Source organism: Enhydra lutris, unplaced genomic scaffold (assembly GCF_002288905.1).
Source record: "Enhydra lutris kenyoni isolate GAN:26980312 unplaced genomic scaffold, ASM228890v2 scaffoldscaffold5, whole genome shotgun sequence".
Classification (NCBI taxonomy): domain Eukaryota; kingdom Metazoa; phylum Chordata; class Mammalia; order Carnivora; family Mustelidae; genus Enhydra; species Enhydra lutris.
Window position 1 is genome coordinate 48,541,690 of NW_019154089.1, and position 142,943 is coordinate 48,684,632.

Below are 142,943 nucleotides of genomic sequence, written 5' to 3' on the forward strand. Positions count from 1 at the left end.
CCGGTCCTCACCCCCCCGCACCAACCAGCCATCCTTGCTTAGGGCACACGGAAGTCTGAGGGATTTTCTCAGATCCTGCCCGTGGACAAAAGGTGGTTTTTAGGAACCTGGGCCTCCTGATAGCCCTCCCGGGCAGGACAGGGATGGCATTAATCTCCGAGCTCCCTGGCTTGCAAACCTCTCTAGGGAGCCCAGGGCCCAGGCAGGTTCTTCAATATTCTCTCAACAGAGCCACTTCCCAAAAGCTAGGGCACAAATCCTATCACCCTGCTAGGCCCCCCTCCTCAGAATGATAGCATGGCCGCCAAGGATTGGGCAACAGGTAGAAGCAGAAGGCACAGGGCACAACAGGAGCAGCCGGAGGAGGGACAGATGCTGCCCCCTGGGCCCCGCCTGGCCGGGAGGCCGCTGACTACTTCACAGACCCCCCCCTCCCACCCCTCCGGAAGACTGTGGCCTGCGGGGCCACCTCCCCCTGATCACAGCATCTCTCTCAACAGCCTATGGCTGCTCTGCAGGAGGACGGCCTTAATGGCCTGGATCTTGCACCCTGGCTATGCCCGGCCCTTTGCTGGGTGACCTCTTCTCCCCTGCAGAGACCCAGTCTGTTTCTTCCTCTCTTCAGTCCATGGACTTCGACTGACAGGATGTGGCAGAAGGGACATGTGCAGTCCCAAAAGTAGGCTGTCAAAGGCCTTACACCTTGACTTGAATTTCTTTGCCCTCCTCTCTAGTGACAAGGGCATGTCAGCCTATCCCTTGGGCCCGCGACAAGGATAAGAGCCACAGGGAGTACACTCAAGTCAGCTCACCATCCCAGCCAAGGCCATCCTAAATGAGCCAATTGCCGCACACGTGAACAGGTCCATCGGAGACCCGAAGAACCACCTGGTCAAGCCCCACAGAGATCAGCCGAGCCGCCACACTGACCACTGGGGGCCTGTGAGCAATACACCCTTCGTGCCGTTCTGTGATGTGTAGCGTGCAGGCTTCTGTGGCGGTAGATAACGGACTTAGACAGGACCCAAAGCACCCACAGAGCCAGCCCGAGCTTGCCTCAGCTCTATCTCCTACCCCTGAATCCCAGCCCAAGTCCTCCACTTCAGAATGCCATTTGTACCCCCACAACCACCTCCCCTATAAATCCATCCCGGATCTCCCAGATCTTGTCCACCACGAGGGGGAGAGCCCTGCTTTTGGCTGGGATGTACTTTCCATGTGCTCTGACTCTGAGCCCCCAGTGACCGCTCCTCTGGGGTCACTGTACTCTGTTGTCCTCTCGTCAGCAGGATCTCCCTGGCCCCCAGCCCACCATGGGGTCATCCCTCCTCACCCCTCTGCATCCCACCCAGCAGGGGAAGGTGGCCCACAATTCTCATCAGCTTCAACACACCCCTCCCAGGTCCCGGTTCCTGAGTCATCGCATTTTTGTCCAGAAAACACCTGCAGGGAGCAGCAGCTCTTCTACAGCACAACTCTCCTGGCTTGGGCTCAGCTGCATATTTGGCTAAAATCGCAACATTTTGTTTGTTTGGGGCTTGGAGGGGGTTGTTTTTTTTTGTGTGTGTGTGTGGCTGGAGGCAATGGATTCAGACTGAGTTACGAAAGCAGCCCCGCTCTATCTTGGGAAGCACGGATCCTGGCAGCCTCCAAGGAAGGGGTGTGGAGGTGAGGGTGTTTGGGAGGTGGCAAAACCCGCTTTCTAAGACATCCTGACACAGAACCTTCTGCTTGATGCCCTGAGGGGACAGAGAATGCAGACATGTTGGATTAAGGAATGTGATATGCAGGGCTGAGGAAACAGCACAAAAGAATTGTGCAAAGACATCGAAGTCCATGAAGAGTTCAGGACACCATGTAGGCTAGAGATTGAAGGTTACAGGAATACATATAACAGTATGATAATTCTGTATTTTCTAAGCTGAATGCTAGTGGGAAGACTTTGCGATTAACTGAACTAGATAACAAAACAAACAAAAAAGACAACAAACACCCCACTTTCTACCACGAGGCTTTCCTGCACACCGCACTCCCCAGCGGACACCGGGCAGAGCAAAGGAATTACCAGGACTGCCACTGTTACGATCGCCGTCCTTATGACCATCGTTGCTGTGGTTCCTCCTCCAGGAGGGAGGATCCTGGTCATCGGAGGTCCCAGAGGCAAGAGGTAGAAGGCTGAAGCGCGAGTTTCAGCCCGTCTCTAGTTTACTTGTTCATTTTTCAGAATTCTCAAAGTGCTTAGCATGGTGCTTCGCCCAAAGCTCAAAGTCTTCACTAAACGCAGGCTGCACACACCAGACTTGAGTCATGACGGACTAATTATAGGCTCTTCCGTGATTGGGACCCGATTTCCCTCCTCTTCGGGGACAGTGTTCAGCTCACCTTTCCCTTAGTAAGTCCCGTCCTGGGGACCTGCCAGTGAGCCAGCTGTCTGCAGGGTCACCGCCGAGGGCTCGGAGCCAGCAGCCCGCTTCCTGGGTACTTGCCCAGACGCTCATACCATGCTGAGGACACCCCTGCCCCAGAATGGCCTCAGAACCACCAACTGTGAGACTCTACTCGCAGGGATCATGTCTACAGCTTCTAATTGTATCGGTGTCCACCTGTGGACACGGCTTCTGCAAGCATCAGTAACATCTCCCCCAAATGAATAAAAGACTGAACGCATGAGTTCTAGCCTTCTTCATCTCCTTTATTTAGGTTCACTATAGTCGTTCCCCCTCTCTTAAAGCAAAAAAGACAGTGGCCCCCAACTCTGTAACCCATGTGCCTGCTGATCTGCTTTTTTTGGAAGCTTCATGTTCATCTCCTTGAGCCGTCCGCATTAACCGCAAGAGAAGAGTCAGCTTCCCCAAGCTGCCCCAGCAAGTGTACTATCCCACTCTGACTGATGCCACGAGGGGCCCAAATAAGTCTCTCCGGGGGGGATATCTTTAGGAAGTGTGCAAAGAATTCAGTGTTGTCCGCACAAACTTGGAAAGTGTACTGTGTGGATAATCTGCAGCTATAAAAATATACACATACAAAAAGACAGCTACAAAATCATGGTGCCCCATTGTCTTCGACTTGCATTATAAAAAGTAGGGAGTTTCCCACTACAGTAAACGTCGGTGGAGGGCAGCATTATGACTGGAACTCCGTGCCTAGGCTCCCCTCCTCCTGATTCTCATGGAATAGTCAGAGCACACTGACCCCAGCCACTGAGGACTGGAAGGGATTACTCCTACTCATTCCAGGGCCAAGGTGAGCAATTCAAAGTTCAAGGTCAAATAGTCATTTTGCTGTCAGTAAGAGTGTCATGAATCAGGAAAGGAGGGAAGTATTTTAATACTGCCCTGTGGGTCTCTATTTTTTTTTCTTTCTTTTTATATGCACCATGAATCACAACACAGTCATTGAGCTACAGCAGAAGGCTCTGGAATTCGCATTGATGTGTGATCTCTGGCAGCTGCTACACATTCAATGGACAAAATTCGACGCTTCCTACACAGAGGATTCTGTTGGGTTTGGCCCACAGAGTGTCCGCAGGAAAGGCCACACAGGGACTTCTGTCTCGGATCTAGTCTCTCATCAGGGGGTACGTTCTCCTTGATGAGAAGACACACAACTGGTCCCCGTGCCACTGTGGCTGGCATCAGGCAGGGTCTCAGGGCCCCGGGGATTCTCAGCACAGAAGGCTGTGTCCCTCGGGCAAGGCCAGCCGGTGTTACTTGGCTCCACAAGTGTTGATGTTTTTTCCATCCACGGCGTCTTCCACGAGGGAAATGTGGTAATCGGTGGACAGGGTGAAATGAGAAATGCAGCCCACGAGGCCCCGCATGTATTGCCTGTTAGTGTGCAGAGCGATTTCCTTCATCCCACCTGCCGGGAAGCAAGAGGGTGATGGGGTGAGCCAGAGGGGAGCAGGTCTCGCTAGGAAGCTGGAGCATTTACTGACCAAGATGTCCCTCGGCTGACAGGATGAGTGAAGGCTGTAAGTGCCTCCAGCTGCTCAGTGCAGAGCATCCGTCTAACTAACAGTAACCCTTGAAGGAGCAGACAGACTTGTGTCAACCTGACAAACAACAGGGGCTATTAATACCCGCCTCACGTGGCCCGCTGACCCAATGGACTCAGGTCAAGCCAAACAGGACCTGGTAAATTTTGAAATGTTGTGTGACGGCAACAGAATGTACCAGGTGCTTAAAGGTGATGTCATCTCAGCCGGAAGGAAACACACTGATACTGAAAGCTTTCAATTAAGTTCACTTTTAGGAAATATCATTGGGGTAGAGATCTATTTTGTGTTTCTGTGTCTGCAGTAGCGGTTTCTCAACTATTTACAGAAGCACTACTCATTCTGATTTTGAGAGGGAGCAAGAAGGATCCTCCTTCCTCAGAGGGAATTCTCGGGGCTATATCGGGCAGGTTCTCGTTCTATAAACAAGAAAAGCACGGTTTTCCTGGTGGACCAGCCCAAAGCACAACAGCGTCCAAGTGCTTCCTGCCCCCTCAGCCATGAGTCAAAAGTTCAGAAAATAGAAGAACAGAACATCTGGCAAGCTTCCTAATTTCCAAGTGTTTGATCCAGTGACATGCACCTCTTTGGGGGAACCCCACCATGACAAATGGCGGCCTAGCAAGAAGACTGGGGCGTAATTTAGATTTGGTCAGAGGTCACTTACCCACATACAGAGCACCGTTGATGTTCAGCTGCCTCATCATGCCGGGCGATTTGCCTGTTCTGGCCCCATAGTCATCCACGGTTATCTTTCCGGATTGGCCATCCCTGTAGAAACCACCATTTTTGGAGCTTCGTTCAATTATTCATTCATTTCAATAAAACTCTATTCAAGTCCATCTACTCTGTGCCAGGCACTAGGCTAAATGATGGAGGTGTAAAGAATGAGAGAAAAAAAGATTCCTGGCCCTCAGGAGTTTAGGGTTTCCTGAGGCAAACAAAAAAATTTGAAGTATACATGACAACACTGTGTCACGGCTCCACAGCAGAGGAATGCCAGGATGCTGTGGAATGCAGGAGAAGGAGAGAGGGTCAGGGGAAGCTTCAGAGGAGACTCTGTCTGAGGTGAGCTTCGAAGGCTGGGGAGGTCAGGTGAAGGAGGAGGGTAATGCAAACAGGAAGTGGTGATGCCAAAGAAAGAAAAGATGGGGCTAGTGCAGGTTGGGCATAGAGAATTCTGGAGGTGGGAGGAGAGTGGCCAGAAGCAGATGGTGAAAAGCATTTCTCCTGAAGGGAGCCAAAGAACAGAACCGTAAGGGGAGGAGTGGGGGGGACATGGGGACACATGGTGAGTTTGAACACTACTCTAAGCAAAATGGGAAGTCAATGAAGGAGGTTTTGTAGGTAGAGAGGATTACTCTTGGAGAGGACACAGAATGGCTGAGGAGTTTCTAAAGAATCCAGAGAGTCACCAAAAAGTGACTCTGGGGACAGTGGAGTCGAAGTGTTTATATGTGACAAGGCCTTTGCCATTTTCTAAGCTGGTTTCCAAAACTATTCAGTCCCAGGGACCTTCTTCAAAAAATCACCTCTGTTTGTACAGTTCTTGGTGGGTTGTACCAACCCAGGCTGCACATTTTTTTTTTAGGAGTTCATTACTGATCTTCTAATATTCTTATTTTATAGCAAACTGTTCTTGTTTCTTGGATCACTAGCCTCTCTTCTATCTCTGACAACAGTAATATGTTTTATCATTTTTTCATTCAAGTCTCTGTCCCCATCAAATTGCTTTGTTATGTTGACTTGTTCTGATATCCGTCTTTTACATCGGAGACTTTTTCAAATGCCTAGCGACTCCTGACACCTACTTCACAGTTAAGTGAAGAGAAAAAGCCCTGGGGGGCCTGGGGGGCTCAGTGGTTAAGCATCCAACTCTTGATTTTGGCTCAGGTCCTGATCTCAGGGTTGTGAGATCAAGCCCCACTACAGACTCTGCACTCAGCAGGGCATCCACTGAGACTCACTCCCGCCCCCCACCTCTGCCCCTCCTCCTACTTGTGTGCACACTCTCTAAAATAAATAAAATCTTTTAAAAAGGTAAAAAAGTACTACAAAGCAGGTTAGAAGCTCTATGTGCAGGATGGGTTCTGCTGACTGGGTGGGGCTTCATGTGCTGGGATCTGCTCAACCATTTTCCTGGGGGACACGTGAACTTTCTACTTTCCTTGCTGGCGGGATAGGCCTGGCTCCCAGCATTCTGGAATCTCACTGGGGGCAGAATTATGGGGTTATGGGGTTCTTAATATTCAACATGTGAGCTTGCACACAGCCCCCAGCTTCACACAGTGGCCCAGTGTTTAGTATTTAGTATTTAGTTATGGCTGGCTAGTGCCACCAGCTCAGAACCTTATTTCTCTTTCTCTAGGGAACTGCCTTTCATTATTTTCTGCTGGGTAGGGAAAGGGCAGTGTGCCAGCTAGATGAGGTAGAAAAGGGGCTTGGGTTCTAACTCCTCCGGTAAATTTAAGTAAAGTTTTTAAAGCCAATCTTCCCATTTTTAGCTCCTCTTTCACCTTCCAGAAGTTCCTGGCTCTGCCCTTTTTTGGGGAGACCCAATAATATAAATCTGGCTGGCCAGGCCTCATGTCTTGGTAGCAACCCTTCTAGTAATGAGCTGTAGAGAGAATTCTGTTCTGCCTCACCCTTGAGACCGTACACTGCCTCCCCAATTCGGATAGGCTTTCTTAGAATCTCATACCTGAATGCCATGAGGGGCAATGCCCCCAACAGCTTGTATTGCCTGCCCTGCCTTTCCCACCCCTCTCACCATTACTCCAAAAAATTCCATCCCCCCACCACTTTATTTCATCTAAGAATTTTTCATTTTTTTACATCTCTGAAATGAGGCTATTATGTCTTATAATTGGTGGCATCTTAGGTTTGAAAATAACATGGTATCAACTTCTAAGGTAGTAAGTGATGGAAAGGAGAGTGAGGTTACTCTGACCACAGCCTATACATGAGCTGAGGTGGAAACTGACCACAGCAGCCCCATGGTTCCCCAGCCTCGCTCACGACCTCCCCCATGAGCCCCCCCAGGAAGGGCTATGGCAAATGCTCAGGGAACATGAACCACAGACTCTATTCAGCTCAGTTCCTGGAACCTTCCTCTAACATGGCACGAATGACATGTTCTTACAGAGCTAAGTTTGGGCCTGCTCTTTGGTTTCTCAGAATATACTGTTAAGAATATGGACAGAGGTAGTAAAACTAATTTTAAAGGAATGATTCACCCGAAGTTAATCAGAAGTCAGGGTAGTGACCTCTGTGAGGGGGGAGATGTGTAATTGGGGCAGGGCACACACAGCCTCTAAAGGTGGGGTAACGTGATGTCCAAAAAAAAAAAAAGTGGGCAGTTGCCCACACAGTGAGATTTGAAGCATTCCTCAAAGTCCACAGGCCCTGAAATCTTATCCCACTAGAGACCTAGGTCTCAGGAGAAAGCGAGGAGCTCTTCCAGTTGAGCCATCAAAAAGTTCCTTTTCTGGAAGGTCTCTGTTGAGCGCAGAAATGGGAGCTCAGGTTCTCTGGCCTGTCAATGTTAGGGAAAAGCGAGGGGAAAGCTAAGAACAGCGGCCCAAATGACCCAGGACAGAAGCATCAGGACACCAGGCAAGGTTGGGGAGCAGGACTTTGGGGCCACAGGGACGTGGATAGGACATCCACCTCTTGGTGAGCTCCGGCTCCATCTCCCCCTGTGGTAGGGACTCACCTGACAGCCTTGACACGGTGCCACCGGCCATCACTGAAGGAGCCATTGACCATGATGGACGCCACACCACTGCCCAGGTTATAGCTAATGGCATGAGAAAAGAAGCAGACGGACAGAATCAAGTGAAGTACAGACAGGCAGGCAACCATGAACGATTCTCATTGCAAAAATTCCTTGGAACTCGGAATGTACTTTCCTTAATACAAAACAAAACAATCTTATAAAAAGCATTAGGTTTCCAGGGTAGGCCATGAATGATCCAAAAAAAAAAAAAAAGTTTTCTTTAAAGTCTAATTGCAGTAAAATACATGTAACATTAAAATTTACCACTTGAACCATTTTCAAGGGTCAGTTAACTAGTGTTGAGCATGTTCAAAACTCGTTTTATCTTGCAAAACTGAAGCTCTACAGCCCTGAAATTACAACTCCTCATCCACCTTTCCCCGGCCTCAGGCAACCACCGCTTTCTGTCTCTGTGACTTTGACTATTCTCGATACCTCATGTAAGTAGAATCATGCAGTGTTTGTCTCTTGGTAAATGGCCTCTTTCATTGAGCACAAGGTCCTCAAGGTGTCTGTTGGCTGGTTTGTTGTGGCCGCATGTACAGAAGCGTCAGTCCTACAGAACCAGGAGCAGGAAGGGCTTCATCATTTGTAATGCGTTGTCCTCAGTCAAACACTGTCTCCTCAAAAACCCCAGAATGTGACCTTATTTAGAAAGAGCGTCTTTGCAGATGTAATTAGTTAAGATGAAGTCATCCTGGGTTAGGGCGGCCTTAAATCCAATATGTCCTCATAAAAGGGGAAATTTTTGGACACAGAGACATGCGGGGAGGAAGGCCACGTGAAGATGCAGGCGGAGATTGGAATGGGGCGTCTGAGAGCCAAGAAACACCCAGAATTGCCAGCAGCCACCACTGCCAGGGAGAAAGGGATAGAACATTCTTCCTCAGAGCCCCCTGAAGGAACCAAGGCTGCCAACACCTGTGTGTCAGACATCTCTCCTCCAGAACTGTGAGCGAATACATTTCTCTTGTTTTCAATCTACTGTCACCCACTTTGTGGTCATTTGTTATGGCAGCGCTCAGAAACTAATACACGCATTTTCACTTTCTGAAAAACAAAACAAAACAGAACATGGCAGATGGGCTGAGCCCGAATATATCAGGAGGATCTGCCTAAAATCCTGAAGCGAATGGATGGGACTTAATTCGGCGTCTTATCTGCTCCTCCCTCCCCATTTTACTCGGATAGCAGGCCCACTCAGTAGCTTTGTATTTTCTATTTCGGTTTCCAGATACTCTCATACCCTACGGGTCTCGGAAGACATGCACGTGTTGTTTACCAGAGAGAAACATCCCTCTCAGTCCACTGTTCATTTAATAATTCTAGTTTAATTCAATTCAACAAATATTTCGTGAGTGACTACTCCAGGCTGGGCACTGGGCCAACCGCCTAGACCTCCCCCTTGATAATGTAATAAAGCCTAATGTAATCACGCTTTTCAAAAAAAATGTGTTCCACCATGGCACCTCTTTCCTCAGCTTATATCAGAGGACATGTCTCTCTGTGACTTCAATGGCCAAGAAACAGGAATGTTGAAGGGAAACCTGGTTTAATTACTGAGCTCTGAGAGCAGAGCAAGAAGAGAAAGCACTTGGCTTTCCCCAGGGAAAGCACGATGGATCCTTTCTGTAATCTCGGAGGCTCCAAGGAGTCCCCCAGCCCGTCAACACCGAACCAAGCACGCGATTTGGGTGACCTGGCAAGCTAGGAGACACAGCTGTCACTCTGATCCTGAAAACTTTACAGCTTCCTAATGAATTTTCCCACGTCCAGTGTCTCCTTGTAAGAGGCAGTGTGGATGTGGCGCCGGGTGGCTTGGCGGGTTAAAGCCTCTGCCTTCAGCTCAGGTCATGATCCCAGGGTCCTGGGATCGAGACCCTCATCAGGCTCTCTGCTCAGCGGGGAGCCTGCTTCCCCCTCTCTGTGTCTCTGCCTGCCTCTCTGCCTGCTTGTAATCTCTCTCTTTCAAATAAATAAATAAATAAAATCTTAAAAAAAAAAAAAAGTCAGCGTGGAGGTGGGATTTTCAGGTTTCATTATTTAGTGGCCAAATAACTCTTTGAAGAAATGAATGAGGACGAAGCAAGGCGGAGAGCCGGTTGGCAGACACTGAGCTGAATCATCAGGGGTGGCTTTAATCAATGAAAGGCAGTACAAGGTAACAGAAAGAGTGTGGGCACTCGGATTGGACGAGCCTGCCTTGATTCCAGGTCTTGACAAGGACCTGCTCTGTGACCTTGGCTGTTTGCCGATCACTCTGAGACTGTTTCCTCATCTGTGAAACGGGGGTAATAATACCTTCCCTAAAGGACTATAGGGAATATTACATAAAAGAGCCTGGCACACAGTAAGAGTCAAACAAGTAACCCCACCACCCCAAAAACACAGTCCTTAATGCAGCTCATATTCAAGATTGACAATATGTCTGGAGGAACCAGTAGTAGGGAGAAAGTTGCCACCAAGAGTTAAACTCATCAAGCCTCTCCTGGAAGAGTAGTCATGTGTGAGAGTGAACGAACAGGCTGTAAATATGTAACGACAAAGGTCATGAACACCCAGATCTCAGAATCAGGGTGACTTGGGGATAATCTCAGGGACACTAGACTGGAACGTGATTGTAATCCAGTGAATGGAAACCTTTCAGCTGTTTGGACAAAAGACGGGCATTCTTCTGTTCTCCAACCTTGCTCCTGTTCAAGCAAAGAGCCAGAACGTGCTCAAGGGGGTCAACACTGAACTTAGCAGCCAGGACCTCAGCCCGCAGTGTGTGTGTGTGGGCAGCTCAGACGTCCTCTCAACGGCCTGACTCTCCAACACCACGCATGCTGTTGGACCCTCCAACCAGCCTCCTGCTTCCCCAGACATCCTGTCACCCTGCAGAATCTCTTTGTTTTGTTTTAATTTTTGTTTTTTACAATATTGAAAGACCAAGAATAGTGGTTACCTGCTTTGGGAGATGGCATGGGGGAACCTGCTGGAGTGTGGGAAATGTTCTCTATCTTGTTCTGGGTGGTGGTTTCACAGGTGTCTGCACGTTTAAAAATTTTCCAAAGTTATCAAGCTGTACACCTAACATTTGTGCACTTCATGGAAGTTATACCTCAGTTTAAAAAGAAAAGGAAGAAACATACAAATGAATGAATGAACGCACGGATGAGTGCATGTCGGCTTCTCTATCAATGCCTTGTGAATGTGGTTAGCAGGACTTGGTTATTCTGATCCAAATTTGCCTGCTCAGCTAGCAGTGCCGGGAAACTATGGGGCTGAGCACCGAGGTGGGGGCCAGGGAGAGCCACCAGGTGCAGACTTTCAGAAACCATGTGGCTGCCTCCGTGTGGTGACCACTCCCACCCCCTTAGCCGTACCCCCTTTGAACTGCAGCACTGGGCATTTTGCTAACGTCAGATCTCTTCCTTTTCCCTGTTGCATGAAAATGTTATCAAGGTCACATGGAAATAGCGGGAAAGCTGGTCCAGCAGACAGTTTTCACAAACCTCTTCATTGGTCTTTATGCCCCCCACACAATCATAAAACCTAATGAAGCAAAAACCACCCAAAACCATACTCTTGGCTGAACACCTTGATTCCTTTTCTGCTTACTAAATTTTATACACAGAAACTCAGAAAACATTTGCTCCAAGATTACAATTTTAATAATCAGCACCACTGACATCGAGATAGGCCAGACCCTGCACTAAGCCCTGCCCATGAGTTAACCCATTCAGTCCTCATGACTGTTTGCTTTGGGCTTTTACAGGGAGGCAGGGTAACTTGCCCAAGGTCACGAGGCCATGGGAATGGCTCATGTCTGACTCCAAGCCCAGGCGGTTGACCATTTCAGACCCTGCTTCTTAGGGTGCAGCTCCTGATCGTTTCCAATAGGATTCTGATACCCCCGAGGCCCTGGGCCATCAGAATCTCTGGGGTTGTCCCAGGAATCCACCTCTGAGACCAGCCACGTCCCTCCCCCTCCCGGCTGACTCTCTGTACACTGACATTTTCAAACCACTGGCTGGCACTCTAATTCCTTTCCATGCCCAGCCTCCCGCAACACTTCCTACATCCACACTGGGTGAATGGATGTGAGAAGTGCCTGCTCAGAGGAAGGAAGGTAGCAGAGGCAGCGACACTGCAGCTCCAGGCCCAGGGACAGGTGGGCACAGACGACTGCCTGGGTCGGGGGGAAGCCAGCATCCTCCACACAGAACACAGCCACCACTCCAGGTTAAAAGAAACACACCAAGCCCATTTGCAGAATCCTGAGGGAGAACTGGTAACAGAAGAAAAATGTCTGAGATGCAGGGGGGCGATCAGAGGGTGTCCCGGGGGTGTGGGAAGTGGGGGCTGGCCAGCTGTGAGAGCCCAGAGCCGGTGGGAGGTGCGGCGTGGGCCCAAGTGCAGTTCCCCTGTCCGGGGTTGGTGGTTTAAGAGGGGGGAAGCTGGGCCTCCCACCCACGGCTGAGCTACTGTTTCAGTTCCCCTTTCTGGGCACAATCAAGTACTTGAGGCCTTGGTGAGGTTAACCACAGGAAAACCACAAGAAAATGGCTTCACGGCAGCCAGCCTGAAACTGGGGTGTGAAGAGCTCTGTGTTTGACCTCAGGGCCAAGGGGGGAAAGGAGCCGCGACGGGGAGAGTGCTCCCACCGGCCAGCCCGGAGCCTTCAACCACATGCTCTCTCACAAGTCCCCGACCATCACAGGATCACAACCCCCAGCCCACTCTGCTGTTTAGGGGCAAACGTGATGTTCACAAATGACATTTCCTGTCAAAATGCCTTTTATTCAAACAGAAAAGACTTACATTATTCTACTCAGATTGTCAGTAATCCCTGTGCATGATCTACAGCAGCCCCAGAATTAAATCTTCACCTCCCCCTCAGGTCAGTCATCTTTGTTTTGATTCCAACTGATCCCATATCATTTAGTGAATTTGTGCTGGTCACCAGAGGGGGAATTAAAGAAGGAAAAGCCAGAGAAATTCCTATCCCCATAGAGAACAGATAGATGATCTAGAAACCAGGCAGGGGTTTCAAACCTTAGTGGACAGAATCACTAGGAGAAACAGTTAAAACAGACGGCTGGGCCCCACCCCTAGAGTTGTTACAAGTTTCTGGGGGTCACTAATGCTGCTGGTCCAGAGACCACGTTTTGGGAATCATGGGTCTAGACAAGTTATTTCTAACCTCAAATGAGGATGTACAATCATAGTCTCTAAAGAAACTTTCTCACATCACACAAGCCAGTGCCTGCTCTGGGGAAACCCGGCTCCCACCTGCCATGGTGGGGAGAAGTGGTCTAAGTAATCTTTTAGCTGCTTCTCAGAATGATCCATTTGACAAATTTGAGAACAGTCTCAAGTCACTCAAAAGAGGTAAGAACTTCTGGGACTGCCTTATCAGTATCACTCCCGAAGCAGTCACAAAAATCCAAATGTTGGGTTGGTCCACGGACAGGTGGTCTGGCTTTGCAGGGGAGACCAGAAGGCAGGCGGTCTCCTTCCCGAGGCTGCACAGCTAATAGGGACCAGAGTCAGAATTTACAGGCAGGTCTCTCGACCTTAGCTGGTCACATCTGTCTGAGCCACTTTGAGCAGAGCACTCACACCTGGGCTCAGCGCTATCAAAGCCCTCTTCCTACTACCTCCTAATTTGCAAGTGGGGAGCATATGGCCTAGAACAGGGGTCCAAAAATGTTGTGTAAAAAGCCACATGATAAGTATTTTAGGCTTTGCCCTGGAATCCCTACTGAAACTACTCAAGTGTGCCCCCATAGCATGAAAGTAATCAGATAATATATAAGTGAATGAGTATGGCAGAATTCCAACAAAACTCCATTTACAAAAACGGGTGACGGGCTGGATTTGGCCCTCAGGCTAAAATTTGCCAACTGATGCTCTAGAAGGTGGATGCTAGAAAGAAACTCCAAAAGCCTTGCAGAAGCTTGGACCTTCAGGTCCATTTTGGCATACAGGGTGCTGGCTTACTTTGGCATCACTCTGTTTGGCATGACCAGTCCTGAGGGGTTAGGTTACCTGAACACCAGGGCTCCATCTCGAAGGCCCAAGGAAATGAAGTCACTGTTGGGTCTCATGGGGCTATCTCCCCTCCAGAACAACAGACCATCCTTGGCAGTTGTCTTAAACCTCATGAACGCATTTGATCTTGATCCGGATACCCTGGGGAAAATGCACAAATTATTCCAACAGTTCAACCCGTCTCCACCAACAGCCATTCTAAATAGGCCCAGTTTTGTCTGTTAGCCCCGGGGGAGCCAGGTGTAAGGGTAATCTGGCATTTCTGACACATACTACCAGGAAATGACAAATGGCATCACCACCACAGGCCACACGATGGGCCTCCAATTCTGGACACTCATTCTGCAGCAGTGTCTTCTGTCCCTGTGGTGAAACTCCACAAGAGGCCATTTTATGAGTTACAGATTAGCTAGACTCTGGCCAAAGCTGGCATCGAGGCTATACCTCCAATTCACACCTCAATATTCCCTCTTTCCTGTCCCCCCCTCAAGGGGCCTTGGAATACTGCTCCCCATTCCCCAACAGAAAGTGAGTTTCTTAATTGCCAAGAGGTTCAAGTTGGCAGCTCTCTGGGCCTGGTCATGGCTATGGATTGCCCGCTCTGGCAGTGACTGTCCTTGAGGGAGTGACTGGACAGGGGGAAGAGTGTCAGACAAGGAATGTGGCTCGATAGGATAACGGTTTTGAGAGCTGCTAGGGTGGAGGCAGGGTGGAAAGGAACAGGAAGCTGAGAGGAATGGAACGGGGCTCAGACAGGTCAGCTTTTTTCTGGGGACTGATGCCCTTGTATCTTTGGGGAGAAAGGGCTGAAAAAGGAAGAGGCTCTCTTTGGACCCCACGCCAAGACAACCTAGATAAACACAACATGCGATTAAAGAAATGAAGCAGTGTCCGTCTGGTGTGTGTTCAGTTACCAGGTGCATCCAGCGCCCTGGGAAAATTTCTCTCAACCACTTTCTCCCTTGAAAGGCCCCCAAACTCATCGACCTTAAGTACTGGGTGCCTTTTGCTTAAAGCTTTGCCTTAGTCTGCTAAGATGCAGTCAACCTAAAGAGGAAGGAAAATTCTAGAATGACGGTGCTGGTGGCAGAGTGGGGGAAGGCACCCTATAAACTATAAGGAACTAGAGGAGGACAAAGAAAGAGAGAAGGGCACATTGGAAGCACCACAGATGAGCTTGGCTAGGGTGAGGACTCTGCCTGGGTAGGGCCAGCCTTTTCCTTGTCTTGTCCGCACGCGGTACCAAACCAGGGGCTTGGACTCCAGGGCAGGGCCGGAGCTTCTGCCACCAGGCATGAAAAGCCTGGCTAGCACCTGGTCATCTCCTCGGATCAGGCTCTTGTAGCCACATGAGGAGAGCCGAGAAGCCCCTCATTGAACTGGCCAGAGCCTGAAGGGGACAGTGGAGCTCTGCGGAGGAAGACGCAAGGTAGCATGTGGACTTGAAGACTGTGATGGCAGGACCACAGGAGTGCTTCCGCTGCTGGCTCCAGGCAGGACTGCACACTGTGGCCAGAGGACAGCGCCCAGCTAACTGTCCCACCTGGGGAATCACATTCAGAACCCCAACTTGGGGCGTGTCAAGTTCTCAATGCTTCCCAGTGCCCGGCTGCTGGAAATCCTGGGGCTGGGCAGTCTCCTCCCTCCAGGCCCTCTGACCAGAAAAGGTTTGGGCTGTTGGTAACAGGGTTGTCTGAAAGGCAGCACTTTTCAAGTAGAGTTTGTTTTTGTGTTTGTTTTGTTCTAGTTCTATGTCTATTTTGAGTTTTTCTCCCCTCCCCTGAGGCCATGGCTCAATGGCCTTCTTGGAGAATTATCTTCTGGCAAGTAAGATAAGGAAAAGTCCTGGGAAAGACTTTGAGAAATGGACCCCCGCAGAGATAAGGAAGGTGCCCCCTATAACTTATTACCTCTTAAGGATATCTGGGTTGTCGTAGATCAGGTAACTGCGCCCGATGAACTGCGGGATCTCAATGGCTTCTGTGATGGCTGAGACAGAAGAGAAAATGGAGGTTACATGGTATTCGGATCTCTTGACCCCAGCCCTCAATCACAGGGCAGGAAACTACAGAGGATGCCAGCTCCTGGAAAGGGGACATTTAACAACTTGTCAGCCCCTTCCTCTTGGCTGCCCACGTACTTAGCCAGGTTCGGAGCTGCCTGTCACGGCTTGGGGTTGGTGTCTCCCCGTGGTCACCTCCCTGGGGCTGGCTGTCACTGCTGCTGGCCTCAGCACTACTGAGAAGTCCTCGCAGTATGCTGAAACTTGAACTGTGCCCAATTATTCTTGGAAGCCAAAGAGTAGGTCTTGGGCCATGTGGGGAACAGCTGGGGATAACTCTAGATACTCTCCAAGGGAGGCAGAGAAAACAATCCCCAAACAAAGCCCACCAGGATTTCATTATCTGAAGCCAATCTGCTCTAGGACTCCTACTCCTTCAGCCATGACTTCAAGAGACTGGTGAAGTAGGCAGGATAAGGTTTTCGGCTCAGTTGTTTTTGTTTTTTTGTTCTTTGTTTTTTTAAATATAAATCACCTTCCAGTGTCATGTTTTAGAGCCTCTTCACCATATTCTCATGAAGTAGCAGAGAGTATGGAGGACGGCTGGTTATTCCCATGTCACAGAAGTGGAAGACGATGCATGGGGGTCATCAAGGATTTGCCCAAGGTCACACAGCAAAGAGAGCATAAGACCATATAGCAGGTGGGCTCTTCTTAATTCTGGCCCTCAGCCCACCTCGGACTTCCCAGTATCTTAGCAGTGTATTTGCTTCTTCCTAATGTCTCATGCCTTTGTTTTCCTAAGGAATCACCCTTTCCCACATGGCTATATCTTTCTCCCTTCAGAAAGACAGAGAAATGACCGTTGAAGGAAATTAAGATGGAATGAATCGCATTTTTGAAGAGACGTGCAAAACGAGAGAGAAGAAGCCAGCTTATAAGAGCAGTTAGAGTTTCACCAAAAAGCATGCTTGATGCAAAGGAGACACCGAGCTGACTCCACGCCCAGGAGAGAAAACGTAAAATTATTTGATACTATGAACTGCAGGAAAGTTTACACTTAACTTCTCATCATGAAAAGAGAAAGGGAGAGACAGAGAGAAAGGAGAGAGAGAAAGGCAACAGCGAACCCCCAAACCCAATGACCTTGAGCCCCAAGGATAAATTCCTCTGTTGGCAGGTCACCCGTGCAGGTTTCCACAATGTTTAAAAAAAAAAAAAAATTTAAAAAAGGAAAGAAGGATGGAGGAGGGGGAGGGAGGGAACAAGAAAAGCAAAGGAAGAAAAATGAAAGTCGAATAATTTCAGAGGTAATGCTCAAGAAATTGCTTTCATGTTCTCTGACACTTCACAGCTCCGGACAGGGGGCTGCCGGCCCAGGGGGTGCCGACTGGAACCAAGGAAGGCTCGATCTAGGACGGTGGCCCCGCTTACTGGTGGGCTCGCTGGCCATGCTTTCAGTCACTTGCGGTTGGCCATGTTCTAGCAGATGCTCCTCCTGTCAGAAAGCCAACAGGGGCCTAATGCTGGGTCACCATGCCTGTGTCACTGCCCTCACTTCATCCCACCGAACCGCCATTTCCCCTCTCAGCATCACCGGAAGGGTGGGCACGGTCCCATAATGTATCCGAGAGAGACAGACCATGGTCACAAAACTCTGATTATGTGTGTGGTCGGAAGGGTTCTATTTTATCATCAGTTATTGTCGTTGCTCTTCTTACTGTGCCCAATTTAGATGCTACACTTCATCGTAGGTGAGCACGGCTGGGAAGAAACATAGAGTATATGAGAGTCTGTACTGTCTGTGGTTTCAGGCATCTGCTGGGGGTCTTGGCAGGTGCCCCCCACAGATAAGGGGGGGCTACTGTTAACTCCAAAATTCTGGCCACACCGCCAGCCTCTCTCCCTCTGGTTAAAGCAGGTATGAGGAAGAGGGGAAGAAAAGGAAGGGAAACAGAGACAGGTAAAAACAGCGGGGATGCAAAATATGGGCTGAGGAGGAAAATGAACGGAAAGAAGGAGAGGGGGGGAAGGAGAAAAGAAGCTGCCAAGGAGGGAAAGGAGAGCCGAGTGCCCGGGCAGCCTTCAGGTGGGGGAAAGAGTGGGGCGGAAGCCAGGCAGCGAGGGAAGGACCCAGAGGAGTAGAAGTCGAAATGAGAAGGCAAGAGAGGAAGAGGGACAAGGGGGCCTGTTGGTGGGATGCGGGCCCCTAACTTCAGGATACGAGTGCCCAGGAGGTAAAAGGAGAGGCTAGCCAAGCTGTCAGAGGAGTCATTCCCAGAGCTAAACATAGCCAAGGCTCCCCCGCTGGGTTTGGCTCACCCCCAGGGTAAGAGGCACAGGCAGGGTCTGGGCCTGCCCTTATTGGCCATGGGCGTGGGCCCGTGGCCAAGAGCCATCGTTCCCCTGGACTCCTTGAAATGGGCAGGATGTGCTTGTCACATGTCAGCTGGGCAGAGAGCCTCCAAGGGGTCAGCTGTCTGCCAGGCGCCCAGCTCTGGGGTTCAGGCTCTCCCCGAGGTCCCGCTGGGAGAGGAGTGCTATCCCGGGCCTGCTGGATTTAGAGGGAGGAGTCCCACCTCCCCAGTGGAGCGGCCGAGTCCCACACCACTGAGCCAAGTTACCCTCCACATGCGGTTGGCCTGCACGGAGCCCACGGCCTGGCCAGAGCCCCCCTGGCAGGAGCCCAGGGCGCTTTCACGGTGTCTCATGGGACCTATTGTACTTACTATTGAGGCAGTAGTTTCCACACTCTGCCAGGTGCCAGCATGGAACAGAACAGGGAAAGTCAGAATTCCACAGTTGTTGTAAAATCCCAAATACCTCGGTTGCAGATCACTGGAAACCGGCCTTATTTCCCTCATAAAGCCCTGAGAGGGCCCAGCTTGTCCTCTTAGAGGAATGAGACTAGAATCCCACAGGAACCGCTGGAATCTTTCTCAGCACAATTAGCACCAACTCCCCTCCCTTAGCCTCCACTTCATGGTGGGGGTGGGGTGGGGGGTGGACAAAGAAGGGATGTGTCCCTCCTCTGACACTTCTGAGGCTCCCTGAGTTCGAACTAACAATTCCCCGTTTATTCTAAACCTGGAGAAACAGTTCTTTGCTAAAGAGTTACTTACCTTGTCAATGATTATTACTTTTCTTGCCTCTAGCTACATGTGAAAGAGGAATGAGAAGCCAGCCAGCTGCCTCTTTTCTCTCGGTGATGGAAAAATATCCCCCAACTCTCCCCCGCACCCCGCCCTGCTCATTCTGTGATTAACAAAGGGCAAGGGGAATGCTCCAGGAATGACCGGACTGAATAGAAAATGGTGAAAATCTACTCACTGCAGGCAGTATATGTGGATAAATATTAATTCTGGGCTAGAACACGAGAGCTGGAAGTGACCATCTAGCCCTTTCCGGCCCTCTGTAGCTTATTTAAATATTGTAAACATGATGATATTTTATCCTAACCCGATGTTTTCAACACCATCTTTTCTTCTGCAGCAAAGGCACTAGTGGAGAAGTGTTTTTGTCACGTTTTCACGTTTATACCTAAAAGTTCGTGCCATCTGCTGACACAAAAAAGTACCCAATGAATAGCCGCCTCCAAGCCACACGAAGCCAATTTTCCACTTGAGGGACATGAGATTCCCAACCGAGTTGGCGGGGTGCGGGCTCTTCCTTACAGTCACAGGGCCCCAGAGAAGGAAGGACCTGGGGGGCTGTAACCTAACTTTCCCAACCCAGCAACATCCTGATGGATGGCCACCGGGCCCGAGGCAGCTCCCTCATCCACCAGGCAGCACCCTCCCTTGCTGGACAGTTCTACTTGGTCCAGGATTCTTGGTTCCATGATGCAGCCTCTGTAGCTGGAGTAACAACCACCAAACCCCTTTCTGTCCAGGACCAGCCTTCAACTCTCTCAAGACCACCACCCAGGGGACGCCTGGGTGGCTCAGTTGGTTAAGCAGCTGCCTTCGGCTCAGGTCATGATCCCAGCATCCTGGGATCGAGTCCCACATCGGGCTCCTTGTTCTGTGGGGAGCCTGCTTCTCCCTCTGCTTCTGCCTGCCACTCTGTCCGCCTGTGCTCGCTCTCTCTCTCTCTCTGACAAATAAATAAATAAAATCTTAAAAAAAAAAAAAAAAAAAGACCACCATCCAGGCTGAACACCACCACACTGCTCCATTGTTGAATGACACAACAAGCTAAGGAAAAAACAGTCCCTATAGCCTGCATAAGGAATATGCTGTACGAATTTGTGCATTTATAGACTGATTTTTCCTAAATTATGGCTTACATGTACTGAACTATTTTTTCATATATTGGGACCAGAAAAAGCAAAATCATCTAAATCAGACCTCGCAGTGTGCTGTGAATTGGCTAAACACAATAGAAAATGTTCGAAATGTTGCATTTGGGGTAGATGTGCAATGATGAGACAAGATCCCATCCTGTAGGACTGAGGACCGTGTGCCCAAGCCCAGTTCCCGGTCAGTCATGAGTGCGGAGCGGCTCTCCCGCTGCAGGGAAACACCGCCACCTAGCGGCCGGACGAGTCCTGCACGCCCCGAGTCCAAACTCGGTCAATGCAGGGAAGGGAGGCCCAGGCCTCAGAGTTCTTTTCCAAATGGCCTGTGTGCTACTGGCTGGGAGAAGCCCCGGGGGAGACAGCTGCATTCTCTACCTTGTCTTGGACACTCCGATCACAGCCAAGGCGCCAAGAAGTCCCCCAGAAGAGAGAGTTGTTGAAACTGGGGTTATTCAGGATTACCCAAGCTTACGTGCCCACAGAACCCCAGCTCCCATTTTGTGTCTGTGAACGCATGTTGTCCGTCTTCGCATGTGTGCTCAGAACAGCCATTAATATTTCTTAGAACCTAATTTTGTACATGAGCTTTGTTAAATTCTGCTTTAACTCACTAGTAACCTACTGAGATACAAGAACTCTGAGGGACCCGACGCAAGATGGGTAAATTTGGATGAGAATAGAGAGAAGGAGAAACGAAATCTGTAAGGACGGGGCATACCTTTTCTGAGGAGGGAGGCCTTCGTGACACCCCTCTTGTGAGAGGAGAAGGGGGGGTCTCAGTATTGGGGTGTCCCAAGGGGGTGCCTAGATTTGAGGTGGCAGAAGGCACCTAAGAGTGAGACACCCCACACGGAAGGAGAGGGGACCACCAAAGTCAGGCTGTATGATTTTTGTAGGCACCTGAAGTTAGAAGTAGGTTGGGAGTCAGAACAACTGGCTTCTCCTGGCCTGGTGGGTTCCCCAGGTTGAGGTGGACAGTTCAGTCTTCTGTAGCTGCTGGTACTGCAGGGAGCCCACAGCGTCCCGGGAGCAGTAAGGAACTCAGTGGGAGTTCGATGCCTACTTCTTTCTGAGCTCAGCCTTGCAGGGACAGAGGGGGAGGTCCCTAGACCCCTGTGATGGTCTGGGTGTCTAGACCACTCCAGGATTTGCCCGAGTTTCTGGTTCCAACCCTCCTGGGCCACCAAGAGGTGAGAACAGGTGCCAAGCTCCCAATGAGTGTCCTAGCGGAAATCACCTGCGTGCCACAAACTCCCTGACCAGGGTAGAGAAAACCAGACCCACCAGGGATTCCCCAACACTACACTGCTGGAAGAGAAGGTGGCATGGATTGAATGAGGCCTAGCGCTGGTGACTTCCGCAATGTGTTGTTGTAAAAGGATTTAACTTCCAGAGGGAATACTAAGAAGAGGTTCTTGCTTTTGAAACATGATCTGGTTATCAGGGAGGGGAAAAAAAAGGCCCAAACTTTTAAATATAGGAAGTTAGGGACCACCTCGCTGGATTAGACAAGACCGTTTCCTGTCTACCTGTCAGGATTCATCCTGACGACCAAGGATGGCTTCTGAGCATTCCTGGTCTCTCCCACCAAGAATCTAACCAAACTTTTAGAATGTTCTTCTGTATCTCTGTGGAACAGTAGAGCAGCCCATCTCTCTCCCTCCTCTTTCTAATCCTCACTCAGGACGAGATGCTCACCCCAATATTAGAGCAGTCCGTGTGACAAATGCATGCTACCACGTGCCTGCAGGGGTCCAGAAAAAATTGTCCTTAACAGCCTAACCTGTACCCAGTCTCTCATTAATGCTTTCAAGCCATATAACAGAAGAAATGACTGCTATAGGCCACCCAGCCCCCTGCCATGCATAAGCCTTCCTAGGAGTAGCCATGGCTGCTATTGGGGCAGAAACGCTATCTTTATTTCAAAGCATAAGGAAACACTGATACAACACGAGGGGAGGTGATAGTTGGCCTGGGTTTTACTCTGGCCTCAAGCCTAGCATATTCCAGAAAAAGAGGCCTAATGCCCCCCAGGTCCCCTGGCTGCTGTCCAGGACCTCCCTGGGGCTTGACTCCTCACGCTGGTGATACTTGCTTCTCACTGAACCCGAACCCACAGTTACGAAGCTATAAATGTGAGCACTTTAGATCTGTTATGGCTACTGCTCTGCAGCGGAAAACGAGGCTTAACAAGATCGCAAATTATCCTGTCCTTCCTCCTCTAGTTCTCTAAGTGAGACGTTCATTTAAGCCTGGACTTTATATATGGACCATTAAGGTGAGTATTTAAGGCAGGAGCAAATCTGAATTGCTTCTGGTAAAGCTGGAGACCCAGGAAACTCAAACACTAATGTGTAAAATCCAAACTCAATTTTCCGAATGAATGGGCTGCTCTTGAACTAAATCTCCACAAGTACGTGCCATTAGCCAAACAACAATTTGCTTGTTAGAATTATAATCAGGATCTTTCCAGAAATGGATCCATTACTCTTCTTCGGGGCTTCATCACTAGGGTGAGCTATGTTCATAAATGTATTTCATATAATTTGCCACGCAGTTTTCAAAATTCACTGTAATAAAATACGATGCAGGCTTCCAACCAGCAAATTAGCATTCCTATTTCCCTTGGTCACTGCAAAACAAGTTCTCCTACTATTCTGACACTGTAGCATCTGCCTGTAATTGTCTTCCCCTAAGCCCAAATGCTGATAAAGTTCAGGAACCTGGAAACAGATGGAAAAGAGAGAGCACACATCCCTTCACTTAGGCTCACCTCCTCACTTCCTGTGGCCTGATGCCTTTTTTTTTTTTTAATTAGTTCCCAGACAGGTGAGGCCGTACTAATATTTGAAACAAAAAGATCCAATGGCCCAACATGACCATATGCTGGTAGGCGTCTTCCAGACACAAGGTCCGTGGCCTCCCTGGGGCAGGTGCGGAAGCTCCATCCAGTAGGGACTGGAGGCCTGTCACCTACTCTAGCTTTCAGACAAGTGCGGGCTGGAAGCTGAGTAGCTCTCGGCATGTGCAGTGGATTTTCTTCTTCTCACCAATAACAATGACGGTGAGTACTGGTGGAGGGCTTAGTAGACATGTTTCTCAGGAATAAGCATCGCCTCATTTAACCTACATTACCACCCTCTGTGTTAGACATTATTGCATGATTATTCCCGTTTTATTGAGGAGGAAACCCAGGCACAGAGGAAAGAGCATGAAAAATAGCACTTCACAGAAGGTTATTTATAATTCAGCAGAATTTACCTTTTTCTGTCCTGGGCAAGATTTCTCAGATTTCTCGTTATCGCGTTCACAGGTAGAGGTCAACATACTTACCAGCCTCTATAGCCCAGGCACCCACCTATCAGGACAGACTCTGGGTACGGCTCAGAGGCAAGGGTCCTGGAAACCCCCTCTACACTAGGATTTAAGCTTTTGGTTCCCAGACCATCAGGGCATTCTCAGGGAAGAGGCCCGCTGTTAGAGGTATTTTGACATTATGATTCTTCTTTAATAGGATAATTAAACATGGGACATGCCAGCTATCACATTCCTGAACTCACTGCTCAAAACCACGTGCCTGGCTGTCCTGGGGTTCGCAGCCCCTCCTGGAAGAGTGCGGCCCCCGTGCTTCTGGAGACACCCCCTCCCGCTCCATGCCTACCTTTCTGGCAGTGCAGGCCCTCGAAGCCCAGGGGGCAGTCGCACTCGTAGCCCTCCTTCCTGGGCCGACAGCTGCCCCCGTGTGCACAGGGCCCCACCACGCAGGGGTGGGCTGCGTTCTCCACATTCACGCCCCACGTGAAGTCGTGCTTCAGGTGGATGGTGCGGTCGTTCAGGATGATCTGCAGGGGACAAAAGGTCAAGATGTTCGGGCACTCGGGACACATGTTCACAGTCGGCTGAAGCCTCCCTCGGCATCCTCACCTGCAAGACGCCTGGTGAAGGAGCTTTCATAAAAGAGAGAACGTCCAGTTCCGGTTTTTATCACCTTGTAAAAGCGATGCAGAAACTGATGTCATTACCTGTGGCCCTTGGGAGACTCTGCAGAGAGGAAAGCATCCTCTGGCTCTGGAAGATTCCAGGAGGTCGTAAAGAGGTCCCCATAAATGAGGGTCCTCAACCTGGCTGCCTGTTAGAATGGCCTGGGGAACTTTAAGAAAAGTACCGATGGCCGGGGGCCACACAGGTCCCCCTCAGCATCTCTGAGGGTGGGGGCCGGTCAGCAGTCACTTTTAACAGCTTTCCAAGTGACTCGAAGATGCAGCCGAGGTTGAAAGGTGCTGCTGTGAAGCCAACAGGAAAGAATACAAGAGAAAGAACCACACGGGCAGGAACCAAAGGGGAATGGATGGCTCCCGGGGGCAGTGGGGCTGGGAGAAGCGTCTCCCTGTGCTGCTGTGTTCTTCTGCCTAATGGGCTCCAGGGAATCTACAGCTCCATCAACTGGGTCTTCCCGATTGTCCCACCCACTCCGCTACCCTCCCTGCCTGACACTCTTGAATTCCCTTCCTCTCCACATCCTGTTCCCCACCGTTTAAAAAAAAAAAAAAGAAAGAAACTCAGATGCCATTCTTAGCACTGCCATGCAGACTCACTGCGACAGGAGAGCTCCTTTGCCTTCACACCCTTCTCCCTGCAGTGGGGGCTCTAGTGCAAGTGAAGGATGACAGGGAGAGGTTACTGGGTTTCCAGCCCCAAATAAACGGAGCCAAGCTTTTCAGTCCTTGCTGTGGAGAGTGTGCTTGTTTTGAGCTGTGGGTGCTTCAGTGTCATGCACTTCCAACCTCGGCTGCATGTTCGAGTCACTTTGCGGAACCTGCGGACAGAGACCTCCACCCTGCAGGGCGTCCTGAGAGGTTAGCCGTGGTCCTTCCTGCCACTAATGCGTGGTTCCACAGGCTTGCCTGGACCTTGGAGGGTGTCGGGAGAGTTGGGAGAACACTTCTTTTCCTGGTCTTGAATCTTACAAGCTGCAAGAAAGCAGCCAGAATCCTTCTATAGTTGCCCCCTTTTCATGCTCCAAGTGAAAGACTGTGAAACTGAGTCATACGTACTTGAGACAAGCCAAGATGCTACCGTCCACCGCGGGACATAGCAGAGCCAGTGACTCAGCCTCTGGGAGGGGAGGGTGTCCTGCCCAGGAGGTGCGGAGGAAAGGGTTCTGTGTGCTGTGAGAGGGGGGAGGGGGAAAGCCTGACAAGGGTGGGGAGAGGGCATGGGGCCCCTTAGCATCTCAGCTTGCTTTCTAAGTGAGAATTTCAAAAACATGATTAAACACAGCCAACTGTGCTGATGGGGGACTATGGGCTGAGCTGAGGTGTCACGGATATCACTGTTCAGCCACACAGGGAAACACATCAGAGTCAGCAAGTTTGACTGGACCCCTTTTGTGGAACCCACACCGGGATACAAGAGGAGAAAGAGCTCCGCGGGGCCTTTCTGAGTGCAAATCATGAAAGGGCCTCCTTTCATTGGCCTCCTTCATTCTGGCCTCCCCCATGCTTCATCCCAAGGCTAGAAAGGATCAGCGGCCCACCGCCCACCATTGGTTGCTTAAGGAAAACAGGACAAAGCTAACATCCAGGAATCGAATATGCTTTTCTTCAAATCCTTTTTCTCCCAGGGTTTCATGGTCCTGGAAATCTGGTTTGGTGAGCCAGCCTGCATGTCTGTTATAGACAAAACATGTTATCATAACCGGAGAGGTCATGAGCAGCCCCAAGGGAAGGAATAACAGACAAATATGAGTGGGGTCAGTGTCCTATAGCTTTAACTAGCTGAAGGATTGTTTTTGCTAAACCTTCTATGGAAGGACTTCCTTCATCTATGCTCTTAGGGGCTGGGTTATGTGATGGGTGAACAATTGTTAACTTGCAGGGGTGGCAGTGGGCATGGAGATGGGATTGGGGGTTGGCTCTTGAGCAGACCGCAGAGTAACCCCAAAGAGAAGCACAGAGCCGAGACTGTCTAGGAGACCCCCTTGGCCTCCTTCCCTTTGGTAGAAGCATCGGCAATCACCTGACACCTGCTCCCTCCCTCAGCACTGCCCGGATCCTTTGGTGGATTGGCTGTAAGGATTCATCTTCACTGAGCTGCGTTCATGGAATGTCTGCTGGACAGAGGCCTGGGAGCAGACGTTATCAGAAAGTGGGATTGGAAAGCTCTGTGGCTAGCATTAAGAAAGAAAACCTTAAAACTTTCCCCAAGCTTCTTTTTTGGAGGCATTGGATTACAGCGATCACAGTTCTCGATCCCATCATCTGCAGACCAGGCCACACAACAAACATGCGTAAGTGAAGCCGGTACCTTCTGGATGCTTCCACTAAATGGCTTCAGGATGCCCGAGTTCTTCTTCACATCATCGTAATTCGGGACTCCGCCGATAAAAATGTCCGTGTTGCACTTAATCTGCGTGAAGCCTCCCTGCCAACAGAGGAGACAAGAAACACGACATAGCTTCGGAAAAGGTAGTCAAGGCGACCAACGGGTACAGACACCCTGGGGACACAGCCCAGCAGGCTGGCTGGACTTCCCCATTGGCCGGCATCGCCATTTACCCCCACTGTTGGAACGTCTGTACGTGCAGTAACCTATCTGAGACTCTGTTTCGACATCTATAAAATGGGAACCCTAATGTCTACCGCCGAGAGCTGTCACGGTGCGTGTGGTGGGCTGCACGACTGCCCACCCGTAGTCAGCGCTTCTCCAAAAGCACCCCCTCTCCCTGCAGGAAGACCAGCTCCAACCTGCTGATCTTGATGGGGCCAGGGAGCTGGCTCCAGGCAATAAAACTCAGGCAGCAGAGAAATGAATCACGTCTTCGCAGAAGCTTTCCGAGCCAGAGAGTAGCTCACGGTGACTCTCAGCCTGGGTGCACCATTCAAGCTGCACCTGACCAGGGACGCCTGGGGGTCTCAGCCGATTAAGCATCTGACCCTTGGTTTTGGCTCAGGTTATGATCTCAGGGTGGTGAGATCAAGTCCCACCTCAGGCTCCGTGCTCAGTGGTGAGTCTGCTTGAGAGTCTTTCCGTCTGCCCCCATCCTCCCCACCACCTCAAATAAATAAATAAAATCTTTTTTTTTTTTTTTTTTTTACAAAAAGCTGCGCCTGACCACGGATGGATATGCAAGTGAGAAATAAGCCCTTATTGTAGCTTTTGATATTTCGGAGGCGTTTGTGATTGCCATGAGCACAGTCTAGCCTCTCTTGAAGGCTGAGATCTGCTTCCTTAGCACTTTGCCCCCGGTTGGATGCATAATCAGCATTCCTGTGTGACCAGCTATTGGCAGTGGTAAAGACAGAACCGCTGGAGGCCAAGAGAAAAGGCAGGCGTGGTGGGTGGGAGGCATTCCTTATCAACTACAAAGGATAGAGAAATTCTTCTGTTTTCCATATTCTGAGAAAAGTTCCCATGTCAACCCTCAGAGGCTTTCCCTGTTACTGGTTACTTCCCAGCCTAAACTCTCAGGCGTGGGCTGGACAACAAACTGTGTGTCATAGTTAGTGTCCAAATTCCTCCAGATAAGAGCTGTAAGCAAAAAGTTAAAATGTTCCAACAAAGGGAGACACATTGAAATCTGAGACCTCTGGGATGAGCACTCTTTAGGTAACGTAAGTCAGGTTGCCTCCGACTTATGGGGAAATGAAATATAGATAGTAGCATCATCTAGTCATTGATTTAATCAGTATTATTGGGCATTTCTGTGTCCCAGGCACTAAATGCTGGCCAGACAAGAGGGAACAAGGAAGTTCCTGCCCTCCAGAGGCTTACACGGGCAGGTGGGACTAGCTCAGCAAGGACAGTTCCGGTGAGTCTAGAAGTACTTGCTGGGGGGAGGTGTGTGTCCCATACCCTAGCCTGGACTCAGAGAGTTGGGGAGGTGGAGGTGGTTGAGGAAGAGTCAGAATTATAGAAACCAGACAAAGTCAGGGCTTGCGGGGAAACAGTAGGTATAGAACAGAGGCAGGGAGGGATTAGACACTGCGTGCATAGAAATTTGCTCTGTACCCAAAAAGCAGTGGAAGAAAATAGTCCTATCTGTGTTTTAGGCAGATCACTGGCCGGAGGGAGGAGAATGGAAGTGGCACCAGGTCCAAGTAGGGAAGGGGAGACAGGGAGGGCAGAGAGGAAGGGGCACCGTCTTGGGGGGAGCGCACAGTGGCGGGGTCCAGCCAGGTAACGGCAGAGAGGTCTTGACTGGGATGCGAACAGCACTGCCTTCAGTCAATAACCTTCAGCAGCTTCCGGGGTTCTTGCTTAACTGGCCCAGGGTTGGCAGGATGCCGTGCTCAACAAAGTAGCCGAAGGGCTTTCCGGACTTCTAGCGGCTGCCTAGAACACGGCCCCAGGCAGCAGCTGTCACCACACACCCACAGGCGCCCATCACTGTCGCGTCTTAACTGCTACCCAAAAGTTCAAGTCAGATAATAAGAGGAGAGGAGGAAGGCTGTAGGGTCAGAGGGTTTCAGAGAAACAGGCTGTTTTGAAGAACCTTTGAGTTGGAACAGGACCAGCCTCATGGGGTGAGAGTTGCTTCCCTTCGGTTGCTCAGTAAACCCTCGCCCCCACCCCCAAGCCATCGACAAGAGGCTGGGCTGCAGCTGCCCCACCCACGGGAAACCGCAAGAGAAAAGCAAATAGACCCCACCAAAATGAGGCTTTGTGTCTAGATCTGCCACTTCTGGTTAGCTGGAGGTGGATGGGAAACCTGAGTGAAGCCACTGGTTGGGGTTTCTAGAGCCCTTAAGTCGGGCATGGACTCAACCCTGGATGGCTGGTATTTCTCAGCTGAGCGACCCAGGACTCAGTTTGGCTTTAGTGTGGACACTTAGGGGCTGACATCCTGGGTTGACCCCCAGCAGTGTTCTCTAATCCCAGCTATCTCTAAGCTCTAGGACCACTATTCCTAATAGCACTGCTCTATCACCAAAAGGGTCAGCAATGCCTTTGGACGTGGTATGGGCAGCTGGGGAACAGAAAGCCCTGGGGGGAAGATGTGATTAAGGCTCAGCTCATTGAGATCAAGCATGGGGACTTCCACACCTGCTTCAGAGCTGCCTCAAAAAAAAAAAAAAAAAGATAAAACCACCGCACATGCACCCAGAATAGCTACACTTTACCCTCATGTTTACATCGCTTTCCAGGTGGGAGCTGTGCTCCAGGCCTGTCTGGTTCAAAAGCCAACAGGGAGGCACAGGTTCCACCATATTGGTTTAATTCTCACTCTTTGATATGGTAGCAACAGAAACTGTGAGGTATGGTTTCTACCTTTGTGTTGTCTCTTCGCTGTAGAATACCAATGGTAAAATACCATGTCCTGAAGAGCTCTTTATTTGTAACCAAAGGCCTTGACCCTACTATCTACAAATATACCCATACTGAACTTTTGTTCCTGTTGTACAAATATTTGTGACTAAGGCCTACAGAGATACGGTGCTTTTTTGAATTTATATTAAGTCAACATACAGTCAAGTCTACAGCTGTGAATTTCTACTTCTATCTTGGACTAAATTCAGCTGTTAGAATTTTCTGGGTCATATCAGAAGTGATTCCTGTTCTCCCTTTACAATCCATCTCCCTCCTTCCCTCCATCCATCCCTCCCTCCCCTCCAACCTGTTTTCCTTCCTTCCCTTTCTCTTTCTTTCCTTCCTTCCAAAATACATATAGAACATTTTGTGGGTCTGAAGGGTCCTCACCTCTTAAAGCAGAACTCAGTTTGGGATTCTTCTAATCATGAGGAGGTCCTTGGTTTGGACAGGACCTCTCACCACTGCCACCCCTAATGCTGGCCTCTGGACATATATGTGTCCTTCCTTTTTTTTTCTTCTTCAACCCAGTACCTCTTTCCTCACCAAAAGTCTCTTTTCCTTCCTTTTCTTTTTCTACCAATCCATTTTCTTATCAGAATACCCACATTCATTAATAGCTTCTTTAAATCTGGTGATGTTCAAATAAATAAATAAATAAATAAATCTGGTGATGTTCAGAACAACAATGTTGGGAATTAAAATAGTAGAAAATCCAAAGTCCCCATTGTTTTGGGGGGACTAAATGTTTCGTGTGTAAAGAATCCTGGTAGGTTATACTTTAAAATAAACCTCTCTTATCTCTTCTTAAAAATGTTATTTTCTTTGGACATGGCCTTGGGAATAAAATCATGGATGAAGGTTATAAACAAGTAGAAATTCTAGTTCTTGAGGTCACGAGAGCACTCTATTAACAAGTCAAGCTGCATAGTGTTGACCGTGCGTTAGTAACACTATGTTTTACATGTATAGTTATTCTCATTTGCACAACTCTGTGAACTAGGCCCTATTATCATCACCATTATCCCCATTTTATAGATGAGAAAACACAAACTTGGAGGTCAAATGACCCATGTGAGTTGACGGAATGGAACTAGATCTGGAACCCAGGAGCCTAGGGTCAGGTGTATGACTCGCACCCCGCAAGCCTGCCCTCCAAGTCCGTGTCCTGACTATCAGACACTGACTCGAACAACGGCAGGGATCAGCGGTAGGGGTGGAGGTGGCAAGCAATTTTATAAATGCCATACTTGTAGTTGCTCACTCAATCCTTGCAACAACTATAAGAGACCTCCCATATCATTCCCCCATTCACAGCCGAGGAATAGAAAAGTGAAGAAACCTGCCCAGTGGGGAGCTTGGGTGTTAAGCAAGGCAGCCTGGCACTGGGGTCCGTGTACTTACCCACTACGCTGCTGCTCTTCTCACCAGGAGAGGAAGAAAACACTACCCCAGTTTCCACTAAAGCATATCCTTCTTACCTCTGCCATCGCTTCCACCACCTTCTGCTTATCCACTTGTAAGATCCCATTTTTTGCTGTGCGAGACACGTGCAGCTCATGCCAGTGGCCCAGGGTGAGGGGGTCTTCACTCCTGTTGAAGGAAGGAAACTTGAGCGTGGGTTAGCATCCTTGGTGTTACAGATCCCGCTCATGAATCCTCCAGAATGCAACTGAGGCCAACCTCAGATGCCTCATTTCATTCAGTCCAAAGAAAATCATTCCTGTTTAGTAAGCACAGCAGGCGAGCTCCATCTATCAGAGCTCAGACCCCTTTACGGTAGGAACATTGCAATTATTATTTTATTTATTCGTTACAACAAGCCTGAAATGTGGGTCAGCTGAGCCTGGTTTTCTAAATGAGAGGTGACAAGGGGGTGAGATGTGATCACAGTTGCACATAAGCTTTGAAAACGGAGAAGTTACCTGGGCTCTGGTGTAAAACACAGATTCTCTGCTGTACTGATGTTTGCAGCATCCTTTGAAATGCATAAAAAATAGGATGGATGGATGGATGATTGGACAGATAGATGGATATAAGGATAGCTAGGCATGTGACAAAGCAAAGATAGCAAAATATTAATTATAGATGGCAAATGAGAGGTACAAAGACATTTACTATATAATTCTTCTTTAATATATGTTTAAAATTTCTCATAAAAATGTTGGGGGGATTCCATATTATCTGATATTGTGAAAAGGATTAAAGGCACTTTAAAAATTCAATTACTAATTCAAGGTAGAAGTGCTTGAAGTTTAAATGTTACTGACAGGAGTTTTACACATTACTTTGGATAGTGAGGTATGCAAGAAGAGTATAATTATTGCATTTGTATTTCTAATGGTGTCTAGTTCCTAGCCTTCACTGAACCTCCCAATTATTTTTTGATCCTGGATCATCTTTAGAAAACTGTCAGGAATACCAATGGGTACAATTATCGAAAGGTCTCCACCCCCTCACTTGATTTCTTTTTGCTCTGGCAAATGCTTTTGTGATTTGTCCTTAGCAATTAGAATTTAATCACCTTGGCTAAATCGATATGCAATAAAGAAACCAGAGGCACTCTTACAGCAGCCCCATCTCCGTGATAAGTCACAGCGCCTTGGTGGCGTTCTCGTCCTGCGGAGGTCACTCCCTGTCAATACCTGTCTTCCTCAGCATGCTGGTATCGATCCCAGCCATCACAAACTCGTTGCAATTGCCTTGATTTTTGAATCAAGTTCATAATGAACTTTACTACCTTCTCTTTTTCCTAAAGTTAAAATGATTTGGCCAGTTCCACAACTTCCTGTGGTTAGGGGCTTTCAGCGAATGTTACTAATCAAGCAGGAAGTCTTTGAAATGGTTTTCAAAATAAATATCTTGCAAAGGAGCGCCTGAAAAACCATAGTAATCACTGCTGTCAGGTTACACTGGAGAGGGGATGGGACAGAGGGTGCTCTGCCCCTTGAACACTCTGAGCACTTGCTTCCTTTTGTCAAAACCAATATGCAGAATCCTTTTTCCGGGTGCTTTCCTGCCAAGCAAGAAGACAATAACTCACAGTAACAAAACAAAACAAAACAAAAAACTAAAACCTCCTCTTGTCTCAAAGAGGCACAGAATTATGAAAGAGAGAGATGCTGGATACTCAGGTCCTATGAGTCTGTGACCTCACAGCTGGAGCGGTCACTGCAGAGGTGTGGGGTGGGGGGGGCCCTCCGTCCAGGAGGAGGGCTGATGAACACGACCCTCTACTCATACTTTCGGTCACTCCATTTCCAGGAAGAAGCCATGTGAAAACACAAGGTGATATTCAAGGTGTCTTCCCCTCTCAACTTGACAAACAGTTCTACTGGAATTGCTTAGACTGTTTTGCATAATCATATGTACACTGAATCAATTAAATACCTACCAAAGTTGTCTTGAGACCTAGGACATTTTTGCATAACCAGACGTACAAAAAGGTAGTCCTTTTTAAGAATTGTTGGAACCTAATGCCGTAAGCATTTCTCATCAGCCATGAAAAATGGCCAGCAGTTAAGGGCGATGTAAGGTTGTAACATCTCTCCTGCACGCTCTTCCTAAAAATGATAGTCTAGCAGTAGGAATTACGATGGAACGCAGCCCGCAATTTCTTTTAAAACCACCACCACTGACTGGTTTCCTGCTGCAGGGCGTCATTGAACAAAACACGGTAGTGAGTTTCAAAAGACAATTCGCCAAACATAGGAACAAGTACCATGTCTGCCTTTGATGAGCAGGCTTCTGGCTTGAAGGTAAAAACTACCGTGGGAGCAAGATGGTAAAAAGGGGGAGACACAAACAAATAAGAAGAACATGGGCCCTTACCATCCACAGGCTAGGGGAGTCATCAAAATAGCGACACACTGGATGGGAACAATCGATCTGCTAATAAATTAATAGTACGAGCGGGATACCTGGAGGACAGGTTTGACGACTCGGAGCCAATTCTGCCACTGCCAGCAAGTATTTAAGAAGCAACTAGTCACCACCACGCTATCAAAACCACCCATCACACAGCCTTCCAGAGCATCGTGCTCAGGGACGGGGCTCTGTGACAGCTGACTCCGCGCCCGGCTCTACGTGGAGAGCGGTAAGAGACTCACTAGTAGCTGGTACAATCGGAAGACACAGTGTAAGAGGACAGTAAGCATGGAAAGCGAGGTCACCAAGGACATTTCTGCTCCATGTCCATTGACACCTCTTTGCTGGTTGTCATCTATTTGCTGAGCGCCCACCCAGGGATGTTCCGAGCACGTGCCGATGAAATACACTTCCTCCCATTTCTCCTGATGGCACCATTTCGTAGGAAAGGAAGGCAGAGGACCCTGGCCGAAGCCAGCCTGCCTGCCACAGACGGACACACAGAGTCGCTCCCTGCTGGGGAGTTACTGGAGAAAAGGAAGTCCTGTCAGGAGGAAAGCCTGAGCCACAAGGAAGCATGTTATCTGTAAACACCAGGACAAATTTCAGAAAAGATAACTGTGGAGGGAAGACAGGAAGAGTGCCAGCTATCAGGACAAAGTCATCTTTTCCCAAAGTGACTGCTGTGTAGCGTTTGGGTGGTGGGGGGGTGTGAAGGTTGCAGCCCTTACCTGAGAACACCGGTCCCAGAGCCACAGTCGAAGCGGAACTCCACGTGGCCCCCTGCCATGTTGATAGACAGGAAGTCCTTGCTGGCTGTGTCGTAGCTGTACAGCAGGACGCCGTCCCCCGAGTCCGGCCGAAACGTGATCTCAAACTCCGTGAAGGAGAGGTAATGCTGGGGCTCCAGGGGCCAGGGGGTTGCAGCATAGGACCTCAGCGACTCTCTGAATTGCGGAATGATCAGGCTGAAAGCTGAGGAAAGGAGCGTATCATTAGAAATCCCTCTGGTGCAGGACTAGCCACGTTCTTGTCTTCCTGCGTAGAGAGCAAAGCTGCATTTCCCGGTGACCCTGAGTTAGCTGGCCAGCGTAACCGAATTCCGGTCAGTAGAATGTGGGTGGGAGTACCACACAGCACCCCAGGTCCGGCCCTAAAACTTCGCTCCATCTTCCACGTACCCTCTTCCCTCATCTGCTGGCTGAATGCAGGAAGGGGAGGTGGCAGGAGGTGGATTCTAAGGCCCCCGGCAGAACCACTGGAAGGCAGGAGCCTACATCCCTGAAGGACTGCATGGAGCAGAGAGTGCGACCCTCCCACCTCCCCCTCACCGACCTGCAGCCATGTGTGATGTGAGCAAGGATCAACCTTTATTATGTTACGCTACAAAGTATGAGATGATATGTAACAGCTCTGGTTTACTGGAAACCATAGGCCCTCTTCTAGGTGAAATGAGATTTGAGATTATACTGTGTTCAGAAGATTTTCTCCCAGGATGGTGTCTTAGGTCCAAATTTAAACCACTGGTAAAAAATTGAAACATGTTCAACTCTGCATGGTGCTCTAAAATCTTTTAAAAATCTTTAAAATTTTCCATTATTATATGTGTGTTTGTGTACGTGCGTGTGTTTACATGTATATACACACATGTTGGCATCTACATGTACCGGGACCTAGGCAGACGGTATTGAGGGGTGGAATAATTCACTAGAACAGTACAGAGAATCAAGATGACTTTTGTCCTATCCGTTGTTAATGATTCTGCATCTCACTTCCCAACCTTTTCTCTGAAACTGTCAGCCATTCTAATGAGCACGAGCTGCAAATGGTCTGATATAGACCATATGCACAGAGGTTTTTCTAAGTTTTTGGGGGGGCCAAAAGGAGCTCACCAAAGCCTGGCCCAAGAGTATCTTCAAATGAATATATCCTTGGCTGGTGTGACCCATTAACACTCAAAGACACACCAACCTTATAAAAAGGGGCGGGGGGACACCTGGGTAGCTCAGTTGGTTAAGCATCTGACTCGAGCCCAGGTCATGATCCCAGGGTCCTGAGATCGAGTCCCGTGTAGGGCTCCCTGCTCAGTGGGGAGTCTGCTTGTGCCCCTCTGCCTCTCCCCCCACCCCACCTCGTGCACGTACTCTCTCTTAAATAAATAAATAAAATTGTTAAAACAAGATTCTCCTGTGTCTCCCAACACTGCATAAATTTTAATTCCATAAAAATGTATGGGACCTTGCTGAAAGCACACTGATGAAAAATTATATCAACATGAATTAGCCGTGCGGAGATCTCAGTCAACTTGCTTCTTTCTCACCCGCTTCACAGTGTCGCCCTTTAAATCCAAGGGGACAGAGGCAAATGTAGGAGTCGGCTTTGACGGCCGTGCAGGTGCCACCGTTGATACACGAAGCCTCATCACAGAGTCCGCTGCTGCATTCCCCTAAACACAGAAGAGGAATTACCAAACAGGTCCATCATGGGAGCCAGGCCAAGATGATGGCACTGAGCACGCCAACAGCTCAGGGCTCCGGATAAATGCAGTTCCCTTCCACTCCTGTTCCCTGGTATTGCTGCACAAGTTCAGGGTTTGTTTTAATTTGATTTTGGCTTGTTCTTTATGAAGAGTCACCGAATCTTCAAAACACGGTGGACACAGTTAATCAATAGTCAATTGTTGGACAAGTTTATGACCACTGACGAGGATGAATGAGCTGTCTCTGCTTTAATTCATCTCTCTTATTCCCACAAGAGTGTGTTTCAATCTCGCCACGTCAACAAGGCATTTCCGTTAAAAGTGTTCTTGTTGGGGCACCTGAGTGGCTCAGTTGGTTAAGTGACTGCCTTCGGCTCAGGTCATGATCCCGGCGTCATGGGATCAAGTCCCGCATCGGGCTCCCTGCTCAGTGGGGAGCCTGCTTCTCCCTCTCTCTTTGCTGCTCCTCCCCCTGCTTGTGCTCTCCCTCTTGCTCTCTGTCAAATAAATAAATAAAATCTTTAAAAAAAAAAAAAGTGTTCTTGTTGGTGTGGCCGCAGTTACCTGAAGTGCTACCACCCTGGGGGTTCAAAGTGGAGGCAATGAGGTAGGGACTGAAGCCATGTCTAATGTATGACCTGGCCTGAACCATCCACTCCTTTGTCTAGGGCAGGGAGGCGTGAGGGGTGAGGGGGCTCCCTAATACCTCAGCACGTGCCTTCCAGAATCCCTGTTACGATCACATGGGAGACAGGAAGGTGGCCTGGAGTAAAAAGTGGTGAGACACTCCACGCCAGATGGGTCCATTCTCTTTACCGAACACAGAGAGGCCCATGCAGGGCACACTTTGTCATTGTCAAGATCATCGGAGGAAGGGGGAACAAATGGGCTTCCCCTGCACTGCTTGTCTTCTGCTTCTGCGGTCTTCCTTCTTGTATATACGAAATAAATTAGACAGAAGGGCCAGTATTTGGTCCAGAACGACATAGGTGAGTACAAAACACTTCTTTCCCGGATGGGGGCAAAGGGGCACATCTCTGATTGAGGGGTCCAGCCCTGTGCCCTGCAGGTGGTGACTCTGGGCCTGCCTGAGCTGAAAGCATCCCCCCCAACGTTGGCCTGGTTGTGTCATCTCTGCAAGCCTCACATCCTTTCATCCTCAGCCCTCTGTGTTCATGGAGCTGATCCAGTCCCTGGTTCCGTGCTCAGCCTCCCTGGGAGGAGGAACTGGGCTGGGTAGAGTGTGCACCCCTCGAGGAGGCCAACCGCAGAGGCCCGTGACAGAGGTGAATTCAAGCCCCTGCAGATGGCTCGGTGCTCCAGCCAGGGTGGGCTGGCTTTGGCAAATCCCGGTTGGGGCCCCTGGAAGTTCAGGCCAAAGTGACGGGTGGTCTGCAGTCACAGTCCGAGCACACGGCCAGCATCCTGGCTCCACAGGGAGGGTGAGGAGCATCCCCGAGAGCCAAACTCGCAGGGCCCGCGCCCCCACTGGTCTTGGTAGGCTACAGCTCTTTCTCAGAGAAGGACTGCTCCCACAGGGAAGACATGAACTTCTCGGGTTATTTTAGATGCATGCAGGAAAATATCACTTTATATATTTGCGTTGTGACTATATTTTAAGAGGTGGGAGTGGGATGGGGCATTTCCTTGATGAAAGCGTGTTTCGGCTTGAATCTGCTGGCCATGGTATGCAAGCCAGACGGGGAGCGCTGGCGTGGGAAACAGGAAAGAAATCTTATGGGGACGGAACCTGGAGCTGGACGGGGTGGTGGCAGGGGACATGGAGAGAAAGTGAGACACAGAAAAGGAAGAAACAGCCAGCTCCTTCTAGAGGCTGAAGGTGGAGGCAGACTCTAGCATAACGTCCAGGGGGTCCCCGCCGGGCCGTCTGCATAGAGTGGCAGGAGCAGAGCCATGAGCAAGGCTGGGAGCGGGAACAGGTTGCTCTGGGCAGAGAAGCTGGCCTCTCTCAGCTGAAGCCTGTGGTCCCTGTGCCAGCATCCCCTGCTCAGCCCCGTGGACACAGCCCTACACATGAGAGGCACCCTGGAGGGCGGCAGTGATGTGGGGGTGACCTGGACACCAGGAGTGGAGGGGCTTCCTAGAGAGGATGGGGAAAGGGCCCTGTGGGACTCCCAGGAACCAGAGAAGGGTGAGGAGCTGGCAGAGAAGACAACAGGAGAACAGGCCAGCGAGCTGGGAGGACTCAGGGCAGGTTTGGGGAAGCTCCGGGTGGAGCCGGAGCACAGAGAGCAGGCGGAGTTAATACTGCTAGAAAGTCCCGGAAGAAGGGTTTTGGGTTTGTAAAGGGGTGACCATACCCAGTTTTAGGAGAGGGATTTTGCTGTGCCATGGAAGGCAGAAGCCCAATTGCAGGGGGTTCACGTAGGGGACTGGAAAGATTGGGAGCGTCGGGTCTAGAAAGAGAGGAGCGAGGTGCCCGGGGTTCCCAAGTGCGGAAGGTAGCAGGGCTGTGTGAGGCATGGTGCTGGGTTTCGGCATGGGGACCTGAGCAAGTGAGAATAAGACCGGGCTGGGGGGGGGGGCGTCCGTGAACTGATAAAACACATTAATCTTTATTTTCCCTCACTTCCAACTGAACGGGAGTGTTCCCTTCAGTTACTAACATAGGCAACAAACCTCTAAGAATGGGCAGTGCTCGTGGCCTGTGGCCAACAGTCCCGAGTTACTGTTATATCACATTCCACTCGTTGCAGATATCGCAAAATATCATTTATGCTAATTACTACTTTGAAATCATGGTAGCTCTTCCACCCCCGTTAAATAATCTTATTCTCTAATGCTTTATAAAGAAGCACAGATACTACTACAATAACAAAACTTAAAAAAAAATTGTGTGGCTTTATTTCAATGTAAGTGTTTCCTATCAGGGATATTTTTCTCTGCATTTATTTTTATTTATTTATTTATTTATTTGAGAGAGAGAGAGCAAGCATGAGTTGGGGGGAGGGGCAGAAGGAGAAGCAGACTCCCTGCTGAACAGAGAACCCCACGTGGGGTTCAATCCCTGAGATTATGACCTGAGTTGAAGGCAAAGGCTCAACCGAGCCACCCAGGTGCCCCTATTCTCTGCATTTAAAAACGTCATTTCGAGGGGTGCCTGGCTGGCTCAGTCAGTGAGCGTGTGACTCTTGATCTCAGGGTTGTAAATCTGAGCCCCACATTGGGTGGTAGGATTACTTAAAAATAAAATCTTGGGATACCTGGGTGGCTCAGTTAGTTAAGTGTCTGATTCTTGATTTTGGCTTAAGTCATGATCTCAGGTCATGAGATCGAGCCCTGTGTCAACCACTGCGCTGGGGCATGGAGCCTGCTTAGGATTCTCTCTCTCTCTGCCCCCTCCACCCCCTGCTCTCTCTCTCTCTCTCAAAAAAAAAAAAAAAATCCTAAAGAAAATAATAAAAACATTTGAGAAGAGTCCATTGGCTTCACCAGACCGTTAGAGAAGTTCATGGCTCACGAAAGGTTAAGAACCCTTGGGTTACTGAAATGATGATCCTGGTAGCAAGGTCCAGGGATGTAGGGAAGGACAGAGGCAAAGTGGAGATAAACAGGTCAGTTTTAGAAATGAGGAAATCTTCCCAATCTTAGAGCGGGAGGAAGAAAGCTGGTGGCCAGGTCACGGGCCTAGAGTGCTGGGGGTACCTCAGCCCCACTAAATGAAATCACTTTTGTTGACACTGAACCTACTAGATGCCAGCTTGTGTTTACGCAAGACAATGAAGTGAGGGCCAGAGAGAAATGAGGCCGCTGAGGAGAAAAGCGAAGGTGGAACATCACAGGTAGAAGACTTTAAGGACACACGGGCAGGGAACAACCTCCTCCCCTCGTCCCCCAGTCCAGAACTGAGGCCTGTCTGTCTCCCCTACTGAAGACCTGTCAACTTAGTCTACACCTCTGCCACCACCCCGGCCTGGAGCAAATCGCCATTATCTCTGATCTGGACCGCCGCCATCGCCTTCCTGCCAGTTTAATGTGCGTCCTGAATACTGCTTCCAATAAGCTGTCCACGGCCAGAGCGATCTTTTCAAAACACAGACTACATCCCGGTACCCACCTCCCCCTTGTACTCCCACTGGGACAAGTCATTTCCTCTGCCCGGAATGTTCTTCCCTCTCTTATCTGCTTTAAAAGAAAAATGCTTCAGATAGCAACTTTGCATTATATCCTCAGAAAGCTTTCCTGGACCTCCTGCTCGTACAATTCCCTTATTACACACTATTAAGTGTGTTATCACTCCTCCTTTGTAACACTTACAGCCAAACGTCATTTTACATTTACTCGTGCAGTTGTTTGATCAATCTGGTCTCTCCCTGTGGCAGCTACGTGAGGGCTGAGCTCAGATCCTATGGTTCTTGTTCATTACTTTGTCCACAGCACACAGAGTCATGGCTGACATTAAACAAGTATCTTAAGGGAAAGAATGACTAAAAGACTGGCAAGCCCATGGGGAGACCCATGGACACCTTGGACCTCTGGAGTCTCAAATAACTTGGGAAGCTGACTTTGTCACACTGACCCAGTGGGGTGTGAAGATCCACAACAGGATTGAGAAAAACGAGTGCTGCCGGTTTAGGTTGGAGAAGTTGGGTAGAAATACTAAAAGAAAAGTCTAGGCCAGAGAATGCAAAATTTGCTGAGATTGCAGACTAGTCTAGAACATGAGTTTAAAGAGTTCAGTCACTGGGGATAATCTAATGAAGGAGATGAGGTGGGAGGGCTTGGGGAATGAAAGGTCCCTCTGAGGCGCGGAGGCAGGCTGAGGTGATGGGGGAGGGGAACAGAGAAAAAGCAGGGGTTGCAGATAGCAGTGCCAACTTAGAGGTACCAGACAGAGGAAGCATGGGTCTGCTACTATCATTACTTTCTTCGAGAAGCCTGTATCCCCACCAGAAATTCACTGCTGTTGGTATGAGCCTAGCCTTCCCCATGGTGGCACTGCATTTCACTTAAAAGAACTTGAATTTCTGAAGGACAAACTCCGACTAAAGCAAGTATGGAGTATGAGGAAGCAGCCCTTTTCCAGCACGCCAGGGTGAAAGATGGGAAGAAAATGAAAAAAGGCAATGTGACTGATGTCTGCCATTAAGGTTCATCATAAGGCTCACAGTCATCAAAGAATCCAATAGTAGCTCCCAGGGAGCCCAGAGCCAGCAAGGTGGGCCCGCCTGGTGCCATCGGCTCAATGGAGAGGTTGGTTTCACACTGTGTGAGAATTTAAAGCACTGCCAGAAATTGGTCCTTGCTCAACTTCACAATGTCATAACTACCCATCAGTTGACCACGTGGCCTGGAGGCTACAGATCTGTCTTTCAGGGCTGTTTCCCTGTTAGTTCAATGAAGAGAGAAAAAACAACTTATAGCCTGCTTATTGGGTGGAGTCAGGATATTAATAATAATATTAATAGCAAGAAATATTTACAACATGTTTGCTATGTGCAAGGCTTTGTTCTTAGTACTTATATGCACTACAACTCATCTGGACAAAGTAATCTTATGAGGAAGTTACAAAAAAAATTCATAGGTTGAAGCCCTAATTCTCAGTGTGACTGTATTTGGACACAGGGCCTTTGAGAAGGTAATTAAGGTGATTTGAAGTCTTAGTGATCCAATCTGAGCAGTGTCCTATAAGAAGAGGGAGAGACACCAGGGATATAGGCACTGACCAAGGCCACAGGAGGACACGGTGAAGGAAGGATTGCCAAATGCAAACCGAGGAGGGAGGCCTCGGGAGAAACCAAACCTGCCAGTGCCTTCATCATGAGGTTCCAGCTTCCAGAACTGTGAGAAAACAATGTTATTAAAGCTACCTGGTCTGTGGTATTTTGTTACAGCAGGCCTAGCAGACTAAAACAGTCACTAAGTTAACCAAATTTAGAATTACCTATCTGCTCTCAGCAGCAATGAAATAAACATCCTTATCCCTTTAAAAACAATCCTAGTCTTTTCAAAAAATCATGCTGAAACAATTGGACATCTGCATGCAAAAAAAAAAAAAAAGGTAATAATCTAGACAGAGACCTTACACCCTTCACAAAAATTAACTCAAAGAGATCACAGACCTAAGTGTAAAGCACAAGACTGTGAAACTTCTAGAAAGTAGTGTTGACAAAACCTAGATGACCTTGGGTAAGGCAATGACTTTTTAGAGACAACACCAAAGTTATAACCCTTGAAAGAAGTAACCAATAAGCTCAATTTCACTGAAATTAAATATTTCTAATCCACGAAAGGCAGTGACAAGAGAATGAGAGGATAAGCCACAGACTGGGAGAAAATATTTGCAAAAGACATATCTGAAAAAGGACTGTAGTCCAAAATTCATTTTAAAAAAAGTCTTAAAGTTCAACCATTAAAAAAAAATCTGATTTTTAAAAAAATGGGCTAAAGACCTTAACAGACACCTCACCAAAGAAGATATACAGGTGATAAATAAACATATGAAAAGATACCCCACGTGATAGGTCATCAAGGAAATGCAAATCACAACAAGATACCACTACACATCAGTTATAATCTGGAACTCTGACAACACCAAACGCTAACAAAACTGTGGAGCCACAGGAACTCTTAAACATTCCAGGTGGGAATGCAAAATGGGACAGCTACTCTGGAAGACAGTCTGGCAGCTTCTCACAAAACTAAACATATTCTTAGTACGTGACCCAACAATCACACTCCTTATTGGTATTTACCTCAAAAAGTTGAAAGTTTATGTCCACCCAAGAAACCTTCACACTGATGTTTAGAGCAGTTTTATTCATAATTGCCAAAACACAGAGGCAACCGAGATGCCCTTCAGTGAGCAGGACAGACATGCCCGTAGTACATATAGACAATGAAATATCACCCAGCACCAAAAAGAAATGAGCCATCAAGCCAGGAAAAGGCATGAATGATGGGTGCCTGGGTGGCTCAGTGGGTTAAAGCCTCTGCCTTCAGCTCAGGTCATGATCCCAGGGTCCTGGGATAGAGCCCCACATTGGGCTCTCTGCTCAGCGGGGAGCCTGCTCCCCCTCCACCACCTCTGCCTGCCTCTCTGCCTGCTTGTGATCTCTGTCTGTCAAATAAATAAATAAAATCTTAAAAAAAAAAAAAAGAAAAGGCATGAATGAAACTTGGATGTGTATCACTAACCAAAAGACGCCAATCTGAGAAAGCTAGTTACAATATGACTCCAACTACGTGACATTCTGGAAAAGGCAAAATCATAGAGAATGTAAAAAAAAAAAATCAGTGGTTGCCAGAGGTTGGGGATGAGAGGAGAGAGATAAATGAGCAGAGCACAGAGGGCTTTTAGAACAGCAAAAATGCTCTGTATGGCACCAGAATGGTGGTATTACGTTATACATTTGTCCAAACCCGCAGAACACACAATGCCACAAGTGAACCACAACATGAACTACAGACTTTGGGTGATACTGATGTGTCAGTGTGTGCTCACCACGTGTAACCAGGGGCATGGTGGTCATGGGGGAGGCCATGCAGGTGGGGGTGGGTGGTATAAGGGAAATCTCTGTACCCGCCCCTCACTTTTTTGTGTGAACCTTAAACTGCTGTAAAAATAGTCTTAATAAAAAAAAGAAAATAGAAAAAAAAAAAGTCAGTCCCTACCTCTGCCTGCTCTTTTGGATAAGTTTTATTTGACTTTCAGCCCCAGTTTCCTCATGTATAAAATAGGCACAACAGGGGTGCCTGGGTGGCTCATTGGTTGAGCATCTGCCTTCGGCTTAGGTCATGATCCCAGGGTCATGGGATGGAGTCCCACATCAGGCGCCCTGCTCAGTAGGGAGCCTGCTTCTCCCTCTCTTCCCTGCTTGTGCTCTCTGTCACTATCTCTGTCTCTCTTTTTTTCAAATAAATAAATAAAATCTTTAAAAGTAAAGTAAAAATATAAATCATAAAATAGGCATAATAGTAACAATGGCTACCTCGTAGAGCTAGTGTGAGGAGTTAAGGTAGATAAGAAAGTGCTGGACACAGTGGTCAAGAATTAGAATTTCGTCATTTCTCTGGAAGCAGAGGGCTTATGAAAGTTCTTCTTGCATTATTGTGTTGGCTTTTCCACTGGACTGAGGAGGAAGGGGGAAAGGGATAAATTGCTTGATGCCAGGCTTCATGGAGAAGGCCAAGGGCAGCAGGACACAGCCAAGGGTTGGGTGTGCCATATTGTTTACCACGTCTTGCTGGTCAGGCTCAGGTCATCATGTCTGCAAAGCACCAACCTCACCCCTTGGGCCCACCTCTGGGCTAACCAGGTGCCTACGGTTGCAGTCCATGAAACTGCTCACCTCCCTGGCCCACACCAGAAGGGCAATCCCAAAAGAGCACCCAGGCCCACTGGGCAACCACTTACCCACGTCAGCTCCACTGAGTGCCTTCCCTAGGGGCCAGGGCCTCATGTCGATTCTCCTCCCATTAACAGTGAGCGATTGTACACAGCCTTGAAAGCCTCTGTTTGTTCCTGTTGCTCTGACCAACCAGTATGCGCTGGGAGCCCCACCAAGATAGAGGGGTGTCCGGAAGGTAATTTTACTGTACTGGCCCTTTAAGAAAGATGAACACTGTAACTCACTGACCAAAATCGAAAGCCAAAACACAACAGATTTTAATGAGGGGCATGGTTAAGAGGTAGTTTACAGCCCCACTGCTTTCTTCCATCTGTGTTTATGTTTACAAAATTGCCTGGAAAATTAAACCCATGGTTACTATAGGAAACCTAGTGAGCTCCTCCGAGGGCTGTGTTTTGAGAAGGGGTTTTGGAATGCCTGGAAGGGAAGGGAAGGGAAGGGAAGGGAAGGAAAGGGAAAGGAAGGGAAGGGAAGGTGGGTCAGAGCCAAGAGCAACCCAACAGGCAGGGCACCATGCTGGACATCCAAAAAAAACTTTCTCTTTCCAGTCCTGACACCAACTTACTGTGTACCTTAGATGAATCATAGGGTTCTTGCGTGTCTCAAAAGGTGATAATGCTAATTTTGCGTATATGTGGGCTAACACTTACCTTTTACTCTCCTAGTCTCCCATATACTATGTCCTGCAAGAAAAGTTGTGTGTGGCGGGGAAGAGGGCAGGATTGCCACACAGATTGTGTTGCAAAATATTTTGAAATTTGCTCACGGATACAACTTTTGTGTATGTGTATATCTATAGTTAGGTGGGGACATTTCTAATCTTAGAGAAAACCACAATCTGGATTGTAGACTTTGAGGTTATAAAATACTGACCTGAACATTAGGTAGGACAAAATTAAGGTACCCTTTGTCATTTGTTTTTGTTGTTGTTGTTGTTGTTGTTTTTATATATTAAAGAAATATCTTATTCATTTGGATTAAAGGGGGCTGGGAAAATCATGTTGCCAGAATTTATAAAAAGCCCAGAATATAAGCCACTGAAATAAAGAAAATCTTTATCTTTTTAGACTTTTGTTGCCAACAAATAGAACATTTAAATCATTACTTTATCTTTTCTAATGAATAGATAAGAATGATTTATAACTAGTGTACTGAATATGAGCTAGGCCACTTTAAAGTACTTACAGAGAATTTTAAGGATTGTTTGCCTGCCACTGGGCACATTGCTTTTGTTAGATGAATTGAGTGCCCTGTGGGCTTATTTCATTAAGATCCTCAGAATTCACTCTGGATCCCATTTTCACTCTGTTCCTTGCTCCAGGATCACAGCAGGGGCCTGACAACTCAATCTTTTTCTTTTTCCTTTTCTGGAACATTCCATGCATTGTAGGGTGAGTGGTTCCTCTGAGCCTCCCTCACAACATCCTAGACAATAGTCTGATAAAAGTTGGCCTTTACCTTCCTCTGATGAGGGTTGCTTTGGGTTCTGGAGCCTGCTTTGCCTGCTATCAGAGAATTGGAAGTGCCCTGGAGTTAGCCTATACCCAGCACAGCACTTAACAGTTTTTGATGGGTGCCAAAGTGTGAAAGTCCAATTCCCTTGCTTTGGGTTGGGATCACTCTGAGGTGTAACTTATACTACAGAGCTCCCCTACGGAATCAGGCTGAAGCCAGACCCTGAAGAAGAACTTTGTAAACCTTGATTTAAGACAGAGTCACGGGGCATCTGGGTGGCTCAGTGAGTTAAGCAGCGGCCTTCAGTTCAGGTCATGATCCCAGGGTTCTGGGATCAAGGCATGCATCAGGCTCCTTGCTACGTGCAGAATCTGCTTCTCCCTCTGCCTGCAGCTCCCCCTGCTTGTGCGTGTTCTCTGTCTCCCTCTCCCTTTCACTCTGACAAATAAGTAATTAAAAAAAAAAAAAAGAGTCACTATCTCCCAAGACAGTTTACCAAACATTCCACAATTGTCCTGCTTATTCAACTTGCTAGCAAATCCTGGTAGTAGAGGCAAACATGGCCCTGAGTAGCCATAAAATTAAATGCTTCTTGCAATTAATTCTTATATTCATTACAATTATAGATCCAAGTATTAGAAAAGATATGGAAACTCATACAGTCCAATCTCCCATTAACTCCTGGAGCCCTTGTGTGTCCCTACCAAAAGGTTTTGGTAGCGTATTTTCTGCACACCCCCAAGGACAGGGAACAGTCTCTGAGATCATCTGTTGCACTTCTATATATCTTTGTATGATTAATTGGAGTTAAAATCACTTCCTTAGGATCTCCCCATCCCACTTCACCTTGGGGGTCCACAGAGTAAGTCCTTCTTCCCCCAAACTCTCCCTCTATGATGAAAAGGCACCATCCACACCTTCATCTTCTTCTCTCCAAAGTAAACAATGCTCCTTCCCTTGATCATTCTAAGGATTTTAGGTCAGTTTCCTGTTTCAATGACTTGTTTAAACAAGCTCCAATTCGACTGTGGTCCTCCTAGAGTGCAATCACAGATCTGAATGCAAGCCTCTTAGAGGATCTGAGTTACCACTAGAGCACTGGAGGCTATATACATAGCTCCTAGAATATAAAAGGACTATCACCTCCATTTTTCTGGATGCTATATCTCTATTAATGTGACTTATCATTTCTTGAGCTTGTTGTTACTACATGGTTCTGTTTATTAACCTTTATTGAATTTCCTTGCTTTAAACTGTAAGACATTTTCACATGTATTGCTTCTATTACAGCTTCTCCATCCTATTTTCACAGTTAGTATTTGGGATCCAAGTTCAAAGCTTCTTTATTCCTATCAGACTTAATTGTAATCATATTAGGGCTGTTGTCCTGGCATGTATATGATTCTGTAGTTCATTTATCTTGTCTTTTTTCCCTTAGAAATAACATGTGTATATGCCTAAGTGACCTTACTGGATTCATAGTCACTCAATTGGATTCTTGTTCCTTTGGAACCACGGGGGTCCAAATTAATGGGAATCAGCAAGGCATGGCCCTTTATATAACATGTCTTGCCAGTAAAAAATAGGGAAAAGTCCAGGCAGGGAGGAAACCACACACATATACACAAAGGCTTTCTTGCTACATTTTTCCTCAGAGAATACAGACACCTGCCTAATTATAATTACAGCCTTGGTTCCTTGGCCGCTTGCTAATCCAAACCGTTTATTCTAAACAGGGCTCTAAAATTGCCCAGAGCATGACCAACATGTGAATACCTAGGTGATTTACAGCATAGCCCAACAGTTAAATTGTTTGACCACTTCCTGTAATCATTCCCCCGCCCCCACATGGTAGATGAAAGGATCATTCCTGCAGATTCAACCAAGGGAACTTTTCAGGACTGTTTTCTAAAGCCACATGGCAACACCCTTGCCTTAAAAGCAAGCTTTGTGTTTGGCACTAATAATGGCTTCTATTCTTCTGATATGGGCCTTCTTCTCCCCTTGCTTTGATGTCCTTGTGGAAAGAGGACACGGCCCTGAGCACAAGGCCAACTGTGTGTTCCTGCACCCCCACAGTGATGATGCTTGCAAATTCAACTCTTCTCCTCAATAGATGTGGGATGGATGAGTGCCCTGAGGCTGCGTCCTGCCATGTCTGCCTCAGCTCTCAGCAGGGAGGGGGGTGGAAGGTGTGGGGGGGGGGGAGGCAGGGATGCTCATGGAGGGCGCTCACACTCACCTGGGACTGGCCTGACACCGGGGTGCCGTTGTTCACCTGCAGTAGCCCTTTCAGCCCATCTCTGTAGAGCGTGACTGTGTGCCAGGCCCCTAGTTTGATTTTGCTTTCACTTATAATGACGGCAACCCCGGTTCCACAGTTAAACCTGTAGGAAGGAAAAGGAGGAAAAGGCCCTCTGCTCAACAAGCTCATTAGGTGTTCTGACCACCCCCCCACCCAACAGCATTTGCAGGGTGATGGCTTCTTTGAGAGTCAACCTGTTCGGATAGGTTTATGAGTATCAAGAACTGCTTCAATCTCCACATGGAAGAGCTACACTTTGCCTGCTCTCTGGGCCAGTCTCAGTCCAGCCATCTTTAATCTGTCCACAGACCCTTCAAATGTGGGGCCTTCTCCAGCCTGATTTTCTCTGCAGCTTCGAAAAGGATGGGCAACTAAGACCTCCCTCCTGCCTCCAATGACTGCCAGATGCTTCAAGTGGATCCAAGGTACGGCAAACTAGAATTTGAGTCATTCTGCTTCCAGGTATTTCTCTGGGGACTTTCCCCAACTCCCAGATGATGGGCTCGGTGATATTAATAAAATGTAAAAAACACAAGTCTTCACACTCATCTTGGCAAGCCGGCCAGCGCTGCCATCTGTGTTCAGCTGTGCCCAAAGGCAGCGCCGTTTCCATAGGAGGCCCCAGCTTTGCTGGGAGGGTGTGGGCGGAGGGGGAACATTCTCAGATGATTGCTTTATTCTTGTTTTTGTTTTCTTTCTCCAACTTCCCTATGGCGCAGGGCACCCGCTAGTCACTGTGCCTGACGTCTAGAATTCTGACCCTTTCCCGTCAATTTCCAGACGGCCGCCATGCCGCTTCCCTGTGGGTCCCGAGATGGTCAGTGGGGAAGGACACGTGACCAGCATCGTCCTTCTCAGGACCTGCACTAACTGCAGCTACTTCTTATGGATTCCCTGCGTCTCCTTGATGATCCTCGGTGCAGAGGAATGGGGTGGAGACTCATGGCCAAGTAGGCTTATCTAGAGGGGGCAGCGGAATCAGGAGACGCAGAGTTGGAGGGCGGCTGCCATAAACTCCTGCCAGGGCTACACATCCTCTGAGCATTAGTGTGTGTGTGAGTGTGAGAACTGCTGTCTGGACCCTGGCCCAGCCTCGGACCCCCACGAGTCAAAGCAATGGCGGACTGCTGTCTTCCCCAAGTGGGATGTTCCACCGTCTTCTCCAGCTTAACCTAAAGTAATTTGGGGCTGAAATAATCGAAAGACAATAACGGCAGATGCTTCTGGAGTGCTTGCTATGAGCCAGGCACTGCTCTGAGCACTTTTGTGTATTCATTCATTTCGTCCTCACAGGAGTCCTGGGAGGAAATGCGGGCTCAGAGAGGTTAAGTCATTTGCTGAAGGTCAGGCAGCAGAGGAATGGTGCCATCAGGACCTTAACCAGTGCACTAGGGACAAGGACAAGGCTGATCCTCCTTGGTCATTCTCAGATAGCTGCTGTGTACACCCCCATGAGGGTGGTTCAAACCCTCACACCTCCACAAAACTTGGCCCCAGAAAACCCCTCACCCTGAAATGACCAGGGCTGAGGAGGAGTGCCAGTCTGCAGCCCCGGGGCGGGGGCTGGGGGGATGTTGAGCCAAGGATGGGCTTTGAGCCTCTGGGAACCCTCAGGAGGCTGTAGGCTCCTGTCTGCTCTCTGTGGCCCTCAGTCCCATTTGCCACAGGAGACGAGAAGATCCCAGCCTCCTTTCCGTCACATCTACTTGAGCTCGGGGAGCGAAGGGACTGGATTGCTTGGGCTCACTGTTGCAGTCACCAGACCTACAACCGTGCCTGGTATACTGCAGGGGCTCCAGAAGAATTTCCTGTTGAATGAACGGACCGAACTCAAGCTTCGAGGCGGACCTGTGTTCCTGCTATGTCACTATTGAGTAAATTTCTCCAGGCTCGCCTTATATACATTGTTCCTTTATCCGCAGGGACCCATCCCATTTATATTTTACTCACACTATAAAAATGTAAACATAATGTAGGATGGTATTAACAAATGCGGGGGGTTTTGGTGGGAGTTACCTGAATTGGAGTGAGCGTCGGATGATGGCCAGAGACATGAAATCGCCTCTCCCGTGTTCATTCTCCCCACAGTAGAGCAGTAAGCCATCCTCCGCCTCTGCCTAGTGTACAAACAAAAGCCACACGAACAATGAGCACCACCTGGAAACACTCATGACTGTGGAACCTGAGTGTTCTCTCTGTGGCCCTATTTACAAAGGGGCGAGCACACGGACTCCAGTGAACTCCCAGGTCCCAAGTCTCTGCTCCTTTCCAGTGAACAAACGGCAGCGATATAAACAGGGTGTGAGGAATGGCAGCGAGTTTGGGGAAAGCTGGCTCGGCCCTCCTCTCCCCTTGCTTGGTGGGTCGGTCCCCCAGCAGAGCCTCAGGAAAACCATGTGCACAGAGACATGGGCAGAGAGGCTGTTTGTATGTCCATCAAATTCTATTTCCACCAAAGAACATTCTTTTTTTTTTTTTTTTTTTTTTTTTTTAAAGAACTCCTTTTTACTTCCCTCCCTCTGGAGAAGGGTGCGCATTTGTTTCTTTCCTTCTGTTAGGGGAACAGGCTGATAAAATCTGCCCTGCTGCTAGACTAGGTTGTCTTTACCCTTGTTGGCTGCCCTAGACCAGGACAGATCATCTTTTGGACACTCAACACTGTGACTGTGACCTCAAAGGGGACTTGTTTCCAGATCACCAACCCTTGCTGTGCTGTCTGAGATGCCCAAAAGAGTAACTCTAAGCTGAAGTCCTGCACTGAGATCTGATTTGTTGTTGATTCAGGTCAGAGAGCATCCTCTGGGCTCTCACTACGTGCAAGGACTGTGTATAGAGCAGTTTTTCTATGCATTCGATTACAGTCATAGCAAGGATGGCAGACATGTGAGCTCCCTTTACAAGGGATTTTGGAATGGGGAATTCGTTATGCCTCTGAGATCCCAGTCTGTGAAGAGTCACCATGATGAGCCACAGGGCTGGGATCTACACGCTCTCACTGGCCAGCCAGCCACTTCCGTAGTTCAGTAACACACAGAACCCACCCTCCGCTCACTGCACCCTTGAACGTACGAATGTGCCCATCGTTCTTGCTACCCTGTGAATGTGTTTAAGGACAGACTGTGTCGTATTTACTTTTGCTATATACCTCCACACTTCTTGCACTCCCAGCCCACCCCACTTGATAGGGCCCAGTGCCCAGCTAAGATGTCCATCCAATAGGCATTCATCAAACAACTAATCCTTCTTACCCTAAATTCAAGAGTAATTTGAAACGCCTGATAGGAGTTCTTCAGAGGCTCAAAAGTTACATAGGAGTGGCCAAAGAACTGAGGATACTGTATAACAATATCTAAAAAGAGAAAAAGACAACATAAAAGCATACTATACGATTTCCTTATTTGTTCAAGGGCAAAAATCAATATAAGCCATTGCCTAGAGGTCATTAAGTGAAAACCCCCCAAATCTGTTACACCTAGCTTATTATCTTCTCTACTTTTGACACCTATGATTCTGATTCTTGGGAACTTTGAGCTTCTGAAATTCTTAGGGAGAAACTAGAGATTATTAACTTGCTACCCTAAAAAGGAAATCAATAATTTCAAGACCACTGACACCTGCCTTCTAGCTGGATATTTGTGTGATATAAGTTGGCTCAATTATCATCTTCTTAACTTCATGCCCATGTTTCAGCAGCACTTTTTCAGTAGAGATGTGATCCAAGTAAAGTCTGCCTCCCCAAGGTGTCGTTAGGATTATTTATTAATTGCTCCAAAAATACTACATGTACGGCACACATAGAAACAGGGCGCTTTTCAACTAGAAGCAATGGAAGTGGCCTTACGTTTTTCCTGGACAGCTAACTTAATTATGAATACATGGACAAGGTGCTTATCTCAGGGAAAAAAAGGGCTAGAAGGAACCATGTGTGGCACACAAAACTGCCCTCTGGGTCCCACTGGAGCCGATCTCCCCACCACATTCTTCTTCCCACCAAGGGCTTACCTTCTGAGCAGCTCACACCACCTTTGCCCAGGTTGCAATGGCACCGTGAGCCCCCCCAGGTGTAGTCATTGATACAAAAGCTGTCAGCAGAGCAGATCATTTCATCACAAGACATGTCAAAGAGCCTTGGCATTATAGCCATGCCCTTCTTCCCTTTCCTCTCTGCTGGAGTGGGCTGGGGAGCCACCGTAGTCATTGGGAGAGATGCTAGAGTAGGGGGGACAAGCCTCGGAGCAGTCTTTGGGTTTGACCTGTGTTCCTTCTTGGATTCCACCAAATACTTCCTATTTCCTCTTTTGAGAGCAGGAAGTGGTTTCACCTAAAGCCAGAGAAGAGAAAGGGTTCAGGTTTGACACAGAGCACAGTGTTTAGATAGCCTTATTTATGGCTAATGTCTAATACTTGAAAATATGGTCAGTTTTGTTATTTCTCAAAACCCTAGAATGTAGAACCCATTTATGGTTAAGCACTTGAGGCTCAAGGATTTTAAGTACCTTTCCCTATGCTATTCAGAAAATCAGTGATAAAGCTGATAGTACATGATTTTTATTATTATAATATCACAAAGATTTATTACTTTGTCAAGGAATTGTTCATTTCCTTCTAATACCTGCCTTTATACATGTCTACTTGGTGGGAAATCTAAATATGGTTCTGCCAGATTGTGAAGTCAGCAGGCAGGGGTTGGCCATAGGACATTCGCATGGTCGGTCCCTAGTTACTATGAATTTATGAGCACCTGGAGCCTAATAGAGAAAATAAATAAGTGTTAAGAGCAAATGGACCAATTTAAGTAAGTTTGAAGTAAAATGTTCATGGTCCATTGGTTAAATTGCCTTGTTGAGCATGAGAACAAGAACACCCAGGTTTTACGAGCGGAGATTTGGTTACCTCCTCAAAGGAGACATCCAAATCTAGGTAGTCTTCAAATCCATCATCATCTTCATCGACTCCCATGTCGATCGTATAACGGGATCCATAGCGGCCACTTCCTGCTTCTTCGGGGCCTTCGGGGAGAAAAGAGCACAGGCTGTCAGCATACGTCTTCCCTCCCTTTTCTAGCCTGAGCCATATACAGAGAGCTCCATCAAATGGATCGGGATGTGTTGGAAACACACAAAGAATTCAACACAAGAGAGGAAGCCTCAATGACCAAAAAATAAAAAAAAAAAAAGTTTCATCTCAGAAGGACTAAGGAAATGCCAATTAAATACCAGAAAGATCTGCCATCTTATACGGACAAGATTGGCAAGAAAAGTAAATGTTGGGCCATAAAACACTATTACGAAGGATGGGCTCCATGAGGACTCTTCATACCCTGATGTTTGATGTATACAACCACTTTGTAAAAATTCTTGGAAATAAGGAGATAATGTTCACACCTTTTGATGCAGCAATTTCACCCCAACTTACAAAATCTGGAGAAATTCTCCCACATGTGTACCAGGACATGTCCAAAACACGTTCACAGCATCAGAATTTATCATTGTAAAAAACATTTCAAATTTTCTATTTATAACAACTAGTAACACCCTAAGTATCTGTCAACAGAGAATAGATAAGTGAATTATACTGTACCTATGGAGTAGAACACTATATTGCAGAAGAAATGAAGGAATGAGTATGTAAATGCATCGACATGGCTCTCATTATTTCACGCAAAAAATGCAATTAGCAAAAGAACATACCCAGTTTGATGTCATTTATATAAAATTCAACAGCAAGCAAATTTGATATATTATTTAGGAATATACAGAGATATAGATATATGTACATATATAGAATTATATAGAACTAAATATATGTATTTCTATGTAAATATGTATCATTTTAAACATATATATTGTTCTCCCTATTTTTATGTTTTAAACTCATAAGCAAAGTAAGACCATAAATACCTGGGGGAAGTTAGAAGAGGGTAGTGAATGAGCTGCAGGACAGAGAAGCCTCTGAGTGCTCTGTTAACAGTCTTTTTCTTAACACAGGTGCTGGGTACCTATGAGTGTTCATATTACCTTTACATGAACCCTTGGTGTATGAAATATTTCATTACAATTTCTTTAAAACAAGAAAGAGACGTTGCACTAGAGAAAACGCCCCTACACCCAGCAAAAGCGGGCCCTACATGGGTATCTTGGGTGCCACCATTTCCATCCATCTTAGCAGGACAATGGGATCTTTGAGAACTGGAAGGTGGGCTGAGAAAAACTCTTAGGAGACAATAGATGACATTATCCTTTGGGGGATGGTCACAGCAGTCCTGCCTTAGGTGCACACTGGTGGCACCCCCCAGGGTATGAGAGTCTTCCCAGTGCTGCTCCATAGCACCCCCATTTCCTCCCAGTTTGGGGGATGGTCACAGCAGTCCTGCCTTAGGCGCACACTGGTGGCATCCCCCAGGGTATGAGAGTCTTCCCAGTGCTGCTCCATAGCACCCCCATTTCCTCCCAGTTCCCCCTGCCGAGAGCATGAACAGGACAGAGGGAGGGGTGGAAGGAGACAGAATCTTAAGCAGGCTCCATGACCAGCATAGAGCTGGATGTGGGGCTCAGTCTCACAACCCTGTCACAACCTGAGTCACAATCAAGGGTCGCATGCTTAACCACCTCTGCCACCCAGGTGCCCCAGGAGCTTGTGTTTTGTTCTCGATCATTTTTGGTCAAGAAGGAATGGAGTTTAAAAGTAGTTGATTAATGGAATTACAATATGAAAAATAATTACTTATTTTACTAAGTCGTGTTTTTTGTTTTCTTTTTTGAAGCTTTAATTCCGGACACTCCAGAGATCTTGAATTTGTCTGCTGATTTCTCAACTTCCACATTACACCTAAAGTGGAATGACAGGGGTTCTGTTTTTCCACATCACTTAAATGTCATCTGGGAAATTAAAATTCTACGTAAAGAAAATAAGGAAGTCGTAAAATTAGTAAGTTTAAACCAAAATAGATTTTTTTTTCCTGTGACATTAAAGAAGCCAAGTAATTTTTAAAAGATTTTAAGGTGATATCAGTGAACTCTTACATTGTTAAGGGTATAGATCAGATATCCTTTCAGGTTCATTAAAAACTATGTGCTATTACTCAAATCACATACTAAAATAATGTATAACTTAAAATAACATATAACATTAATTATAGTAAATTTAGGAAATTAAGGGAGGAATAATCCATGATTCTACCACTTGACCACAGTAAATGTTATTTTTGTGTTTCCAGCTTTTTTATGTGCATGTTTTTATGTAAATGAAATAAATGTATACATAAAATGTACTATTTAATTTTGGCTAATACTATAAACATAAAAGTGTTTGAAACCTAGTTATAGTAATTGTTGAGAAATTTTAAGGTTGAATTTATCTGAATCTGAAATAACGGTTTTACATTTAATAATACATACTTTTTTTTCCCTCTTTTTAGAATTTTGTTGGTAAATGGTTTCCTTATATAATCTATCTTTAGTTTCCTCTTAATCTGAAGGAGAATGAGGAATAATAGTGAAAAGTTTTGACAGTGGGTGTGTGGGAATTCCCTCTTTTGTCCTTTTTTCCTCAGTGGATTTGAATATGCTTAGTTATAGATTAAAGACTTAGAAGACTAGCTCATATTTTACATTATTTGCCTAAGTACATAGATAAGCTAGATTGTAAAGATAAAGAATTAACTCTCTAGTTCATGGTGCTTGTCATGGTGTTCCTTTCTGACTCTGTGTGTATTAGCTTCCTAAGTTAGCGGCGGCCATAGCTGTAGCTTCGGGCGTTGGTGCGTCCGTGTTGCTGCTGACAGTGCTCTAAATGCTCCATGTGTGGTTCTCTGCATCCTCACCACGGACCCCTGAGGGAGGCACCATCAGCATCACCTCCATTTTCGAGATGAAGCTGCAGAGAAGCAGGAAGACAGGAAGTAGTGGAGCCAGGACCCAGAGTTACAGTCTGTGCTCTTTCTTAACCACTGCAGTTTCTGTTACAAAATAGATATGTTTATTTTTGTGTAAGATACCTTTCCTTCCTTTGCACCTGTGCTAATTGATGTATACTTCAAGACTTGAGTCAAATCCTACCCCTCATTTTAAAGCCCATCCTAATTACCTCAGCCTAAAATGCTCTTTCTTTTCTTGAGTTGTAATGGCAGTTCTTTCCTGTCAGCCTAATTTGCAAGTAGCTTTGATAGAGCTCTACCTTGTTGTCTTGAAACTATTGCTTATCTAAAATTGGACCGTGTAACTCTTTATGTGGCTGACATTTTGTGCTGGGTGAGTTACCTATTATTGGCTTTGGGTAACTTCCCAAAACCTCCTTTTTCTCATTTGTAAAATGGTGCCAAGTATCTACCTCAGTAAATGATAACGGTACCTGTAAAGCTGCTGAATGCCTACTAGTTGTCAGTATTTCCTTTGGGGGCTACTTTTTGAAGTATAAGTGAAATCCAGCGTAAGGGAATGGAATTTCGTTTTCAGGGTCCTATTAACTCATTGCCACAAGATGCATCACAAGATGGCAACGGCAGAGTAGGATCCGATCTTTGAAGAAAAATCTTTGTGCGGGGAAATACAGCCAAGAGGCCAGAGAAACAGATAGACCAAATGAATTTTTTAAAAGTAAAACGTGAGAGGGCAAGTGATGCAGATCTGTAGTAAAATGTGACCTTTCTTTTTATATGTTATCGATATCATTTGAGGCAGAGCTGCTTATGCCTTGTCACTTCGATACTATTTTGTGGTTGTGTAAGAATAAAGAATACTGTACATTGGTGTTTCAATTAGAACATGATGGTTTCTGCTCTTGGCCTCACATATGGGTACGGAAGCTGGGTGCTATGGGGACCAGGGTGGTTGTGATACCTGGGATCTCTGCCGCACCTCCAGCCCCTCCCATTTTACTTTTCCAGTAAACAGCAGGTTTCAGTTCTTCTAGCTGATTCTTCTGTGACGTATTTCTGTTGTCCGGGTAGCATGCTTATGTTGTTCTTCCTTAATTTTTCTTTATAGTTTCGAACAATGTTTTATTTTAACAGTCGGAGATGAGAATTTCGTCCTGTCACCACCTGGCCTGGGAGCACACATGTGCATGCTGGAGTGCTCACTCACTCTCTGTCCCTGTCTCTCTCTCTGTCTCTCTCTCTCATTTCCCATCCTTTTTCCAGTATTGTTCTATTACACTGTGGTAATGTGTGGCAGACAGGCATTCATTATTTGTGTTACAGTTATATAAACACTATCCACAGCTAAACCAAGCAGCATATACTACTATTTTCCTTTTCAGAAGTACAACTTCTTGTCATGTCTTGTATTTTCAGTTTAATTTTTGTGCCCCATTAATTTAATCCTTTGTAATCTCCTGCTGAAGTGTTCAGACACACTAGTATTTTATCAGCTGTATGTTTGTGAATAGCTCTCTCGAAGGCCTTCTGACTGACTTCTCAATCCTGCTTACATAGGGTTCACACAGGTACAGTGTTTGTGTAGCAGGAGTGTGGTAGAAAGCTGAGGACCCTTGTGGCCAGAGGTTTCTCAGGAGCTGCAGCACCTAAGTATACTCACAAGTCATTTAGGATAAACCTCTGTGGGTTTTTTTGGCACATTTCTTAGGAAGTTGTTGTCCAAGGGATCTCCATCATCATCTAGGGGATTCCTTTTACCTTTTCTTGCAATGGGTCCCCCTTTTTTATAACCCACTGAGCCACCCAGGTGCCCTGTCTTGTAGTGGATCCCCTTTTTAAAAAATTTTTTCCTCTTCCTCATTTTGGTGGAAGCATATGTTCTAGTAGGTATTTGCTATGTATTGTCGATACTATCTGCTGTCTTTAATGGTAGCTTGCAGATACACTATTTTTTAAATTTAAATTGGTTGCCAGCAAAATTTTTAAGACTGTTGATTACAAATCTTGAGAAGATCCAGAAGAATTGGAACTTTCATACATTTCTGATGGGAGTGTAAAATACTGCCTGATGAATTAATTAAGACATGACATTTCTGAAAGTGTCTATTTTGTACTCACTCATGATTTCTACTTTAGCTGGGTATAGAATTGTAGGTTAGGGGATTTTCTCAAGATTTGGAAGACACTGTTCCATTTGTTTCTTCTTGTGGATCTATCTTTCTTTGTTGTACTAGACAGTCATTGGGTCCCTTTCAGTCTGAAAACACATGTTTCTCAGCTTGGGGAATCTCCTTATTGTAGGTCTTATGGCTTTGATTCCTTCATAACTGTTTTCTCCTCTTTTTTTTTTTTTTTTTTCCTTAGAAACTCTTTTCTTCAGAAATTGGACCTTCTAGGCTGGTCCTCTAATGTTCTTAATTGTTTCCACTTTCCATCTGTAATGTTATTTTGCTCTGTTTTCTTAACAGTTTTCTTAAACATTATCTTGCATTCCTGCTATTGAATTTTTTGTATTTTTTATTAATAAATTTTTTTTAATGTACACGAGATCCCATTTGTCTCTTCTTTTTGTTCATTTTATGGATGCAGTATCTCATCTCTAAGGATAGCAGTTATTTTTTTTTTTCTTTTAGCAGAGTCAGTTTCTTTGAGTTCCTTTCTTATTTTATCTTTAACTCTGATACTAGAACTTTTTCTCCAATTTCTGGTCATCCTGGTTGCTGCTCATATTTGAGTGGCTCTTAACCTTCTTTTAAAATCTAATTGGAACTTTTATGTGTCATCCAGGGACTTTAGATGACTGGGGCTTCATCATAGGTGATTAAAATGGCCTATCAAGTTGGCACAACCTTAATATTATTCTTTTAGATTTTTATCATGACCTGTTCATATGCCCCAGAAAAATCGATTCAGATCCCTGCCTTGTAAGTAGCAACTCTGCCATCTGTATCCTGGGGGCTGAGTAGGAGAAGGAGGCATGAGCACCCCAGCCTTCCTGGTGCATAGGTTAGCAAGTCCCTTGTTTTTGGTACAGTATTCCCCGTTCTCCACTCTTTCTGAGGTTCTTCATTCCAGAGGTGTTCTGTTTTACTTTTCAGATCATAAATCTCCATTCTGCCAAGATGAAGAAGGGTGGTCTTTCAGTAGCATAGAATGTGGGAGGGATCTCTGGGTGTCTAATGTCTCTTTGAAAAGCTTTCAAGCAGTCTTCTGTTCAGTGCCTCACCTTCACCATGCACTTCCAGGGGAGCCTGGTACAGCCTCTTCCTGAGCCCTTTGGCATTTCTGTGATAGAAATCAGGTTGTTTCAGTGTTTTCCATTGGGGGCTTAAGATTCAGCATTTTCAGGTCTTTAGAATCCATTACTATTGTCCATCAGCTCTCCAGGATCCAGAAATTCATTGATACTGTTTCTTCTTCTTCTTCTTCTTCTTCTTCTTTTTTTTTTTTTTTTTTGGCTCTGTGCATCTATGCCTTAAAAAAAAAAAATCTGTGTACTTTTGTTTTAGAAAGATTTCAGAAGAGAGAAGGAAGTACAGTTATTTAATCTCTTGTCTTTAGCTGGAGCTCCCAAGGTTTCTTTTAGTAGATCCTTGATATTTGATTGAAATCCTTCCATTTTTCACAGTTGAGATTAATATTTTATCCTGTTATAAGCTGCATATTTAAAAATAAAGTTTTAAACAGTTAACACATATAAAACCTAATCTGAAACAGTTACTTTGTTGAAATGCTGCTCCTTTCTTTGACTTTAATTCTTGGGAGTACAAATCCATTAATTACTTTTTCTCGACGAAAAATTGAGATCAGTTTTGGCAATGGTTCATTTCTCTCTGAACTGTATTGAATGTTCTGGAGTATTAACATCCTGTATATCAGGGAGCGGAGCCTCAAGCTGAGGAAGGTGGACCAGTCACAACGAACACTGGTGTATGCAAATGTGGGTCATTATGTCGTACACCTGAGGCTAATAGTACACTGTATGTTAACTATACTGGAATTTTACAAAAAATAGGTAAACAAATGAATCATGATTATTGTCTCCATAACTCTCCTTTTACACCTAATAGAAAACTGAGATAGTTGTACAAAAAGGCGAGCCTTTATAGCTTAGTGGTTGTATACTGTCTATTGTGTGTTCTTTAAATCTAAGGGAAGCAGAACATATCACTACTTAGAAATCTCATTTTGTGTTTGTGTTCATTTTTTAGGTGACCCACAACACAACTGTGAATGGTAAAGATACAATTCACCACTGGAGTTGGACCTCAGACATGCCCTTGGAGTGCACCACTCATTCTGTGGGAATTAGGTGCTATGTTGATGATCTTCATTTCTCTGGTCGCAAAGAGTGGAGTGACTGGAGCCCACTGAAGAACGTTTCTTGTAAGCTTCTGTTTAAAAAGCTTTCGTTTCAAATGAACGAGATTAGTCTTGCTTAAGGGTAAGGTATCGGTTAAGCTTTCAGTTCTCCAAATGCCATTTGGCTTCATGAGGGTCACCTGGGGATCTCCCAGATCTCTGTCCCAGAACATTTTGATTAAAAAACTCTTGAGTTAGGATTCAGGAATCTGTATTTTTAAAGATCTTCCAAAGTGATTACATAACCATCCAGGTTTGAAAATCACTGTGGTAGGCATTGAAGAACATTTAAAAATTTTATGTAGGTGTAATTGAGATAAAATCTGTATTTAAAAAAAAATGGCTTCTAGTTTCTTGCCCACAGAACAGATCCCTGTGAGCTAAAGAATTAATTGCGGAGAACATGATCTGTAAGGATACCTGAAATCATCTGTACATTGAATGAAATTCATATGCAGGTAGAATGTTGGCGACATGAGAGAGGCCTGGAAAATAGTTGACAGTGAAATGAAGTCCTTCGAAAGGCTGATTATCGTTATAGATTATCCACTCTAGTGACCGCATGGAGAAATGGATCAGAGGAAGGCAGGACTGGAAGCACGTGGATAAGCAAGAAGGATCTTGTTGTGGTTCAGCAAAAGACAGTGGAAGCATAAAGTAGGGTACTTCGGTCTGGAAATGAAAAGGTGGAAAAGGTGTGAAAACACTGAAGGGACAGAATTAAAATTAGTTGACTGTGTATTTGGTGACCAAGAAATAGAGTCAAAGATGACTATTAGTTTGGGCAGCTGAGTGGCTGGTGATGCCTTCCACTGAGACAGGAAATACATGAATAACTCTGGTGGGAAAGATAAATTCATTTTTAACATGTTGAGCTTGAGGTATTGTGAAGTATCTGGGTAGGGATGTCTCAGGCCGTGGGAAATACCAGTTTGGTATCCAAGGGATTACTAGGAGCCGGAGATACATATCTGAGAGTCATCAACATAGATGTATGCGAACTTGTTTCAATCTAGAGGTTACCATACTCAGGGAAAGAGAAATGGGGACCAGGGACACATGCCTTAAGCTTGTACTGTCTAAGGGTAGGACGGAAGAAAAAAGAGGCAGCAAAGTGGAGGACAGTAGCCAGAGGGTTCAGAGTAGCCCAGGAGAGTAGGGCGCTGTAGAACCCAAGAGGAGAAGGGAGTTTTGAGATGTTAGAACTTAGGCAACTTACTGATGCTGTCGATGTGGGAAGGAAGGGTGGCTGAGAAGTGGCCACTGGACTGAGCAAAGAGGTCAGTGAGCCACTTCAGTAGAATGATTGGGCTAGAAGCCAGATTGTGGTAGATTAAATAGTGGTAGGTAGAAAGAAAACTAGAGATAATGATAAAATTGGACATACAGGAAAATAAAAGCAGAGGTGTGGCTTTAACCTGCACAGAGTTGGGGTTAAAGAAAAAGTGCTGTTTAGGATGGGAGTACTTAAATACATATTCTGGCTGATGGAAAGTAAGAAGTCTTCCCTAAATACATAGAAGTGATTTCAAAGGAATAGAATTATGTAATGAATGACTTTTTCTTGGTGTAGATTTTTCACATGTAGCTATAAGCCCATTTAGAGTGAACTTTCAGACTTCTTGGATACTAACCTGTGACCTTGGGCATCGGCCTGCAGTCCCCTCTGTTCCCCCCATCATCAGCCATAAGTCGATAAAACATACATGGTTTCGTTTTATTTATATATGTCTTGATCCTTTGAAAGCTCCTTTGGGCCACCATTACTATAAAACACTTTATAGTATATTTTATATATACCGGGCTATTTTTATGGTAAAAGACTTATAAAATATTTGTGATTCCTTTTGTTCTCTCTAGGGTCACCTGATTCCCAGACTAAGGTTTTTCCTCAAGACAAAGTGATACTTGTAGGCTCAGATATAATATTTTGTTGTGTGACTCAAGAAAAAGTGTTATCAGCACAGATTGGCCAAACAAATTGTCCCCTTATCCATCTTGATGGGGAAAATGTGGCGATCAAGATCCGTAATATTTCTGTTTCTGCTAATAGTGGAACAAATGTGGTTTTTACAACAGAAGATAACATATTTGGGACTGTTATTTTCGCAGGATGTAAGTATTTAATATTAAAGAGTTCCTGTTGATCTGTTTTGCTCCTCTTTAAAAACTTTAATGCTATTTCTGGGGACTGGGCAGTCTTTTTTTTTTTTTTTAATATGAAGACACCAAAATTTTCGCCTGTTTTATGATGCATTCTAAGTTCATTTCCTATATATTTGTATTTATGTAGCTTGTGTGATAAGATTGGAAACACCCAGCTGCTTAGTTTTAAGTTCTTACTTAACAGTTTTGTTGAGTCAAGGATAGTTTTTATATATTTCTTAGTCCTACATTGCTTAGGAATTATTTCATACATAGTTGACTCTTGAACAAAAAAAGTTCAAATTGCATGGGTCTGCTTATGCATGTATTTTTTTTTTAAGATTTATTTATTTAGAGAACCCGTGTGCAAGAGGTGGGGGGGAGGGGCAGAGGAACAGAACCTTCAAGCAGACTTCTGGCATAGGGCTCAATCTCACGAGCGATGAGGACATGCATCACACAGTTAACTGATTGAGCCACCCAGGCATCCCTACGTGGATTTTTTTCAGTAACTACAGTACAGTACTTTACATGCATTTTCTCTTACAATTTTCTTAACATTTTCTGTACCTTACTTTATTGTAAATAATACATACAACATACAAAATATGTGTTAATGAATTGTCTATGTTGTAGGTCAGGCTTCTAGTCAGTAGTAAACTACGAGGAGTTAAGTTCTGGGGGAGTTAGGAGTTCTATGGAAAATTTTTTTTTTTTTTTTTAAAGTTTGTTTTAGTAATCTCTACACCCAGCGTGGGGCTCAGACTCACAACCCAGAGATCTAGAGTTGCATGCTCTTTGGACAGAGTGAACCATTTGCCCTGTATGTAGATTTTTGACTTTCATGGGAGGTCAGTACCCCTGAACCCTGTGTTCAGGGGCCTACTCAAAAGTCAATTTCCTACCTAAAACGCACCTTTTAAAATTAAAATTGTAAAGCATCCCACCTAATGCAGAAATACCTTTTTAAAACTAAAACATGCTTTTTTTTTCCCCCCAGTTAATGGAACTGTAATGATTTTACACAAACTCTTTCAGTACTGTAGTATATGCTTCTCTAACTTCTAAAGTAATACATCTGAGAAGAAGAGGGTCCTTAGAGGCCAGGCATGTTCTGTGTGTAACATATGCTTCAGAGTACAAGGGCTTCTTTATTAATATGGTCATTGCTACAGTTCTAAAATTCCATGATATTTCCAGAAGTTGTTGTGAGAGACTGCCCTTTTTACATAGCTTGTGTTGAATATCCACAGAGATTTTTGTGTTTCAAGGGTTTCTGTCCCCTCTCCCATGGTAACTGTCATGTGGCGCACTGATGGCCTTGCCCGTTCCTCCCTGGAATGCGGAGTAAGAGGCTGAATTTGGTCTAAAGGGTCTCATGATCAGAGTGTGTGGAATGTAGTGTGAGTGGGTTTTGCGATTTTCTTTTGATCGTGTGGTGGTTCTTCTTACTCTTTTTTGGATTCTTCACCTCTCTTTTCCTTCCAGTGAAACTTGGGATGAATTATATTGCATGGCTGATACAGTCTCAAGGGCATAACCAGGATTAGATGCACTTCTGTTTGATGGCTCTACCCTTACTAACTTTTTGTCTTCCCAGTAATGCATTTTGGAATTGAAGTGAGAGTGAGATTATGTTCAGATTTAAACTTTAGAAAATTTTTTTCCTAAAGGAATTTTAGGAAGGGACTTGGGAGTGTTCCTTACAAATGACCATGGAATATAAGTTCAGAACCAGTGGTATATGGAGTGATAACTGATACCAAGAAGTGAGATATCCACCTAAAAATACAAAAGACAAAAACTAAAACTCTGAAGAGACTATACATCGTTTTTGTTATACATCAAGTTACACATCAAGTTTTTGTTATACATCAGGTTATACATCAAGTTTTTCCAATAGTGTGCTACTCTTCTACCATAATAGTAGAACAGGCCTGTTTAATTCATAATTTAACCTTCATTTATAGCATTTGGGGGTTGAAAAATTGAGTATTTGTTAACTCAAAAGCAGAAGTAGAATTTCCCTGCAGAGGGATTTCTTTAGGAACTTAACAGCAAGGGCAGTTCATGGCATGAGTTAGGGATTAAGAGTCATTATTTTCTTTTCCTTACGCACATCCTGTTAACCCTCCATATATTGAAAAGACACAATCAAAACCTGACAGGATTTTGATTTGAGTTGCATTAGATTTATTAATTTAGGAGACCACTTAGGAGAATTTTCATTCTCATTGTACTGAGTTACCCAAATCAGGAACATGTATATCTTTTCATTTAGTTAGCTCTTCTTTGATTTATGTCAGTGATAGGTGGTCTTACATATCTTTCAGTAAGTTTATCACTAAGAATTTGATGTTCAGTGCTAGTATTAGAGTAGCTTTTTTCCTCTTCAGTTTATTACTGTGATTGCAAATTCATGTATTATCCAGCAGACAGAATAGTTATTTATCCAGTACTTGTCAGTGTTTATGCATGAACTGATTTAGTTATAGGCAAAATCTTTTATAAATACTATGTGTTCAGTAATCACTATTTTCATAGATAGTGTCACTTCAGCATGATACCTAAGTATTAATCTTTCATCATACTCAAAAACTTCAAAATACTACACTGTGACACTGTGACATAGAATTAGAGCATGTAAATATTTTATGTCACCAGTCAAATTTCATACTTTCTCATTTGGAAATACTTTAATAAAAAATGGCTTTTTTAAAAAATTGCATTTTCTATTTGCTGGTTATACAGTTGATTATACCTAGTTTTTATCCAGCTTTAGCTGATTCCCTTGTTAGTTCTTTGAGAAGACAGTCAGTACATTCCCTTTCAAATACAGCTTTGTCATATTTTTTTCTCCCTGCATCTTTGCTTCCACTTCTTTCTAATTGCTTCTGTTATTTGGGTTTTAACTAAACACATCTGCTACATACTATAATACTCAGGATTATACTAAAAAATCTAGTATGTCATTTTAATAAAATGAAAGTTTAGCCTTAGATTTAGAACAATTTTTTAAACAAGTATGTCAGTGTTATCTGATTATGCAGTTGTTAGACTTTAAATACTCATGACTTCTCTTAATATTACCTAAAATGTTATTGACGGACATGATTCTACCTTAGGAAGCTATGTGAAATTTTCTGTGCCCTTTTAAGTCTCTAAAACAGTCTAAGAACAGTTTTTATTTTTATTTATTTTTATTTTTTTAAAGATTTTATTTATTTATTTGACAGGCAGAGATTACAAGTAGACAGAGAGGCAGGCAGAGAGAGGAAGGGAAGCAGGCTCCCCGCTGAGCAGAGAGCCTGATGTGGGGCTCGATCCCATGACCTGAGCCGAAGGCAGAGTCTTTAACCCACTCAGCCACCCAGGTGCCCCTAAGAATTAGTTTTTAAAGTTCAGTTTTTTTGTTTTTGTTTTTTTTGGGGGGGGTTGTTTGTTTGTTTTTTGTTTTTAAAGATTTTATTTATTTGACAGAGATCACAAGGAGGCAGAGGCAGGAAGAGAGAGAGGGAAGCAGGCTCCCCGCCGAGCAGAGAGCCTGACGGTGCTCGATCCCAGGACCCCAAGACAATCACCTGAGCAGAAGGCGGACGCTTTGACTGAGCCACCCAGGCACCCCTTAAAGTTTAGTTTTTTAAAAAACTAAATTATTTTACAGAATTTTTCAACAAGTAGATAATCGTTTTTAAAAAATCTTATTTAAGGGAGCCTGGGTGGCTCAGTGGCTTAAGCCGCTGCTTTCGGCTCAGGTCATGATCCCAGGGTCCTGGGATCGAGTCCTGCGTCGGGCTCTTTGCTTGGCAGGGAGCCTGCTTCCTCCTCTCTCTCTCTGCCTGCCTCTCTGCCTACTTGTGATCTCTCTCTGTCAAATAAATAAATAAAATCTAAAAAAAAAATCTTATTTAATGAAAGATAATTTAGATAAATGTAACAGAGAACACCCGTTTCTATGTATGTTTAATTAAACATGAAATCGGAAATAACAGTTTCTGTAATTAGTGTCTAACTGAAGAATTTTCCATTATTACTTTAAAAGTCTAAGACACACAGAAAAACCCCAAAAGTTTTTCTTTTATTTAGTTTTCTCCCTGCAAAATCAGAGGGAATGTTGCAGTCAAGAACAAAAACAAAAGAGCTGTAGTCACTTTGAACATGAGGAAGATGCAGGATTTTACCAAGAGATGCTTTGCAGATAATAGTCATTGTAACTCATTTAAGAACTCTGAAACTTGGAATGTGGCTTGTGCTGACCTGTGATTTGAATTGGTACTTCTTTTCAAATCACGGTATAGACATGATAGATAATACTACTTTCACCCTGTAGATTTTTTTGATTTATTGGCTACAGCTTCTTTTGAGAGATTTGGTGGGATTTGAGGGGGAAAGAATGTGTTCAGGTTGCTCTTGGGGCGTTTCCAAATGAGCTAGTTGTCATTAAGCAGTACATTTTAGTATTTCTACATTTCTACATACTAAATACATTTAGTATTTCATCATTTCTGACATAATATGGACTCCAGAAAAACATGCTACAGAAAGCATGGCAGTGCTGCGTTGTTCAGAAGGTCAAATGTAAATACGTTATTTCATTTCCAGAGGAAATTGTACAAAATGTAATTAACATTTGTGAAACATGTTTTCAGGGAAAATGTATGTAACCACTAAGTAACTGCATTTTTTTCCTGTTAGATCCACCTGATACTCCTCAAAAACTGAATTGTGAGACCTCTGATTTAAAAGAGATTGTCTGTACTTGGAATCCAGGAAGACCAACCGCATTGGTGGGCCCACGCAATACGAGTTACACTTTATTTGAAAGGTAAAACTCACCAGGGAAAGATGTCAGATGGCAGGGAGTACCCTGGAGGGTATTAAATGACACAGGGAAATGTGGTATCTCATTTCTGTTATGAATAAAATAAAAACTCAGTACGCTGTATAAAATTGGATATACCATTAATACTGCAAATGACATGCACACAGACTAGATTCATGTGCCTTTTTTAAAAATCCTAGAAGAACCCTCAAATACGAACAGGGACTGTTTTAGATAGTAGGCTTCTGGCTGGTGATTTTCGTCTATTTTCTGAATCAGACACAATTTCCTAGCCAAGTATGTAGTGCATCTGGAATTAGAAATACAAACTTTTAAAAAAGATTAATTATTAGAAATTTACCCATTTATTTTTTCCTGAAGTATTTATCTCTCTTGCCGTTTTGAAATGATTTTAATATTTCTTCTTCTTCTAATTCAGTTTTTCGGGGAAATATGTTAGATTTAAAAGAGTTGAAGCGCCAACAAATGAAAGCTATCAGTTATTCTTTCAAATGCATCCAAATCAAGAAATATATAATTTTACTTTGAATGCTCACAATCCTCTGGGTCGATCAGAATCAACTATTTTAGTTAACATAACTGAAAAAGGTAAGCTGCTGCATAAACCAGTGTCTTAAAAACAATTTTAGAAGGGATAAAATATTTTGAAATTAAAGTTCTTTTAGGGCTTACTTTTTATAATTTTCTTTAGAGTTACAAATAAGTTTTTATTTTAAAATCCTTAAAATGTATAATTTCAAGTTTCACCATTTTGTTGATTTCAGATACAAATTTGAATTGGTCATTTACATAGAAACTCTAAGTGGCTTTAATAGTTTTTGATTGTTGAAAAATTTTGTGTCCAGTTCTTAAAAGATTTTTATTTTTTAAAATCTTTCTATTTTAAAATAACTATAGACTCACGAGTGGTTGCAAAAATAATAAAGCCCTGTGACATCTCCCCCAGCTTTCCCCATTTGTGATGTCTTACTAACTGTAGTACAGTTTTCAAGTGAGCAGTCGACATGGGTACAGTATGGTAAACCAGACTGGTGAACTGGACTGCTGACCTTGCTCAGTTCTAACGAGGTTCTGTGTGCATTGAGAGGTGTGTGTGCATGGATGTGTCTGTGCAGTTGAATCTGTCTAGAGATTCATGGAACCACCAGCATAGTCAAGATACAGAGCTGTTCTGTCTCCACAGAGACACTCTCTCTTCCTGCCCCATTGGCAAACCTCCCCACACCTCCCCGCTACCCATCCCCCCCACACACACCATGCTCCTGCAGCCCTGTCCCCAGGCAATATCTCCTCTGTTCCTCATCTCTGTGTTTTGTCATTTTGAAATGTTGTATAAATGGAATACCCAGTACCTAACTTTTGGAGATTGGCATTTTTTACTAAGAGTAATGTCCTTGAGCTCCATCTAAGGTGCTGTGTACATCAGTGAGTGAGTGGTTCCTTTTTATTGCTGATGATTCTGGAATTTTTACTAGCCCTATTAATACCTAGCTCAAGATAGAAATAAAATATGGTCCATCTTCTTAGCATTCATTCCTGTGGGCATCCCACTGCATCGGTGCCATAGCGGGCTCTCTGGCCCACGGAGCGCTGGTGTGGAGGCCTGACCTCCCTCACAGACTCACAGTCAGTGGAGAAGGGCTCAAACCAAACACATTATGATAGAGACTGGCAAGTGCCCAGTAGCTGAGCTCGTTGCCCTACTCGTAAATGTAAGTAACTTCTATTGGTTATTCCTTCTCCTCACTTTCGTTCTTTCCTGGTTTTCCCTAAGCTCAGAAGAGCTATGTTTGGTACATTTGAGGGCTAGTGTTCATGTGTATTTGCCCCCTGCCTTTCCGCCTTACTGTCACAGTACTCCTTGCCACTCACGTTGGCCTCTGTGCCATCACCGGCATCATGTGCAGTTTGTCTCACTGTCGTCCCGTTCTTGCCAAGACCCCAATCAGAAGTGCTCTTCCGCATCTGTTTTGCCAATTTTAGTTAGATTCTTCCTTCAGAGCGCACCTTAAGTCCCATCTTCTCTCTCAGACTTTCCCGACCACACTTGGCATCTCAGTGCCTGTGGCCACTAGTACTACGCATTTCCAACTTAGCGTATATACTCTTATTCATTCTCTCTCTCTCTCTCTCTCTCTCTCTCTCTCTCTTTTGGTCACTCTCCAAATGAATTCGGCATTCCTTAAAGGTAGAGATTATGATCTTACTACCTTTTAGTATTCCTGATGCCAGTCTAGGAACCGTGAGTGTGGTTGGTCCGGAAACAGAGTAGGCATGATTCCAGCAGTAAAAGTGAGGTTTGTGTATGCCACGGCTTGAGTGGAATGTTGTTGATCGGTACCAATGACTCCTCTCGTTTCTTAGTGGTTTTTGTTTTGTTTTGTTTTGTTTTGTTTTTAATTGTCATTTGTCCTATTAGAAAGTAACTTTTTAAGTAATCTTTACAAATTATACTTACAGTCTGTCCTCGTATTCCTACTTCAATCAAAGTGAAGGATATTAATTCAACAGCTGTTACACTTTCCTGGCATTTACCAGGCAACTTTGCAAAGATTAAACTTTTATGTCAAATTGAAATTAACAAAACTAACTCAGTCCAAGAATTGGTGAGTAAGATTTTCCTATAAACTTCCTTTGATGTTACTTTGGCTAAAATAGTTTTCAGAATGAATTAAGGATATTGATATGCAGAAGCTCTCACATGGATTATTACAGAGATTTAGTAAGAAGTAAGACACTATATATATCAGTGTAATGACAGCATTATATGTAGCACTTGAAACAATTGTAATACTGGGTGTCATAGAACATGAGTTTGACTTTGACTTCCCACAATGTTTCCAGGTCTAGTATAGTCCCTGGCACATGGCTGGTGCTCAGCAGATTTGTAAATGAATGGATAGTTGTTGCTATAACCTTTCACATCAGTTAATGGGCTGATAAGCACCAGAGAGGAGATGTGATTTTTAAAATTGCCAAGTGCAGCAATAGGAACAAGTTCTAAGTCAGAAGGTGGTCGTTTCAAGTCAGAACATGACTTTTTAATACATTGCGGATACTTAGCTTGACTTTTGTACTGCACCATCTTGTAATTTGTGCTAAGTCCAAAATGAAAGATACTGAATGAAAATACTCATTTGGAAATTTACATGATTGCTAGAAAATCAGTCAAATGGCAGAATATAACCCAGAAAACTGCTTTGTAATTCGTAATTGGGAGCTCAGAGGATTTCCTGAGACATGCGGATCCTCAGATTTGTTTAAATTGTTTCACTTTAATTTTATATAATTTAAATAAGAGTTTGTTGAAGAATATATTCTACATGTTTAGCACCATACTAGAGGTTCTGAGTACCCTATTAAAAATGCATAAAATGATGCCTGCCTCAAAGAAGCTTCCAAATACAGCTTATATATTTAATCCTCAAGGTCATCTTAGATTACTAAAGTGTACTAAGGCCTGTTGTATTACCATTAGCCATTGACCAGTGAGCAAGAGCATATCATCCTCTCTGCATAATTTATCTTATCATTATTACTTAGATCCATATTTGAATTAAAATGACACATAAATACTGTTTATTGTTACTATAGAGCATAATTTCATGAGTTTTGTATTTATGTAAAAATTAAAATATTTTGGTGGATGAACGGTCTTTAGTTTTATAAAGGTAAACTCCTGTGGACATTTAGTCTATTTATGATACAAATATGGGTGGGCTTTCTTATTAAAATGTGTATGTGTGTGTGTATATATGAGAATTCTTACATGATGTTCCATGTATATACATATACTTACTGATTTGCTTTAATAGCGGAATGTCACAATCAAAGGAGTAGAAAATTCAAGTTATCTTGTAGCTGTGGACAAGTTAAATCCATATACCATATATACTTTCCGGATTCGCTGTTCTACTGAAACTTTCTGGAAATGGAGCAAATGGAGCAATGAAAAAAAATACTTAACCACAGAAGCCAGTAAGTTCACTAAATGATTTATAGCTGATTATTACTGTGGGTCTTGAATTTTACAACTTATTTTTAAAGAAAATGTCACTAAAGTGAGTAAAAGGATAACGCTTGAATTGCGGAATTGTGTAATATCTGCTAGTAAAAGATCATCCAGACATCTTAAGTGGTGGCTCTAAGGTTTGTGATAATACAACAGCTGCTGGCTGTGCTGTGTGGAAAGACTAGGCCTATCTGCAGGATGTTTGCGGCTGTCCTAAGATGATGTAGAGGAAACAGACTCGAGACTGTGGTAAGAATATGGGTGATTTTTCTGACACTCTGTCCTCCTTCCCTATAATTTTAATAATCTATTTAGATATTAACAAAGAGAATTTGTTGGAATTTTTATTTGTGACCTTGGCCTGAGAAATGGATGGGGCCAGAAGTCTTGAACTTCATTTTCTGTAGTACACAGAGGCCAAAATAAGTACAAAATTAGGTAACTGGTTTTCTGAGTATGGTAATTTCCAAAGATGAAACGAGATTTTATCCTTGAATAGTCAGATGTCAGCTTTAAAAGTCAAAAACAAAAAACTTACGAATAGGTATAATTTTTTAGGAGTCATTCAACAAAAGATAGCAAATGCTTTATTTGCACTAGCTAATATAGGGAATATAAAACTTCTTCCAGGGGCGCTTGGGTGGCTTAGTTGGTTAAACATCTGACTCTTGATTTCAGCTCAGGTCATGATCTCGGGGTCCTGGGATCAAGCCTCACATCAGGCTCCATATTCAGCAGGGAGTCTGCTTGAGAATTTTCTCTCTCTTCCTCTTCTTGCCCCTCCCCCAGCTTATGTGTGTGTTTCTCTCTCTCTCTCTCTCTCTCAGGTAAATGAATCTTTGAAAAAAACTTTTTCCAAAAAATTAATGCACAGTAAGACAAAAAATGATTGATGTTAATCCAGATTTTTGCCTCTCCACATGAAGGAAGGTTAGAGAGATGAGAAAAGCTTTGTGATAAATGTAAAAAAAACTATCTGGATCATCAAAACTGAACGCTGTGTACGAGGCCAGAAAGGGGAGTGTATTTAGTTACCCATTGCTACCTGACAAATTACTCTAAAATTCAGTGACTTAAAACAGTAAACATATATTATCTCACAATGAGTATAGGTCAGAAATTCAGAAGCAGCTTAGCTGAGTGGCTCTGGCTTACAGTCTCTCGTGAGGCCACAGCGTGGACATAGATGGAGGCTGCAGGCTTGCCCAGGGCTAGAGAATCTGCTTTCAGGATGGCTCATGCCGAGGCTGTTGCTCACCATTAGGTCTCTCCGTGGTGCTGCCGAGTATCCTCACAACATGGCAGCTAGCTGCTCTAGACTTAGTGGGTAGAGGGAGAACATGGCAGCCTCCGCAATGCCTCTTATGACCGGGCCTTAGAAGGGACCTACCATCATATCTGTCATACTCTGTTGGTCACCCAGGCCAGTGCTGTGACAGTGTGGGAGAGGACCACACGCAGGTGGGCATACCAGGAGCTGTGACCAGTATCACTGATCATTTGGAGACTGGCTACTACAGGATCTTTTGCGTTCAGTTGATGCACTGTTGTTGCCACAAGAAAACATTTTATCTATACCTCACTGAGATGATAGCACGAATTCACTAAACAGATACTTACTGAGGGGCACCTGCGTGGCTCAGTCGGTCAAGGGGCTGACTGTTGGTTTTAGCTCAGGTCATGATCTCGTGGGTCATGGGTTGAGCCCCATGTCGGGCTCTGCACTCAGCAGGGATCTGCTTCAGGATTCTCTACCCCCCCACCCCATTCACATGCATCCTTGCTTGCTCTCTCTCAAATAAATCTTTAAAAAAAAAAAAAGCACCCACAGTGTGTCAGGAGCTGTTGTAGTCACCAAGGATATAGCACTGAATAAAACAGTCTCTGCCCATGGAGTTTATTAGGATAAAGGATTAGAAATCAGTTTTTAAAAAATAGTATGTTGGGTAGTGCCACAGAGAAAAATAAAGCCTAGAAAGGGGACTAAGGAAAGAAGGTGACAGGGGTAGAGGGGTTGCAGTTTTTTAAATAGGGTAGCTAGAAAAGACTTCAAGTAGGAGAGTAACACCGGAGCTGAGATACGGAGGAGGTGAGGTGATCTCCTCCAGGGGAGGAGAGTTTCTCTGTGCGGGGAGAGGGGTCACAGAAAGCACCGGAAGCCTGAGGCAGGTGTCCTCAGCACATTTGAGGAGCACCAAGAAGCCTGTGCTCAGGGAGAGTCCTCACCACTTGAGTGAGGGGAGGTAGGAGGATGTGAGACGGAGTCGCATCCCTCAGGGCCTGAGGGGTGATTTTAATCCTTTGTAAGGGGCCTCCCGTTTTGCTGGCCTTGATCACTCAGCTTTTCCCTTATTTCATTTCTGAGGGGAAGCCACTGGGCCACTTCACATTTTTATGAGAATTCCAAAAACCTAGGGAAAAAAATCGCAGTGCCACTGTTTCAATTACTGCTGTTAACAACTGACATGTAGTCCACGCCTTCAGCTGCTAACTTTTAAATCTCTTTCCTAGTTCCTTCAAAGGGACCAGATACGTGGAGAGAGTGGAGTTCCGATGGAAAAAATTTGATAATCTACTGGAAGGTAAATACCTGATTTTCCCCTGAGAATTTAAACAACACTACTGTGCTGAGTTACTTAGCTTATGTGTGTTACTTCGGTGATCAAGGAGCCCGGGTTTCCGAGACTGGCTGTTCGCAGTCCTGCTGCGAATCTAACTAGCTCCTGCCAGCCCCCACAGTGCTCATCACCCCGTATGCACCGCGGTCAGTTTGGCGGGGATCTTCTCTGACAGATCGCAGCGTTCTTTAGTTCGATTTCATGAGGCCTACAAAGGAACTGAGGATTTCATGAATTCCTCTCTCTCACCTGAGCCAGAAACACAGCCAGAAGCTACAAGTTAGAATCTCAGTTCTCTTGACATTTTTTTCTTCACTGAATAGGAAACTTCTTACATATCTCATATGTAATTTGTTTTCCCTTAATTGTATTACTGTATGCCACTTAAAAAGACTTTCATGGTTTTGTGAAATTTTTAGATACACTATAAATTGTATTGTGTTTTCACTGGTGTTCCTCTACTGGGGCAGACATTTTTGTAGCATTATATTCTTTATCTGATTTGCAAACGTCAAAAACAAACGGTTGTTTTCGAGTCAGATGTTACAAGAGCAGCCGTAATTGGATTCCTTTCAATAGTGAATTTTGTTACTGAAAGTAAAACATTATTTTTACGAAAATTTGAGGTCAGCCCAGCTTTGAGGAAAGTTAAGTCTGTGTGCAGATTCACTGTAAGTCCTGTTGCTTTGTGATTGTCTGCGTATGACCGTGTACCCCTCTGACCCTTGATTAGAGAATCCACTGCTACTCAGAGTTGTCTGTCAGATTTCATGACGATGTAGTTACAGTTCCACACCACCTCAGTGTGTCGCTTCTCAGCCTTTCGGCTAAGATCAAGTGTAGGGTCTGTTCTTCATGGTGTAATAGCTGATGCGTCCTCTAGCCAAAGACAATGTATCACATGGGTCTTTGGAATTAGGTGATGGAACAGGAGCCTACTGTACCCACTCCACTCATTGGCCTGGTGTTGCAGGACCATTACTTCAGTGTAGAGAAAGTCTGGGACGTGCTTCAAACTAGATGAATGCCTAACCAACGGTTAAAAATACTGAGGTGATTGTAACTTCAGAGACTAGGTTGATGGTTCTGCCATTTGCCAAGGAGGAGTGTGTTTGGGTGGAAAATTAAGTTGGTTGGGGTTGACTTTTTAAAAACACATTCTAAAAATAGGTGCCACTAGGGTATCAAAGTAAAGTCTAATAGGTAGTGGTTTAATGTGAGGCTCTGGAGTTCAGGAGGGTAGTCAGAGCTAAAGACATAGCTTTGAGTAGCGTGTACGTGGAATCACTCAGGGAGACCATGCTGGGAGGAAAGAGGCCAAGGAGGGACGCGTAGGTGATAGCGTATAAAGGAGCGGCAGAGGAGGAGGAGCCCGCAGAAGAGAGTGGGAAGGTTAGAGGACAGGAAGACCAGCAGAAACTGGTAAAGCAGAAACCCAGGGTGGGGTTCTGTGAAGGAGCGAGCCATCAGTAGCGTCAAAGAAGGCCCATGAGCCTTAGACTGATAAAGGACCCAATAGGACAGGCCATCAGAGAGTCCCTGTTTGGAGCACTGTTTTCAACAGAGTATTAATATCGAGGTCAGTCTGGATCAGAGTGTCCTGTTTGTTGTTGTATAAATTGGAGGAATAGTTTGGAAAAGCAGTTTAATAAGTCTACTTTGGAGATCCACATTAAAGAATTAATCCTAACTATGAAAGAAAAAAGTGGTATGAAAAGGTACACCAAAGTATAATTTTAGTAATAAGTTAGAAACAACTTAAATTTCATTTATTTATGGAATATTCAAATAACTAGTAAAAATACTACATAAAATATAAAGCCATTCAAGTGTATATATTATAGACAGCTATATTATAGAAAGGTGAAAAAAAGATAAAATCGTGATTAAAACAATTTTAATTAAAAAATATCTACATCTTAGAAAACAACTTGAAGAAAATGCAAAAATATAAGAGTGTTTAAGAGGTGGGAATATGGGAACATTTTACAGGTTTTTTTTTTAACTTTTGTATCATTTCCAAATTTTCTGGTAATGGGCATGTACTATTTTGAGAAAATAATAAATATATTTTTTAAAAACTATGATGCTGTTTTTTTTTTTTAAAGTTTTATTTATTTAAGTATTCTCCACCAGTGTGGGGCTCAAACTCATGACCCTGAGATCAAGAGTCACATGCCCCATTGGTTGACCCTGCCAGGCGCCCCAGTGCCGTAATATTTTATGTTTCGTTTGGTAGAGCAGTCATTGTTACTTTTTTGTTTGCTTCTGAAAAATGTGAGGCTAAAAACTGGTTCGTATTAACTTAATTTTTAAATTGCTGTGTGCTTTTAAACTGCTTACAGTAAGTATATTTTTTTCCTCAGCATCACTCCCCTGATCTGTCCTGGCCACGGTGCCTTCTGAATCTGTGTTTGACACCATTCACAGCTTCCGTGAGTCTGATGTTGCCTTGTCATGACTGACGTGGTGTCTGGTTTACACCTGACCGTCTTGCCTCACCACATGGCTGGTGTTGCAGGTTTCTTGACAATTTATTTTTCTGTTTCTCTCAGCCTTTACCCATTAATGAAGCAAATGGGAAAATACTTTCCTATAATGTATCCTGTTTGCTTGATGAGGAGACACAGTCCCTTTCTGAGATCCCTGATCCTCAACACAAGGCAGAACTACAACTTGATAAAAACGACTACATCATCAGTGTGGTGGCAAAAAATTCTGTTGGCTCATCGCCACCTTCTAAAATAGCTAGCATGGAAATTCCAAACGGTGAGTACCTAAGATAATGCAGAATCTAAGAACCGGCAATTACAGCGAAACATTTTAAAGGGTGTTCGCCTGCTCTTACAAGGTCAGCTCTCTTATCATATCCCCGGCTGCTGCTGATCTGTAAGGAGGATTTAGCCCGTTCCTGTGCAGAATTCTTGAAGAGACAGCAGCCATTAGTCACTCGTGGTGACTCCAGACCTCGGTGCTGGTGGATAAAATAATTAGTGTTACCCAGTCACAGTAGGGCATAACATTGGAGAGTTATGGTGGTGGACTTTCGTTTATTTAAGACCATTTTCAGGTATCTTTCCAAGACCATGGGAGCTGTTGCTGTATCAGCTGCGCTGTTCCACAAACTGCCAGGGAGGAAAAAAATACTTAGTTTTAATAGCAGCTTTGTTGATAAGACATTTCTTTATTAATAGGAATCCTTTACTAATAAAAAAAAATTCTTCTTAGGGGCACCTAGGTGGTACAGTCATTGAGCATCTGCCTTGGGCTCAGGTTATGATCCCAGGGTCCTAGGATCAAGTCCCACATCGGGCTTCTGTTCAACGGGAAGCTTGCTTGTCCCTCTCCCACTCCCCCTGCTTGTGTTTGCTCTCTTGGCGTCACTCTTATCAAATAAAATCTTAAAAAAAAAAATTAAAGTCTAAATTAGATCTTCAGTATAAACTTTAAAAAGTCACTCTAGAACAATTTTAAAATTAACTGAGTGCCTTTCTTTAAATGTTATGGATTACCAGTAATCCATAATACTTAACCCATAGCCACTTCTGCCTCTTTTCTCAGTTCATTCCTCTTCAGGTCATTCCCTGCTCCCATCTCCCTTTGCTGTCCTGCCCCAATATGGGGGCGCTGGTCTGTGACCAGCCACTCCTGAAGGAAGAAAAGTTGGTTGGTCCAGTTAGGTTCCTCCAAGTATCTTTTCAACTCTTGACCGAGGCAGTTTCTTACTCCTTGCACTTAGCTGCTGCTTGGCTTTGTTCAGTGGACCATAGGGGAGGAAGGACAGGGGGAAGCACTGTTCCTTTCAGACACATGGAACACAGAGCCCAGATCTCAGCACACACCAGAGGGCAGAGGTCCTCAGGCAGTGCTGTGACAGCAGAAAGAAAAAAAAAGAGAAGAGAGGTGTGAACATCCTTAAGAAGATAGCCTTCTGGTTTAGATTCTACATTTCATTGCTTTACAATGATAGGCAATAGCTGCGTTGTCTTTTAATTCACAGATTGTTTTCCTGCCTTTTCCATGTGTCCTTCAGAAGGTGGTAACTTCTGAACTAACAATGGTATAGCATCAGCTCCTAGACAGTTACGGAAGCCTCACAAAAAATCACCCTTCCTTGAGGATTTCCTGCGTCGGAGGCCCTGTGGCCCCGAAGCAGGTTCATAGTGTGGGGGTTTAATCACATTGAGCCCAAACACTCCTATGTCCAGGGTCTTCTGAATTCTAAGCCAAATTGTTGTCTTGTGTCAGGTAGGAATTGCTTTATGAATACCATTTTTTTTTTTCTCCAAAAACCCTTTCTGTGTCTTTTTACTGGACCCTTGAATAAAAATCAGTTATAGAATTTTCTGCTATGGGGGCACCTGGGTGGCTCAGTGGGTTAAAGGCTCTGCCTTCAGCTCAGGTCACGATCCCAGGGTCCTGGGATCAAGCCCCGAATTGGGCACTCTGCTCAGCAGGGAGCCTGCTTCCTCCTCTCTCTCTGCCTGCCTCTCTGCCTACGTGTGATCTCTGTCAAATAAATAAATAAAATCTTAAAAAAAAAAAAAAAAGGAATTTCCTGCTATTAACTGTGGAAAATACCCTCTCCCTTTGGGCCTAAGCTACCCAGTCCTCACCTCCAGCCTAGCCACCCCCCCATCATCTGTAGGCCAAGATCTGACAGGATGGGGAGGCAGAATCTCAGCACAGCCCCTGTCCCTCCAACCTCTGCACCTCAGCCCTCTGTCCCGTGTGTGTGTGTGTGTGGTTCCCTCCCTGTGCGCAAGCTGGCCGTTCTGTCCCATAGCGGCCATTCCGTCCCATGGCCTTTGATCCCTCTGCGTATTAGCCGATTCCCCATTCCTCAGCCCGTCTCCACAAGCCCCTTAAGCCCACCCAGAGGCTTGAGAGGAAGAGAAGGTTTGGTCCGCTTGTTCACCACAGATTCTCGTGCTCCCGGTATATAGGTCTGGCCCCAGGGCGGGGGTCGCGGGCATAGTCACCCCCGTCTGCTCACAGAGCTCACATCTGCCTTCCCCTCCAAACACTGCCACCACCCCCCCGTTGTCTGCATGCCCGCAGCCCCGTCCTCCCACCCATCTGCCCTGGCCGGCCTTCACACCCTGGCCTGCTGCGCCCTCACCTGTCCCAGGTGCGCTTTCATGACTTTCCAGCTTCCGAATCTGTCTGTACGCACAGGCAGTTAGCTTTTTACAACAAAAGCAGCGGAGTAAGTCTTCTAAACTTTGCTACAGGTTTAGGTAGTTTGAGCACTCTTTCAAAAATTTCTGTCCAGTGAAGTAGTTTTTTTAACTCTTGCCCATTTTCATGAGATATACCTTATATTACTGTTTTTAATACAAGTAACATGCACTTCTTTCTTGTTGAAGATGATCTCAAAGTAGAGCAGGCTGTCGGAATGGGAAATGGAATTCTCCTCACTTGGAATTACGATCCCAATATGACTTGTGACTATGTTATTAAATGGTGTAACTCATCTCGGTCTGAACCCTGCCTTATGGACTGGAAAAAAGTCCCTTCAAACAGCACTGAAACTGTAATAGAATCTGGTAAGATGAACTCATGCCTCTCCATGAAAGTTGTTAAAAATATTTCTAAGAGAGCAGTACATGGGGTGACTGCGTGTGATGAGTGGTCGTTTACACCTTACCACGGGAATGGGTGTGAATTGGTTTGACCTTTCTGGAAAGTGCTTTGTAGCAGTATGCATGGAAAAGGGTTCCTATCTTTTAATTTAGTAATTATTTGTCTAGGAGTTTATTCTAAGAAATCAGAGGGCAGCACAGGATTCCATCTAGGAAGGTTCACCATAGTGTTACTTGTAATCACAAAACTTGAAAACCCAAATAAGAGAATGAGTCAGTTACAGTGTATCTGTAAAGTGGAATGTTAAGTAGCACCGCAGATGGCGTCAAAACCATAACAGCATGGAGGAATGCTCCTGAAGAAAGAAAACCATGGAGCCCTAAGCCGTGTGGTCTCACTCCTCGACCTTTGCCTTCATGTGTCCAAGCGCAGTTTTCTGGGCAGAGCCAAGAACAGAGCCACTGATGGAGGATGGGGGGCACCCGTGTGGCAGGGGGCACAGGGTGTGTGGGGCGGGGAGGGGACGGTTCCCGGCGCCTGACCATTGACAAGCTGGGGAGCCCTGTAAGGCACGCTGCTTTTGATAGCACCAGCCTACAGGTCAGCCATGAGGAGAACAACAGGAGCAGGCGAAGCCAGCCTTGCCGTTGGACGTTACAGCCCTCTTTCCACCACCATTGTTCATTCTGAGTAGCTGTGAGTGTTTCGTGCCCCTGCCCTTGGGGATTCTGGATCCTATAGCCTTGGTGGTGATGCTCCTCGAGGTCATCCCCCTGTCCCGGTTCTTCTCACGTTGAGGGGAAGCCCAGGAGAGTAGGCTGAGCCTCTCGCCCAGGAGCCAGTGCTGCCCGCTTGCTTTTTCACCATCAGCTGGTGAAGATGAGTCGCGTCGGCTAGATGACTCCAGGTTGGTTAAGAGTATTTGCCAGTTCTACTTGAAGTACTTGATGGTTCCCTTTATCCTTCCTTAGCGCCTGCCTCCCTTCTCAGAGTGCCTGGCACTCTCCACCCTCCTCTCCCGCACCTGCCCTCGCACCGTCCCCACCTGGGGCTGCCTAAGCCTTACGCCAGCCTAATGTACATCGTAGATTCTCGTCCCTCTTCCACCTCCGCACCTGGGCTTTGAGAATAACGAGGGTGGACTGGGGCAGGCTCGGTGGTGTGGGAGGGGTCGTCTTAGAGCATCTGGAGACAGAAGTTGAAGCTGAGACCTGTATGGTGAGAGGGAGAAGCTCCCGATTACAGCATGTTAGCAAAGGCCCCACAGTGGTTGAGAAAGGCTCAGACCGCCCAAGTTGACAGAACCAGCTTGTGGCAGCTCCAGGATTCAAATTCAAAGCAGAACGTTCAGTGCCTTGGGAGGCCAGGAATGGTCTCTCGCATTTACTGCTGCTGGGACAGCACCGTGGCCACAGGAGGCCACAGGAGGCACTTCCTGTCCTTTTCCCAACCTAATCATCTCTTCAGCTGTCTATTTTACCACCTCAAAACACAGAACTAAAGCCATAATCCCCACTCGGGCCCTTTTTCTTTTTAAGGTAGCAGAACCCTATGAATATTGACATACTTATCGTCGTAACACTAGGTACAGTTTACTAACTTACATGAAGATTAAACTAACCTCAGGCATGCCTGATGCCAAAGAAAAAGTTACAAAACGATCATAGAGGTTGGCCATCTCACTCTGGAGCTTGTAGAAGCACTGGTGTTACGTGGGTGCATAGTTAGAGAACTGGCGCTCTGACCACACCAGAAGAGTTGCTCTCCACGAGCGCAGTGCAACCCCACATGCTGCCGTTTTCCCCCAGGCGGGATCTTCTTCCTAGACCACCACTGCTGAGCTCCTAATTACCTTTTAAGACCCTGTTTCAGATGTCACCTCTTGGTGGCTTTTCGTGGTACTCTTAGACTCCTTTGGTGGCACGGTAAAGGTGCCCCAGCCTGTGATAGGTCCCTGTAGTCTAGCACGTGGTGTCTTGGTTACCCCCGTTCATCTGTCTCCCCACCATTCTACCACCTTTCTAGGCTATGGCCCACACAGTGTCTGCCTCTGTGTTCCCAAGATTTCACATGTTGCATTGTGTCAGGTATTTTAAAGGGGGCTTTTTGAAGTTAAGATGCTTCTCTTGCGCATTTTGTGATGTTAACTCAAGGGCACTAAATAGTGATGCTGTATAGAAAAACAGACTCTATGGGCCGGCATACTTGAAGCAGCAAGGTAGAGTGGAAATGTTAGTTTCTGCTTTTCAGAGGCAAGGGGAGAGAGCGATCACACTGGCTAGAGCAGGAAGGGCTTTCCAGAGGCTTGACTTGGACCTGGAATTGGCTAGTAAACTGACCCGGCCCAAATTGGGAAGAAGTCCTCGTTGCTTGGTCTTAAAGAAACAGAATGAAAGCCCTGTTCACTATTTTCTCCCTTCAAGGTCATGGTATGTTACACTGTTCATTACAGAAGTGAATTTGTTTAATTTTTCTTTAGTCATTTTTCACTCTGAATATTTATCAGTTTCGAAAAAATGGATTTTTTTAATGATAAGAAAAAAGCTATTTAAAATTAGCTTTGGAAACTTCAGAATAAGTGATTATATATAGGTTTGCTATTTCTAAAATAGATGTTCATAGTAATATGTGCTTAACAAAAGTTAATTGTCTCCATCCTGTAGATCAGTTTCGACCTGGTGTAAGATACAAGTTTTTTCTGTATGGGTGCAGGAATCAAGGGTATCAGTTACTGCGCTCTATAATTGGATATGTAGAAGAACTGGGTAAGTTAAATGGGTATGTTTTCTTAGAGTCCAAGGTAACATGAGGAATCAGAAATAAATAGCGATTGCAAGATTGAATTCTAAAAACGATTTGAGATGTTTAAGGAAGGAAGAATAATTTGTATGATAAATTGAAAATTGTGATTACTTAATCTTCATTTCGTTAATGTTTATATTTCACAGTTTTACTGTTGTCATTGAGAAATGAAATCTGAATTTTGATGTCAGAGAGACTTAAAATTTGCACTTAAACACGTTTAATAAAACCATTAACTTTAAGACTGTGTACAGAGGGGGGACACAGTTCTGTTTGCATAGCTGCTCCCGGATTTTGCCGAGGGGGCCCCCTCTCCCTCTGCTGCGGGTGTGTGCTGTGAGAAACCCCCTTGTGTCTCCAGTCAGTAGTGCATGAGCTTCACGGGAGCAGTGCTTGTGCTAGTACCTCTGAAAGTGGGACTTCGTAGACAATAAAGTTCTAATTTCAGATTCAGTTATTCTTGAGGATAGAAATGTCATCAAATGTTGCGGTCTTCCTCTGTGTCCGTCAACTCTCCTCTAGCTGCGGACGTTTTTCTCTTTACAGCTCCAATTGTTGCGCCAAATTTCACTGTTGAGGACACATCTGCAGATTCGATACTAGTAAAATGGGAAGATATTCCCGTGGAAGAGCTCAGAGGCTTTTTAAGAGGATACTTATTTTACTTTGAAAAAGGAGAGAGAGACACATCTAAAATAAGGGGTTTGGAATCCGGTAAGTCACTTAACTACAGCGGGAATATTTCCTAGAAGTTCTCTTTAACCACAAAAAATAAAAAAATAAAAACCAAGGAAAGAGAAGTGCTGCTGAGTAATACTGGTTTCCAAAACTGACAAAGAGATAAAGGAAAATGGATAAATATGAGAATTTCAGGATTTTAGTATGTGATAAATGACTTGTACCATTTTGCATTTAAATTATTCTGCAGACTGTGATTATAAGCCCCGTAGGACAGAGATCATCTCTTAGCAGTCTTGTATCATGCATAACAAACATAGCATCTTACCTAGGTTATTTAAAATTTTTTTAAAAAAGTCTTTCTGTAATTCTAATAATGGAGGAGAAAAGTTCAGGAACCCAGAGAAGGGCTCCAGAGCCTCTGCTGTTACCTGACAGAGAGCCGTCCGCACAGTTAGTAGTGGCCTTGGTGAGCTGGCAAGCTTAATTGACTTGACTGGGGACAAGAGCATCCATTAGATCTTTAAAGGTTCAGTCAGTCCTTGACAGTTGGTAAGCGGATGTCCAGAGTCCATAGAGAATTTTCAAATTTATAAATACAGAAATGTTTATGCAGACTTATGGCTTCTCCCTAAATTATATTTCTGTTGGGAGTCAGATGTTTCCTCTTCATAGCCACATAACACAAGGCTATCATCTTTTCAGTTTGAGAGCTCTCACTTCCCTTAATGACCTCTCCTCAGAAGAAAACCACTTTAATTATTCAATGCCCGTCCGACAAGTTGAGAACAGTAGTGCTGCATGGTGGTGCTGCCCGGGCATCAGCTAAGGCACTTCCCAGAGCAGCTGTGCCAACTGTGCACCGCCTCCTCACCACTAAGGTCTGTGTTTCCAGAACCTTCGCAGTTGCCTGTGAATGAGAAAAACCCCACATACAAAGTTCTACAAATACCTAGAGTCTGGTGAAATTTTTCTCAAATGTTCAGAAATTTTACGCTGTACCAATTAAAATTCTAGCACCTAGACTCCATTTAGACATGGAGGATTGGTCACTGAAGTTGAAGAGGAAAAGAAAAGCATAAAGCCAAACAAACAGAGACAGGCAAGAGTACACCAAATTTGGACATTTTTGGGCTGATGGGAGTAGGACAGATCACCTGGAGGATGAAGGATGGTGAAATCCAGGTGGACGTTCAGGCTTCAGCGAGAAATAATTTGACTCATCCTATAGGTCGGGATTGGAGGCAGGTGGTTAGGATGGATAGGAGCTGAACAGTGAGGACTCACTGAAAGTTTGTAAGCAGTGAGAACCCCCAAAGTTGTACACCAACTTCATTCAGCTAACGTGAGTGCCCGTTCCCCTGCCCAAAGATGAGGGCTTTATTCTTTGGAGAAACAGCCAGAGAACCTCCAGAGAGAGGGACCCTAGTGAACAGTGTGACCTTTTCTGTTCCTCCTTCCCCTAATAGGAAGCTAATAGGACATCTTCAGCTAAGGTCTATTTCCCTGGACAAGATAAGAGGATCTTTCTTTGCAAAAAAGGAAATGGTTCCTGGGGCAAGACACAAAAGGTGCTGGTATTGGGGGGCTGTCCCAGTGAAAGGCCAGAAATTGACCTGGTCATTCCCCACCAGTGATAAGTGAAGCCCACCAACCAGTAAGCTCCACCCATTCACAGTGACCTTCCAGGGGCTCGCTCTAACTGTGACTAGCAGCCAGGGATAACCAGATGGTTGAGAAAGATTCTAACATTTCTTCTGGTTTCTAACAGAAACCAGAAGAAATTAGAGAAAACAGATTCAGAGTAGGGAAACAAAATTTTAAAACAAAGAACAAAACTATCCTTGCATAGTGGAGATACCCTCCCTGTATTTATTGTATTTATTATTATCCCCTGGTGTTATTAAAAAAGAATGGTCAGAAGATAGGTAAGAACTCATCAAAATTACAAATGTAATCAAAGAAAATTTTAAAGAATTAAATAGTAGTGAAATTACATGGGAGAGAAATTCTTCCCCAAGTTAGACAAATGCAGAGGAGAAAACTTGGAGTAAAATGAGGAAGTTGGAGCACGCGGAGACCTGTGCTGTCACGCTTTATAGGAGTTCTTGGTGGGGGAGGTATGGAGGGGGCCGCAATAGAAGGAAATGACCAAAGAGCAGAAGAACATTTCCCAGATAAAAGCACTCAGTAAGTACACAGTAAGATAGGTAGAAAAAAATCTACACCAAAAAAGAAATCTACACCAGGGTAGGCTGTCATGAATTTCCCAAGCACCTGATACAAGTCCTAGAAACAGAAAAGACTGGCTCAGGTGTGAGGCCTCAGGAATGAAAGTGGCCTCGGATTTCTCAGCAGCACAGCAGATGCTGGAAGAGAGCACAGCTGGGTCTCCAAGATAACTGAGTGCAAATTTTTTTCAACCTTGAAGTCTGTACTCTGTCAGCGGCAGCCAGTGTGAGAGCAGAGGGAAGGCATCTTCAGACCCGTAGAGCTGCAAATACTTCCTTCCCCATGTCCCCTTCTCAGGCAATGGTTCTAGAACAGTGGGTCAGCCTGAGGAAGCAAGTGGGACAAGGTGGTTCAGGACGGTGGGAGCTGGGAAGGCCTGGGTCTGGAGCAGATACACTGGGAAGGGGGCCCTGGGTGGGGGGATGTGGGGAGGTGGGGCAGCCAGTCATGGCTCTGGGATTTTGTTGCATTGGGCCATGTGGAAAATTGCACTGAATAGTCACAGGAGGGTGTGGGAAGAATTAGGAATGGGTACATTAAGCAAATGAGGAAAAGACATTAAAACAACAGAAAAGTAAGGGAAACATGAGCAGACCAAGCAGTTTGTCTAGCAGGAATCCATACTTAAACGATCGCAGTAATGTAAATGGTGAATTTCCCAAACATTGTGGTATGTGTGAATGATGTGGGACGTGAGGGAGACAGAGTGCTGAGAACACCCAAGCTTCACCTTCTTTGTAGGACATGGGTATGTAATGTCTACAAGTCTTAAAGTGCCGCCAGCGTGATTTTATTTCAAAATACAGAAGTAAATATCCAAAGAAACAGGTGACGTTTGGCAGGGAAGGTGCGAGCAGAAAACTGCTGCGTTTTGTTGTTACCATTTAATCTTGTTCAGTTTTTCAAACTAGTCGTCTATTACTTTGATTAAAACTTTAAAACAATAGTTGAAGCAGTTCTTCATCCTTCTTCTGAAATGATCCTGTGAGTATTCAAGGCTTCCTGGCTAGCGGCTCACGCGACAGCTCAGTGTGCTGCCTCTTCGCAGGCAGTCGGGAGCGAGCATGGTAGCAAGGGGGCTCTGGCACCACTCGGTGGGGTGGCCCCAGGCACAGCGACCCTGCCCCAGCAGGTGGAGGTACACTTTCCTGCTCTGAGGAAGAGAAGGGACTTCTGTTGATTACCTGCCATATGCCAGGATTATTCTAGAGAATGTATGACAACTTCTCACAGCCCTGGGAGGTAGGTCGTGATCGTTGTTTCATGAATTAGAGAAACTCAAGTTTGGGGTAGTTTCAATACCAGGTCTGGACCACATGGCTGCTAACGGCAGAGGGAGAACTTGAAATGGGGTCCACAGGCACTGGCCTCAAGGGCAGTCGGCAACCACTCACTCGAGACAGAGGTGTGGGTCGAACAGGTATGAGTAGCTAGGTGTTTAAAAAATGGTGTAGAGATCAGTAATAATAATCTTCCCTTTGAAAATAGGTCGGTCAGACATAAAGATTAAGAACATTACTGACCTATCCCAGAAGACACTGAGAATTGCTGATCTTCAGGGTAAAACAAGTTACCATCTGGTCCTGCGAGCCTACACAGATGGTGGCATGGGCCCAGAGAAGAGCATGTTCGTGGTGACGAAGGAAAATTGTAAGATAATTATTGCTGTTGAGGTGCTTTCCGTACCTAAATGCATAAGTTTTCAGCAAGTTTTGTTCATGGAGGAACCCCCTTTTTTAAAATTGCATGTATTGTTGCTTGTTTATCATGCGTAGCCAGCAGTGTTCAAAGGCCACAGGATGACTTCATATTTATTCTTGTCAGTTATTTGAAGCTCTTTTCCTAAGAGTACTTAAGAAATTACTGTATGAAGGATACATCTCAAATCTGGAGTTCTAAATTCATGTTAAATCTATATAAAGCTGACCCCCTTTAACATATTTTTTAAAGATTATATTTATTTGAGAGAACACACACGTGTGTGCAAGTGGGGGAGGTGCAGGGGGAGAGGGAAAGAAAGACTCTCTGGCAGACTCCCCACTGAGCTGGGAGCCCCATGCAGGGCTCGATCTCACATCCCCGAGATCATAACCTGAGTTGAAATCAAGAGTTGCACCCTCAGCTGAATGAGCCACCCAGGTGTCCCCCACTTTAACACCTTTTTGCCCTATTCCAAATGTGATTTTTAACATACCCAGGGAAGAGCTAAAGAAATACCCTTTAAAAAACTGTAAACCCCAGCATTCACCAGTTTGAGAAGGAGAATAGGGAAGATGGGCTTGACTGTCTGCAGCGAAGAGCTTGAGTTGGAAGGTGGCATCTCCTCCAGCCTGGAGTTAGAGTTCACACACACTTAAATAAAGCACCATGAGGACATGGTTCTCAGCTGGGGGCCATTTTGCCTCCTGGGGGATACTTGGTGGCATCTGGTGACAGGATTGGATCTCAGAGCTGTGGGGTGCTATATTGGGATCTAGTGGGTAGAAACCCAGGGGCGCTGCTAAGCTCCCTGTAGTGCACACGGTAGCCCCACAGGGAAGAAGGATCCAGCCTCACATGTCAGTGGCACTCAGTCCTGTTCTAAAGAATTTACGTATTAGTGTAAAAATTACTAAAATGCTTGAAGGTCGTATTTTAATAATTTTTTGGTGTCTCTGGATCAGGTAGGATTTTTTTTCTTTAATCTGTCAACTTAAGTATCTTATAATATGAATGTCTTCTATACATCCTGCTTAAAGTGGTGATTTGAATATATCCAATATTCTTTTTTCAGCTGTGGGGTTAATAATCGCCATTCTCATCCCAGTGGCCGTGGCTGTCACCGTGGGAGTGGTCACGAGTGTCCTTTGCTATCGGAAACGAGAATGGTAATGGTACCTGCGTTTCTGCTTGCTGTTGTTTCTGAAGAGTGTGATAATTCAGTTCATGTGTTAAGAAATAAGTACTTGGTTGAAACTGGTTGGTAAAAAATGTTGGTTTAGTCCTAATTAATATTGGATTTAATATTAAACAAGAATTACTGAAAGGTTTTTAAAGTAATAATATAAAAGGTAAACCTCCTCTTAACTGTATTTACTAATGATTTAAAGTAATAGATGCACTAAAAATACGTATAGGTGTAGATACGGCAATAGCTGTGTGCGGGATTAATGATTAGATCACACTTGTCCTGGTGACCTATTTAGAATATACTGTCATTTACTCATATATTTGGCAAATATGAATGCCGCCTCCCACATGAAGAGTGATAACAGTGGGGAACTAAATAAGCGTGATCCTTACAGACTTAGAGCTCAGTGGGGAAGGGGGGACCTCAAACCCATAATCATCCAGTAAACACATGCTTATAAAGTATGTGTGTACTGGGAAGGTCACAGGGTACCATGAGGGGAATAACGGGGCAACCATGTCACTGCAGGTGGTCAGCCACGACTTCCCAAGGGGAGTTCCATCTGAGCAGAGTCCCACAGGGTAAGGAGAAGAGAAAGAGTGTCCCAGGAGGAGAGAATGATCCTGTGAGGGCCCAGAAACCGGAAAGAGCGTGGTCATCAGGAGGCAGTGAGAAGACCTGGGTGTCTGAGTGAAGCTAGAGAGGCAGGAGGGGAGGGGAGAGGAGGGGAGGTGGTGAGCGGGGACTCAGGGTCAGCTGGCAGGAGGCGTCCTGGGCGGGGCTTGGGACAGATGGCTGTGTTCATGAATAGACGGCCCTCACTGGTATTAAAAATGCCATCCTTGGGGCACCTGGGTGGCTCAGTGGGTTACGCCTCTGCCTTCGGCTCAGGTCATGATCTCAGGGTCCTGGGATCGAGCCCCACATCCGGCTCTCTGCTCAGCAGGGAGCCTGCTTCCTTCTCTCTCTCTCTGCCTGCTTCTCTGCCTACTTGTGATCTTTGTCAACTAAATAAATAAAATCTTAAAAAAAAATTATAAAAAAAATAAAAACGATTTGAATACAAAAGATATTTAGAAGCTAAGGCATTTTAGATTAATAAAGTTTTGTTTTTTTTTCCTGCGGGAATGTCAAATGCCAGACTTTTTAACAGGTCTACATATGACACAGCTCTGAGCCAATCTTGTTTTTGTTTGCCTTTCATTTTTGGTAGCCTTTTCCCCCCAGAGTGCAGACCTTGTTAGGAGCCGTGGGGAACTGCCTCGTGCAGATACGCTCCCCAACAACCAGACGGTGCATGATCCCACTCGCACTGTGGCCATTGAGTCAGACAAGCGGTGCCTGTGTTGTACTTTTGACCTGAGAGCACCGTCACCGTTTGAATCCTTTGCTTTTTCCACTTTCATAAGATCCGTAAGATACTGTAGTTCTAGAAACAGAAGTACTGCTTGTAGTTTTCAGACAGGAGCTTCGTGAGCGAGCGCACCTTTGATGCGGCTTCACAGTCTCAGATGTTCACTGAAGCGTCCTGTGAAATGTCAAAATAAGCCCAGGGGTTTGCTAACTTACTTGTGGTCTGATAATCCTAATTGTTAAATGCACTTAATCATCTTTATTTAAAGGATCAAAGAAACCTTCTACCCTGATATTCCAAATCCAGAGAATTGTAAAGCTCTGCAGTTTCAGAAGAGTGTCTGTGAGGTAATCCTCTTTTCTTACATTTATTTGTCAGTACGGGCTGCTTTTTTTAGTCTTTTGTGAGATGTTTGTAACATGCAGATATGTACCCAGCAGAAAATGTGTTGAGCAGAGGGCGTCTTGGACATCTGCTGAAGTTCTGCGCTGATGCATATTAACGTGTGTTTTTGCTACTGCTATGAATAGCCGGGAATATACTGATATGTGAAACAGTACCTGTGTTCTCGTATGCAGTACAGAACAGCAAAGACACATTTCCCTAAGTAGCCACGAGGAACATACACGAGATAATGCCCCTTTTTGTAGGAAGGGCACTGCCGCAGCTTCTCGTGCCCCTCTTAATCATTGCCTCATCATTTATTTCTAGGGAAACAGTGCTCTCAAAACATTGGAAATGAATCCTTGTACCCCAAATAATGTTGAGGTTCTGGAAACTCGATCAGTGGTTCCGAAAATAGAAGACACGGAAATAATCTCTCCGGTAGCCGAGCGGCGGGACGAGAGCTGTGATGCAGATGCCGAGAACCACGTGGTCGTGTCCTACTGCCCCCCTGTCATTGAGGAGGAAACGGCGCAGCCGGGCGCCGAGGAGGCCGGAGGGACCTCTCAGGTCGTGTACATCGATATCCAGTCTATGTACCAGCCTCAGGCGAAACCAGAGGAAGATCAAGACAGTGACCCTGTCGGGGGCGCCGGCTATAAGCCCCAGATGCACCTGCTGGTCCCTGCTACTGGGGCAGACCTCGGCGCGGAGGACGACTTAGATAAAACTGCTGGTTACAGACCTCAGGCAAATGTCAATAACTGGAACTTAGTGTCTCCAGACTCTCCCAGGTCCACAGACAGCACCAGTGAAACGGCCTCTTTCGGAAGCCCCTGCTCCATTAACTCCAGGCAGTTTTTGATCCCTCCTAAAGACGAAGACTCCCCGAAGTCGAACGGGGGAGGGTGGTCCTTCACAAACTTTTTTCAGAACAAACCCAACGACTAACAGCGTCGCCGCGTCACTTCAGTCTGCCATCTCAGTAAGCTCTCCGTTCCGGCGCTCCTGGGCCAGCACTGGGCGTCTTGGAGGGATCCTGTGAAGTACTGTTGGCGAGGAGGACCTTCCCGCACGCAAGTCACACTCCAAGTGTCCCTGTGCTTTCAGTGTAGTCTCACAGCCCAAGTAGAGTCACTCAGAGATTCGGTCCATGCAGCTCAAGTCTTGGAGCGACCCGTGATCAGAGCCAGAGAGTTCCCACGTGCTCTCCCTTCAGGAAGCACTTCCCGGCGGATACCGTCCGGTCCGCACACGCAAAACAAGTCCCCCAGCCGCGTGTTCTGTTCTGCTAGTGGTTTTCTCATACGGATGCTGTGGAATTGCGAGCCGATTACAGGCACGGGAGAAAGACGTCAGAGTACCAGATGATGTTTATTTGCCTGACACTTGCTCCATTCTAGATGAAAACCAAGCACAGATTTCAGAACTTTCAACATGAGTCTCCTCTGTCCACAGCATTTACAAAAAATTAATATAATTTCTGATGTAGTGACCGCTATGTAGTGTTTTGTTTGATACAAAGTATGCTGATTTCTGTGCCTACTGTATAATGGTTTTCAGACAGTTTTCTCAGGGGTACAAACTTTGAAAATGAGCATGACACTGACCAGCCCAAATTACAATCATGTTGTCTTTGCTTTGGGAGGTTTTGCAAACCTTTTCCTTACCCTGTAGCTTGCATGTGAACTTCCTTTATTGCATTTGGTTGCGCTGACGTTTAAGACCGAATTCTCTAAGCCTGGAGACCTGAGGTTTTTTTAAAAACTGGTTTTCTTATGACACAGTGTCCATGTTACACGAGCAAATCCAACATTACTGAGAAACAGAATTGCAGTGATTGTTTGAGGGGACACCTGCACAAACGCTCGCTGCGTTAGCTGTCTGTAGGGTTCCGACTAGCTTCAGCGCCTCCCCAGGACACAGGGCAGTGGTGACCTTTGACACCTCGTAGCGAAGGTTCCTTCTGATCAGGCATTTTGGCAGTTTTGCTTTTGAAATGATCATCAGTCTAGACTGTTTAAACACAGTCTTCAGATTTTTAAATCTAAAACTTAGAAGGTGATGCCTTCTCCAGGGACAGTTCCTCAAGGGCTATGGCGTACGGATTGTGGCCAGGTCCGTTTGAATCAGCGGGTGTACCCGTGTCAGCTTTGTGAGCTGTCTGTGACCATGTGTCTTCACAGCCGCCTCTGCCTGTCCTTGCTTTTCTCAAGTGATGTCTAGAATGAACGTGGTTTTTGGAAAAGCAGAATGAAAAACTAAAAAGTGTATCTTACACCTTTTCCTTACCCCATGGATATTTTATTTTTTGGTAGTTAAGGCAAAGTACCAGAAAATTTGAAATACCTGAATACATCAAGATGTGCTTGTTTTGTTTTGTTTTGTTTCTTTCTTTAATCCTCTGAGGTTCTGTGATGATAATGGATTGGTTATCCTTTTGTTCTAGGTCCTCATGTTTCTTTATAAAAACCACGTCATGGAAAAAAGCTACAAGGCGACAAGGGCCAAAATCCATTTGGGTACTCTCTGAATCCTGATTTTAATTGCTAGAATTCACCTAAATTCTTGAGCTTCATGATATAGGGACACGTGGAATGAAATAGAAACTGAACTAATTATGTTCACATTTGGTAGACGTTAAAACCATGTAATGGCTCCTAGAGATTTTCAGCAGTGAAAAACATCTCAAACCAGATCGTCCCTGACAGTTTGCTACTCTCCTTTTTCCTCTCAGGCTCCTGTCCTCAGCCTGCACCCCAGGTGCTCAGACCTGGGGTTCCCTGCATTCCTGCTGAAGCTTGTCATTTCTATCCCCTCCTGCCCCAGGCTCCTGCCTTGTTCCCCCTTGAAACCAGTGGATCCCGTACTTCCATCTCTTGAGGATAAGTGTTGGCTAGAGTAGAAGTTGGTGGGTCTGAGCTACACTAAACCGAGAATGGGAAAGGTCTAGAAGAGAGTATTGGACCTCTGTCATCAGTATATATTGCATTGCAGCTCTGGTTCCAGTGCCCTTTCTAACCTGCGGAATGACTCATTTGTTTGGCTTACGGTGAATATCACTGGGCTCTTCAGTCCTTTCTCTCCAAGACTCAGTGTCTCTCCTGCATGAGAAAGGATCAGAGTGCTGCTCACCTCTCCCTGCCCCTGGAGTTCATACACAGTGATCCTCACTTGGTGAATGGGAAGCATAACAACACTGTTCGTCTGGGCAAGCTCCTTATAACTTGCTATATACCTAGAAATACATGGTTTAGGGCTGAGGCCAAGGCAGGTTGCTTGTCCTTCCCCACTGAATTGAAGACAGCTAGACTCACTGTGCAAATCCGAAGTCATTACCTCCCTCCCCACCCCCATTCCCCACCCTACCTGGGCATGTGGGGGCGACCTCAACACTGCCCTTTGTCACATATCCACTTGTTGGTGGCACTGGAGACCCTGGGTAAATGTGCACTATTTGTCAATGCCAGGACTGTTCTCAGATGTGAAAAGCAGTCAGAGTTGGTCATGCTCTGTCCAGTCATTTTAGCTCCTCTGCCTGGGGGAGGGGAAACTAAAGGCTAGTTGGAAGGGGAGGTTAGATGTGTTCCCTTCAGCCCTTCCCGACTGGCAGAGTAATGGGGAGATGCCCCTTTCCTCAACTAAAGCCTAGTCATTGGTTAGAAAACTCTTAAGTATCTGGACTCATCTATGCCTCACCACGTCTTTTGAATTGTAGTCTGTCTCAGGACACGTTTTCCTGTCTCGGATAAGCCAGTTCACTTACAAACCGGTTTCAGATCAAGCTTCGCTTGTGGAAAATGGAGATTCTGGTGGTGATTATGACGGCACTTCTCTTGTGAGTGGCCCTCCTAGACGAACAGTACTATAAAAATACTCTTAGACGACTTAGCTAGAATTCTGACATTAGGTAGAGCTTGTGCATTACGTGTGCATGGATTAGTACCCAGATACAGTTGAAGTCATCTGTGTGTTGAATGACAGAAGCCTGGATTTGAGATTGTGGCCCTGGATATCTGGATAGTTGTGTGTTTATGTGCTTTGGTGACAGAGGTGCTGTGTTCCGACAGCTTAGACTCTGAAGCAGCCATTCACGGAAAAGGTTAAGGGCGAAAGGATCAGCCCTGTTTTCCATACCAGCATTACTTCATGGCTCATGGATCTGAAGGACTGCTTTTAAGAACGTCTGGTACTATCGTACTCGGAAACCGTGGTCAAAGTCACATTGTTAAAACTTGAGGCAACTTGTATTCTTGTGGGAAATCATTAGTCCTGTAATTTCTTAATTGTCTTCATACAGACCATGTATAAAGAACATGACCGCCCTCTCTACATTTGAATAATCAGATGTAGGTTAGTGAAGGAGACTAGGGAATATTTTCTTTCAAAAGGAATTTGAAATCAGTTTTATAGTATTTTTTAAATTAAAGTACTCCCTAACATATCAAAATGCAGATGTTATCTCAGATTTTTTGACTGCTCAAGCACATAATCTGATAAGGCTCTTTTTTTCTGTTTAAAGTAATTTTTATTTTCTGTTTTCAACCATTTAAAGTTTGCATACCTTTTATAAAATGCCATTTTTTTCTCCAAAATCTAATATTAGGCATCCCAGAAGTCAAATGTGAGATCATTAGCTAATTCCAAAGACAGCTAGGTACATGGTGGAAATTCAGTGAGTGAGTGTTTATTGACTGAGTCCCATTCCAGAATGTGCAGTTTTCACAAGGGGCGCTTTATACTAGCATCTAGCCTGTGTAGAGCCGAGACTATTGACTGAAAAGATTGAATCTACTCAAGAAGTAGCTCCAGTTTGGGTGAGAACTTGGGAGAGACTCTGGCAAAGGCGTCACTAGATTTCTTACTCCTCCCTCATCGTGAGGATCCATAGCAACATTTTATTTAATGTGTACAAAACTTGGGATGTGTCTGTACCAATCAGCATTGTTCTAGCAAACCGACAAGACATTGATGTGTGAGCTTAACTATAAGGACTCATGCATTCACTTGATAAACCATTTCTTCAAAGCATTTATTTTAAACTGGTATTTCCCGCTGAAACAAAATCGCAGGGTACCAACGCCCGTCCTACCTTTCAGATCCAGAAGAAAATTTTTCATAGAAGAAAATGATTTTCTAAACTTACTGGAAATGCATCCTTTAGACAAGACCTTAGAGTGTCATTGGAAATCACTGGGTTTAAATTTGGTCCGTTTAGGTCTTTGTGGATTATGTACCAAGGCTATTAATATTTAAACCTCTTATTCCGACAGGGTGGTGAGATTTTTCAATTTGTGCCTTTGTCTTAACTATTACATGGTCGCATTCATGCCAGTACAATACGAATGAGCTATTTTTAGTGCCTGTATGGAGGATTAAGAACATTCAGTTAACTGATAGTGCAGGCTTTATTGTGTGTGGTAAAATTCCACAGGCTGTGATTTGATCTAAATATATTCAAATTCTCAAAATTACGATACTGAGTTATGACAGGTGTCTGTTATTCTTAACCATGATTAGTGCTTGTTTCTCCCTGTATTAAGAAAGTTATTATTTTGGATTATAAGTGTCCAAGTTACAGACAGAATTTAAATTTACCTATGGAAGATAAATTCTAACTGTGCAACATTTTTATGAAAATTAAAAGTAGCGTTTTAAGAGGGAAGCCTTCTGCATGTCTTCATTACAGGTGCCTAGCTGAACTACAGAAACCTTCAAAATCTCTCAAGTAAGCTATCCCTGATTAAATATTAACCAAATACAAAACAGTAATAATTTATATTACTTTTTGATTGCTATAACTGACTACCTTAAAAACTCAGAGATGTGATGGGGAAAATTAATATTTCACTGATAAGGAAATTAATTTGTATTACACTTACTGTATTTCCTTAAGATTTCCTTTGTAATAACTAACCAGAACTTTAAAAACCCAAACAGCAGCAGACCTTATGTTGCCCTTAAGCCAAAAATACTTCGTATACTTGGTTGAATGGCTTATTTAAATGTTTAGAATTTCCTTACACATTGAAAATATACTTCCCTTCAGAATATTCCATTTTAAAAGTAGGTAATTTTAATTTCTGAACTTACTGTGCCTCCTAAACATTCCGTTTCAGAAATATTTCTAGGTGGTAATACAATTTGCTTTGAAACATGGGTTGGTTGATATGATCAATTGCCAAAATACTGTTAAACCTAACAAATTGATCATAGACAACAATATTTTGTTACTGATTTGATAATGATTTGATAATGATTTTCATTAAAAAAAAAAAGTTTCAAATACTTGGCCCCCCCGTTGGATTCCAAAACTTTTTCCCATTATTTATGATACACCCTTCTATTTAATTTTTTCCTCCCAACATAATGTTTTGGAGAAAGGTGAATATGTTATGAATAGTTGAAGACAACACACAGTAAGAAACCCTTACTCTGTTGTTGGGAAAGAGTAGGTATTCTAGCCTACCTTGGCATTTGTGCTTCCCTATTATTTTCTCAAAAAAGGAGCATGGCTTTTTCTTAAATAAATTTCAGTTTAAAATTGCTTGAAAAAGATTGGCCTGGATAGAAAGACATCCGAAATTTGAGATGGTACCACCTTAAAAGTATCCAAAGGTTGAAAATCATTGAAAAATACCCAACTATCCCAAAGGGACGTGTTGCCTTCTCTTCTCTCTCATTAGTCAGCCCTAAGTCAGAGGTCGTCTTCATGTTTAGAAATCGCCATTTTTTTACTCTCACAATTGCATTATAGTGAATTAACTGTTTACAAAATACACATACTGTGAACAGATAGAAGTTTTGTCTTTTATAAGGTTGTCTGTAGAATGAGTGTCTTTTTAAAGGAGTTGTTACATGTTAAATATTTTCAATTTTTTTTTTTTTTTTATAAATACTAGTAACTGTTTACTAACTTTTGTTTGGTCAGGTGTGTGCAAATGTAGCTGAAAGATAAGGAGAAGCCGCACATCCAAAACCGGTCCCATTTTCATTTCTTGAAATGTTACCACTAGACTTTTTTTTTTTTTAACCCGAATTCTCCTCTGTGATGTTCTATACCTAAAATCATGCTTATTTGTATAAGGAAACCTTTAAATACACAGGTAGAGGCACCAAACTATATATTGGTGTGATTCACAGAATTTCGAGTTTAACGGAATAAAATAACTCCACTTAACAGAGATGACAACTGAAGTATTTTCTACCTTGTGAAAACTTGGGAGATTATGTTGGTGTTAGAAGGAAAAATTTGAGTATTTCATATCCTCGTATAATTTCAGAATTTAGTTTCCATATCTTTTGGAGAACATGATTATATCAAGAACATAGAATATAAGTAACCTATTACTAAGACACCTTAAACATAAAACTAGTATGCTTGGCTGTTAACTCTAAAGATGTTACTTATGTTTGTTTTTAAAATGCATGTATTTAACAATTTTATCATAGTATTGTCATGGAAAAATAAATATATTTTCTTACAACTTACACTGACGGATTTGGACATTGCTGTTTTGTTTTTTTCTCCTGTTTTAAACACTTAGGAAAAAGTTAATACTTTTATTAATTCCCAAAAGAATTACACTGGTTTATGAAGCAGTCACACAGAGCTCTAACTAAATTTTTAACATTTTAATATTTTGGTATGCCCTTGACATAATCTTCCATATGTTCCACTAAATCTATATTCCGTGTCCCAGGGAAGTTAGTATAAAAATAAAAAGTGGGAATCCAACATCATGAAACAAAAAATACTGGTCCTAAAAGTATGGTTTTTAATTTTTTTTTTAACTCTGAAGACAACCTAAACATTTCTGGAGATTCTGGGAATATGGCAAAATCAGTTTAATTTCAAGGCACCGAATTTGGAAATACTGTCATTGGTTGAGCGAAACCTCAGTAATTTCAAAAAGTAGAAGTGATCTTAAGTAGCGTATCCGAAGGGGAGAAATGAAATCTTCAAGGCCTCTGTTCCCTTTGCTTTACCCAGAGTCACAACTAAAATACGAATGGCTACAATTTAACCTGAAGAAACCATAGACAATTTAGAATTAGTTGTAAAACACATGTTCGTATTTAAGTCCTAGAAGAGCACATACATATGGTCTGTCCTTCGGGGAAGATGTCCGTGCATAATTAGTTTCCCAGATGGTGGATTCTTGAGCCAAAATACATGAGCATCATGCGCCCCAGGAACTTTGAAAAGGTCAGAGTAATGGTGTAAGTATTAAGGGAAAGAAAACTAGAGCTGTATGGATTTTTTCTTTATAGTATTCAACATCACTAAAATGCTTAGAAATCTCAAGTTCTTTACAAAAGAGCCGTGTAACAATTAGTTTTGAATGGCCTATAAATTTGATCCATTACCCTTCCCCTGGAGTGACTAACAGAAAAATGGAATTAAAAGTATTTATTCAGTGTCTGAGAACCAGCGAAGTTGATTTAACAAAGATGAATTGATTTGGGCTTGAATTGGACTGGATTTTATCCCAGAGTGATTAGTTTTGGATTAAAGAGACAAAAACTTGTGAGGATTTTGATAAAAACCCGGAAGTGAAATCATGTTAAATTGAGTACAAGTGGAGCATAGTGAGCTGCTCAGACATCTTGCATCTCCTGAAGGTGAGAGCGAGTCTGAGGGCCCAGCTCAGATGGAAATCTGGCCACCCCCCCCCCCACGCCCCCACCACCTGCCCCGGGGCCCCAGCCAGCTTTCTCACCGCCCTGGAGACATCTTCACCGTCTTTACCGCTGCTGACAGCTTTCCTGGGCTGGAGCCAGACCTGCTTCCTGCCCCGGAGGTGCTCACACACACCCGCACTCACCTTGTCCTGGGACGGGTTCTGATCCCAGAGGCCACGTTACCCAGTTCCCAACAGCACACACCCTTCCCAAATGGGCCTGGCCTCACGGGAAACCCCATCCGCCACCCCAGGAAAGGAAAGGAGCCACCAAGGGGAACGGAAAATTGGACTCCAGGCCACGCTCCCAACAGGTAGATGTGGGATTGTCACCCGTGCCTCTGTCCCTCCAGAAACTTCACGAATGCCTCTGACTTTCTGACTAGCACCTTAAGGTGTAAATAACCTTAAACTTGGTTTGGATGCCCCTGAGGTCACAGCCCCCGGTTACCCAGAGGGGTGTTACATGGCAAGAGGCCTACCGAGACCTGTTCCCCCCTGCTTAAATGAACGTGACCTCTCTTCAGTCGGGTAACCTTTCTCCATCCTCACATCTCAGGCTAAGCATGGCTGGCAGAGAGAAGTCTCTTCCCGTGTCTCAGCACCCCCATCTCTCCGCGCCCCCCATTTCTGTGCAGCCCCCACCCCTCCAAGCACTGAGCACAATTCTGAATGCTTTCTTTGATGCAGAAATGGAGGGGCATCTTGGTTGTCGCTGTATCCATAGAGCTCGGCATAGTGCCAACCACAGGACAAGGGCTTGGTACGTATCTTGAAATACCTGGACCTTGAAAAGCCAATACATGGCTTAATGTGTCTCCTGGATAGAAGAACTACGTCATCGAACAGAGAGGTGATCTGCCTGGGATCTGGTCTCCAGCCGTGGAAAGACAAGGGATCGCCCTGCACCGGCGTGCCTCACACAAGGAACGGAGGCCCCTGTGGTGGCAGGAGCAGCTCCTTCCCAGGTGGGCTCGGGTAGACCTCGCTCACCCGCGGCGCTCCAGTCTTTGTTGCCTGCCCTCACCCTTTGCTCTCCTTCACAGACACTTGCCTTCATCCTCCTGTCTCTCTGACAAACGTAGATAAAGGACAAATAGGCTTTATGGAAGCGACCACAGGTGACAGCCCTCCTCCTACCCACCGTCCGCCAACACCTGCACATCCTCCCTGCTTCGAAATTTATGTTTTTCTCTCTGGGTTGGCTTCTCCCTCCCAGGGACCATCTGCATGACTAAGTCATCCATTTCCGCCACCACCTCTCCTCCCCGCAGTTGCATATCTGCTTCTCCAGAAGACAAGCGTGGCCTCCCCTCTCAAACATTGCCTCGGTGGGGTAGGGAAGTCCTGGTAAGTTCCACAGGCCCCCCGGTAGCCTCCCGCTCCACCCAGGGGCTAACACATCTCTTCTCCACATCCCAAACTTTCTTCTCTCAGGTCGGGTAGCCCCCACAGAGCTGGGCCTGGGTTGCCAGGCTCCTCCAAGCTTAACAGGCTTATGGTCAGGGAGAGGAGGGTGCCCTTCCTCCCAGCGCCTAGTGAGGAGGACTCTGGTGGGCGTGGCCTGGGTCACGTGTCCATGGCCGAGGGGGCGCGGTCACATGGCCCGAAAGAGGTTCTGTCCGTAGGCAAAACTACACGTTCCGAGTCAGAGGAGGACCAGTCCCCCAAAAGAAGATGGGCAATATTCTGAGTGAACAAAACAATATTCACTATAGGCTCGCTCAAGAAAAGCTAGAAAATAAAAGGAAAAAAAGCACACTGTTTTCTTATATAGCTTTAGCTATTTTTAACACTTTTCCTTCTACCCTTACAATTTTTCTCTGTGAATGTATCTAAATATTTACACGTTTCCATATGTATGTGTGCACATATATGAGGGTTATACTGTATATTCTGTTTCCAAACCTGATTCTTTTATTTAATGTACCTTGAAAATCTTTTCATGTCAATATTTATATGGCATTGTTCTTTCCTGGATCTATAACACTCTGTGTATGGATAGTTTATTTGAATTTCCTATTCTTTATTCTTTATTGAATTCCTTCGTTTATTCATTTATAAAACCGCTGATAGTTTTCATTAAACAGTGGATGACTTTGAAAGCCAGGCAAAGATGTTTGGGGTTGATTTGGTTGGGACTAAAAACCCAGCACTCAAGCTTGGCACCATGAGCCACTGGTACCCTCTACTCAAGCACTCCCTTGAGCACGTAACTTCTCTGTGCCATAAAACATGGTCTTTTCCTACCAACTGAATAATGAAGACTCCAGCCTAATGCAGTTCTGCTGCTCACATGCTACTTCCTCTGAGATGACGGGGTGGCCAGCAAGCTCGGAGTGGGGACCGCTCAGGGCTCACGCTGGGAGGTCCCTGGAAAAGGCAGCTGCCTGGCTCAGGTTCCCCTGGTCCTCAGGGCACCCACACCAACCGCCGAACTCCATCCTGAGCCCTTAGGCATTGGTAAGGATCTTTGCACCCAAGGGAAACAGGACTTTCAGGAACTGTCATAGGGATTTTGAAATATTTTGATGCTCACTGGGAATAGAAGTCCCTTTATCCTAGGAGTCTTTGACACCCTAGTGCAGGGACATAGCAGATGGTGGCACATTCTTTAACAAGAGACACGCGACATGAAGGCTGTCTTAGGCGAACAGATCTGGTTTCCAGGGCAGTTCTGTGTGGAGGCCCACGGCGGGCATGGAGGGTTGATGAGCTGTAGTCGGCAGAATTCCAAGATGGTCCTCAGGATTCCCAGCACTGGGGGCACAGGCCTGCTACCATCCCATTGCCTGGAGTGTGAGCCCGACCCAAGTGAAGGAGACAAGACCTCGTGCCGTGATTAGGTTACTCATTAATCGACTTGCTTAATAAAAAGGAAGATCATCTGGGGTGGGCCTGACCTAATCAACAGGTCTCGCAGGAGGGACTGGGTCTTGCAGAAAGAGAGTCTCCTGCGGGCTTTGAAGGGGCAGGTGGCCCGTGAGCCTGTCAGACGAGACCACAGCCCTGGCCGACACCTGGATTTCAGGAGCCAAGTCTTATCTATCCTTCATCCTCTCCCCCATGTCTCCTCCAGGGGTTGGTTTCCACACAGCAAATCCTCAGGAAATGTTCACAAAGCAAATGTGCGCTGCCACATGTCGGGGGATGGGGGCACTAACGCAATGTTGGTGAGGACCCAGATCACTCTGCCTCCTTCCATTCTGATAGCCCCAACGGCCCTGCACAAACCCACGGGCTCCAGGCTGCCAGGCCAGAGGCAGTCATGTCACCGTGAATAAGACCCCAGCACTTGGCAAATCATTTGAGCTCCCCAGCCCTGTTTGGGGGACTAGATCGGACCATCAGTCAGCTTCCTTCATTCAAGAGGTTGTACATGTATGGCCCATTTTCTGCTCTGACAGTCTCTCCTGTCACACCCACGCTCCCCCAGCTGCCCTGTGAGCTGAAGTCCAGTGGGAGTACAGGACATCTGCAGCCAGGGCCCAGGTCCCCTCCACACTCTCTCGGTCTGACAGCTCCCTCCCCTGGCCTCTACCTTCCTGAAGCCCATTTCCTGATAGGGCTTTCTGCAGCTCAGTCTGTGGCCTGGTGCCTATTACTTCTGTTGCTAAATGAGGCTATTTGAACACATTTTTTGAGCTCCCCTGACCGTCCTCAGAGACATTCCAATCCAAGTCGTCTTCTAGCTAATTCAGAGCTGCAGCCCCATTACCGGGCTGTCCCAGGAGGCTGTAGTCCCGGGCTGGGCCCTTGCTTGGAGGTGGCAGCTGGGACACTGGGGGAGGTCATACTGCGTGCTAGAAATTTCTGTCTTTGTAAACCACTTGGATCTTAAATAGGTCAGTGAGACAAAGACAGAAAGCAGCCACCTCATGCCAAAGACTGAGACAGTGTTCCTCTCACGTCCTTCCAGGAAAAGACAAGTGCTCTGGGAGCCATGCACTTTCTAGGACCAAAGAAGTCTCCACAAGGGGAGGCAGGAAGAGGAGGAGTGGTGGGGAGTGTTTCCTGCTGCCGGCCCTGTGCTCTCAGTTCTTGGCTTGGCCGGGGCTAGGCCAGGGCCCAGGGGAGCACACTGCTGTTTGGAAATACTTCGCAACAACTCCCCTGAGTTCTGGAGGTTATTTGTGGAGGGGAAGGCGAAGGAGAGAAGGGAAAACACTTCAAATCCAGACCTCATCGTATACCGTGGGTCCCCAAATCCCACTCAGACTGAGTGGCTCTGGTTTCTACTTCCAGAGTCCTTGAGATAAGAGAATTTTGGAAGAAGGCAGACTTGGAGCTCTGATGAGAAACTGGCAATCAGACACTTGGGTACCAGCCTCTGCCCAAATCCCCTTACCCACAGGCCTGTGCTGCCGGTCACAGCCAACCTGAAGAAGCCCAGAGGGCACCGAACGATCCTGGGATCCTTGGGCCGGTCGCGTCTGACTGCAGATCCAGGTCAGGGGGAGGAAAGCTCCACAAGGAAGCGTCATGGCTGTGTCCTCATGGTAGGACCAGGGCAAGTCGCCCGGTCTTTCTGGCCAGCTTCTGTCCTCCCAAGCCGAACAAGCCGTGCCCGTCAGCTCCGGCTGTCACCAGAGGAGGGCTGTCATTAAGCGTCCACGTGTGAACGTGGGGCTGGAGCGCAACGGCTGACAGGGGCCATCCCAGAGGCCGGTCCCGGTGGTCGCCAGAATACAGCCACCTGCAAGCTGGAACTTCCGGACCACAGCCTGTCACCTCCACCGAGACCCACCAGCTTCAGGGCCGCCTTCAGACGTCGCGCTCCCCTGCCTCACTGGGCTGAGGCAGGGCCCTTCTTCTTCCCTTGTCTGTCTCGTGTGTGCTGCAGAAACACGCAGCGATGAGGCCGCTGCGTGATCCATGCTCTCCACCTTGGGAATAAGCCACTCGGGAGTGGCCTGAGGCACCATACGTCCCTTGTTTGGGATTCTGACCTTGATGCCATTCCTGCCTTTGGTGAGCTCACCACACAGCCCGATCAGCAAAGGGTCCGGGCACACCCCGACCCCCACCTCCCGCCGCAAGGTCAGCTACCCAGTGCGTGGCTGGGCCCGAGCTGAAAGGGGCCATAAAGGGAACAGGGAGTGGCTAATGCTTTGTCCAGACCACTCTCCTAAAAGATGAATCGTCCTTCTACTTGGAGCTGGAATTCTCTGCCTTGATTTTTCCCCAGCTGCTGGGCCTCTGCAGGCTGCCCCCCAGCCCTCCCCTCCCAAAGAGGAACAGCCTTCTGGGGTGGGGGTTTGGCTGTCAGAGCTGAGAGAGGTTGGGAGCTGCTCCTCCTCCCAATTCTTCTTCCTTTGGGAACTCTCAGTGCTAAAAACAAGCTTTCTGAGAACCATATTTTTCTGGGTTAAAGGTGAAAAATGCAGCATTTCCTCCAAGTGGAAAGCACTGGGCCGGCCAGCTCCGGGCACATTTCCGAGATCCTTCCTCCCACTCAGGGAGGAGGCAGCTCGCTTGCAAGGGGGAGAAGTGATGAGGGGGGCGGTGAAGGGAAGGCGAGGCGGGAAGTTGGAAGGAAAGCGCCCGTTCCTCTGACTCTGAAGCCCGGGCGGTTCGCGTCCGGCAACCTGAGGCCTGTTTGTGTTGGCGCAGGCCTGGAGGCTGGAACAGGACCGGGTCCGGAAAAGAAAAGCAAAGAAGAGGGTGGGAGAGCAGGGCAACCATTCAGAGCGGTGCCTGACGGCCGGGGTCATCAAGCTGCCACTCACGGGCTTCTGGGACAGTGTGGGGACAAAGAAGACCCCACAGACCTTCCTGAGAGAAATCCCGCAACCGGGCTTAGAGGAAAGTTGTGGCTGTGAAGTCAGTTTTAATAGGAACAGCAAGAACACCCCGGTCCTCACCCCCCCGCACCAACCAGCCATCCTTGCTTAGGGCACACGGAAGTCTGAGGGATTTTCTCAGATCCTGCCCGTGGACAAAAGGTGGTTTTTAGGAACCTGGGCCTCCTGATAGCCCTCCCGGGCAGGACAGGGATGGCATTAATCTCCGAGCTCCCTGGCTTGCAAACCTCTCTAGGGAGCCCAGGGCCCAGGCAGGTTCTTCAATATTCTCTCAACAGAGCCACTTCCCAAAAGCTAGGGCACAAATCCTATCACCCTGCTAGGCCCCCCTCCTCAGAATGATAGCATGGCCGCCAAGGATTGGGCAACAGGTAGAAGCAGAAGGCACAGGGCACAACAGGAGCAGCCGGAGGAGGGACAGATGCTGCCCCCTGGGCCCCGCCTGGCCGGGAGGCCGCTGACTACTTCACAGACCCCCCCCTCCCACCCCTCCGGAAGACTGTGGCCTGCGGGGCCACCTCCCCCTGATCACAGCATCTCTCTCAACAGCCTATGGCTGCTCTGCAGGAGGACGGCCTTAATGGCCTGGATCTTGCACCCTGGCTATGCCCGGCCCTTTGCTGGGTGACCTCTTCTCCCCTGCAGAGACCCAGTCTGTTTCTTCCTCTCTTCAGTCCATGGACTTCGACTGACAGGATGTGGCAGAAGGGACATGTGCAGTCCCAAAAGTAGGCTGTCAAAGGCCTTACACCTTGACTTGAATTTCTTTGCCCTCCTCTCTAGTGACAAGGGCATGTCAGCCTATCCCTTGGGCCCGCGACAAGGATAAGAGCCACAGGGAGTACACTCAAGTCAGCTCACCATCCCAGCCAAGGCCATCCTAAATGAGCCAATTGCCGCACACGTGAACAGGTCCATCGGAGACCCGAAGAACCACCTGGTCAAGCCCCACAGAGATCAGCCGAGCCGCCACACTGACCACTGGGGGCCTGTGAGCAATACACCCTTCGTGCCGTTCTGTGATGTGTAGCGTGCAGGCTTCTGTGGCGGTAGATAACGGACTTAGACAGGACCCAAAGCACCCACAGAGCCAGCCCGAGCTTGCCTCAGCTCTATCTCCTACCCCTGAATCCCAGCCCAAGTCCTCCACTTCAGAATGCCATTTGTACCCCCACAACCACCTCCCCTATAAATCCATCCCGGATCTCCCAGATCTTGTCCACCACGAGGGGGAGAGCCCTGCTTTTGGCTGGGATGTACTTTCCATGTGCTCTGACTCTGAGCCCCCAGTGACCGCTCCTCTGGGGTCACTGTACTCTGTTGTCCTCTCGTCAGCAGGATCTCCCTGGCCCCCAGCCCACCATGGGGTCATCCCTCCTCACCCCTCTGCATCCCACCCAGCAGGGGAAGGTGGCCCACAATTCTCATCAGCTTCAACACACCCCTCCCAGGTCCCGGTTCCTGAGTCATCGCATTTTTGTCCAGAAAACACCTGCAGGGAGCAGCAGCTCTTCTACAGCACAACTCTCCTGGCTTGGGCTCAGCTGCATATTTGGCTAAAATCGCAACATTTTGTTTGTTTGGGGCTTGGAGGGGGTTGTTTTTTTTTGTGTGTGTGTGTGGCTGGAGGCAATGGATTCAGACTGAGTTACGAAAGCAGCCCCGCTCTATCTTGGGAAGCACGGATCCTGGCAGCCTCCAAGGAAGGGGTGTGGAGGTGAGGGTGTTTGGGAGGTGGCAAAACCCGCTTTCTAAGACATCCTGACACAGAACCTTCTGCTTGATGCCCTGAGGGGACAGAGAATGCAGACATGTTGGATTAAGGAATGTGATATGCAGGGCTGAGGAAACAGCACAAAAGAATTGTGCAAAGACATCGAAGTCCATGAAGAGTTCAGGACACCATGTAGGCTAGAGATTGAAGGTTACAGGAATACATATAACAGTATGATAATTCTGTATTTTCTAAGCTGAATGCTAGTGGGAAGACTTTGCGATTAACTGAACTAGATAACAAAACAAACAAAAAAGACAACAAACACCCCACTTTCTACCACGAGGCTTTCCTGCACACCGCACTCCCCAGCGGACACCGGGCAGAGCAAAGGAATTACCAGGACTGCCACTGTTACGATCGCCGTCCTTATGACCATCGTTGCTGTGGTTCCTCCTCCAGGAGGGAGGATCCTGGTCATCGGAGGTCCCAGAGGCAAGAGGTAGAAGGCTGAAGCGCGAGTTTCAGCCCGTCTCTAGTTTACTTGTTCATTTTTCAGAATTCTCAAAGTGCTTAGCATGGTGCTTCGCCCAAAGCTCAAAGTCTTCACTAAACGCAGGCTGCACACACCAGACTTGAGTCATGACGGACTAATTATAGGCTCTTCCGTGATTGGGACCCGATTTCCCTCCTCTTCGGGGACAGTGTTCAGCTCACCTTTCCCTTAGTAAGTCCCGTCCTGGGGACCTGCCAGTGAGCCAGCTGTCTGCAGGGTCACCGCCGAGGGCTCGGAGCCAGCAGCCCGCTTCCTGGGTACTTGCCCAGACGCTCATACCATGCTGAGGACACCCCTGCCCCAGAATGGCCTCAGAACCACCAACTGTGAGACTCTACTCGCAGGGATCATGTCTACAGCTTCTAATTGTATCGGTGTCCACCTGTGGACACGGCTTCTGCAAGCATCAGTAACATCTCCCCCAAATGAATAAAAGACTGAACGCATGAGTTCTAGCCTTCTTCATCTCCTTTATTTAGGTTCACTATAGTCGTTCCCCCTCTCTTAAAGCAAAAAAGACAGTGGCCCCCAACTCTGTAACCCATGTGCCTGCTGATCTGCTTTTTTTGGAAGCTTCATGTTCATCTCCTTGAGCCGTCCGCATTAACCGCAAGAGAAGAGTCAGCTTCCCCAAGCTGCCCCAGCAAGTGTACTATCCCACTCTGACTGATGCCACGAGGGGCCCAAATAAGTCTCTCCGGGGGGGATATCTTTAGGAAGTGTGCAAAGAATTCAGTGTTGTCCGCACAAACTTGGAAAGTGTACTGTGTGGATAATCTGCAGCTATAAAAATATACACATACAAAAAGACAGCTACAAAATCATGGTGCCCCATTGTCTTCGACTTGCATTATAAAAAGTAGGGAGTTTCCCACTACAGTAAACGTCGGTGGAGGGCAGCATTATGACTGGAACTCCGTGCCTAGGCTCCCCTCCTCCTGATTCTCATGGAATAGTCAGAGCACACTGACCCCAGCCACTGAGGACTGGAAGGGATTACTCCTACTCATTCCAGGGCCAAGGTGAGCAATTCAAAGTTCAAGGTCAAATAGTCATTTTGCTGTCAGTAAGAGTGTCATGAATCAGGAAAGGAGGGAAGTATTTTAATACTGCCCTGTGGGTCTCTATTTTTTTTTCTTTCTTTTTATATGCACCATGAATCACAACACAGTCATTGAGCTACAGCAGAAGGCTCTGGAATTCGCATTGATGTGTGATCTCTGGCAGCTGCTACACATTCAATGGACAAAATTCGACGCTTCCTACACAGAGGATTCTGTTGGGTTTGGCCCACAGAGTGTCCGCAGGAAAGGCCACACAGGGACTTCTGTCTCGGATCTAGTCTCTCATCAGGGGGTACGTTCTCCTTGATGAGAAGACACACAACTGGTCCCCGTGCCACTGTGGCTGGCATCAGGCAGGGTCTCAGGGCCCCGGGGATTCTCAGCACAGAAGGCTGTGTCCCTCGGGCAAGGCCAGCCGGTGTTACTTGGCTCCACAAGTGTTGATGTTTTTTCCATCCACGGCGTCTTCCACGAGGGAAATGTGGTAATCGGTGGACAGGGTGAAATGAGAAATGCAGCCCACGAGGCCCCGCATGTATTGCCTGTTAGTGTGCAGAGCGATTTCCTTCATCCCACCTGCCGGGAAGCAAGAGGGTGATGGGGTGAGCCAGAGGGGAGCAGGTCTCGCTAGGAAGCTGGAGCATTTACTGACCAAGATGTCCCTCGGCTGACAGGATGAGTGAAGGCTGTAAGTGCCTCCAGCTGCTCAGTGCAGAGCATCCGTCTAACTAACAGTAACCCTTGAAGGAGCAGACAGACTTGTGTCAACCTGACAAACAACAGGGGCTATTAATACCCGCCTCACGTGGCCCGCTGACCCAATGGACTCAGGTCAAGCCAAACAGGACCTGGTAAATTTTGAAATGTTGTGTGACGGCAACAGAATGTACCAGGTGCTTAAAGGTGATGTCATCTCAGCCGGAAGGAAACACACTGATACTGAAAGCTTTCAATTAAGTTCACTTTTAGGAAATATCATTGGGGTAGAGATCTATTTTGTGTTTCTGTGTCTGCAGTAGCGGTTTCTCAACTATTTACAGAAGCACTACTCATTCTGATTTTGAGAGGGAGCAAGAAGGATCCTCCTTCCTCAGAGGGAATTCTCGGGGCTATATCGGGCAGGTTCTCGTTCTATAAACAAGAAAAGCACGGTTTTCCTGGTGGACCAGCCCAAAGCACAACAGCGTCCAAGTGCTTCCTGCCCCCTCAGCCATGAGTCAAAAGTTCAGAAAATAGAAGAACAGAACATCTGGCAAGCTTCCTAATTTCCAAGTGTTTGATCCAGTGACATGCACCTCTTTGGGGGAACCCCACCATGACAAATGGCGGCCTAGCAAGAAGACTGGGGCGTAATTTAGATTTGGTCAGAGGTCACTTACCCACATACAGAGCACCGTTGATGTTCAGCTGCCTCATCATGCCGGGCGATTTGCCTGTTCTGGCCCCATAGTCATCCACGGTTATCTTTCCGGATTGGCCATCCCTGTAGAAACCACCATTTTTGGAGCTTCGTTCAATTATTCATTCATTTCAATAAAACTCTATTCAAGTCCATCTACTCTGTGCCAGGCACTAGGCTAAATGATGGAGGTGTAAAGAATGAGAGAAAAAAAGATTCCTGGCCCTCAGGAGTTTAGGGTTTCCTGAGGCAAACAAAAAAATTTGAAGTATACATGACAACACTGTGTCACGGCTCCACAGCAGAGGAATGCCAGGATGCTGTGGAATGCAGGAGAAGGAGAGAGGGTCAGGGGAAGCTTCAGAGGAGACTCTGTCTGAGGTGAGCTTCGAAGGCTGGGGAGGTCAGGTGAAGGAGGAGGGTAATGCAAACAGGAAGTGGTGATGCCAAAGAAAGAAAAGATGGGGCTAGTGCAGGTTGGGCATAGAGAATTCTGGAGGTGGGAGGAGAGTGGCCAGAAGCAGATGGTGAAAAGCATTTCTCCTGAAGGGAGCCAAAGAACAGAACCGTAAGGGGAGGAGTGGGGGGGACATGGGGACACATGGTGAGTTTGAACACTACTCTAAGCAAAATGGGAAGTCAATGAAGGAGGTTTTGTAGGTAGAGAGGATTACTCTTGGAGAGGACACAGAATGGCTGAGGAGTTTCTAAAGAATCCAGAGAGTCACCAAAAAGTGACTCTGGGGACAGTGGAGTCGAAGTGTTTATATGTGACAAGGCCTTTGCCATTTTCTAAGCTGGTTTCCAAAACTATTCAGTCCCAGGGACCTTCTTCAAAAAATCACCTCTGTTTGTACAGTTCTTGGTGGGTTGTACCAACCCAGGCTGCACATTTTTTTTTTAGGAGTTCATTACTGATCTTCTAATATTCTTATTTTATAGCAAACTGTTCTTGTTTCTTGGATCACTAGCCTCTCTTCTATCTCTGACAACAGTAATATGTTTTATCATTTTTTCATTCAAGTCTCTGTCCCCATCAAATTGCTTTGTTATGTTGACTTGTTCTGATATCCGTCTTTTACATCGGAGACTTTTTCAAATGCCTAGCGACTCCTGACACCTACTTCACAGTTAAGTGAAGAGAAAAAGCCCTGGGGGGCCTGGGGGGCTCAGTGGTTAAGCATCCAACTCTTGATTTTGGCTCAGGTCCTGATCTCAGGGTTGTGAGATCAAGCCCCACTACAGACTCTGCACTCAGCAGGGCATCCACTGAGACTCACTCCCGCCCCCCACCTCTGCCCCTCCTCCTACTTGTGTGCACACTCTCTAAAATAAATAAAATCTTTTAAAAAGGTAAAAAAGTACTACAAAGCAGGTTAGAAGCTCTATGTGCAGGATGGGTTCTGCTGACTGGGTGGGGCTTCATGTGCTGGGATCTGCTCAACCATTTTCCTGGGGGACACGTGAACTTTCTACTTTCCTTGCTGGCGGGATAGGCCTGGCTCCCAGCATTCTGGAATCTCACTGGGGGCAGAATTATGGGGTTATGGGGTTCTTAATATTCAACATGTGAGCTTGCACACAGCCCCCAGCTTCACACAGTGGCCCAGTGTTTAGTATTTAGTATTTAGTTATGGCTGGCTAGTGCCACCAGCTCAGAACCTTATTTCTCTTTCTCTAGGGAACTGCCTTTCATTATTTTCTGCTGGGTAGGGAAAGGGCAGTGTGCCAGCTAGATGAGGTAGAAAAGGGGCTTGGGTTCTAACTCCTCCGGTAAATTTAAGTAAAGTTTTTAAAGCCAATCTTCCCATTTTTAGCTCCTCTTTCACCTTCCAGAAGTTCCTGGCTCTGCCCTTTTTTGGGGAGACCCAATAATATAAATCTGGCTGGCCAGGCCTCATGTCTTGGTAGCAACCCTTCTAGTAATGAGCTGTAGAGAGAATTCTGTTCTGCCTCACCCTTGAGACCGTACACTGCCTCCCCAATTCGGATAGGCTTTCTTAGAATCTCATACCTGAATGCCATGAGGGGCAATGCCCCCAACAGCTTGTATTGCCTGCCCTGCCTTTCCCACCCCTCTCACCATTACTCCAAAAAATTCCATCCCCCCACCACTTTATTTCATCTAAGAATTTTTCATTTTTTTACATCTCTGAAATGAGGCTATTATGTCTTATAATTGGTGGCATCTTAGGTTTGAAAATAACATGGTATCAACTTCTAAGGTAGTAAGTGATGGAAAGGAGAGTGAGGTTACTCTGACCACAGCCTATACATGAGCTGAGGTGGAAACTGACCACAGCAGCCCCATGGTTCCCCAGCCTCGCTCACGACCTCCCCCATGAGCCCCCCCAGGAAGGGCTATGGCAAATGCTCAGGGAACATGAACCACAGACTCTATTCAGCTCAGTTCCTGGAACCTTCCTCTAACATGGCACGAATGACATGTTCTTACAGAGCTAAGTTTGGGCCTGCTCTTTGGTTTCTCAGAATATACTGTTAAGAATATGGACAGAGGTAGTAAAACTAATTTTAAAGGAATGATTCACCCGAAGTTAATCAGAAGTCAGGGTAGTGACCTCTGTGAGGGGGGAGATGTGTAATTGGGGCAGGGCACACACAGCCTCTAAAGGTGGGGTAACGTGATGTCCAAAAAAAAAAAAAGTGGGCAGTTGCCCACACAGTGAGATTTGAAGCATTCCTCAAAGTCCACAGGCCCTGAAATCTTATCCCACTAGAGACCTAGGTCTCAGGAGAAAGCGAGGAGCTCTTCCAGTTGAGCCATCAAAAAGTTCCTTTTCTGGAAGGTCTCTGTTGAGCGCAGAAATGGGAGCTCAGGTTCTCTGGCCTGTCAATGTTAGGGAAAAGCGAGGGGAAAGCTAAGAACAGCGGCCCAAATGACCCAGGACAGAAGCATCAGGACACCAGGCAAGGTTGGGGAGCAGGACTTTGGGGCCACAGGGACGTGGATAGGACATCCACCTCTTGGTGAGCTCCGGCTCCATCTCCCCCTGTGGTAGGGACTCACCTGACAGCCTTGACACGGTGCCACCGGCCATCACTGAAGGAGCCATTGACCATGATGGACGCCACACCACTGCCCAGGTTATAGCTAATGGCATGAGAAAAGAAGCAGACGGACAGAATCAAGTGAAGTACAGACAGGCAGGCAACCATGAACGATTCTCATTGCAAAAATTCCTTGGAACTCGGAATGTACTTTCCTTAATACAAAACAAAACAATCTTATAAAAAGCATTAGGTTTCCAGGGTAGGCCATGAATGATCCAAAAAAAAAAAAAAAGTTTTCTTTAAAGTCTAATTGCAGTAAAATACATGTAACATTAAAATTTACCACTTGAACCATTTTCAAGGGTCAGTTAACTAGTGTTGAGCATGTTCAAAACTCGTTTTATCTTGCAAAACTGAAGCTCTACAGCCCTGAAATTACAACTCCTCATCCACCTTTCCCCGGCCTCAGGCAACCACCGCTTTCTGTCTCTGTGACTTTGACTATTCTCGATACCTCATGTAAGTAGAATCATGCAGTGTTTGTCTCTTGGTAAATGGCCTCTTTCATTGAGCACAAGGTCCTCAAGGTGTCTGTTGGCTGGTTTGTTGTGGCCGCATGTACAGAAGCGTCAGTCCTACAGAACCAGGAGCAGGAAGGGCTTCATCATTTGTAATGCGTTGTCCTCAGTCAAACACTGTCTCCTCAAAAACCCCAGAATGTGACCTTATTTAGAAAGAGCGTCTTTGCAGATGTAATTAGTTAAGATGAAGTCATCCTGGGTTAGGGCGGCCTTAAATCCAATATGTCCTCATAAAAGGGGAAATTTTTGGACACAGAGACATGCGGGGAGGAAGGCCACGTGAAGATGCAGGCGGAGATTGGAATGGGGCGTCTGAGAGCCAAGAAACACCCAGAATTGCCAGCAGCCACCACTGCCAGGGAGAAAGGGATAGAACATTCTTCCTCAGAGCCCCCTGAAGGAACCAAGGCTGCCAACACCTGTGTGTCAGACATCTCTCCTCCAGAACTGTGAGCGAATACATTTCTCTTGTTTTCAATCTACTGTCACCCACTTTGTGGTCATTTGTTATGGCAGCGCTCAGAAACTAATACACGCATTTTCACTTTCTGAAAAACAAAACAAAACAGAACATGGCAGATGGGCTGAGCCCGAATATATCAGGAGGATCTGCCTAAAATCCTGAAGCGAATGGATGGGACTTAATTCGGCGTCTTATCTGCTCCTCCCTCCCCATTTTACTCGGATAGCAGGCCCACTCAGTAGCTTTGTATTTTCTATTTCGGTTTCCAGATACTCTCATACCCTACGGGTCTCGGAAGACATGCACGTGTTGTTTACCAGAGAGAAACATCCCTCTCAGTCCACTGTTCATTTAATAATTCTAGTTTAATTCAATTCAACAAATATTTCGTGAGTGACTACTCCAGGCTGGGCACTGGGCCAACCGCCTAGACCTCCCCCTTGATAATGTAATAAAGCCTAATGTAATCACGCTTTTCAAAAAAAATGTGTTCCACCATGGCACCTCTTTCCTCAGCTTATATCAGAGGACATGTCTCTCTGTGACTTCAATGGCCAAGAAACAGGAATGTTGAAGGGAAACCTGGTTTAATTACTGAGCTCTGAGAGCAGAGCAAGAAGAGAAAGCACTTGGCTTTCCCCAGGGAAAGCACGATGGATCCTTTCTGTAATCTCGGAGGCTCCAAGGAGTCCCCCAGCCCGTCAACACCGAACCAAGCACGCGATTTGGGTGACCTGGCAAGCTAGGAGACACAGCTGTCACTCTGATCCTGAAAACTTTACAGCTTCCTAATGAATTTTCCCACGTCCAGTGTCTCCTTGTAAGAGGCAGTGTGGATGTGGCGCCGGGTGGCTTGGCGGGTTAAAGCCTCTGCCTTCAGCTCAGGTCATGATCCCAGGGTCCTGGGATCGAGACCCTCATCAGGCTCTCTGCTCAGCGGGGAGCCTGCTTCCCCCTCTCTGTGTCTCTGCCTGCCTCTCTGCCTGCTTGTAATCTCTCTCTTTCAAATAAATAAATAAATAAAATCTTAAAAAAAAAAAAAAGTCAGCGTGGAGGTGGGATTTTCAGGTTTCATTATTTAGTGGCCAAATAACTCTTTGAAGAAATGAATGAGGACGAAGCAAGGCGGAGAGCCGGTTGGCAGACACTGAGCTGAATCATCAGGGGTGGCTTTAATCAATGAAAGGCAGTACAAGGTAACAGAAAGAGTGTGGGCACTCGGATTGGACGAGCCTGCCTTGATTCCAGGTCTTGACAAGGACCTGCTCTGTGACCTTGGCTGTTTGCCGATCACTCTGAGACTGTTTCCTCATCTGTGAAACGGGGGTAATAATACCTTCCCTAAAGGACTATAGGGAATATTACATAAAAGAGCCTGGCACACAGTAAGAGTCAAACAAGTAACCCCACCACCCCAAAAACACAGTCCTTAATGCAGCTCATATTCAAGATTGACAATATGTCTGGAGGAACCAGTAGTAGGGAGAAAGTTGCCACCAAGAGTTAAACTCATCAAGCCTCTCCTGGAAGAGTAGTCATGTGTGAGAGTGAACGAACAGGCTGTAAATATGTAACGACAAAGGTCATGAACACCCAGATCTCAGAATCAGGGTGACTTGGGGATAATCTCAGGGACACTAGACTGGAACGTGATTGTAATCCAGTGAATGGAAACCTTTCAGCTGTTTGGACAAAAGACGGGCATTCTTCTGTTCTCCAACCTTGCTCCTGTTCAAGCAAAGAGCCAGAACGTGCTCAAGGGGGTCAACACTGAACTTAGCAGCCAGGACCTCAGCCCGCAGTGTGTGTGTGTGGGCAGCTCAGACGTCCTCTCAACGGCCTGACTCTCCAACACCACGCATGCTGTTGGACCCTCCAACCAGCCTCCTGCTTCCCCAGACATCCTGTCACCCTGCAGAATCTCTTTGTTTTGTTTTAATTTTTGTTTTTTACAATATTGAAAGACCAAGAATAGTGGTTACCTGCTTTGGGAGATGGCATGGGGGAACCTGCTGGAGTGTGGGAAATGTTCTCTATCTTGTTCTGGGTGGTGGTTTCACAGGTGTCTGCACGTTTAAAAATTTTCCAAAGTTATCAAGCTGTACACCTAACATTTGTGCACTTCATGGAAGTTATACCTCAGTTTAAAAAGAAAAGGAAGAAACATACAAATGAATGAATGAACGCACGGATGAGTGCATGTCGGCTTCTCTATCAATGCCTTGTGAATGTGGTTAGCAGGACTTGGTTATTCTGATCCAAATTTGCCTGCTCAGCTAGCAGTGCCGGGAAACTATGGGGCTGAGCACCGAGGTGGGGGCCAGGGAGAGCCACCAGGTGCAGACTTTCAGAAACCATGTGGCTGCCTCCGTGTGGTGACCACTCCCACCCCCTTAGCCGTACCCCCTTTGAACTGCAGCACTGGGCATTTTGCTAACGTCAGATCTCTTCCTTTTCCCTGTTGCATGAAAATGTTATCAAGGTCACATGGAAATAGCGGGAAAGCTGGTCCAGCAGACAGTTTTCACAAACCTCTTCATTGGTCTTTATGCCCCCCCACACAATCATAAAACCTAATGAAGCAAAAACCACCCAAAACCATACTCTTGGCTGAACACCTTGATTCCTTTTCTGCTTACTAAATTTTATACACAGAAACTCAGAAAACATTTGCTCCAAGATTACAATTTTAATAATCAGCACCACTGACATCGAGATAGGCCAGACCCTGCACTAAGCCCTGCCCATGAGTTAACCCATTCAGTCCTCATGACTGTTTGCTTTGGGCTTTTACAGGGAGGCAGGGTAACTTGCCCAAGGTCACGAGGCCATGGGAATGGCTCATGTCTGACTCCAAGCCCAGGCGGTTGACCATTTCAGACCCTGCTTCTTAGGGTGCAGCTCCTGATCGTTTCCAATAGGATTCTGATACCCCCGAGGCCCTGGGCCATCAGAATCTCTGGGGTTGTCCCAGGAATCCACCTCTGAGACCAGCCACGTCCCTCCCCCTCCCGGCTGACTCTCTGTACACTGACATTTTCAAACCACTGGCTGGCACTCTAATTCCTTTCCATGCCCAGCCTCCCGCAACACTTCCTACATCCACACTGGGTGAATGGATGTGAGAAGTGCCTGCTCAGAGGAAGGAAGGTAGCAGAGGCAGCGACACTGCAGCTCCAGGCCCAGGGACAGGTGGGCACAGACGACTGCCTGGGTCGGGGGGAAGCCAGCATCCTCCACACAGAACACAGCCACCACTCCAGGTTAAAAGAAACACACCAAGCCCATTTGCAGAATCCTGAGGGAGAACTGGTAACAGAAGAAAAATGTCTGAGATGCAGGGGGGCGATCAGAGGGTGTCCCGGGGGTGTGGGAAGTGGGGGCTGGCCAGCTGTGAGAGCCCAGAGCCGGTGGGAGGTGCGGCGTGGGCCCAAGTGCAGTTCCCCTGTCCGGGGTTGGTGGTTTAAGAGGGGGGAAGCTGGGCCTCCCACCCACGGCTGAGCTACTGTTTCAGTTCCCCTTTCTGGGCACAATCAAGTACTTGAGGCCTTGGTGAGGTTAACCACAGGAAAACCACAAGAAAATGGCTTCACGGCAGCCAGCCTGAAACTGGGGTGTGAAGAGCTCTGTGTTTGACCTCAGGGCCAAGGGGGGAAAGGAGCCGCGACGGGGAGAGTGCTCCCACCGGCCAGCCCGGAGCCTTCAACCACATGCTCTCTCACAAGTCCCCGACCATCACAGGATCACAACCCCCAGCCCACTCTGCTGTTTAGGGGCAAACGTGATGTTCACAAATGACATTTCCTGTCAAAATGCCTTTTATTCAAACAGAAAAGACTTACATTATTCTACTCAGATTGTCAGTAATCCCTGTGCATGATCTACAGCAGCCCCAGAATTAAATCTTCACCTCCCCCTCAGGTCAGTCATCTTTGTTTTGATTCCAACTGATCCCATATCATTTAGTGAATTTGTGCTGGTCACCAGAGGGGGAATTAAAGAAGGAAAAGCCAGAGAAATTCCTATCCCCATAGAGAACAGATAGATGATCTAGAAACCAGGCAGGGGTTTCAAACCTTAGTGGACAGAATCACTAGGAGAAACAGTTAAAACAGACGGCTGGGCCCCACCCCTAGAGTTGTTACAAGTTTCTGGGGGTCACTAATGCTGCTGGTCCAGAGACCACGTTTTGGGAATCATGGGTCTAGACAAGTTATTTCTAACCTCAAATGAGGATGTACAATCATAGTCTCTAAAGAAACTTTCTCACATCACACAAGCCAGTGCCTGCTCTGGGGAAACCCGGCTCCCACCTGCCATGGTGGGGAGAAGTGGTCTAAGTAATCTTTTAGCTGCTTCTCAGAATGATCCATTTGACAAATTTGAGAACAGTCTCAAGTCACTCAAAAGAGGTAAGAACTTCTGGGACTGCCTTATCAGTATCACTCCCGAAGCAGTCACAAAAATCCAAATGTTGGGTTGGTCCACGGACAGGTGGTCTGGCTTTGCAGGGGAGACCAGAAGGCAGGCGGTCTCCTTCCCGAGGCTGCACAGCTAATAGGGACCAGAGTCAGAATTTACAGGCAGGTCTCTCGACCTTAGCTGGTCACATCTGTCTGAGCCACTTTGAGCAGAGCACTCACACCTGGGCTCAGCGCTATCAAAGCCCTCTTCCTACTACCTCCTAATTTGCAAGTGGGGAGCATATGGCCTAGAACAGGGGTCCAAAAATGTTGTGTAAAAAGCCACATGATAAGTATTTTAGGCTTTGCCCTGGAATCCCTACTGAAACTACTCAAGTGTGCCCCCATAGCATGAAAGTAATCAGATAATATATAAGTGAATGAGTATGGCAGAATTCCAACAAAACTCCATTTACAAAAACGGGTGACGGGCTGGATTTGGCCCTCAGGCTAAAATTTGCCAACTGATGCTCTAGAAGGTGGATGCTAGAAAGAAACTCCAAAAGCCTTGCAGAAGCTTGGACCTTCAGGTCCATTTTGGCATACAGGGTGCTGGCTTACTTTGGCATCACTCTGTTTGGCATGACCAGTCCTGAGGGGTTAGGTTACCTGAACACCAGGGCTCCATCTCGAAGGCCCAAGGAAATGAAGTCACTGTTGGGTCTCATGGGGCTATCTCCCCTCCAGAACAACAGACCATCCTTGGCAGTTGTCTTAAACCTCATGAACGCATTTGATCTTGATCCGGATACCCTGGGGAAAATGCACAAATTATTCCAACAGTTCAACCCGTCTCCACCAACAGCCATTCTAAATAGGCCCAGTTTTGTCTGTTAGCCCCGGGGGAGCCAGGTGTAAGGGTAATCTGGCATTTCTGACACATACTACCAGGAAATGACAAATGGCATCACCACCACAGGCCACACGATGGGCCTCCAATTCTGGACACTCATTCTGCAGCAGTGTCTTCTGTCCCTGTGGTGAAACTCCACAAGAGGCCATTTTATGAGTTACAGATTAGCTAGACTCTGGCCAAAGCTGGCATCGAGGCTATACCTCCAATTCACACCTCAATATTCCCTCTTTCCTGTCCCCCCCTCAAGGGGCCTTGGAATACTGCTCCCCATTCCCCAACAGAAAGTGAGTTTCTTAATTGCCAAGAGGTTCAAGTTGGCAGCTCTCTGGGCCTGGTCATGGCTATGGATTGCCCGCTCTGGCAGTGACTGTCCTTGAGGGAGTGACTGGACAGGGGGAAGAGTGTCAGACAAGGAATGTGGCTCGATAGGATAACGGTTTTGAGAGCTGCTAGGGTGGAGGCAGGGTGGAAAGGAACAGGAAGCTGAGAGGAATGGAACGGGGCTCAGACAGGTCAGCTTTTTTCTGGGGACTGATGCCCTTGTATCTTTGGGGAGAAAGGGCTGAAAAAGGAAGAGGCTCTCTTTGGACCCCACGCCAAGACAACCTAGATAAACACAACATGCGATTAAAGAAATGAAGCAGTGTCCGTCTGGTGTGTGTTCAGTTACCAGGTGCATCCAGCGCCCTGGGAAAATTTCTCTCAACCACTTTCTCCCTTGAAAGGCCCCCAAACTCATCGACCTTAAGTACTGGGTGCCTTTTGCTTAAAGCTTTGCCTTAGTCTGCTAAGATGCAGTCAACCTAAAGAGGAAGGAAAATTCTAGAATGACGGTGCTGGTGGCAGAGTGGGGGAAGGCACCCTATAAACTATAAGGAACTAGAGGAGGACAAAGAAAGAGAGAAGGGCACATTGGAAGCACCACAGATGAGCTTGGCTAGGGTGAGGACTCTGCCTGGGTAGGGCCAGCCTTTTCCTTGTCTTGTCCGCACGCGGTACCAAACCAGGGGCTTGGACTCCAGGGCAGGGCCGGAGCTTCTGCCACCAGGCATGAAAAGCCTGGCTAGCACCTGGTCATCTCCTCGGATCAGGCTCTTGTAGCCACATGAGGAGAGCCGAGAAGCCCCTCATTGAACTGGCCAGAGCCTGAAGGGGACAGTGGAGCTCTGCGGAGGAAGACGCAAGGTAGCATGTGGACTTGAAGACTGTGATGGCAGGACCACAGGAGTGCTTCCGCTGCTGGCTCCAGGCAGGACTGCACACTGTGGCCAGAGGACAGCGCCCAGCTAACTGTCCCACCTGGGGAATCACATTCAGAACCCCAACTTGGGGCGTGTCAAGTTCTCAATGCTTCCCAGTGCCCGGCTGCTGGAAATCCTGGGGCTGGGCAGTCTCCTCCCTCCAGGCCCTCTGACCAGAAAAGGTTTGGGCTGTTGGTAACAGGGTTGTCTGAAAGGCAGCACTTTTCAAGTAGAGTTTGTTTTTGTGTTTGTTTTGTTCTAGTTCTATGTCTATTTTGAGTTTTTCTCCCCTCCCCTGAGGCCATGGCTCAATGGCCTTCTTGGAGAATTATCTTCTGGCAAGTAAGATAAGGAAAAGTCCTGGGAAAGACTTTGAGAAATGGACCCCCGCAGAGATAAGGAAGGTGCCCCCTATAACTTATTACCTCTTAAGGATATCTGGGTTGTCGTAGATCAGGTAACTGCGCCCGATGAACTGCGGGATCTCAATGGCTTCTGTGATGGCTGAGACAGAAGAGAAAATGGAGGTTACATGGTATTCGGATCTCTTGACCCCAGCCCTCAATCACAGGGCAGGAAACTACAGAGGATGCCAGCTCCTGGAAAGGGGACATTTAACAACTTGTCAGCCCCTTCCTCTTGGCTGCCCACGTACTTAGCCAGGTTCGGAGCTGCCTGTCACGGCTTGGGGTTGGTGTCTCCCCGTGGTCACCTCCCTGGGGCTGGCTGTCACTGCTGCTGGCCTCAGCACTACTGAGAAGTCCTCGCAGTATGCTGAAACTTGAACTGTGCCCAATTATTCTTGGAAGCCAAAGAGTAGGTCTTGGGCCATGTGGGGAACAGCTGGGGATAACTCTAGATACTCTCCAAGGGAGGCAGAGAAAACAATCCCCAAACAAAGCCCACCAGGATTTCATTATCTGAAGCCAATCTGCTCTAGGACTCCTACTCCTTCAGCCATGACTTCAAGAGACTGGTGAAGTAGGCAGGATAAGGTTTTCGGCTCAGTTGTTTTTGTTTTTTTGTTCTTTGTTTTTTTAAATATAAATCACCTTCCAGTGTCATGTTTTAGAGCCTCTTCACCATATTCTCATGAAGTAGCAGAGAGTATGGAGGACGGCTGGTTATTCCCATGTCACAGAAGTGGAAGACGATGCATGGGGGTCATCAAGGATTTGCCCAAGGTCACACAGCAAAGAGAGCATAAGACCATATAGCAGGTGGGCTCTTCTTAATTCTGGCCCTCAGCCCACCTCGGACTTCCCAGTATCTTAGCAGTGTATTTGCTTCTTCCTAATGTCTCATGCCTTTGTTTTCCTAAGGAATCACCCTTTCCCACATGGCTATATCTTTCTCCCTTCAGAAAGACAGAGAAATGACCGTTGAAGGAAATTAAGATGGAATGAATCGCATTTTTGAAGAGACGTGCAAAACGAGAGAGAAGAAGCCAGCTTATAAGAGCAGTTAGAGTTTCACCAAAAAGCATGCTTGATGCAAAGGAGACACCGAGCTGACTCCACGCCCAGGAGAGAAAACGTAAAATTATTTGATACTATGAACTGCAGGAAAGTTTACACTTAACTTCTCATCATGAAAAGAGAAAGGGAGAGACAGAGAGAAAGGAGAGAGAGAAAGGCAACAGCGAACCCCCAAACCCAATGACCTTGAGCCCCAAGGATAAATTCCTCTGTTGGCAGGTCACCCGTGCAGGTTTCCACAATGTTTAAAAAAAAAAAAAAATTTAAAAAAGGAAAGAAGGATGGAGGAGGGGGAGGGAGGGAACAAGAAAAGCAAAGGAAGAAAAATGAAAGTCGAATAATTTCAGAGGTAATGCTCAAGAAATTGCTTTCATGTTCTCTGACACTTCACAGCTCCGGACAGGGGGCTGCCGGCCCAGGGGGTGCCGACTGGAACCAAGGAAGGCTCGATCTAGGACGGTGGCCCCGCTTACTGGTGGGCTCGCTGGCCATGCTTTCAGTCACTTGCGGTTGGCCATGTTCTAGCAGATGCTCCTCCTGTCAGAAAGCCAACAGGGGCCTAATGCTGGGTCACCATGCCTGTGTCACTGCCCTCACTTCATCCCACCGAACCGCCATTTCCCCTCTCAGCATCACCGGAAGGGTGGGCACGGTCCCATAATGTATCCGAGAGAGACAGACCATGGTCACAAAACTCTGATTATGTGTGTGGTCGGAAGGGTTCTATTTTATCATCAGTTATTGTCGTTGCTCTTCTTACTGTGCCCAATTTAGATGCTACACTTCATCGTAGGTGAGCACGGCTGGGAAGAAACATAGAGTATATGAGAGTCTGTACTGTCTGTGGTTTCAGGCATCTGCTGGGGGTCTTGGCAGGTGCCCCCCACAGATAAGGGGGGGCTACTGTTAACTCCAAAATTCTGGCCACACCGCCAGCCTCTCTCCCTCTGGTTAAAGCAGGTATGAGGAAGAGGGGAAGAAAAGGAAGGGAAACAGAGACAGGTAAAAACAGCGGGGATGCAAAATATGGGCTGAGGAGGAAAATGAACGGAAAGAAGGAGAGGGGGGGAAGGAGAAAAGAAGCTGCCAAGGAGGGAAAGGAGAGCCGAGTGCCCGGGCAGCCTTCAGGTGGGGGAAAGAGTGGGGCGGAAGCCAGGCAGCGAGGGAAGGACCCAGAGGAGTAGAAGTCGAAATGAGAAGGCAAGAGAGGAAGAGGGACAAGGGGGCCTGTTGGTGGGATGCGGGCCCCTAACTTCAGGATACGAGTGCCCAGGAGGTAAAAGGAGAGGCTAGCCAAGCTGTCAGAGGAGTCATTCCCAGAGCTAAACATAGCCAAGGCTCCCCCGCTGGGTTTGGCTCACCCCCAGGGTAAGAGGCACAGGCAGGGTCTGGGCCTGCCCTTATTGGCCATGGGCGTGGGCCCGTGGCCAAGAGCCATCGTTCCCCTGGACTCCTTGAAATGGGCAGGATGTGCTTGTCACATGTCAGCTGGGCAGAGAGCCTCCAAGGGGTCAGCTGTCTGCCAGGCGCCCAGCTCTGGGGTTCAGGCTCTCCCCGAGGTCCCGCTGGGAGAGGAGTGCTATCCCGGGCCTGCTGGATTTAGAGGGAGGAGTCCCACCTCCCCAGTGGAGCGGCCGAGTCCCACACCACTGAGCCAAGTTACCCTCCACATGCGGTTGGCCTGCACGGAGCCCACGGCCTGGCCAGAGCCCCCCTGGCAGGAGCCCAGGGCGCTTTCACGGTGTCTCATGGGACCTATTGTACTTACTATTGAGGCAGTAGTTTCCACACTCTGCCAGGTGCCAGCATGGAACAGAACAGGGAAAGTCAGAATTCCACAGTTGTTGTAAAATCCCAAATACCTCGGTTGCAGATCACTGGAAACCGGCCTTATTTCCCTCATAAAGCCCTGAGAGGGCCCAGCTTGTCCTCTTAGAGGAATGAGACTAGAATCCCACAGGAACCGCTGGAATCTTTCTCAGCACAATTAGCACCAACTCCCCTCCCTTAGCCTCCACTTCATGGTGGGGGTGGGGTGGGGGGTGGACAAAGAAGGGATGTGTCCCTCCTCTGACACTTCTGAGGCTCCCTGAGTTCGAACTAACAATTCCCCGTTTATTCTAAACCTGGAGAAACAGTTCTTTGCTAAAGAGTTACTTACCTTGTCAATGATTATTACTTTTCTTGCCTCTAGCTACATGTGAAAGAGGAATGAGAAGCCAGCCAGCTGCCTCTTTTCTCTCGGTGATGGAAAAATATCCCCCAACTCTCCCCCGCACCCCGCCCTGCTCATTCTGTGATTAACAAAGGGCAAGGGGAATGCTCCAGGAATGACCGGACTGAATAGAAAATGGTGAAAATCTACTCACTGCAGGCAGTATATGTGGATAAATATTAATTCTGGGCTAGAACACGAGAGCTGGAAGTGACCATCTAGCCCTTTCCGGCCCTCTGTAGCTTATTTAAATATTGTAAACATGATGATATTTTATCCTAACCCGATGTTTTCAACACCATCTTTTCTTCTGCAGCAAAGGCACTAGTGGAGAAGTGTTTTTGTCACGTTTTCACGTTTATACCTAAAAGTTCGTGCCATCTGCTGACACAAAAAAGTACCCAATGAATAGCCGCCTCCAAGCCACACGAAGCCAATTTTCCACTTGAGGGACATGAGATTCCCAACCGAGTTGGCGGGGTGCGGGCTCTTCCTTACAGTCACAGGGCCCCAGAGAAGGAAGGACCTGGGGGGCTGTAACCTAACTTTCCCAACCCAGCAACATCCTGATGGATGGCCACCGGGCCCGAGGCAGCTCCCTCATCCACCAGGCAGCACCCTCCCTTGCTGGACAGTTCTACTTGGTCCAGGATTCTTGGTTCCATGATGCAGCCTCTGTAGCTGGAGTAACAACCACCAAACCCCTTTCTGTCCAGGACCAGCCTTCAACTCTCTCAAGACCACCACCCAGGGGACGCCTGGGTGGCTCAGTTGGTTAAGCAGCTGCCTTCGGCTCAGGTCATGATCCCAGCATCCTGGGATCGAGTCCCACATCGGGCTCCTTGTTCTGTGGGGAGCCTGCTTCTCCCTCTGCTTCTGCCTGCCACTCTGTCCGCCTGTGCTCGCTCTCTCTCTCTCTCTGACAAATAAATAAATAAAATCTTAAAAAAAAAAAAAAAAAAAGACCACCATCCAGGCTGAACACCACCACACTGCTCCATTGTTGAATGACACAACAAGCTAAGGAAAAAACAGTCCCTATAGCCTGCATAAGGAATATGCTGTACGAATTTGTGCATTTATAGACTGATTTTTCCTAAATTATGGCTTACATGTACTGAACTATTTTTTCATATATTGGGACCAGAAAAAGCAAAATCATCTAAATCAGACCTCGCAGTGTGCTGTGAATTGGCTAAACACAATAGAAAATGTTCGAAATGTTGCATTTGGGGTAGATGTGCAATGATGAGACAAGATCCCATCCTGTAGGACTGAGGACCGTGTGCCCAAGCCCAGTTCCCGGTCAGTCATGAGTGCGGAGCGGCTCTCCCGCTGCAGGGAAACACCGCCACCTAGCGGCCGGACGAGTCCTGCACGCCCCGAGTCCAAACTCGGTCAATGCAGGGAAGGGAGGCCCAGGCCTCAGAGTTCTTTTCCAAATGGCCTGTGTGCTACTGGCTGGGAGAAGCCCCGGGGGAGACAGCTGCATTCTCTACCTTGTCTTGGACACTCCGATCACAGCCAAGGCGCCAAGAAGTCCCCCAGAAGAGAGAGTTGTTGAAACTGGGGTTATTCAGGATTACCCAAGCTTACGTGCCCACAGAACCCCAGCTCCCATTTTGTGTCTGTGAACGCATGTTGTCCGTCTTCGCATGTGTGCTCAGAACAGCCATTAATATTTCTTAGAACCTAATTTTGTACATGAGCTTTGTTAAATTCTGCTTTAACTCACTAGTAACCTACTGAGATACAAGAACTCTGAGGGACCCGACGCAAGATGGGTAAATTTGGATGAGAATAGAGAGAAGGAGAAACGAAATCTGTAAGGACGGGGCATACCTTTTCTGAGGAGGGAGGCCTTCGTGACACCCCTCTTGTGAGAGGAGAAGGGGGGGTCTCAGTATTGGGGTGTCCCAAGGGGGTGCCTAGATTTGAGGTGGCAGAAGGCACCTAAGAGTGAGACACCCCACACGGAAGGAGAGGGGACCACCAAAGTCAGGCTGTATGATTTTTGTAGGCACCTGAAGTTAGAAGTAGGTTGGGAGTCAGAACAACTGGCTTCTCCTGGCCTGGTGGGTTCCCCAGGTTGAGGTGGACAGTTCAGTCTTCTGTAGCTGCTGGTACTGCAGGGAGCCCACAGCGTCCCGGGAGCAGTAAGGAACTCAGTGGGAGTTCGATGCCTACTTCTTTCTGAGCTCAGCCTTGCAGGGACAGAGGGGGAGGTCCCTAGACCCCTGTGATGGTCTGGGTGTCTAGACCACTCCAGGATTTGCCCGAGTTTCTGGTTCCAACCCTCCTGGGCCACCAAGAGGTGAGAACAGGTGCCAAGCTCCCAATGAGTGTCCTAGCGGAAATCACCTGCGTGCCACAAACTCCCTGACCAGGGTAGAGAAAACCAGACCCACCAGGGATTCCCCAACACTACACTGCTGGAAGAGAAGGTGGCATGGATTGAATGAGGCCTAGCGCTGGTGACTTCCGCAATGTGTTGTTGTAAAAGGATTTAACTTCCAGAGGGAATACTAAGAAGAGGTTCTTGCTTTTGAAACATGATCTGGTTATCAGGGAGGGGAAAAAAAAGGCCCAAACTTTTAAATATAGGAAGTTAGGGACCACCTCGCTGGATTAGACAAGACCGTTTCCTGTCTACCTGTCAGGATTCATCCTGACGACCAAGGATGGCTTCTGAGCATTCCTGGTCTCTCCCACCAAGAATCTAACCAAACTTTTAGAATGTTCTTCTGTATCTCTGTGGAACAGTAGAGCAGCCCATCTCTCTCCCTCCTCTTTCTAATCCTCACTCAGGACGAGATGCTCACCCCAATATTAGAGCAGTCCGTGTGACAAATGCATGCTACCACGTGCCTGCAGGGGTCCAGAAAAAATTGTCCTTAACAGCCTAACCTGTACCCAGTCTCTCATTAATGCTTTCAAGCCATATAACAGAAGAAATGACTGCTATAGGCCACCCAGCCCCCTGCCATGCATAAGCCTTCCTAGGAGTAGCCATGGCTGCTATTGGGGCAGAAACGCTATCTTTATTTCAAAGCATAAGGAAACACTGATACAACACGAGGGGAGGTGATAGTTGGCCTGGGTTTTACTCTGGCCTCAAGCCTAGCATATTCCAGAAAAAGAGGCCTAATGCCCCCCAGGTCCCCTGGCTGCTGTCCAGGACCTCCCTGGGGCTTGACTCCTCACGCTGGTGATACTTGCTTCTCACTGAACCCGAACCCACAGTTACGAAGCTATAAATGTGAGCACTTTAGATCTGTTATGGCTACTGCTCTGCAGCGGAAAACGAGGCTTAACAAGATCGCAAATTATCCTGTCCTTCCTCCTCTAGTTCTCTAAGTGAGACGTTCATTTAAGCCTGGACTTTATATATGGACCATTAAGGTGAGTATTTAAGGCAGGAGCAAATCTGAATTGCTTCTGGTAAAGCTGGAGACCCAGGAAACTCAAACACTAATGTGTAAAATCCAAACTCAATTTTCCGAATGAATGGGCTGCTCTTGAACTAAATCTCCACAAGTACGTGCCATTAGCCAAACAACAATTTGCTTGTTAGAATTATAATCAGGATCTTTCCAGAAATGGATCCATTACTCTTCTTCGGGGCTTCATCACTAGGGTGAGCTATGTTCATAAATGTATTTCATATAATTTGCCACGCAGTTTTCAAAATTCACTGTAATAAAATACGATGCAGGCTTCCAACCAGCAAATTAGCATTCCTATTTCCCTTGGTCACTGCAAAACAAGTTCTCCTACTATTCTGACACTGTAGCATCTGCCTGTAATTGTCTTCCCCTAAGCCCAAATGCTGATAAAGTTCAGGAACCTGGAAACAGATGGAAAAGAGAGAGCACACATCCCTTCACTTAGGCTCACCTCCTCACTTCCTGTGGCCTGATGCCTTTTTTTTTTTTTAATTAGTTCCCAGACAGGTGAGGCCGTACTAATATTTGAAACAAAAAGATCCAATGGCCCAACATGACCATATGCTGGTAGGCGTCTTCCAGACACAAGGTCCGTGGCCTCCCTGGGGCAGGTGCGGAAGCTCCATCCAGTAGGGACTGGAGGCCTGTCACCTACTCTAGCTTTCAGACAAGTGCGGGCTGGAAGCTGAGTAGCTCTCGGCATGTGCAGTGGATTTTCTTCTTCTCACCAATAACAATGACGGTGAGTACTGGTGGAGGGCTTAGTAGACATGTTTCTCAGGAATAAGCATCGCCTCATTTAACCTACATTACCACCCTCTGTGTTAGACATTATTGCATGATTATTCCCGTTTTATTGAGGAGGAAACCCAGGCACAGAGGAAAGAGCATGAAAAATAGCACTTCACAGAAGGTTATTTATAATTCAGCAGAATTTACCTTTTTCTGTCCTGGGCAAGATTTCTCAGATTTCTCGTTATCGCGTTCACAGGTAGAGGTCAACATACTTACCAGCCTCTATAGCCCAGGCACCCACCTATCAGGACAGACTCTGGGTACGGCTCAGAGGCAAGGGTCCTGGAAACCCCCTCTACACTAGGATTTAAGCTTTTGGTTCCCAGACCATCAGGGCATTCTCAGGGAAGAGGCCCGCTGTTAGAGGTATTTTGACATTATGATTCTTCTTTAATAGGATAATTAAACATGGGACATGCCAGCTATCACATTCCTGAACTCACTGCTCAAAACCACGTGCCTGGCTGTCCTGGGGTTCGCAGCCCCTCCTGGAAGAGTGCGGCCCCCGTGCTTCTGGAGACACCCCCTCCCGCTCCATGCCTACCTTTCTGGCAGTGCAGGCCCTCGAAGCCCAGGGGGCAGTCGCACTCGTAGCCCTCCTTCCTGGGCCGACAGCTGCCCCCGTGTGCACAGGGCCCCACCACGCAGGGGTGGGCTGCGTTCTCCACATTCACGCCCCACGTGAAGTCGTGCTTCAGGTGGATGGTGCGGTCGTTCAGGATGATCTGCAGGGGACAAAAGGTCAAGATGTTCGGGCACTCGGGACACATGTTCACAGTCGGCTGAAGCCTCCCTCGGCATCCTCACCTGCAAGACGCCTGGTGAAGGAGCTTTCATAAAAGAGAGAACGTCCAGTTCCGGTTTTTATCACCTTGTAAAAGCGATGCAGAAACTGATGTCATTACCTGTGGCCCTTGGGAGACTCTGCAGAGAGGAAAGCATCCTCTGGCTCTGGAAGATTCCAGGAGGTCGTAAAGAGGTCCCCATAAATGAGGGTCCTCAACCTGGCTGCCTGTTAGAATGGCCTGGGGAACTTTAAGAAAAGTACCGATGGCCGGGGGCCACACAGGTCCCCCTCAGCATCTCTGAGGGTGGGGGCCGGTCAGCAGTCACTTTTAACAGCTTTCCAAGTGACTCGAAGATGCAGCCGAGGTTGAAAGGTGCTGCTGTGAAGCCAACAGGAAAGAATACAAGAGAAAGAACCACACGGGCAGGAACCAAAGGGGAATGGATGGCTCCCGGGGGCAGTGGGGCTGGGAGAAGCGTCTCCCTGTGCTGCTGTGTTCTTCTGCCTAATGGGCTCCAGGGAATCTACAGCTCCATCAACTGGGTCTTCCCGATTGTCCCACCCACTCCGCTACCCTCCCTGCCTGACACTCTTGAATTCCCTTCCTCTCCACATCCTGTTCCCCACCGTTTAAAAAAAAAAAAAAGAAAGAAACTCAGATGCCATTCTTAGCACTGCCATGCAGACTCACTGCGACAGGAGAGCTCCTTTGCCTTCACACCCTTCTCCCTGCAGTGGGGGCTCTAGTGCAAGTGAAGGATGACAGGGAGAGGTTACTGGGTTTCCAGCCCCAAATAAACGGAGCCAAGCTTTTCAGTCCTTGCTGTGGAGAGTGTGCTTGTTTTGAGCTGTGGGTGCTTCAGTGTCATGCACTTCCAACCTCGGCTGCATGTTCGAGTCACTTTGCGGAACCTGCGGACAGAGACCTCCACCCTGCAGGGCGTCCTGAGAGGTTAGCCGTGGTCCTTCCTGCCACTAATGCGTGGTTCCACAGGCTTGCCTGGACCTTGGAGGGTGTCGGGAGAGTTGGGAGAACACTTCTTTTCCTGGTCTTGAATCTTACAAGCTGCAAGAAAGCAGCCAGAATCCTTCTATAGTTGCCCCCTTTTCATGCTCCAAGTGAAAGACTGTGAAACTGAGTCATACGTACTTGAGACAAGCCAAGATGCTACCGTCCACCGCGGGACATAGCAGAGCCAGTGACTCAGCCTCTGGGAGGGGAGGGTGTCCTGCCCAGGAGGTGCGGAGGAAAGGGTTCTGTGTGCTGTGAGAGGGGGGAGGGGGAAAGCCTGACAAGGGTGGGGAGAGGGCATGGGGCCCCTTAGCATCTCAGCTTGCTTTCTAAGTGAGAATTTCAAAAACATGATTAAACACAGCCAACTGTGCTGATGGGGGACTATGGGCTGAGCTGAGGTGTCACGGATATCACTGTTCAGCCACACAGGGAAACACATCAGAGTCAGCAAGTTTGACTGGACCCCTTTTGTGGAACCCACACCGGGATACAAGAGGAGAAAGAGCTCCGCGGGGCCTTTCTGAGTGCAAATCATGAAAGGGCCTCCTTTCATTGGCCTCCTTCATTCTGGCCTCCCCCATGCTTCATCCCAAGGCTAGAAAGGATCAGCGGCCCACCGCCCACCATTGGTTGCTTAAGGAAAACAGGACAAAGCTAACATCCAGGAATCGAATATGCTTTTCTTCAAATCCTTTTTCTCCCAGGGTTTCATGGTCCTGGAAATCTGGTTTGGTGAGCCAGCCTGCATGTCTGTTATAGACAAAACATGTTATCATAACCGGAGAGGTCATGAGCAGCCCCAAGGGAAGGAATAACAGACAAATATGAGTGGGGTCAGTGTCCTATAGCTTTAACTAGCTGAAGGATTGTTTTTGCTAAACCTTCTATGGAAGGACTTCCTTCATCTATGCTCTTAGGGGCTGGGTTATGTGATGGGTGAACAATTGTTAACTTGCAGGGGTGGCAGTGGGCATGGAGATGGGATTGGGGGTTGGCTCTTGAGCAGACCGCAGAGTAACCCCAAAGAGAAGCACAGAGCCGAGACTGTCTAGGAGACCCCCTTGGCCTCCTTCCCTTTGGTAGAAGCATCGGCAATCACCTGACACCTGCTCCCTCCCTCAGCACTGCCCGGATCCTTTGGTGGATTGGCTGTAAGGATTCATCTTCACTGAGCTGCGTTCATGGAATGTCTGCTGGACAGAGGCCTGGGAGCAGACGTTATCAGAAAGTGGGATTGGAAAGCTCTGTGGCTAGCATTAAGAAAGAAAACCTTAAAACTTTCCCCAAGCTTCTTTTTTGGAGGCATTGGATTACAGCGATCACAGTTCTCGATCCCATCATCTGCAGACCAGGCCACACAACAAACATGCGTAAGTGAAGCCGGTACCTTCTGGATGCTTCCACTAAATGGCTTCAGGATGCCCGAGTTCTTCTTCACATCATCGTAATTCGGGACTCCGCCGATAAAAATGTCCGTGTTGCACTTAATCTGCGTGAAGCCTCCCTGCCAACAGAGGAGACAAGAAACACGACATAGCTTCGGAAAAGGTAGTCAAGGCGACCAACGGGTACAGACACCCTGGGGACACAGCCCAGCAGGCTGGCTGGACTTCCCCATTGGCCGGCATCGCCATTTACCCCCACTGTTGGAACGTCTGTACGTGCAGTAACCTATCTGAGACTCTGTTTCGACATCTATAAAATGGGAACCCTAATGTCTACCGCCGAGAGCTGTCACGGTGCGTGTGGTGGGCTGCACGACTGCCCACCCGTAGTCAGCGCTTCTCCAAAAGCACCCCCTCTCCCTGCAGGAAGACCAGCTCCAACCTGCTGATCTTGATGGGGCCAGGGAGCTGGCTCCAGGCAATAAAACTCAGGCAGCAGAGAAATGAATCACGTCTTCGCAGAAGCTTTCCGAGCCAGAGAGTAGCTCACGGTGACTCTCAGCCTGGGTGCACCATTCAAGCTGCACCTGACCAGGGACGCCTGGGGGTCTCAGCCGATTAAGCATCTGACCCTTGGTTTTGGCTCAGGTTATGATCTCAGGGTGGTGAGATCAAGTCCCACCTCAGGCTCCGTGCTCAGTGGTGAGTCTGCTTGAGAGTCTTTCCGTCTGCCCCCATCCTCCCCACCACCTCAAATAAATAAATAAAATCTTTTTTTTTTTTTTTTTTTTACAAAAAGCTGCGCCTGACCACGGATGGATATGCAAGTGAGAAATAAGCCCTTATTGTAGCTTTTGATATTTCGGAGGCGTTTGTGATTGCCATGAGCACAGTCTAGCCTCTCTTGAAGGCTGAGATCTGCTTCCTTAGCACTTTGCCCCCGGTTGGATGCATAATCAGCATTCCTGTGTGACCAGCTATTGGCAGTGGTAAAGACAGAACCGCTGGAGGCCAAGAGAAAAGGCAGGCGTGGTGGGTGGGAGGCATTCCTTATCAACTACAAAGGATAGAGAAATTCTTCTGTTTTCCATATTCTGAGAAAAGTTCCCATGTCAACCCTCAGAGGCTTTCCCTGTTACTGGTTACTTCCCAGCCTAAACTCTCAGGCGTGGGCTGGACAACAAACTGTGTGTCATAGTTAGTGTCCAAATTCCTCCAGATAAGAGCTGTAAGCAAAAAGTTAAAATGTTCCAACAAAGGGAGACACATTGAAATCTGAGACCTCTGGGATGAGCACTCTTTAGGTAACGTAAGTCAGGTTGCCTCCGACTTATGGGGAAATGAAATATAGATAGTAGCATCATCTAGTCATTGATTTAATCAGTATTATTGGGCATTTCTGTGTCCCAGGCACTAAATGCTGGCCAGACAAGAGGGAACAAGGAAGTTCCTGCCCTCCAGAGGCTTACACGGGCAGGTGGGACTAGCTCAGCAAGGACAGTTCCGGTGAGTCTAGAAGTACTTGCTGGGGGGAGGTGTGTGTCCCATACCCTAGCCTGGACTCAGAGAGTTGGGGAGGTGGAGGTGGTTGAGGAAGAGTCAGAATTATAGAAACCAGACAAAGTCAGGGCTTGCGGGGAAACAGTAGGTATAGAACAGAGGCAGGGAGGGATTAGACACTGCGTGCATAGAAATTTGCTCTGTACCCAAAAAGCAGTGGAAGAAAATAGTCCTATCTGTGTTTTAGGCAGATCACTGGCCGGAGGGAGGAGAATGGAAGTGGCACCAGGTCCAAGTAGGGAAGGGGAGACAGGGAGGGCAGAGAGGAAGGGGCACCGTCTTGGGGGGAGCGCACAGTGGCGGGGTCCAGCCAGGTAACGGCAGAGAGGTCTTGACTGGGATGCGAACAGCACTGCCTTCAGTCAATAACCTTCAGCAGCTTCCGGGGTTCTTGCTTAACTGGCCCAGGGTTGGCAGGATGCCGTGCTCAACAAAGTAGCCGAAGGGCTTTCCGGACTTCTAGCGGCTGCCTAGAACACGGCCCCAGGCAGCAGCTGTCACCACACACCCACAGGCGCCCATCACTGTCGCGTCTTAACTGCTACCCAAAAGTTCAAGTCAGATAATAAGAGGAGAGGAGGAAGGCTGTAGGGTCAGAGGGTTTCAGAGAAACAGGCTGTTTTGAAGAACCTTTGAGTTGGAACAGGACCAGCCTCATGGGGTGAGAGTTGCTTCCCTTCGGTTGCTCAGTAAACCCTCGCCCCCACCCCCAAGCCATCGACAAGAGGCTGGGCTGCAGCTGCCCCACCCACGGGAAACCGCAAGAGAAAAGCAAATAGACCCCACCAAAATGAGGCTTTGTGTCTAGATCTGCCACTTCTGGTTAGCTGGAGGTGGATGGGAAACCTGAGTGAAGCCACTGGTTGGGGTTTCTAGAGCCCTTAAGTCGGGCATGGACTCAACCCTGGATGGCTGGTATTTCTCAGCTGAGCGACCCAGGACTCAGTTTGGCTTTAGTGTGGACACTTAGGGGCTGACATCCTGGGTTGACCCCCAGCAGTGTTCTCTAATCCCAGCTATCTCTAAGCTCTAGGACCACTATTCCTAATAGCACTGCTCTATCACCAAAAGGGTCAGCAATGCCTTTGGACGTGGTATGGGCAGCTGGGGAACAGAAAGCCCTGGGGGGAAGATGTGATTAAGGCTCAGCTCATTGAGATCAAGCATGGGGACTTCCACACCTGCTTCAGAGCTGCCTCAAAAAAAAAAAAAAAAGATAAAACCACCGCACATGCACCCAGAATAGCTACACTTTACCCTCATGTTTACATCGCTTTCCAGGTGGGAGCTGTGCTCCAGGCCTGTCTGGTTCAAAAGCCAACAGGGAGGCACAGGTTCCACCATATTGGTTTAATTCTCACTCTTTGATATGGTAGCAACAGAAACTGTGAGGTATGGTTTCTACCTTTGTGTTGTCTCTTCGCTGTAGAATACCAATGGTAAAATACCATGTCCTGAAGAGCTCTTTATTTGTAACCAAAGGCCTTGACCCTACTATCTACAAATATACCCATACTGAACTTTTGTTCCTGTTGTACAAATATTTGTGACTAAGGCCTACAGAGATACGGTGCTTTTTTGAATTTATATTAAGTCAACATACAGTCAAGTCTACAGCTGTGAATTTCTACTTCTATCTTGGACTAAATTCAGCTGTTAGAATTTTCTGGGTCATATCAGAAGTGATTCCTGTTCTCCCTTTACAATCCATCTCCCTCCTTCCCTCCATCCATCCCTCCCTCCCCTCCAACCTGTTTTCCTTCCTTCCCTTTCTCTTTCTTTCCTTCCTTCCAAAATACATATAGAACATTTTGTGGGTCTGAAGGGTCCTCACCTCTTAAAGCAGAACTCAGTTTGGGATTCTTCTAATCATGAGGAGGTCCTTGGTTTGGACAGGACCTCTCACCACTGCCACCCCTAATGCTGGCCTCTGGACATATATGTGTCCTTCCTTTTTTTTTCTTCTTCAACCCAGTACCTCTTTCCTCACCAAAAGTCTCTTTTCCTTCCTTTTCTTTTTCTACCAATCCATTTTCTTATCAGAATACCCACATTCATTAATAGCTTCTTTAAATCTGGTGATGTTCAAATAAATAAATAAATAAATAAATCTGGTGATGTTCAGAACAACAATGTTGGGAATTAAAATAGTAGAAAATCCAAAGTCCCCATTGTTTTGGGGGGACTAAATGTTTCGTGTGTAAAGAATCCTGGTAGGTTATACTTTAAAATAAACCTCTCTTATCTCTTCTTAAAAATGTTATTTTCTTTGGACATGGCCTTGGGAATAAAATCATGGATGAAGGTTATAAACAAGTAGAAATTCTAGTTCTTGAGGTCACGAGAGCACTCTATTAACAAGTCAAGCTGCATAGTGTTGACCGTGCGTTAGTAACACTATGTTTTACATGTATAGTTATTCTCATTTGCACAACTCTGTGAACTAGGCCCTATTATCATCACCATTATCCCCATTTTATAGATGAGAAAACACAAACTTGGAGGTCAAATGACCCATGTGAGTTGACGGAATGGAACTAGATCTGGAACCCAGGAGCCTAGGGTCAGGTGTATGACTCGCACCCCGCAAGCCTGCCCTCCAAGTCCGTGTCCTGACTATCAGACACTGACTCGAACAACGGCAGGGATCAGCGGTAGGGGTGGAGGTGGCAAGCAATTTTATAAATGCCATACTTGTAGTTGCTCACTCAATCCTTGCAACAACTATAAGAGACCTCCCATATCATTCCCCCATTCACAGCCGAGGAATAGAAAAGTGAAGAAACCTGCCCAGTGGGGAGCTTGGGTGTTAAGCAAGGCAGCCTGGCACTGGGGTCCGTGTACTTACCCACTACGCTGCTGCTCTTCTCACCAGGAGAGGAAGAAAACACTACCCCAGTTTCCACTAAAGCATATCCTTCTTACCTCTGCCATCGCTTCCACCACCTTCTGCTTATCCACTTGTAAGATCCCATTTTTTGCTGTGCGAGACACGTGCAGCTCATGCCAGTGGCCCAGGGTGAGGGGGTCTTCACTCCTGTTGAAGGAAGGAAACTTGAGCGTGGGTTAGCATCCTTGGTGTTACAGATCCCGCTCATGAATCCTCCAGAATGCAACTGAGGCCAACCTCAGATGCCTCATTTCATTCAGTCCAAAGAAAATCATTCCTGTTTAGTAAGCACAGCAGGCGAGCTCCATCTATCAGAGCTCAGACCCCTTTACGGTAGGAACATTGCAATTATTATTTTATTTATTCGTTACAACAAGCCTGAAATGTGGGTCAGCTGAGCCTGGTTTTCTAAATGAGAGGTGACAAGGGGGTGAGATGTGATCACAGTTGCACATAAGCTTTGAAAACGGAGAAGTTACCTGGGCTCTGGTGTAAAACACAGATTCTCTGCTGTACTGATGTTTGCAGCATCCTTTGAAATGCATAAAAAATAGGATGGATGGATGGATGATTGGACAGATAGATGGATATAAGGATAGCTAGGCATGTGACAAAGCAAAGATAGCAAAATATTAATTATAGATGGCAAATGAGAGGTACAAAGACATTTACTATATAATTCTTCTTTAATATATGTTTAAAATTTCTCATAAAAATGTTGGGGGGATTCCATATTATCTGATATTGTGAAAAGGATTAAAGGCACTTTAAAAATTCAATTACTAATTCAAGGTAGAAGTGCTTGAAGTTTAAATGTTACTGACAGGAGTTTTACACATTACTTTGGATAGTGAGGTATGCAAGAAGAGTATAATTATTGCATTTGTATTTCTAATGGTGTCTAGTTCCTAGCCTTCACTGAACCTCCCAATTATTTTTTGATCCTGGATCATCTTTAGAAAACTGTCAGGAATACCAATGGGTACAATTATCGAAAGGTCTCCACCCCCTCACTTGATTTCTTTTTGCTCTGGCAAATGCTTTTGTGATTTGTCCTTAGCAATTAGAATTTAATCACCTTGGCTAAATCGATATGCAATAAAGAAACCAGAGGCACTCTTACAGCAGCCCCATCTCCGTGATAAGTCACAGCGCCTTGGTGGCGTTCTCGTCCTGCGGAGGTCACTCCCTGTCAATACCTGTCTTCCTCAGCATGCTGGTATCGATCCCAGCCATCACAAACTCGTTGCAATTGCCTTGATTTTTGAATCAAGTTCATAATGAACTTTACTACCTTCTCTTTTTCCTAAAGTTAAAATGATTTGGCCAGTTCCACAACTTCCTGTGGTTAGGGGCTTTCAGCGAATGTTACTAATCAAGCAGGAAGTCTTTGAAATGGTTTTCAAAATAAATATCTTGCAAAGGAGCGCCTGAAAAACCATAGTAATCACTGCTGTCAGGTTACACTGGAGAGGGGATGGGACAGAGGGTGCTCTGCCCCTTGAACACTCTGAGCACTTGCTTCCTTTTGTCAAAACCAATATGCAGAATCCTTTTTCCGGGTGCTTTCCTGCCAAGCAAGAAGACAATAACTCACAGTAACAAAACAAAACAAAACAAAAAACTAAAACCTCCTCTTGTCTCAAAGAGGCACAGAATTATGAAAGAGAGAGATGCTGGATACTCAGGTCCTATGAGTCTGTGACCTCACAGCTGGAGCGGTCACTGCAGAGGTGTGGGGTGGGGGGGGCCCTCCGTCCAGGAGGAGGGCTGATGAACACGACCCTCTACTCATACTTTCGGTCACTCCATTTCCAGGAAGAAGCCATGTGAAAACACAAGGTGATATTCAAGGTGTCTTCCCCTCTCAACTTGACAAACAGTTCTACTGGAATTGCTTAGACTGTTTTGCATAATCATATGTACACTGAATCAATTAAATACCTACCAAAGTTGTCTTGAGACCTAGGACATTTTTGCATAACCAGACGTACAAAAAGGTAGTCCTTTTTAAGAATTGTTGGAACCTAATGCCGTAAGCATTTCTCATCAGCCATGAAAAATGGCCAGCAGTTAAGGGCGATGTAAGGTTGTAACATCTCTCCTGCACGCTCTTCCTAAAAATGATAGTCTAGCAGTAGGAATTACGATGGAACGCAGCCCGCAATTTCTTTTAAAACCACCACCACTGACTGGTTTCCTGCTGCAGGGCGTCATTGAACAAAACACGGTAGTGAGTTTCAAAAGACAATTCGCCAAACATAGGAACAAGTACCATGTCTGCCTTTGATGAGCAGGCTTCTGGCTTGAAGGTAAAAACTACCGTGGGAGCAAGATGGTAAAAAGGGGGAGACACAAACAAATAAGAAGAACATGGGCCCTTACCATCCACAGGCTAGGGGAGTCATCAAAATAGCGACACACTGGATGGGAACAATCGATCTGCTAATAAATTAATAGTACGAGCGGGATACCTGGAGGACAGGTTTGACGACTCGGAGCCAATTCTGCCACTGCCAGCAAGTATTTAAGAAGCAACTAGTCACCACCACGCTATCAAAACCACCCATCACACAGCCTTCCAGAGCATCGTGCTCAGGGACGGGGCTCTGTGACAGCTGACTCCGCGCCCGGCTCTACGTGGAGAGCGGTAAGAGACTCACTAGTAGCTGGTACAATCGGAAGACACAGTGTAAGAGGACAGTAAGCATGGAAAGCGAGGTCACCAAGGACATTTCTGCTCCATGTCCATTGACACCTCTTTGCTGGTTGTCATCTATTTGCTGAGCGCCCACCCAGGGATGTTCCGAGCACGTGCCGATGAAATACACTTCCTCCCATTTCTCCTGATGGCACCATTTCGTAGGAAAGGAAGGCAGAGGACCCTGGCCGAAGCCAGCCTGCCTGCCACAGACGGACACACAGAGTCGCTCCCTGCTGGGGAGTTACTGGAGAAAAGGAAGTCCTGTCAGGAGGAAAGCCTGAGCCACAAGGAAGCATGTTATCTGTAAACACCAGGACAAATTTCAGAAAAGATAACTGTGGAGGGAAGACAGGAAGAGTGCCAGCTATCAGGACAAAGTCATCTTTTCCCAAAGTGACTGCTGTGTAGCGTTTGGGTGGTGGGGGGGTGTGAAGGTTGCAGCCCTTACCTGAGAACACCGGTCCCAGAGCCACAGTCGAAGCGGAACTCCACGTGGCCCCCTGCCATGTTGATAGACAGGAAGTCCTTGCTGGCTGTGTCGTAGCTGTACAGCAGGACGCCGTCCCCCGAGTCCGGCCGAAACGTGATCTCAAACTCCGTGAAGGAGAGGTAATGCTGGGGCTCCAGGGGCCAGGGGGTTGCAGCATAGGACCTCAGCGACTCTCTGAATTGCGGAATGATCAGGCTGAAAGCTGAGGAAAGGAGCGTATCATTAGAAATCCCTCTGGTGCAGGACTAGCCACGTTCTTGTCTTCCTGCGTAGAGAGCAAAGCTGCATTTCCCGGTGACCCTGAGTTAGCTGGCCAGCGTAACCGAATTCCGGTCAGTAGAATGTGGGTGGGAGTACCACACAGCACCCCAGGTCCGGCCCTAAAACTTCGCTCCATCTTCCACGTACCCTCTTCCCTCATCTGCTGGCTGAATGCAGGAAGGGGAGGTGGCAGGAGGTGGATTCTAAGGCCCCCGGCAGAACCACTGGAAGGCAGGAGCCTACATCCCTGAAGGACTGCATGGAGCAGAGAGTGCGACCCTCCCACCTCCCCCTCACCGACCTGCAGCCATGTGTGATGTGAGCAAGGATCAACCTTTATTATGTTACGCTACAAAGTATGAGATGATATGTAACAGCTCTGGTTTACTGGAAACCATAGGCCCTCTTCTAGGTGAAATGAGATTTGAGATTATACTGTGTTCAGAAGATTTTCTCCCAGGATGGTGTCTTAGGTCCAAATTTAAACCACTGGTAAAAAATTGAAACATGTTCAACTCTGCATGGTGCTCTAAAATCTTTTAAAAATCTTTAAAATTTTCCATTATTATATGTGTGTTTGTGTACGTGCGTGTGTTTACATGTATATACACACATGTTGGCATCTACATGTACCGGGACCTAGGCAGACGGTATTGAGGGGTGGAATAATTCACTAGAACAGTACAGAGAATCAAGATGACTTTTGTCCTATCCGTTGTTAATGATTCTGCATCTCACTTCCCAACCTTTTCTCTGAAACTGTCAGCCATTCTAATGAGCACGAGCTGCAAATGGTCTGATATAGACCATATGCACAGAGGTTTTTCTAAGTTTTTGGGGGGGCCAAAAGGAGCTCACCAAAGCCTGGCCCAAGAGTATCTTCAAATGAATATATCCTTGGCTGGTGTGACCCATTAACACTCAAAGACACACCAACCTTATAAAAAGGGGCGGGGGGACACCTGGGTAGCTCAGTTGGTTAAGCATCTGACTCGAGCCCAGGTCATGATCCCAGGGTCCTGAGATCGAGTCCCGTGTAGGGCTCCCTGCTCAGTGGGGAGTCTGCTTGTGCCCCTCTGCCTCTCCCCCCACCCCACCTCGTGCACGTACTCTCTCTTAAATAAATAAATAAAATTGTTAAAACAAGATTCTCCTGTGTCTCCCAACACTGCATAAATTTTAATTCCATAAAAATGTATGGGACCTTGCTGAAAGCACACTGATGAAAAATTATATCAACATGAATTAGCCGTGCGGAGATCTCAGTCAACTTGCTTCTTTCTCACCCGCTTCACAGTGTCGCCCTTTAAATCCAAGGGGACAGAGGCAAATGTAGGAGTCGGCTTTGACGGCCGTGCAGGTGCCACCGTTGATACACGAAGCCTCATCACAGAGTCCGCTGCTGCATTCCCCTAAACACAGAAGAGGAATTACCAAACAGGTCCATCATGGGAGCCAGGCCAAGATGATGGCACTGAGCACGCCAACAGCTCAGGGCTCCGGATAAATGCAGTTCCCTTCCACTCCTGTTCCCTGGTATTGCTGCACAAGTTCAGGGTTTGTTTTAATTTGATTTTGGCTTGTTCTTTATGAAGAGTCACCGAATCTTCAAAACACGGTGGACACAGTTAATCAATAGTCAATTGTTGGACAAGTTTATGACCACTGACGAGGATGAATGAGCTGTCTCTGCTTTAATTCATCTCTCTTATTCCCACAAGAGTGTGTTTCAATCTCGCCACGTCAACAAGGCATTTCCGTTAAAAGTGTTCTTGTTGGGGCACCTGAGTGGCTCAGTTGGTTAAGTGACTGCCTTCGGCTCAGGTCATGATCCCGGCGTCATGGGATCAAGTCCCGCATCGGGCTCCCTGCTCAGTGGGGAGCCTGCTTCTCCCTCTCTCTTTGCTGCTCCTCCCCCTGCTTGTGCTCTCCCTCTTGCTCTCTGTCAAATAAATAAATAAAATCTTTAAAAAAAAAAAAAGTGTTCTTGTTGGTGTGGCCGCAGTTACCTGAAGTGCTACCACCCTGGGGGTTCAAAGTGGAGGCAATGAGGTAGGGACTGAAGCCATGTCTAATGTATGACCTGGCCTGAACCATCCACTCCTTTGTCTAGGGCAGGGAGGCGTGAGGGGTGAGGGGGCTCCCTAATACCTCAGCACGTGCCTTCCAGAATCCCTGTTACGATCACATGGGAGACAGGAAGGTGGCCTGGAGTAAAAAGTGGTGAGACACTCCACGCCAGATGGGTCCATTCTCTTTACCGAACACAGAGAGGCCCATGCAGGGCACACTTTGTCATTGTCAAGATCATCGGAGGAAGGGGGAACAAATGGGCTTCCCCTGCACTGCTTGTCTTCTGCTTCTGCGGTCTTCCTTCTTGTATATACGAAATAAATTAGACAGAAGGGCCAGTATTTGGTCCAGAACGACATAGGTGAGTACAAAACACTTCTTTCCCGGATGGGGGCAAAGGGGCACATCTCTGATTGAGGGGTCCAGCCCTGTGCCCTGCAGGTGGTGACTCTGGGCCTGCCTGAGCTGAAAGCATCCCCCCCAACGTTGGCCTGGTTGTGTCATCTCTGCAAGCCTCACATCCTTTCATCCTCAGCCCTCTGTGTTCATGGAGCTGATCCAGTCCCTGGTTCCGTGCTCAGCCTCCCTGGGAGGAGGAACTGGGCTGGGTAGAGTGTGCACCCCTCGAGGAGGCCAACCGCAGAGGCCCGTGACAGAGGTGAATTCAAGCCCCTGCAGATGGCTCGGTGCTCCAGCCAGGGTGGGCTGGCTTTGGCAAATCCCGGTTGGGGCCCCTGGAAGTTCAGGCCAAAGTGACGGGTGGTCTGCAGTCACAGTCCGAGCACACGGCCAGCATCCTGGCTCCACAGGGAGGGTGAGGAGCATCCCCGAGAGCCAAACTCGCAGGGCCCGCGCCCCCACTGGTCTTGGTAGGCTACAGCTCTTTCTCAGAGAAGGACTGCTCCCACAGGGAAGACATGAACTTCTCGGGTTATTTTAGATGCATGCAGGAAAATATCACTTTATATATTTGCGTTGTGACTATATTTTAAGAGGTGGGAGTGGGATGGGGCATTTCCTTGATGAAAGCGTGTTTCGGCTTGAATCTGCTGGCCATGGTATGCAAGCCAGACGGGGAGCGCTGGCGTGGGAAACAGGAAAGAAATCTTATGGGGACGGAACCTGGAGCTGGACGGGGTGGTGGCAGGGGACATGGAGAGAAAGTGAGACACAGAAAAGGAAGAAACAGCCAGCTCCTTCTAGAGGCTGAAGGTGGAGGCAGACTCTAGCATAACGTCCAGGGGGTCCCCGCCGGGCCGTCTGCATAGAGTGGCAGGAGCAGAGCCATGAGCAAGGCTGGGAGCGGGAACAGGTTGCTCTGGGCAGAGAAGCTGGCCTCTCTCAGCTGAAGCCTGTGGTCCCTGTGCCAGCATCCCCTGCTCAGCCCCGTGGACACAGCCCTACACATGAGAGGCACCCTGGAGGGCGGCAGTGATGTGGGGGTGACCTGGACACCAGGAGTGGAGGGGCTTCCTAGAGAGGATGGGGAAAGGGCCCTGTGGGACTCCCAGGAACCAGAGAAGGGTGAGGAGCTGGCAGAGAAGACAACAGGAGAACAGGCCAGCGAGCTGGGAGGACTCAGGGCAGGTTTGGGGAAGCTCCGGGTGGAGCCGGAGCACAGAGAGCAGGCGGAGTTAATACTGCTAGAAAGTCCCGGAAGAAGGGTTTTGGGTTTGTAAAGGGGTGACCATACCCAGTTTTAGGAGAGGGATTTTGCTGTGCCATGGAAGGCAGAAGCCCAATTGCAGGGGGTTCACGTAGGGGACTGGAAAGATTGGGAGCGTCGGGTCTAGAAAGAGAGGAGCGAGGTGCCCGGGGTTCCCAAGTGCGGAAGGTAGCAGGGCTGTGTGAGGCATGGTGCTGGGTTTCGGCATGGGGACCTGAGCAAGTGAGAATAAGACCGGGCTGGGGGGGGGGCGTCCGTGAACTGATAAAACACATTAATCTTTATTTTCCCTCACTTCCAACTGAACGGGAGTGTTCCCTTCAGTTACTAACATAGGCAACAAACCTCTAAGAATGGGCAGTGCTCGTGGCCTGTGGCCAACAGTCCCGAGTTACTGTTATATCACATTCCACTCGTTGCAGATATCGCAAAATATCATTTATGCTAATTACTACTTTGAAATCATGGTAGCTCTTCCACCCCCGTTAAATAATCTTATTCTCTAATGCTTTATAAAGAAGCACAGATACTACTACAATAACAAAACTTAAAAAAAAATTGTGTGGCTTTATTTCAATGTAAGTGTTTCCTATCAGGGATATTTTTCTCTGCATTTATTTTTATTTATTTATTTATTTATTTGAGAGAGAGAGAGC

At 46.5% G+C, this 142,943-nt stretch overlaps 3 protein-coding genes across 6 annotated transcripts in view; 1 reads left to right on the plus strand and 2 right to left on the minus strand.

The window, feature by feature from the left end:
• Window positions 1-3,368: 3,368 nt before the first annotated feature.
• LOC111140780 (pikachurin-like) lies at window positions 3,369-55,765 on the minus strand. Its single transcript, XM_022492965.1, has 18 exons — window positions 55,726-55,765; window positions 52,797-52,912; window positions 51,906-52,224; window positions 51,152-51,252; window positions 49,920-50,020; window positions 47,841-47,985; window positions 44,149-44,338; window positions 35,613-35,738; window positions 34,024-34,267; window positions 30,907-31,018; window positions 26,423-26,539; window positions 23,778-23,958; window positions 18,546-18,569; window positions 15,725-15,803; window positions 13,812-13,955; window positions 7,713-7,796; window positions 4,665-4,768; window positions 3,369-3,861 (listed from the first exon to the last, which is right to left on the minus strand). Exons 1-18 carry the CDS (start codon window positions 55,763-55,765, stop codon window positions 3,707-3,709), a joined length of 2,382 nt encoding a protein of 793 aa, XP_022348673.1. The 3' UTR covers window positions 3,369-3,706.
• A 30,746-nt stretch (window positions 55,766-86,511) lies between these two features.
• LOC111140987 (leukemia inhibitory factor receptor-like) lies at window positions 86,512-94,236 on the plus strand. Its single transcript, XM_022493280.1, has 4 exons — window positions 86,512-86,707; window positions 87,831-87,924; window positions 89,570-89,648; window positions 90,013-94,236. Exons 1-4 carry the CDS (start codon window positions 86,665-86,667, stop codon window positions 90,634-90,636), a joined length of 840 nt encoding a protein of 279 aa, XP_022348988.1. The 5' UTR covers window positions 86,512-86,664; the 3' UTR covers window positions 90,637-94,236.
• A 13,354-nt stretch (window positions 94,237-107,590) lies between these two features.
• The window catches only part of LOC111140902 (pikachurin), a 180,841-nt gene continuing 145,488 nt past the window's right edge, over window positions 107,591-142,943 (minus strand). For 3 of the 4 annotated variants that reach the window (XM_022493151.1, XM_022493152.1, XM_022493150.1), the window contains 10 exons: window positions 139,835-139,960; window positions 138,246-138,489; window positions 135,129-135,240; window positions 130,646-130,762; window positions 128,001-128,181; window positions 119,948-120,026; window positions 118,035-118,178; window positions 111,935-112,018; window positions 108,887-108,990; window positions 107,591-108,083 (listed from right to left, as the gene is read on the minus strand). In XM_022493151.1, coding sequence (XP_022348859.1) covers window positions 107,929-108,083; window positions 108,887-108,990; window positions 111,935-112,018; window positions 118,035-118,178; window positions 119,948-120,026; window positions 128,001-128,181; window positions 130,646-130,762; window positions 135,129-135,240; window positions 138,246-138,489; window positions 139,835-139,960 — 1,346 coding nt within the window. In that variant the 3' untranslated portion in view covers window positions 107,591-107,928. Of the gene's footprint in view, window positions 108,084-108,886; window positions 108,991-111,934; window positions 112,019-118,034; window positions 118,179-119,947; window positions 120,027-122,768; window positions 122,793-128,000; window positions 128,182-130,645; window positions 130,763-135,128; window positions 135,241-138,245; window positions 138,490-139,834; window positions 139,961-142,943 lie in introns of all 4 variants that reach the window. The other variant, XM_022493153.1, reaches the window with a different exon arrangement.

What these genes read in the sequence shown, in the direction of transcription:
- LOC111140780 (XM_022492965.1), bottom strand. Translation starts at nt 55,765, where the DNA reads ATGGAGGTGATGCTGATGGTGCCTCCCTCAGGGGTCCGTG. An exon ending in CGACGCTCACTCCAATTCAG is followed by an intron (nt 47,986 to 49,919) that starts GTAACTCCCACC and finishes TCCTTCCTACAG; the next exon opens with GTTTAACTGTGGAACCGGGG. An exon ending in CACCGTGTCAAGGCTGTCAG is followed by an intron (nt 4,769 to 7,712) that starts GTGAGTCCCTAC and finishes TGGTTTCTACAG; the next exon opens with GGATGGCCAATCCGGAAAGA.
- LOC111140987 (XM_022493280.1), top strand. Translation starts at nt 86,665, where the DNA reads ATGGGCCCAGAGAAGAGCATGTTCGTGGTGACGAAGGAAAATT. An exon ending in CGTGGTGACGAAGGAAAATT is followed by an intron (nt 86,708 to 87,830) that starts GTAAGATAATTA and finishes TTCTTTTTTCAG; the next exon opens with CTGTGGGGTTAATAATCGCC. An exon ending in TGCTATCGGAAACGAGAATG is followed by an intron (nt 87,925 to 89,569) that starts GTAATGGTACCT and finishes CTTTATTTAAAG; the next exon opens with GATCAAAGAAACCTTCTACC.